This window comes from Anolis sagrei, chromosome Y (genome assembly GCF_037176765.1).
Source record: "Anolis sagrei isolate rAnoSag1 chromosome Y, rAnoSag1.mat, whole genome shotgun sequence".
Lineage (NCBI taxonomy): Eukaryota > Metazoa > Chordata > Lepidosauria > Squamata > Dactyloidae > Anolis > Anolis sagrei.
The window spans coordinates 45292804-45414699 of NC_090035.1; the positions used below are offsets into that span (position 1 = coordinate 45292804).

The window sequence follows — 121896 nt, forward strand, 5'->3', positions numbered from 1 at the left end:
AAATGTTTGGAGTCATCATGACCTTGCCAAAAGAGTGTTCTTGGCAACTATACATAAAGAACAACTGTTAATGATTGTACTGTGTAAATGTCAGGACATTTATAGGCATGTATAAACCAATGATTTTATGCTATAAATACTGAAGCAAATCTGACTTCCAGCTTGTGACAGATATTGTTTTCTGTGCACCCTATCGAGCTTGATAGTAAAAAGCCTGAAATCAACTGCTGTCTCCATCCTCTTGCTTCCTGATTGTGCTCTAAATGATCTCGGGTAACGTATATTCCGCAACATACCTATCCATCCATCTTACTTATATCTATCTATTTATCCATCCATCCATCTTACATCTATCCACCCATCTCACTTGTATCTATCTATCTTACATCTATCTATCTACTTATGTACCTACCCATCCATCCATCCATACCTCTTACTTATATGTATGTATTCATCCATCCATCCATCCTACCTCTATTTACCTACCTATCCATCCATTTTACTTATATCTATCCAGCCAGCCAGCCCTCTTACTTGTGTGCATGTATGTATCCATTCATCAATCCATCTATCCATCCATCTTACACCTTACTTGTATCAATCCATCTTACATCTATCTATCTATCATCTATCTATCTATCTATCTATCTACCTACTATCCATCCATCTTAATGACTATCTATCTATCTATGCATGCAGTCATGCCAGCGGTCACATGATCTTGGGGGTGTCTATGGAGAACACCAGCTCTTCAGCTTAGAAATGGAGATGAGCAATAGAGTCCCAGAGTCAGACAGGACTAGACTTAATGTCAAGGGGAAATCTTCACCTTTACTTTACACACACACACAAACACACACACACACACAAAATATTGTGTATATGTTATATAATTGTATGTGTGTGTGTATGTGTGGATAAAACAAAAAATTCCCATAGTCGTATTGAACCTGAAAGATAAAGAACAGGCAAAGAAAACCCATGAAACTGAGCTCTTAACAACACTGAACGAGTCCTTCACTTAATTATTGCAAAGGTCAGCAAGGAAAAAAATAAATAAAAGAGGCCAAAATCAACTTGTTAGTCTTTCAAATTCCATGGAATTAAAAACAGAGACGTGTATTATTCAAAGTCAATGGGTAAAAAAAACACCACTAAACCCATCCCAACAGATGGCCGTTGTCCAAAAAAGGAGGAGAAAGAGGGCCCATGGCACTTACAATAGGAAAATCTATTCTTTATTTATTATTAATCTATTACTTATATATTATTTATTATTAATTAATTTAATTATTTAATTATTTTATTTTAATTTCTATTCTATTAATTTATTTATGTATTTCTTATTTAACATTATTCTTATTTATATCTCTGTATATAATGTATATAATGTATTTTTAACCAAAATATATTTTATTGTTTAATATTAATTATTATTATTATTACTATTATTATTATTTATATCTCTATATAAAATATATTTTATAACCAAAAATATATTTATTATTTATTGAATATTATTATAATTTATCTCTCTATAAAATATATAATATATTATTTATATGCATTATTTTATATTATTATTATTATTATTATCTCTCTATATCATATGTTTCGTAACTAAACATATAATATTTAATGTGTTGTTGAAGGCTTTCCTGGCTGGAATCACTGGGTTGTTGTGTGTTTTCCGGGCTGTATGGCCATGTTCCAGAAGCATTCTCTCCTGATGTTTCACCTGCATCTATGGCAGGCATCCTCAAAGGTTGTGAGGTCTGTTGGAAACTAGGAAAATGGGATTTATATATCTGTGGAATGTCCAGGGTGAGAGAAAGAACTCTTGTCTGTTGGAGAATCTGTGAATCCCACCTCCTCCAAAGTGAACTGAATCACCTAAACTGGGCTTTACAGGCCCAATGGAGACTCCACCAGAGACATCAGAAGAGCTGCAAGGCCAATAACAAATAACAAGAGTCAAGATCCCCCCAGAGGAAAAGGGTCTTGCCATACATCAAGGGAACCACTGAACAGGGGACTTCCGGTTTGTGATTATGGCGGCAGGACACAAGTAAAGGAGGTTCCAGCATCTACCTGCAACATGGGTGAATCACCGGGTTGAGCCAAGCTCCCCTCCCTCTGTGGATCAATACAGAGGGGTACGCTTGTACCCAGCTGGTCACTGAAGCACCGCCACCGGGCAACCCCAGGCCTGGGGCGGCAAGGTGACTGTGGGGCGCGAGTGACCACACGCGAAGCGGGCCAATAGGCCTGCACTAACTGCTAACCACCACAAGAATTTTAAACAATAGAGCTGCAACCAAAGAACTCTGAGCAAAGGCTCAAAAAATTAACAATTTTATGCCCATCAACAAGAAAGGGGGAAGACTCGAAAAGAAAGAGAAAGATGAAGAAAACTAAAGCAGCACAAAAGCTGGGACATGTAATTGACTAGGACAGAAAAGCCGCAGAAGGGCAGCATTTTGAGCTCTAAGCTAAGCTAAGCTACAAACTCTAGACATCAAACAATGGCCTCCAAGCCTAAAGAAGAATAAACCTTTGAGAGGAAGGCAGGCTCAATAGCCAAAACCTAAACTAAATCCTGAACAAAAGATAAGAAAACACAAACTCACAAAACTGGAGCCTTAGTAGGCGAAGACTAGGCTTACCCTCGAGGAGATGGGGAGTCGAGAAGCCACTCCAGCTGGGAGCCTCCTCACGAGGAGAGCCGAGAGCTGAAGATGCCAGAGGAGGAGGAGGAGGAGCCAGAGAGGGTGTGAGCAACGGAGGCGAGAAAGAGGAGGTGCCAAGAGACACGTAAGACGCAGGACGAGGACAGCGCCACATGGCCACATGGCCAGGGAGATGCGGAAGTGGCATGACACGTCCGTGAAAAGTGTAAGGATGCCGCAAAGCAAATAAGACGGAACGACGTAAAAGACGCAAAGGACACAAAAGACGTAAAAAGGTTGCAAAAAAGATTATAAGGACAGAAAAATAAAACAACAAAGACGTAATAACAACGTAAAAAGAAGAGGAAGAGGAGGTCCCAGAATCCAGGATCGAGGCAACTATAACGCGACAAGGCGAGGACAAAGAAGAAGAAAAAGGATAAAGGACTGAACAAAACAGGAAAGGACTGGAGAGCAAAAGGAGAAGAATGAAGGTAAAGAAGGGGAAGCCCCAAGAGGGGAGGTGGATGTGGAGAAGATCAGAAAGGAAGGAGAAAAGCAGGACAGTAAGTGGGGAGAGCAATGACAAGAAAGGGCAAGAGAAAGAGATAGGAAAGTAAAGATCAGAGCCTAGAGTGGGGTAAGGGAAGAGGACAAAGAGGGATAGTATGGCTAAAAAGAAAGAAAACTGACTGAAAGAGCAGTGAGACGGCGGAAACATAGACGTAAGGGGGAAATTGGACCAGTGAAACATAAACAAAAATAAACAACCAAAGAAGAAATGATATAAAAAAATTAAAATAAGTATATAAAAATTATATATATATATATATATATATATATATATATATATATATATACCATATCAGAAGAAACAACGCGACAAATTGAAGACTTAAGAATAAGAGATAAGTACTAACTGTACTTAGGAGGACAAGACAACACGATAAACCTCCTGAGTCCAGCCAATCAAAGATAAAAAATCTAAACCCACCCAGGAAAATACAGAAACAAAACTATGTCGGCACCTAAAACAGGTGGAGAAGGAAATAAAAGACCTAAAGCACTGGGAAGAAAAGGATCAGGACAGGAGGAAAATATCATGAAAGACATATGGAAAGAATTACAGAAAATAACAGAAAAAATAACAGAAAATCAGGAAGCAAACCCAAAAGAATTAAAAATAATAACTGAAAGACAAATTAAACATCAAACACAATTAGACCTTATAAGGAAAGAACTTCCTTATAAGGAAAGAAGATATAGGCCAAATAAAAAAAAGATCTTACAGAAGCCTGTAGCGAGATAAAAATGGTAAAGACGGAGAATAAGGCACTAGCGAAGTCCCAGAAAAAAATACAGAACAATATAGAGGAACGACAGAATAAAAACGAGAGACTAGAGAAAGAAGGAAGCGGAACACCTCCTAAGACTAAGAAATCTACAAGAGGAAACACAAGAAAATCTGAGATCTAAAATAATCAATATCTTAGCAACATATCTAGGTAAACAAGAAGACATCATGGAAAAAGAAATCGATCAAACTTACCGAGTTCAAACAAGGTATGCCAAACAAAACAACTTAACCAAAGATGTTATAGTATGTTTCACACGGAAATGTACAAGAGATGAAATCCTTATCCAATCAAACAAAAATCCAATAATAAGAGATGGGAAAAAGATCATTGTCTTAAAAGAAATTCCCCAAGCAGTGCTAATACGGAGAAAGAAATACTTCTTCTTAACACAGGAACTAAAAAGAATTAAGGTCAGATTTAGATGGGAGAAAACAGAGGGGCTGATGATAACATACAATGAAAGAAAGCATTGGATTAAAAATGAAGAAAAAGCTAGAGAATTTTACAATATGTTAAAGAAAGAACAACCTAATGAAGGACAGGAAAAGCAACAAAGAATGGGCAGAATGAATAAAAGACCAAGACCACCATCTTCAAATGATGAGGAACATAAACTAGACCAGGCAACAGCGATACTGGAAGAGAAAGATGAAGGGGAGCTAGAGGAGGAGGAGACAGAGGAAATAAAAAACAATGATGATGAATGAACAAAAACTGAACATATATTCGTTGAATGTAAACGGTTTAAACTCCCCAAATAAAAGAAGGAGAATATTTCACCAAATAAATAAAGGCAATTTTCACATAGTAGCATTACAAGAGACTCATATTTTTCATAAACATGTTGCTCATCTGGTACAGAATAAATTGGGTAAAGAATACTACTCCTCATTTGAAAAAAAAAGAGGAGTAGTAATCTATGTTAAGAGGGAGATTTCTGTGGAACTGATCTTCAAAGATCAAGAGGGCAGGGTGGTAGCAGTGATGATTAACATGGAGAGTAAGAAAATGCTTATATGTAATATATACACCCCAAACGGGCCAAAAACAAAGTTCATAGAGTTTCTGAAAGAAAACACCCAGAAAATAGAATTTGATAACTTAATAATAATGGGAGATTATAACGGAATTCTAGACAAAAACTTAGACAAGTGTTCATCAAAAAAAACCAAACTAAACTAGATAAAGCCCTACTACTCAAAAAATTCTTAAACCTCAATTAGGAATTCGATCTCCAGGATGCATGGAGACATTGCCATACTGGAGAATGAGACTACACTTTCTTCTCACCACATCATAAGACATGGACAAGAATAGATATGATTTGGGTATCAAACTCAATAGCATCTAAGATTCAAAAAATTCAAATATTGGCCAGAGAATTATCAGACCACTGTCCGATAATAATGGAAATCTATAACAGGGTCGAGAACATAATATGGCGCCTTAACGAGAACTTATTAAAATCAGAAGAGGATATCTTAAAAAATAAAGAACTAATTAAGGACTTCTTTAACACAAACAATACAGAAGATCTCTCTCCCCCCCCCCCCCCCCAGATAGTCTGGGATACTTTAAAGGCAGTAATGAGAGGCAATTTGATCAAACAAAACACCATCAAGAACAAAAAAAGAAATAAAGAAGTGAAGGATATTGAGAAACAAATAGAGGAAAATGAACAAGCCTTAAAGAAGAACCCGGAGAAAGATTCAATAACTGAAAAATTGAATAGGTTGAAGAAGAGAAAATATCACCTAGATCTGGAAACACTAGCAAAACAATACAAATATGAAAAACAACAAGATTTCAAAAACGCAGGTAAGCCTGGCAAATGGCTAGCCAGGAAGGTAAGGAAAAAGAAACAATCAACATATATAAGAAAGATTAGGAAAGGTGAGAACTTATTAACTACAGATAAGAAAATCCAGGAAGAATTCCGCAACTTCTTCACAAGACTATACACGAAAGAAGAAATAAAGGAAGAGAAAATAACCCAATATCTAGCAAGCCTAAAACTGGAGAAAATAATGAAAGAACAAAGGGAAGGATTAAACAAAGAAATTACATCACAGGAAACAGAAGAAGCAATTAGAGATTTAGACCCTAGCAAAGTGCCTGGTCTGGATGGATACACCGCTCTATTTTTTTTCAAAACCATGAAGGAAGAAATAACACCATATCTGAAAAAAGTAATGAATTTGGTGCTACAAACCAGTACAATACCGGACTCCTGGAGCGGAAATAGTGCTAATAGGCAAAGAAAATGCGGATCCAGCGGAAACACAAAATTACAGACTGATCTCCCTCCTAAACTCCGATTATAAAATCTACGCCAACATTATGGTGAAGAGGCAAAAAACGCTACTAAAAGGATGGATTGGAGAGGAGCAAGCAGGCTTTTTGCCAAATAGAGGAGTGAAAAACAACATGAGAACTATCATTGACTCGATAGAATACTATGATATTAACATCCAAAAAGAAGTGGCATGGCTTTCTCTGGATGCAGAGAAAGCATTTGATAATCTCAGTTGGTTCTTTCTCAAACTGCTTCTGGAAGAAATTGATATAGGGTATTACTTTAAAAATGCAATCAATGCAATTTACACAGACCAATCAGCGAGAATTGTAATCAACAACCAAAGAACAGAAAAAAATATCAATTACAAAGGGCACACTAGACAGTGCTGCCCACTGTCCCCTTTATTATTTATCCTTGCCTTAGAAACATTACTGAAATCAATAAGGGAGGACAGAGAGGTTATGGGACTTAAAGTGGCCAAACAGAATGACAAAACAAAAGCTTTTGCCAACGACGTAATCTGTATAGTGGAAGATCCTATCAAGAAATGGTTAGAGAAAATGGTTAGAGAAAATGGTTAGAGAAGATAGAGAAATTTGGTGTGGTGGCAGGTTTCAAATTGAACAAAAATAAAACAGTGATCTTAACAAAAAAAACATGTCAAAATCAAAGCAAGAAGAACGAAATACTATGACAGGCTTTAAAATTTGTTCTAAAATTAAATACCTGGAAATTTGGCTAATGGCAAAAAATGCCCAACTATTTAAAAACAACTACGAGACAACATGGGCCAAGGTAAAAAAAAAGATCTGGCCAGATGGAGATTCCTAAACCTCTCTCTATCAGGGCGAATTGCATTAATAAAGATGAATGTCCTAACCAGACTCCTATATTTGTTTCAGAACATCCCAATCATAAGAAACAATAAAGTGTTCGACCAATGGAAAAGAGATATAGGGAAGTTTGTATGGAATGGAAAAAAGCAAGAATAAAACACAAAATCATGATAGATAAAAAGGAGAGAGGGGGATTTGGCCTACCTAACCTAAGAACATATTTCAAGGCTTGTGCACTGGACTGGATTAGGGAATGGGCGTTGCTCAGAAATGAAAAAACTCTAGAACTAGAGGGATTCAATATGAGAGTCGGTTGGCATGCGTACCTGTGGTACGGAAAGACAGGAGTAGAGAAGAGTTTTGGCAACCATTTCGTAAGGTCGGCGCTAATAAAGGTTGGAACAACTATAGAAGGTACTTCCACACCAGGACACCACTCTGGATATCGCCGACAGAGGCCAGCCAAATAAGGCTCCTCGGCTGGAAAAAGTGGCCTACATACAGGGACCTACTTAAGTATAACAGCAGAGATAACACCTGGCATCTGAAACCCCAAACAGAACTGGTAGAAAGTATAGGAAACATCACATGGCTACAATACCATCAGTTAAACGAAGCATTTAAACAAGATCAGAAGATAGGTTTTGAAGATAAAGACACAATTTGGGACAGAATATTGAAACTAGAAAAGAAAACTATAACAAAAATACACAACCAGTTGCTGGAATGGGAAATGGAGACAGGGGGGTGAAAGATTGTATGGCTATTTGGGCCAAAAATTTTGGTAGGGAAATAAGGATCCAGGAATGGCAAAACATCTGGAAAAAAATTAAAATATACTTACTCTACTTTGCTAAAAGAAAACTGGCTCAAGAGTTTCCACAGGTGGTACATGACACCGCAAAAATTGAGCTTAACGTACAAGGGATATAAAAAATACCTGCTGGAAGTGTAAGAACCAAGTAGGAAGCTACTTCCACTTGTGGTGGACATGCCCAGTGGCTATGAAATTTTGGAAAGAAATAAAGGAAGAATCCCAAAAAATCTTTAAAAAAGAAATCCCTTCCAAACCAGAGATCTTCTTACTAGGACTAACAGAAAGAGACTTGAAGTTAGAAAAGAATGAAGATATAATTTTCACCTACATAACGACTGCAGCAAGACTCACATTCGCTAAACGCTGGAAAGAAGAAGGGAAGCCCACAACCGAGCAATGGCTAGAGAAACTTAGAGACATCAAAGATATGGACAAACTGACGTTTTATTTGAAAAAAGGCTCAGGAAATCCACCATCTAAAACGAACTGGGAAGCGGTGGAAGATTATGAGGAAAAAAGAGAGGAAGAAAGAGCTGCTCCAAGACCGTAAGAGAATCAAAAGGAAAAAAAGGGATGAAAATAAAGGGTCAAAAAGAGTAGGACCCCCACCCTCAAGTAACGAGGGAATAAGGGGAAACTACAAGCAACAAACACTATAACTGATGGGACATAAAATGGAAGTCAACTTATTTTAACTTATGTGTAATATTTTGTCTTGTCTGTCTGATTGTTGGGTATGTACCTATGTGAAAATGTACGTTCATTTTAAAATTTGAAAATTCAATAAAGATTTATTTTTTAAAAAAGGGAACCACTGAACGCATAGAGAAGGTGATGAGGAAACACAACATACAAGCTATTTTTGTTGTTGTTCATTTGTTCAATCGCTTCTGACTCTTCTCAGCCAATAGGGAACGAGGAGGCGGGAAACAATGAGCCAGGAGAAAAAGATGAGTGGATTAAAATGACTTAATGTTTTGTCCAATTGCCAGGAATAACCCTGAGAGTCTTCAAGCTAGCCTGGTATTGTTTCATTCAGGTGAAATAAACATCTGTGGCTGGCGTGGATGCCAAGTCCCGGTAATCACCAGTTCTGGGTATGGGATCAATTGATGTTATCTGGTCTTTGGTTCCAGCTGAAGGTATGAAGAGTGAGGCAGTTGGGGACATCCAAATCTTCCCAAAGGCAGGATGTCCCCTTTGTGAAGAATGATTGAATCACCATGGGGCAATTCCTTTAGGTGGCCATGCTACGAAGCCTGAAGGTGTACCTATTGTATTGTCCATGCAAGAAGTTTCTGTTGAGTCCTTTCAGTTAGGGCAAAATCTACCTCAGGAAATGATATGCTGGGGTCACAAAGAGGTGGCATTTCATATTTTATACAGATACATACATGATGTTCATAAGTCATACATTCATAAAGAGGGAAAAGAATTCATAGCAATCCATCCCACCCACCAAACGTCAATTGAAAGTCAAGAAAAATCATAGCGGAAATTCATGAGGGTTGGGGAAAAAGTTTCCAAAAAGTTTTAAAAGTTCTTCAAAAATTGATCAAAGTCCAATAAAAGTAGGCAGAATCCATGAAGTCAAAAGGGGAAGGTTCTCAGAGTTCACTGAATTCCTATAGGAGTGATTGCAAGCAGTGGAGGTCAAGATCCATGTCTGGGAGTGGACAAAATTACAGATCCCATCTCGCCAAGGACCAGGATGGCCTTCTGTTCTCTGGGGGTCCCAAGGGGTGACCGCAGCAGGTTCCCCAGGTCAACACGCTTTTTGGCATTGATGAGATGGCGGTGGCAACGTCGTAGCAGTGGGGAACCTACTGGGCTCCATGTGGAGTTTTAGGGTACAAATAAGGTTATTCCTGGGGTGGAGGAGTTAATAGAGCGAAAGCAAGATAGCCATTAGTCTTGAAATTAGCCTAGGAGAAGAATAGCACCAATTTTGGAGTGATCTGTTGACCCGCAGATATGGGGATCTGATGGGTTTCAGTATCCACAGTTCAGAGGAATGCAGTTTCAGACTCCCTGGGACATGAGAATTGCATCCCGGGCAGGCCAGCAGCTGTCTCCAGCCCGGGAAAGAGAAAGTTCATGCAGAAAAGAGTTTGGAGGCAGTAAAGGACACAAAGTAGCACGATGGAGAGGAAAAATTACAATTGATTGATACTTTATTAGGGGATTTGTTACAATGTTAGGTTGAGGGGAAGAAAGCAAGGCAGAAAAAGAGTCTTTGGTTGAAGCTGCTGCTGTGACCTCATTCCCATTGGTGTTGGCCCAAACGGGCAACAGAGAACTGTGGAACTCCCTGCTGCATGTCAGATCAGTTTGAAGGCAGGGAGTTCTGGGTTGTTTCTTCTCAGAAGCAGGCAAAACGTCAGGAGAGAATGCTTCTGGAATATGGCCATGCAGCCTGGAAAACTTATAGCAACCCATATAGTATTTATTATTTAACATTTAATATATACCAGCTTGGGTACCTGGCAGTGCCTGCGTTGTTTGAGAAAGGCCTTGTTTGTTTTGGGGTGGAAAGTTGTATCATTTAGTACATTATTTATTAGGAAAAATCCAGTCTTTGATTTCACTTTTTATGAATGCTCCCATCAGAAAATACATAACGATGTGGGTGAACTACAATTCCCAGAATTGTGGGTCAATCCTCAACAGACACTGCCATTTACAGTTGCCCATGTTGGGTCTGTGTGCCAAGTTTGGTTTGGATTCGGTGCTCTCTGAATTCAGGTGACCTGCAACTCCCAGATTCCCAGGGCAATCGCTCCCAAACTCCGCTTGCATTCACAATTGGGCATTTTGGGTCTGTGTGCCATGTTTGGTCCAGAAAATCTCTCTGCGTCCGCATAACTGACCAATCTGGTCCAATTGCAAGGCCAGCAGTGGGCAGAGTCCCAAACGCCTGAAAGGCTTCTCCCTTTTTTATACATGAGCTATTATTATTATTATGGCCTTTAGATCCGGGCTGGGCATTCGCCTTTCTGCTGACACTTCCTGCGGCCTTCCTTTTGTGCCTTTCCTGCTTCGCTTTGCAGAAATGGCCTGTTTGCAGCTGACATGGCCTTCGCTTGCATTCCGCCCCTAATCCGCATTGAAATCAGCCAGTCACAGGATTTCCCATTGAAACAACACAAATCTCCCTATAAATGCCCGCTTTGGGGCTCTTTGCAAATCCAAGGCAACCCATATTCAGGCCAGATTCAGGTGCAGCTGGTAAGACCCATGACATGTTACATTCATTTAATTTGATTTAATTGGATTTTTAAATTATTTTATAAATTATATTATTTTAATATTTGATTATTTTATTTTATTACATTGTATTATTTCATTATATTTTAATATATTAATTTATTTTATTAGCATATTTTATTATTATCTTTGCAAATCCAGGACAACCCATAATAATAATCTGGACAGATTCAGGTGCAGCTGGTAAGCTGGTAACATATTATATTATATTATATTAATTTTATCTTTATTTTTCTATTATTTTATTAATGTTATTAAATTTATTTTATTAGTATATTTTTTGCTTTATTCAATTATATTATTTATTTATTTTGCAATAATCTTTATTGAAACTTTTCTTTGTGTTACAAAACATGCAAGAGTTTAGAAAGAAAATGTGAATGGGATAGGGGAGGGGAAAGGGAGGAGAAGGGTAGAGGAGAAGGATGGCTAGGCAGGGGGGAAAGAGAGGGGGAAAGAGAAGGTAAAAGAGAGGGAGAGGAGAAAGAAAGGAAAGAAAAGAAAGAAAGAGAAAAAAATAGTAATAATAAAATAAGAGTTGGAGACAGATGGTAAATGTCTCTCGTTGACTTCATATCTTCTGAGTGGATATTCCTTTTCCTTCTTCTATCCTTATTTTCTTTGTCATTCTCTCTTCTACTTATTCTTCTGTACTATTACTTATGTAGTCAGTATAGTTTATCACTTTTGTCCAATCAGTTTCTTCTATCGGGGTTCCTTTACTTTTGGTAATCAAATATGTTAGTCTGTCCATATTTTTGATGTCCAATACCTTCTCAATCCAATCCTTTATTTCAGGGATTTCTTCTTTCTTCCATAGTTTCGCGTAGCACATTCTTGCCGCCGTATTCATTAAGAAGAGAAGTTTGTCTATGTTTCTTTCAATTTTTGTATCAAGTATTCCTAGCAGGAATATTTCTGGTTTAAATTGTAATTTCACATTTAGAATTTCCTGTATTGTCTTATAGATTTTTCTCCAGTATGTTCTTGCTTTTGGACACGACCACCACATGTGGAAATAAGTGCCATCCATCCTCCCACACTTCCAACATTTAGCATTTACGTTTTTGTACGACTTGTTTAATTTTTGAGGGGTCATATACCATCTATGTGCCACCTTTAACCAATTTTCTTTTAAATCTATTGCATAGGTATATCTGATCTTTATTCTCCAAATCTTTTCCCAATCTTCTTTCTTAATTACTTTGCCCAAGTTTTCGTTCCATCTTTTCATATATATTTTTCTCTCCATCCTTTTCTGAGTTCCATTCTAATAATTTCCTATATAACTTTGTTGTTATCTTTCTGTTAGTTTTTAATATCTTATCCCAGAAGGTATCTTGTTCTTGAAACCCTTGTCTCTTATCCTTCTTATAATACTCCATTATTTGTCTATATTGAAACCATGATATGTTTTTATTTATCGAATTCATTTCTTGTTGTGTCTTCATTACTATCTCACCTTCTTCCTTTTTTAATAATTCTTTATATCTCGGCCAATTATTCCATCCCATTTCTCTTCTTTGAGTGGCTTCTAGAGGGGAGAGCCATAATGGGGTTTTTTCACAGATTTTTGATTTATATTTCTGCCAAATTTTTATGATTGCAGATCTAATAAAATGGTTCCCGAATTTTTTTTCTTTCTTGGGGTCTCCATACCATAGGTAGTGGTGCCAGCCTGTTCTTAATTCAATTCCTTCTAGAGTGAGCAATTTTTCCTTCTTCAATTCCACCCAATCCTTTACCCACATCAATGCGCTAGCTTCGAAGTATGACCTTAAATCCGGAACTGCAAAACCACCCCTCTTTGTATCCTCAATCATGTTTTTAAAGTTAATTCTCGCTTTTTTACCTTGCCAGATAAATTTCATTATTTCCTTGTTCCATTCTTTTAATAGGTTTTGGTTCCTGATTATTGGAAGATTTTGAAAGAGAAAAATAATTTTAGGCAATATTTTCATTTTAATACTGGAGATTCTCCCTAATAGGGACAAGTACAGATTTTTCCAACTTTCCATTTCTTTTTTTCATTTTTTTCCACCCTTCTATATAATTGTTCTGTAGTAGCTGTAGGTTCTTGGCCGTCAATATTATCCCTAAGTATTTCAGCTTGGTTACAATCTGAATATTCCAATTCTTTTCTAATTTCTCCTTTTCTTTTTGAGTAATATTCTTCGTTAAAGCTTTTGTTTTATCCAGATTTAATTTGAAGCCTGCCACCTCCCCAAATTCATTTATTGTTCATATCCATTTTCCCAGATTTTTCTCAGGTTCTTCTATTACACAAATAATATCATCGGCATACGCCCTAAGTTTAAAATCCCGACCCTGAATTCTTGCACCCTCCAATTCTTTATCTTCTCTAATTTTATCTAATAGGACCTCTAAAGTCAAGATGAATATCAAGGGGGATAGGGGACATCCTTGTCTCGTCCCTTTCTCTATTTCAATTTTCTCCGTTTCTAGTCCATTAATCCATATTTTGGCCTCTTGTTTCTCATATATTGCCTTTATCATATTTTGAAAATGATGTCCGATGTCCATCTCTTGCATGAGTGCCTTAAAGAAATCCCAATTTACCTTCTCAAAGGCCTTCTCCGCATCAAGGGCTAGTAGCATTACTTTTCTTTGGCTATTAATATCATAGTATTCGATCAGATCCAATATTGTTCTAACACTTTCTTTCTGTTGTCTGTTTGGTAAAAAGCCGGATTGTTCTTCTTTAATTCTTTTTGTCAGTAGTTTTTTTAATCTCTCCGCAATTATGAAGCTAAATATTTTGTAGTCCAGATTTAGTAGCGATATAGGCCTATAATTTTTCACTCTTTCAGGGTCGGAATTTTCTTTGTGAAGCACAGATATGTTTGCTTGCCTCCATGACATCGGAATAGTTTTAGTTTCTCTAATTGTGTTCATAATTTTTTTCAAGTAGGGTATTAATTCTTCTTGGAAAGTTTTATAGTAAATAGCCGAAAAGCCGTCTGGGCCCGGGGCTTTATCCGTCTTCAGGTTTTTTATTGCTTCTTTTATTTCCGAGTCGGTGAACTCCTTATTTAAGTCTTCCCTTTCTTCATCTGATATTCTTCCTATTTTTCTTTCTCCTAAATATTTTGAGATCTTTTCTTTATCTATCTCGTCTTTTTTATATAATCTTTTGTAGTATTCCATAAATTGCCTTCTTATTTCCTCTTCTTGTGTATATGTTTTATCGTCTTCTTTCAATTTTGTCACGAATGTTGCTTCTCTTTTCCCTCTTAGTTTCTTTGCTAGCCACTTCCCTGGCTTATTTGCGTTCATAAAGTGGTTTTGTTTCAAGTATTTTAGTTCTTTTGCTCTCTCTTCTAATTCTAAATGCTCTCTTTGTTTAGGTAGTATTTTTAGTTTCTCCACCCTATTACCATTCCGGGGGTTTTTCTTTAGATTTTCCTCCTCCTGTTTGATTTCTTTCATGATTGCTTCCCATTCTTGCCTTATCATTTTGTTATTTCTTGCTTTTTGTTGAATAAAATTGCCCCGCATTACAGCTTTGCTGGCTTCCCAGATCGTATACAGATGTATATCTTCCTTCTCATTTATTTCAAAAAAATCTTTTAATTTTTTTCTATTATTTTCTATGTCGTTTTCTTTTTTCAATAAATTTTCGTCTAATCTCCATTTTCTTGTTGTTTTGGATATTTGCAATTTCATTACTAATGGACAATGGTCCGACTCTATCCTCGGTAATATGTTTATTTCTTTAACATTCATCGTTAGAGAATTTGTTATCCACATCATGTCTATTCTAGACCAACTTCTATAACGATCTGAGTAGAAAGTGTAATCTATTTCCTTCTCATGTTTATATCTCCAAATATCTTGCAATCTGTACTCACTTTTCCAATTTAGAATTGATTTTGGTAAGTTTCCACTAATCGCAGTTCTTTTTCCCTTCTGTCTTATGTTTCTACTTCTATCTAATTTATTGTCTATTACTCCATTAAAGTCCCCTAATATTAAGAGTTGATCAAATACTTGGGAGTCTATTTGTTTTTTTAGCTTTTCTGAAAATATTGTTTTAGAATCATTTGGGGCATAAATATTGCATATCAACATTTTTTTTTCTTGAATTGTGATAATGACCTCTAGAAATCTTCCCTCATCATCCTTAAATGCTAAAGTTGCCAGGATATTTGTGTCTACATACATTGCCACCCCTCTTTTCTTTTTGCTTGCTGAGGCGTAAAATACTCTTCCCAATTTTTTATGATCAAGGTGTGCTACATGTTTGTGTGTTATATGAGTTTCTTGTAGGGCAATAACATGATACTTTTGTTTTTTTAATCTGTTGAAAATTTTATTTCTTTTATTCAGTGGATTAATTCAATTATATTATTGACGTTTTATTATATATTATGATTACCTTTGCAAATATATTATCAAACAATAATCAGGATAGGTTCGGGTGCAGCTGGTAAGACTGGTGGCATGTTATATCATATTTTCTATTATTTTATTTTATTATTTTATTAATTTATATTTTATTTTACTAGTATATTATTATATTATATTACTTTTTATATTTTATAATTATCTTTGCAAATGTATTATCAACCAATAATCAGGCCAGGTTCAGGTGCAGCTGATAAGAGCAATATTATATAATATTAATATTATTATTAGTTTATTATTGAGACTTTTTGTTCATTCTACTTTTGCAAATATTAGTATATTATTTTTCTTATTATTTTATTATATTATTTAGACTTTTCATTCATCTTTTGCATATATATGTGTGTGTGTGTATTATTTAGACTGACATTTGCACTTTTAACCTATTATTTTTATTATATTATTTTTATTATATCTTATTTTAATATATTATTTTTATTTATTTTATATCATATATTAATATTATTTATTATTATTATTATTATTATTATTTTGTTCTGTTTGCAAAAGAGTACCCCCCCCCCCAAGTTCCTTAATTCTGAGGAATATTTCTTTTTTGTTTTTGTTTACAGAATTTATATTCTGCCATTTTCACCTCGAAGGGGACTCAGCCCTGATCACAGAACATACATATAAGACAAACATTCAATGTCCATTATACACTGACAAGGCAGACAATAGATAGAAGTATATATAGGCTTTTCCCATCTTTCGCATCTTGGAGGCTGTGCTTGGTTCTGGCCACCAGGGGGTGATGTTGCTCCACTTTCTTTGCCAAAGAGCTTTTACATAAACTTCCTCCTTGATCGAATCACTGACATTTTTCTGGCATTTCCTTCCTTAAATACTTCCCCGCTTAAGCAGTACCTATTTATCTACTCACATTTGCTTTTCAACTGCTAGGTAGGCAGAAGCTGGGCTAAATGCCAGGAGCTCACCCCAACCTGGGCTCTGAACTTTTGATTGGCAAGACTTATTGCAACTGGTGGTTAACCTGCTGTGCTAATGTTGTAGTTCAGCCCATGATTGTGGCTGATGCCAATGTTAATGTGGACATGGATCACATGGATGAGTCCACATGAGGTTTTAAGTCCTGAAAATTATCGGTCTGTGTCTCCAGCAGTTAGTGATGGTGACATTACAAAGAGTTTCCAAGGTGGTGCAGAGGAACTGGTTTCTAGGGGAAGGAGTTCAGAGACTGAAATTTCAGGTGCAAATAAGAATTAGTTGGAAGATAATGAACTGGTTAATAGGAGATTTAGTTTTCGTAAACTTCAGGCTGCTCAGTTAACCTGCTGTGCTAAAGCCCAACCTTAATATATTCATAAAATATATATTGCTATTTTTATTTTATTTTAAAACTAGCCCAGTCTGGTGATCTGGAAAATAAAGTAATTAGAAAGTGTTAGTTTCTAATATATGTAATGTCTTTATGCTTGTGGGTAAACAATATTTCTTGCTGTTTCTTTGTCAGTGTTGATATCGAGATTGTCTGGTTTGTCTACTCTGGAACAAGCAACATAGAATTGTCCTTCTGTAGGGGTACCTTTCAAATATATGATACTATATATGTGTGTGTGTGAATCATATTTATCTATCTATATCTATGGCAGGTTGGCTCTTTATCGGGAGGGCTTTGATTACGTTTTCTTGCCCTGGTGAAGGGAGTGGGACTGGATGGCCTTAAGTATTTTCTGATGGTTATGGGGGCTCAGTGTCAGACGTCTGCCCCAATTCTGTCGTTGGTGAGGTTCAGAACACTCTTTGATTCTAGGTGAACTATAAATCCCAGTAACTACAACTCCCAAAAGTCAATGCCCATTTCCCCCAAACTCCATCTGTGTTCATATTTAGGCATATGGAATATTTGTGCCAAGTTTGGTCCAGATTCATCATTGTTTGAGTCGACAGTGCTCTCTGGATGTAGGTGAACTACAACTCCCAAACTCAAGGTCAATGCTCACCAAACCCTTCTTGTGCTTTCTGTTGGTCATGGGAGTCCTGCTATGCCACATTTGGTTCAATTCCTTTATTGGTGGAGTTCAGAATGCATAGGTTAACAATAAATCCCAGCAACTACAACTCCCAGATGACAAAATCAATTTATTTTGAGTGATGCTCACTCCTTGGGTTAGTAGGTGTCTTGTGGCCAAATTTGGTGTCAATTCATCCAGTGGCTTTTGAATTCTGTTAATCCCACAAATGAACATTACATTTTTATTTATATAGATATTATTTATTTAATTATTTTATCTATTTTATAGCATAGTAAAGGTAAAGGTTTCCCCTGACATTGAGTCTAGTCACGTCCAACTCTGGGGTGGTGGTGCTCATCTATATTTTTAAGCCAAAGAGCCGGCATTGTCCGTAGACACCTCCAAAGTCATGTGGCCACTGCCATGACTGCATGGAGCACTGTTATCTTCCCGCCAGAGGGGTACCTATTGATCTACTCACATTTGCATGTTTTCAAATGGCTAGGTTGGCAAAAGTTGGGGCTAACTTTTGGAGCTCATCCGTTCCTCAGATTCGAACTGCCGACCTTTTGGTCAGCAAGTTCAGCAGCTCACTGGCTGTGCCACCAGGGGCCCCGTTCCATAACTCTATCATCTATCTATCTATCTATCTATCTATCTATCTATTGATCTATCTATCTATTGATCTATCTAACCATGTATGTAATGGGACCTGAAGGTATGCTTCTCTTAGGTCTATCACTACTCAATTAATCAATCAATCAATCTCTCCATCTCTCCATCTATCTATCCATCTATTGGGACTTGAAGATAGGCCTCTCTTAGATCCATCTTAGATCCACTCTATCTATCTATCTATCTATCTATCTATCTATCTATCTATTCATCTCTCCATTTATTCACTTCCTTAATTCCGAGGAATATCATATATTCATATATTGTTTTATTATATATATATATATATATATATATATATATATATATATATATAATGTATGTATAATTTTATTCATCAATAGCATATCATGTTAATTTTAATAATTTAATTTAAATATATTTAACTAATTTTATTATTTACTATTATTTTATTATTATTTTATATTCTATTTTGCAATGACCCCTTTTATTTGCGAAATTTGCCTTTGCAAAAGAGAATCCTCTTTTTGCAAATATTACATAGTTGTTTTTGTTGTTATATTAGTTTGAACCTCCATTCATTCTGTTTGCAAGAGAACTCCCTGCATATTATTATTATTATTATTATTAAGACCCTCCATTCTACTTTGCAATGGTTCTTGTTACTTGCAAAATCTGTATTTGCAACCATTCCAAATGCAAATTTTGCAAATAAAGTCTTTTGAAGTCTTTTCTTTTTGCAATTGATTATAGATAGATAGATAGATAGATAGATAGATAGATAGGCTGGGCGGTTTCATTCGTTAATTTCGTAATTCGTTATTAATTCGTATTTAAATTAGCTTACGATCCGATATTGAGCCATGCAGGAATAGTGTGAGGAGTAAATTAGATTCGAAACAATTTTTTCAATTTATTTCGTTATTGTTTCGTTATTATTTCGAAATTATTTCATAATTTTTTCGTAATTATTTAGTTATTATTTTCGCATGTCTGGTGCAAGTTTTATAGTTGTTTGTTTTATCACACCAACAGTCAACAACAGAGGGAGAGGGAAGCTTCAGAAGTTCCCCCTGTCCCATTTGGAGGTTTTTTTTTAGCATATTGCCCCATCGCGTCCGCCATTAACAAATCGATTCGAAATTAACGAAATTTCGTAAATAATGAAATTTTGAAATTTCAAAATTTCAGAAGTATTTAGAATTTGGAAACGCTAGCGCCCCCTGGAAACGAATCGAGTTTAGAAACAAATTTTTCCGTGGTTACCCAGCCCTATACATTACAACTTTTCAGAATAAAAAGGCATTTTTTGCAATGCAATATTTTATATTAATACTATTGCAAAATCTAGGTTGCAAATAAGGCTTTTTGCAAACATTATTAGTATTGTTATTATGTTCATATTCTGAACAACTACATTTGTAAAATTGAACCCTCCTTTTACAGGCAAATATAACAATATAATAATAAGCATTGCAATGGCAGACATAATAAAGTTTTTGCAATGCAAGATTATATTATTTATATTATTTGCAAATGCTTATTTATATTTATATTATTTGCAAACTTTATCAAGATTTTTTGGCAATTAATGTGAGTTTAACTCTTTCTCTTAAAGGGCCAGTCCTCCTATTTCACCATGGCTTCGGATCACCAAGCGGCGAAACAAGGCAGCAAGGTCAGACCTGAATTTGACCCAGTGCAAATGATATAATATAATAATAAAATAATACAATAATACAATATAGTATAATATAGTAACAATATCTATTATTGTATTGTCGAAGGCTTTCATGGCCGCAATCACTGGGTTGTTGTAGGTTTTTTTTTCGGGCTATATAGCCATGGTCTAGAGGCATTTTCTCCTAATGTTTCGCTTGTACCTATAGCAAGCATCCTCAGAGGTAGTGAGGTCTGAGGTCTGTTGGAACTAGGAAAAAGTGTTTATATAGTATATTATTATTATTATTATTATTATTATTATTATTACTATTATTAAATTCAGGCTCCATGGAAAACAATAGTATTATGCATTATTATATATTATATAACATTTTAATTCATATTCTTATTTATATTATATTATTTTTGCATTTATTATTATTAGTATATATATTACATTTATTATAATTATGTTATATATTATATTACTATGATTATATTATTTAGCATGTATTATTATATTTCTTGCTACAATTATTATTATTATTTCATTCAGGAAGGGTGTGGCTTCTTGGAAAATAATATTTTATAATTATAACAAATAAATAATTATACTAATAATGTAACAAAATATTTTTATAAAATAATATAACAAGTATATTATAATTAATATAATAATATGACATATTATTATATTATACTATTATTAATATAAGAATAATAATACAACATAATATTAATATTATTTTATAACACAACATAATAATATAATAATATATAGAATCATAGAATCAAAGAGTTGGAAGAGACCTCATGGGCCATCCAGTCCAACCCCCTGCCAAGAAGCAGGAATATTGCATTCAAATCACCCCTGACAGATGGCCATCCAGCCTCTGTTTAAAAGCTTCCAAAGAAGGAGCCTCCACCACACTCCGGGGCAGAGAGTTCCACTGCTGAACGGCTCTCACAGTCAGGAAGTTCTTTCTCATGTTCAGATGGAATCTCCTCTCTTGTAGTTTGAAGCCATTGTTCCACGTCCTAGTCTCCAGGGAAACAGAAAACAAGCTTGCTCTCTCATCCCTGTGGCTTCCTCTCACATATTTATACATTACATTTATACATCATATTCCCTCTTAGCCTTCTCTTCTTCAGGCTAAACATGCCCAGCTCCTTAAGCTGCTCCTCATAGGGCTTGTTCTCCAGACCTTTTATAATTTTAGTTGCTCTCTTCTGGACACATTCCAGCTTGTCAATATCTCTCTTGAATTGTGGTGCCCAGAATTGGAAACAATATTCCAGGTGTGGTCTAACCAAAGCGGAATAGAGGGGTAGCATTACTTCCCTAGATCTAGACATATTATATTGCTCCTATTGATGCAGGCCAAAATCCCATTGGCTTTTTTTGCCGCCACATCACATTGTTGGCTCATGTTTAACTTGTTGTCCATGAGAACTCCAAGATCTTTTTCACACGTATATAATATTATGTTATTATTTATTATTATAATTCATTATAATATCTAATATAATATAATATATATTATTTTATATATTCTTTTATTATACTATATTATATTAATTCTTTTATATAGTATATTATAATATATTATCATTCTATTCTAGTCTATTATATTATTATTATATCTGATTATGGATTCTCTTGTGTGCAGATCATGGTCTTTGAGCAGGAGAATTTCCAGGGCCGCTGCCATGAGCTGAATGCAGCTTGCCCCAACCTCAAGGAGGCTGGTCTTGACAAAGTTGGATCCATCCTGGTCTATTCTGGGCCGTATGTTCATTCATCCCATTCATTAATTCCATTTGTCAGCTCTCAATTTTTAGTCTGAACTGCAACCCAATGTTATTTGTGTTTGCTATTCCCAGGTGGGTGGGCTACGAGCAGCCGAATTGCAAAGGAGAGCAGTTTGTATTTGAGAAGGGAGAGTACCCACGGTGGGACTCCTGGACCAACAGCCGCCGCTCAGACTCTGTCTGGGCATTGAGGCCCATCAAAGTGGTATGAACGATATTATTATTACTATTATTAGTAGTAGTAGTAGTAGTAGTAGTAGTAAACATAGATGATCTAAGCTTGCATAGAAGAAGATGCTCATGTATGTGGATGACGTCATAATACACATTATTATTATTGTAATTGTTATTATACATTATTGTATTATTATATTATATATTATGATTATTATGTATACAATTTTATTATGATTTATTTCATTATTATATTGTATTATATTGTATGAAATATTATATTTTATTATTATTTTATATTGTAATAATTTTATATTATTCTTTATTATACCACATATTCTATTTTTCTATATTTTTATAATATTATAATAATATATAATTATAATACATTACATTGCAATATATTAATATATCATTATATTATATTATTATAATATTACTATTATAATATTAGAATAGTTTACATTACATTATCACAGAATCAGAATCATAGAATCATAGAGTTGGAAGGATACTCATGGGCCATCCAATCCAACCCCATTCTGCCAAGAAGCAGGAAAATTGCATTCAAAGCATCTCAGACAGATGAGCATCCAACCTCTGTTTAAAAGCCTCCAAAGAAGTCGCAGTGGTCTCAGGAAGTGAGTGAAGGTACTGTAAGTCTCATAATCTATGGTCCATAATCTCCAAACTGCACCAGGATACAGAGTGTGTCATAGGGGTCCCTGTGTGCCAAATTTGGTCTTCATCGGTAATTGGATGAGGGTCGCAGTGGTCTCAGGAAGTGAGTAAAGGTACTGCAAATCCTATTGTCTGTGGGCTGTTGTTCCACAAATCACACCAGGATGTAGAGTAGTTCATGGGTAGTCTGTATGCCAATTTTGGTCTTGATCCATCACTGGTGTGGGTCACAGTGGCCTCAGGAAGTGAGTAAAGGTCCCAACATCCATGGTCCTCCATCCTGCTAACTGCACCAGGATGTAAAGTGGGTCATGGGGACTCTGAGTGACAAGTTTGATCCTGGTCTGTTATTCAGAGGTGTGTTGGAGCTGTATTGGATGAAGATACTGCACATTCAATAATCCATGGTTGGTCCCCCCACCAAATGGCACCAGGACATTAAGTTGCCCACATTGGGTCTGTGTGGCAAGTTTAGTCCAGATTCGTCATTCATGGGGGTTGCAGTGATCTCTGAAAGTGAGTGAAGGTACTGAAAATTCCATCATCTGTGGCCGAAACACACCTTGATGTAAAGTGGGTCATGGGGGTTCTGTGTACCAAGTTTGATTCATTGAGGGGCATTTCAATAGTCTGTGAGAGCTAAAGCATTTGAAAGTACGGCACATCCCATTATCAGTTATCCCTCCTCTCCAAACTACACAAGGGGGTTATGTGAGCCAAGTTTGGTTGAGGTCCGTCACCTGTGCAGGTCGTAGTGACCTGTGGAAGTGAGAGCCAGTCAGAAAGCTGCCACATACACCTCTTGCCACACACATACATACATAGATTGGCTTTTATTATATACTAGCTTGGGGACCCGGCATTGACCGGGTTATTTGAGAAAGGAATATTGCATTAAGTTTGGCCTTTATCAGTTATTTATATGGCTGGCAGTGCTATCAGGAAGTTAGTGAAGGTACTGTGAGTCCCATCATCTGTGGCCCATCCTCCTCCAAACTGCACCAGGAATTAGAGTGGCTCATGGGGGCTCTGTGTGCCAAATTTGGTCTTGATCAGTCATTGGATGAGGGTCACTGAGGTCTCAGGAAGTGAGTAAAGGTACTGTAAGTCCCATCATCCATTGTCCGTCCTCGTCTAAACAGGACTGAGATGTAGGGTGGCTCATGGGGTGTCTGTGTGTCAAGTTTTGTCTTGATCGGTTCTCAGATGAGGGTTGCACCAGTCCTGGGAAGTGAGTGGAGGTACTGGAAGTACCATCATCCATTGCCCATCCTCCAAACAGCACCAGGATGTTGAGTGGCTCATGGGGTCTCTGTGTGCCAACTTTGGTCTTGATCGGTCATTAGATGAGGGTTGCAGCAGTCTTGGGAAGTGTGTGGAGGTACTTCAAGTCCCATCATCCATGGTCCATCCTCCTTCAAACTGCAGTAGGATGTAGAGTGGGTCATGGGGGCTCTGTATGCCAAGTGTGGTCTTTATTGGTGATTGGATGAATGTTGCTTTGATGTCAGGAAGTGAATTAAAGTACTGCTCCAAGTGCAGCAGGATGTAGAGTGGGTCATGGGGACTTTGTTTGCCAAGTGTCGTCTTTATCGGTCATTGTATAAGGGTCGCAGTGGTTTCAGTAAGTGAGTGAAGTTACTTCAAGTCCCATCATCCATGGTCCATCCTCCTCTAAACTGCACCAGGTTGTAGAGTGAGTCATGGGGGGTCTGTGTGCCAAGTTTGGTCTTGATCAGTCATTGGATGAGGTTCACAGCAGTCTCAGGAAGTGAGTAAAGTTACTTTGAATGCCCTTATCCATGGTCCATCTGCCTCAAATCTGCACCAGGATGTAAAGAGTGTCATGGGGGCTCTATGTGGCAAGGTTGGTCTTGTTCAGTCATTGTTGAGGGTTGTAGTGGACTCGGAAAGGGAGTGGAGGTACTTTAAGTCCTATCATCCACGGTTTACCCTCCTCCAAACTGCAGTAGGATGCAGAGTATGTCATAGGGGCCCTGTGTGCCAAGTTTCATCTTTATCTGTCTTCGTTGGGGGCCACAGTGGTCCGTGGAACCGAAAAGTTTGAAAGTACTACAAATCCCATAATGCATGGTCCAGCAGTCTCAGAATGGGAGTGATGGTACTGCAAGTCCCATCATCCATGGTTCATCCTCCTCCAAACTGCAGTAGGATGTAGAGTGGATCATGGGTGCTCTGTGTTCCAAGTTTGGTCTGTATTGGTAATTTTCTGACACAGCCCCTGGCCTTTTCATTTCCTCTCTTTGTCATCTCGGAATCTTGGAATTGAGGCTGGCCAATCAGAGACCATATGCAAATTTCCTTCTCTCATGTCCCCATGTCCTGTTGTAGGTGGTCAATCAGAGACCATATGCAAATAGCACCACAGTGGCAGCTAATCAGAAAGCTAGTACATACACCGCCACACATCTGTCTGCCGCATACAAACTTTGACTTTTATTATATACTAGCTTGGGGACCCGGCGCTGCCCGGGTTATTTGAGAAAGGAATTGTGTATCAAGGTTGGTCGTTATCAGTTATGTATATGGCTCGCAGTGGTCTCAGGAAGTTAGTGAATGTACTGCGAGTCCCATCATCTGTTGTTCATCCTCCTCCAAATTGCACCAGAATGGAGAGTGCATCTTGGAGGCTCTGTGCCAAGATTTGTTCTTGATTGATCATTGGATGAGGGTCACAGTGGTGTCAGAAAGTGAATTTAGGTACTCCAAGTCCCATCATCCATAGTCTTTTCTCCCCCAAACCTCACCAGAATGTTGAGTTGGCCAAGAGGGCTCTCTGCACCAAGTTTGGTCTTTCTTGGTATTTGAATAAGTGTGGCTGTGGTTTCAGGAAGTGAGTGAAGGTACTGGAAGTTCCATCATCCATCGTCCATCCTCCTCCAAATAGCATTGGGATGTAGAGTGGGTAATGGGGGCTCTGTGTGCCAAGTTTGGTCTTGATCAGTCATTGGTGAGGGTCTCAGTGGTCTCAGTGATGCAAGTCCCATCATCCATCTCCAAATTCTTCCAATCTGCACTAGGATGTAGAGTGGGTCATACGGGCTCTCTATGTGAATTGTGGTCCTGATCCATCACTGTTGGCAGTTGTAATGGTCTCGGGAAGGGAGTGCATGTATTGCAAATCCCATCGTCCATGTTGCATCCTCCTCCAAACAGCAGCAGGATATTAAGTGCGTCATGGAGACTCAGTGTGCCAAGTTTGGTCTTTATTGGTAATTGGATGAGAGTTGCAGTGGTCCCAGGAAATGAGCAAAGGTACTGCAAGTCCCATAATCCATGGTGCATCCCCAGCCAAACTACACCAGGGCATAAAGTGGGTCATGAGAGGTCTATGTGCCAAGTTTATTATTTATTTATTTATTTATTTATTTATTTGCTTCATTTCTATACCGCATTTTTCAGCCTGATAAGGCGACTCAATGCAGTTTACACAATGAAAATTATCACAATAACATCTGTACTATCACAACAATATCCTAAACAATTAAAACACATTATGTACAACAACAAAATCAAACAATCATTAACAATTCATAACGCCTCAATATGAAATCAGATCCGTTCTCGTAATCCTTGTGCCATTCCTGAGATCAAATTTTACCATCCTCCTATATTCAGTTGCACTGATTAGCCAAACGCTTGTTCATAGAGCCAGGTCTTAACCTTCTTCCGAAACGCCAGCAGTGAAGGGGCCTGTCTGATGTCTACAGGTAGGGCATTCCATAGCCGAGGGGCCACCACCGAGAAGGCCCTGTCTCTCGTCCCCGCCAACCGCGCCTGTGACGCAGGCGGCACCGAGAGCAGGGCCTCCCCGGACGATCTTAATGTCCTAGTCGGTTCATAGGTGGAGATGCGTTCGGAGAGGTAAGTAGGGCCAGAACCGTTTAGGGCTTTATAGGCTAACGCCAGCACCTTGGATTGTGCCCGGTAGCAAATTGGCAGCCAGTGGAGCTGGCTCAACAGAGGAGTGGTATGCTCCCTGAGTGCCGCTCCCATTAGCAACCTGGCTGCCGAATGCTGGACCATCTGAAGCTTCCAGGAAGTCTTCAAGGGCAACCCCACGTAGAGCGCGTTGCAGTAATCTATGCGGGATGTAATCAGAGCGTGGACTACCGTGGCCAAGTCAGACTTCCCAAGGTACGGGTCTAGATCAGTCATTGGATGGAGGTCAAAGCGGTCTCAGAAAGTGAGTGATGGTACTGCAAGTCCCATCATCCACGGTCCATCCTCCTCCAAACTGCAATAGGATGTAGGTTGGGACTTGTGGGCTCTGTGTGCCACATTTGGTCTGTATTGGTAATTTTCTGACAGCCCCTGGCCTTTTCCTTTCCTCTCTTTGTCACCTTGGAATCTTGGAATTGAGGCTGGCCAAACAGAAACCATATGCAAATAGCACCACAGTGGCTGCCAACCAGAAAGCTCCTGTTGATGCCTGCCAATCAGAAACCATAATCAAATCTCCTTCTCTCATGTCCTCGCTTCTTTAAATGACCCTCTTTACAACCAGGGACTCCGGTTGAGGCTAGCCAATCAGAAACCATATGCAAATTTCCTTTCCTCTCTCAGCCAGTTGAGAACATTGGAATTTTCAGGCTGTACAATCAGAGACCATATGCAAATAGCACCACAGTGGCAGCCAATCAGAAAGCTGCCACAACCTCTTCTGCCCTACGTCCTCCCTTTGTCCTACGTCACATACAAACGTTGACTTTTATTATATACTAGCTTAGGGACCCAGCGCTGCCTGGCTTATTAGAGAAAATGGGTAATGGTGGTTCTGTATGCCAAGTTTGGTCTTTATTGGTCATTGGATAACAGCTGCATTGTTTTCACTAAGTGAGTGAAGGTACTGCAAGTCCCATCATCCATGATCCACCATCCTCCAAACTGAAACAGGATGTAGATAGGAACATGAGGGCTCTGTGTGCCATGTTTGGTCTTGATCAGTCATTGGTTCAGGGTCGTAGTCATTTCAGTAAGTGAGTAAAGCTACTGCAAGTCCTATCAATCATGGTCAACCCTCATCCAAAACTGCAGCAGTATGTAGAGTAGGTCATGGGGGCTCTGTGTGCCAAGTTTGGTCTTGATTGGTCATTACTGCAAGTCCCATCATCAATCTCCAAATTTTTCCAAACAACACCAGGACTTAAAGTGGGTCATGAGAGGTTTATGTGCCAAGCTTGGTCTTGATCAGTCATTGGATGAGGTTTGCAGAGGTCTCAAAATGTAAGTACTGGAAGTCTCATCATTCATGGTCAACCCTCCTCCAAAACTGCATCAGGATGTAGAGTGGGTCATGGGGGAATCTGTGTGTCAAGTTTGATCTTGATTGGTCATTAGATGAGGGTTGCATCAGTCTTGGGGAGGGGAGGTACTTGAAATCCCATGATCCATGGTCTGTCCTCCTCAAAAGTGCACCAGGATGTAGAGTGGATCATGGGGGCTCTGTGTGCCAATTTGGTCTTGATTGGTCACTAGATGAGGGTCGCAGTGGTTTCAGTAAGTGAGTATAGATACTGCAAGTCCCATTATCCATGGTATATCCCCCTTAGCACTGCATCAGGATGTAAAGTGGGCCATGAGTACTCTGTGTGCCAAGTTTAGGCCCGGTGTGTGATTTGTAGGGGCTACAATGTTCTGTGGGAAATGAATCTGGTGAAGGTACTGCAAATCTCATCATTAGTGGCCCATCCTGCCCTGAACTGCACCAGGTTTTAAAGTGGGCAATTGGGCCTCTGTGTGCCAAGTTTGGTACTGATCCGTCATTGGTGTAGGCCACAGTGCTCTAAGGTAGTGAGTTCATCCATGCTCCATCCTCGCTCAAACTGCACTAGGATGTTGAGTGGGTCTTGCGGGGGGGGGGGGGGGGGGCGTATGCCAGGTTTGGTCTTGTTCTGTCATTGTTGGTGGCCACAAGGTGTCTTGGACTTCAACCATTTCTGACAGCTTCAGGCCCCTTTCCTATTCCCTCTGCTGCCTCGGAATGTTCAGGCCAGCCAATCAGAGACCATATGCAAATAGCACCACAGTGGCAGCCAATCAGAAATCTGGCAAATATCTGGTCGCACCGCCACACTTCCGGTGCATACAAACTTTGACTTTGACTGTTCTCCCGCAAACATCACCAGAAAGTTAGGTTGGCCATGGGGGCTCTGTGTGCCAAGTTTGGTCTTCATCAGTCATTGGATGAGGGTTGCAGTGGTTTCACTAAGTGAGTGAAGGTACTGCAAGTCCCATTGTCCATGGTGCATCGTCCCCCAAACTGCAGCAGGATGTAGAGTACATCATGGAGACTCGGTGTACCAAATTTGGTGTTTTATGGTAATTGGATGGTGGTTGCAGTGGTCTCAGGAATTGAGCGAAGGTACTACAAGTCCCATAATCCATGGTCAATCCACAGCCAAACCACACCAGAGCGTATGAGAGGTATTTTATTTATTTGTCGTGTCAGAACAACCAGTCTAACAGAACAAAGCAAACAAACAGAACAAAGCAAACAAACAGAAAAATACACAACTTGTGAGTTTGGTAGCTGGTTAAATGTCCTTTGACCAGTATCTGGCCACTTGGAGTGCTTCCGGTGTTGCTGCAAGAAGGTCCTCCCTTGTGCATGTGGCAGGGCTCAGGGTGCATTGCAGCAGGTGGTCAGTGGTTTGTTCTTCTCCACACTCGCATGTCGAGGATTCTACTTTGTAGCCCCATTTTTGAAGGTTGGCTCTGCATCTCGTGGTGCCAAAGCGCAGTCTGTTCAATGCGAGTATGAGAGTATGAGAGGTCATCCACAGCCAAACTAGACCAGAGCGTACCAGAGGGTCATGAGAGGTCTATGTGCCAAGTTTAGTGTTGTTCAGTCATTATTGAGGGTTCCAGCAGTCTCGGAAAGCGAGTAGAGGTACTTCAAGTCCCATCATCCATGGTCTGCCCTACTCCAAACCGCAGTAGGATGTAGAGTGTGTCATGGGGGCTCTGTGTGCCATGTTTGGTCTTTATTGATGTTTGTTGGGGGCCACACTGATGTGTGGAACCAAACTATTTGAAAGTACTACAAATTCCATAATTCGTTGCCCACCCCCCCCCCCCAATCCTCACCAGTAAAAGGGGATATGGGGGTTATGTGTGCCAAGTTTGGTGCAGGTGCGTCAACCGTGTTGGTCACAGTGGCCTGTGAAAGTGGCAGCCAAACTTGGCACACATGTTTTGATGTTTTACCATCCTTGTGCGAGGCTTCTCTCATATCCCCGCTTCTTTCATTAGCCCTCTTCACCACCACAAGGGTCCTGTTGGGGCTGGCTAATCAGAGACCATATGCAAATTTCCTTTCCCCTCTCAGCCACTTGAGGATGTTGGAGTTTTCAGGCTGGCCAGTCAGAGACCATATGCAAATAGCACCACAGTGGCAGCCAATCAGAAAGTTGCCACAAACCCCTCTGCCCTACGTCCTCCTTCCTCTGTCTGTCCGCCGCATACAAACTTTGACTTTTATTATATACTAGCTTGGGGACCCTGCACTACCCGGGTTAATTGAGAAAGGAATTGTGTCTCAAGGTTGGCCTTTATCAGTTATTTATATGGCTCGCAGTGGTCTCAGGAAGTTAGTGAAGGTACTGCGAGTCCCATCATCTGTCGTCCATCCTCCTCCGAAATGCACCAGGATGGAGTGTGGGTCATGGGGCTCTGTCTGCCAAGTGTGGTCTTGATCGGTCATTAGATGAGGTTTGCAGCAGCCTTGGGAAGTGAGTGGAGGTACTTGAAGTCCCATCATCCATGGTCTGTTCCTCCCCAAACCTCACCAATATATTGAGTTGGACATGGGGGCTTTCTGTGCAAAGTTTAGTATTTATTGGTATATGGATGAATGTTGCTGTGGTTTCAGGAAGTGAGTGTAGAGACTGCAAGTCCCATCATCCATTGTCTGTCCTCCTCCAAACAGCACTGGGATGTAGGGTGGGCCATGGGGCTCAGTGTGCCAATTTTGGTCTTGATCGGTCTTTAGATGAGGGTTGCAGCAGTCTTGGGAAGGTAGTGGAGGTACTTGAAGTCCCATCATCTATGGTCTGTCCTCCTCAAAAGTACAGCAGAATGTAGAGTGGGTCATGGGGACTCTGTGTGCCAAGTTAGGTCTTGATCAGTCATTGGCGAGGGTCTCAGTGGTCTCAGGAAGTGAGTGGAGTGACTGCAAGTCCCATCATCCATTGTCAAATTCTTCCAAACCGCACCAGGATGTAGAGTGGGTCATGCGGGCTCTCTGTGTAAATTGTGGTCCTGAGCTATCATTGTTGGCAGTTGTAATGGTCTTAGGAAGGGAGTGCAGGTATTGCAAGTTCCATCATCCATGATGCATCCTCCTCCAAACTGCACCATGATGTAGAGTGCATCATGGAGACTCAGTGTGCAAGTCCCATCATCCATAGTTCATCCTCCTCCAAACTGCAGTAGGATGTAGAGTGGATCATGGGGGCTCTGTGTGCCAAGTTTGGTCTGTATTGGTAATTTTCTGACGGAGCCCCTGGTCTTTTCCTTTCCTGTCATTGTCATCTCGGAATCTGGGAATTGAGGCTGGCCAATCAGAGACCATATGCAAATTTCCTTCTCTCATGTCCTGTTTCTGATGTGAACCCTTTTCTCCACCAGGGGCTCCTGTTGTAGCTAGCCAATCAGAGACCATATGCAAATAGCACCACAGCTGCAGCAAATCAGAAAGCTGGCACATAATTTCCACCACACGTCCGCCACATACAAACTTTGACTTTTATTATATGTATATATAGATTGATATAGATATAGATAGATATAAATATATACAGATATAGATATAGAATAGATATAGATATTGATATTGATATAAATATAGATAAGTATGTATACACATGTATACACATACATACATATGTATAATATATAATACATAATATTATTATCATATATAGTATATTATTATATTGCATTTATTATATCAATTTAATAATCTGATTCAATAGGACAGCCAGGATCATAAGATTGTGCTGTACGAAAACCCCAGCTTCACCGGGAAGAAGATTGAGATCATTGATGACGATGTGCCCAGCTTCCACGCCCATGGTTACCAGGAGAAGGTCTCCTCTGTGCGCGTGCAGAGCGGAACGTGAGTCTACACCTATATATATATAAATGCTCTGTGCATAATGAGTACCTTAAAAACAAAAAAACTAGGGGTAAATTACCCCTAGTTTTGGCAACAAAACTTCTCACAATTCAAGGAGTGACCATCACTGAAAAAACCCCCACAAAATACCTTTAAATTAAAAAAGTAAGAAGACAACACACCTCCCCTCGTGCTGAGGACACAGCCCCTGACTAACACTAAGGCAAGGGATCAAAGGGCAGATGCTGAGGAGAAGGAGGAGGGGGAGAGGGAGGAGGGGGGGAGGAAAAAAGAGGGAGGCGGGCAACACTCTGTGCACACACTCTAACTGTCTCCCACACACACACTCCCACAGCACAAGGGAAGGAGAAAGGTGCCATGATGGGGGTAATAGGGACACACAAAATTGAAAGGAGGCCCAAAGACCATCCAGCCCAACCTTATTTGGCAGTAAAGGAAGACACAATTAAAGCCCTCACAACAGATGGCCAACCAGTTGGAAGGGAGCCCTAAAGGCCATCTGGTCCAATCCCCTCCTTCCCTCCCTTCTTCCTCCCTTCCCTCCCTCCCTTTCCTTCCTTCCTTTTTCTCCTCCCCTCACCAGCTTCATCCTCCTTTATAAAATCTACAGTGTAGACGCACCCAAAGTCATCCCTTTCATATTGCCATGTAAAATTAAGATTATCTACTTAGGACCGGATTATATGGTAGTATAGACACATGCATGCATGCACGGACACGCGCACACACACACATATGGATGGATGTTAGATCACTGGTTGGTGATATATATATATACATACATACAATACTTTATATATTACTATTATATATATTGCAATATAATACATATGTATTATATATATTATTGTTATATATACTACTATATAATATAATGTTGCTACTATATATTACTATATTAAATAAACTCATAGAATTGAGTTGGAAGGGACTCTACCATGGTATTGAGGGAGAACAGAAAAGAAGGAAGGAGAGAAGAAAGGAAGGAGGGAAAAAGGGAAGGAATGAAGGAAGGAAAGGGGGAATGAAGGAAAGAGAGAAGAAGGGAGGGAAAGAAGGAAGGAGGGAAGGAAAGGGGGAAGGAAGGAGAGAAGGAAGGGAAAAAAGAGGTACCAAAGGAAGGAAAGAGAGAAGGAAAGATGAAACCAAAGAGCAAAAGGAATGAAAGAAAGAGGTAGAGAAGGAAGAAAGGAGAGAAAGAGGAAGGGGAAGAAAAAGGGGAGAAGGAATAGGTAGGTACCTCTCTTTCATAATAGTCCAGATATCTACCTCTACTTTGAAAATTCTTACTATAGGCCACAGCAACACATGGCAGGGCACAGCTAGTCCATAATAATAATAATGATAATTGAAGTCATTATCCTGGTCTTCCGCTTCTGCCTCTCTACCTCTAGCAGAGGTATGTGTTGCAGCTGGGTGGGCTACCAGTGCATGAGCTACAAATAATGATTTTATTATTATTATTATACACATAATAACAACAGTAACAATAATAATTAAAATAATTATAAAATAATAATAATAATAATAATAATTATTATTATTATTATTATTATGACGATATTTTTTGAGTTGTATTGCAGTTGAGTGGGCTACCAGTATCTGGGCTACCCCGGTTGCCAGGGCCTGTTTGAGAAGGGCAACTAGCCATCTCTCTCTATAGATAATAATATAATAATAATAATAATAATAATAATTGTTGCACCTCAGCAGGAGTTCACCTTGCTCACAGCATTCACCAAAAAACCAAAATGTGATAATAAACAGCTTATTGATAAAAAAAATACATATAAAAAGGGCCAAAGGCACCTTAAGCAAATGAAAGGGTAAAAATCCAAGATTTAATGAAGGAAGCAAGTCCCAAAGGAAATAGATAAATCCAGAAAACAATGGTTAAAACAAGAACATGAACCCAGGAAAAAAGGAGCAAAACATGAGCATAATCCAAAGGTAAATCCATAAAACAAGGAGCCAAAGTTGACCATGAATTTTGGGTCTTCAACTATGACATGAGAGAGGAGTTCCACATTCCAGTAGCTTGATCTAAAATCCTAACAGTCACTAATTAAAGGACTAAAAAACATGAATGCATTCCTTTGAGAGCCTGATTTTCCACAGCAAGTAGAAAGAGGAGGAGGAGAATTTCCATTGGGAATCATTATCCTGGTCTTGTGCTTCTACCTCTGTACATCTAGGGAATTATGTTTCCTAATTAAAACAACAATAACAACAATAATAGTAATGAAAATAAATAAAAATAATAATCATATAATATAAATATCTATATCTATATCTATAACAAAAGTCAAAGTTTGTATGTGACGTAGGGTGGAGGAGTTTGTGGCAGCTTTCTGATTGGCTGCCACTGTGGTGCTATTTGCATATGATCTCTGATTGGCCAGCTTCAGCAGGAGCCCCTGGTGGTGAAGAGGGTTAATGAGAAAAGCAGGGACATGAGAAAAGGAAATTTGCATATGGTTTCTGATTGGCCAGCCTCAACAGCAGCTCCTGGTGGCGAAGAGGGTTAATGAGTGAAGCGGGGACATGAGAGAAGCCTCCCACAAGGATGGTAAAACAACAAAACATCCTGGCATCCCCTGGGCAAAGCCCTTAGAGACAGCCAATTCTCTCACACCAGAAACAACTCACAGTTTCTCAAGTTGCTCCTAACACGACAAAAAAACATGCTAACGTTCTCAAATGGATAAGAAGAGAAAGGAAAGGGCCTCAGGGATTTGCAGTACCTTCACTCACTCAACATTCTACCTGAGTTTGGAGGAGGATGGACCGCAGATGATGGGACTCACAGTATCTTCACTAACTTCCTGAGACCACTGCAAGCCATCTAAATAACTTATAAAGACCAACGTAGATACACAATTCCTTTCTCAAATAACCCAGGTAGCGCCTGGTCCCCAAGCTAGTCTATATCTATATCTATATCTATATCTATATCTATATCTATATCTATATCTATATCTATATCTATATCTATATCTTTATCTATATCTATCTATATCTATATCTATATCTATATCTATATCTATATCTATATAATAAAAGTCAAAATTTGTATGCGGAGGACAAAAGTGTGGCGGTGTGGCGGTGTATGTGCCAGCATTTTGATTGGCCAGCCTGAAAGTTCCAACATTCTGATTGGCTGCCGCTGTGGTGCTATTTGCATATGGTTTCTAATTGGCCAGCTTCAAGAGGAGCCCCTGGTGGAGAAAAGAGTTCATGACAGAAACGGGGACATGAGAAGGAAATTTGCATATGGTCTCTGATTGGCCAGCCTCAATTCCAAGATTCCGAGATGACAAAGAGAGGAAAGGAAAAGGCTATGGGCTGAGTCAGAAAATTACCAAAACAGACCACACTTGGCACATAGAGCCTGCAAGACCGACTCAACATCCTACTGCAACCATGGATGATGGAACTTGTAGTACCATCACTCACATTCTGAGACCACTGTTAACCTCATCCAATGACTGATCAGGACCAAACTTGGCACATAGACCTCTCAAGACCCACCTTATGTCCTGGTGTGGTTTGGCCGGGGATGGACCATGGATTATGGGACTTGCAGTACCTTTGCTCAATTCCTGAGACCACTGCAACCCTCATCCAATTACAGATAAAGACCAAACTTGGCACACTGAGTCTCCATGATGCACTCTACATCCTGGTGCAGTTTGGAGCAGGATGCACCATGGACGATAGGACTTGCAATACCTGCACTCCCTTCCTAAGACCATTACAACTGCCAACAATGGTGGATCAGGACCACAATTTACACAGAGAGTCCGCATGACCCACTCTACATCCTGGTGCGGTTTGGAAGAATTTGTCAATGGATGATGGGACTTGCAGTAACCTCACTCACTTTCTGAGACCACTGAAACCCTCTCCAATGACTAATCAAGACCAAACTTGGCACACAGAGCCCCAATGACCCACTCTACACCCTGATGCAGTTTGGAGGACAGACCATGGATGATGGGACTTCAAGTACTTCAACTCCCTTCCCAAGATTGCTGCAACCCTCATCTAATGACCGATCAAGACCAAACTTGGCACACACAGCCCCCATGACCCACCTAACATCCCGCTGCTGTTTGAAACATGGAAGATGGATGATGGGACTTGCAGTACGTTCACTCACTTCCTGAAACCACAGCCACACTTATTCAAATACCAAGAAAGACCAAACTTGGCGCAGAGAGCCCTCTTGGCCAACTCAACATTCTCCCCCAACAACATTGGAGGAGAAAAGACTATGGATGATGGGACTTGGAGTACCTAAATTCATTTTCTGACACCACTGTGCCCCTCATCCAATGATCGATCAAGAACAAATCTTGGCACAGAGCCTCCAAGATGCACTCTCCATTCTGGTTCAATTTGGAGGAGGATGAACAACAGATGATGGGACTCGCAGTACATTCACTAACTTCCTGAGACAACTGCGAATCATATAAATAACTGATAAAGACCAACCTTGATACACAATTCCTTTCTAAATTAACCTGGGCAGCGCTGGGTCCCCAAGCTAGTATATAATAAAAAAGCGTGTTTGTATGTGGCGGATGGAAGTCCGGTGGACGTAGGGCGGTGTATGTGCCAGCTTTCTGATTGGCTGCCACTGTGGTACTATTTACATATGGTCTATGATTGGCCAGACTGAAAGTTCCAAGATTCTGAAGTGACAAGAAAGGAGAGAAAAAGGCCTTAGGCTGTGTCAGAAAATTACCAATACAGACCAAAATTGGCACACAGAGCCCCCATGAGCCACTCTACATCCTACTGCAAATTGGAGGAGGATGGACCATGGATGATGGGACTAGCAGTACCATTACTCACTTTCTGAGATTACTGTGAACCTCATCCAATGACTGATCCATATCAAACTTGGCACACAAAGCCCGCAAGACCCACTCTATATCCTGATGCTGTTTGGAGGATGGCTCATGGATGATGGGACTTGCAGTATCTTCACTCACTTCCTGAGACCACAGCAACATTCATCCAATTACCAATAAAGACCAAACTTGGCACACAGAGCTCCCAAGGCCCACTCTACATCCTATTGCAGTTTGGAGGAGGATGGACCATGGATGATGGGACTTGCAGTACCATCACTCACTTTCTGAGACTGCTGTGAACCTCATCCAATGACTGATCAAGACTAAACTTGGCACATAGACCTCTCATGACCCACTTTATGTCCTGGTGTGGTTTGGCCAGGGATGGACCATGGATTATGGGACTTGCTGTACCTTTGCTCAATTCCTGAGATCACTGCAACCCTCATCCAATTACCGAAAAAGACCAAACTTGGCACACTGAGTCTCCATGATGCACTCTACATCCTGGTGCAGTTTGGAGGAGGATGCACCATGGACAATGGGACTTGCAATTCCTGCACTCCCTTCCTAAGACCAACACAACTGCCAACAATGATGGATCAGGACTACAATTCACACTGAGAGCCCGCATAACCCACTCTACATCCTGGTGCAGTTTCCAGCAGTATGGACCATGGATGATGGGACCTGAAGTACCTCCACTCACTTCCCAAGGCTGTTCAACCCTCATCTAATGACAGATCAAGACCAAAGTTGGCACGCAGAGCCCCCATGACCTACTCTACATCCCTGTTCTGTTTGGAGGATGGATGATGGATGATGGGACTTCAAGGACCTCCACTCACTTCCCAAGACTGCTGCAACCCTCATCTAATAACCAATAAAGACCAAACTTGACACACAGAGACCCCATTAGCCACTCTACATCCCGGTGCAGTTCAGAGGAGGATGGACAATGGATGATGGGACTTGCAGTTCCTTCACTTCCTGAAACCACAACGATACACATCCAAATACCAATAAAGACTAAACTGGGCACAGAGAGCCCCCATGGCCAATTCAACATTCTGGTGAGGTTTGGAGGAGGATGGACCACAGATGATGGGACTCGCTGTACCTTCACTAACTTCCTGAGACCACTGCAAGCCATATAAATAACCAATAAAGGCCAACCTTGAAACACAATTCCCTTCTCAAATAACCCGGGCAGCACCGCGTCTCCAAGCTAGAAATAATATAAAGAATATAAGCGTTTATATATATGTGTTTGTGTGTGTGTATGTGTGTGTGTGTGTGTATCTCCTTTCCTTGCAAAATCCCCATTGGGTTGGGAGTCATTATCCCTGTCTTGTGCTCCTACCTCTCTACCCTAGCGGGTGGTGTTTCCTAAAGGATTATAATGTAATAAAAATACAATAATAAATATAATATAATGTAATATAAATATAATAATAATGATGGTGAAAATAATACCATCATATGATGATGATGATGATGTAATAAAAATATAAAAATAATAGGAGTTCCCAAATGGGAGTCATCCCGGACTTGTGCTTCTGCCTCTCTACCTCTAGTGGATGGTGCTTCCTAATGTAATAATAATAATAATAATAATAATAATAATAATAATAAATTTGTTGTTCATTCATTCAGTCATCTCCGACTCTTCGTGACCTCATGGACCAGCCCACCCCAGAGCTCCCTCTCAGCCGTTACCACCCCCAGCTCCCTCAAGGTCAGTCCGGTCACTTCAAGGATGCCATCCATCCATCTTGCCCTTGGTCGGCCCCTCTTCCTTTTGCCTTCCACTTTCCCCAGCATAATTGTCTTCTCTAGGCTTTCCTGTCTCCTCATGATGTGGCCAAAGTACTTAAACTTTGTCTCTAGTATCTTTCCCTCCAGTGAGCAGTCGGGCTTTATTTCCTGGAGGATGGACTGGTTGGATCTTCTCGCAGTCCAAGGCACTCTCAGAACTTTCCTCCAACACAACAGCTCAAAAGCATCGATCTTCCTTTGCTCAGCCTTCCCTAAGGTCCAGCTCTCACATCCGTAGGTGACTACAGGGAATACCATGGCTTTGACTAGGCGGATCTTTGTTGCCAGTCTGATGTCTCTACTTTTTACTATTTTATCAAGATTGGACATTGCTCTCCTCCCAAGAAGTAAGCGTCTTCTGATTTCCTGGCTACAGTCTGCATCTGCAGTAATCTTTGCACCTAGAAATACAAAGTCTGTCACGGCCTCCACGGTTTCTCCCTCTATTTTCCAGTTGTCAATTATTCTTGTTGCCATAATCTTGGTTTTTTTGGCGTTTAGCTGCAACCCGGCTTTTGTGCTTTCTTCTTTCGCCTTGATTAGAAGGCTCCTCAGCTCCTCCTCGCTTTCGGCCATCAGAGTGGTGTCATCTGCATATCTGAGGTTGTTAATGTTTCTTCCAGCAATTTTCACCCCAGCTTTGCATTCATCCAGCCCCGCACATCGCATGATGTGTTCTGCATACAAGTTAAAAAGGTTGGGCGAGAGGATGCAGCCTTGCCGTATGCCTTTCCCAATCTTGAACCAGTCTGTTGTTCCGTGGTCAGTTCTGACTGTTGCTACTTGGTCCTTGTACAGATTCCTCAGGAGAGAGACAAGGTGGCTTGGTATGCCCATCCCACCAAGAACTTGCCACAATTTATTATGATCCACACAGTCAAAGGCTTTAGAATAGTCAATGAAGCAGAAGTAGATGTTTTTCTGAAACTCCCTGCCTTTCTCCATTATCCAGTGGATATTGGCAATCTGGTCTCTGGTTCCTCTGCCTTTTCTAAACCCAGCTTGAACTTCTGGCAACTCTCGCTCCATGTATTGCTGGAGTCTTCCTTGCAGAATCTTGAGCATTACCTTACTGGCATGAGAAATAAAGGGCCACTGTACGGAAGTTGGAGCAGTCTTTCGCATTTCCCTTTTTTGGTATGGGGATATAAGTTGATTTTTTCCAGTCTGATATAATATACTAATATAAATAATAAAATAATAATATATAAATAATATAATAATAAAGAAATAATAATGAATAAATAATATTCCGGACTTGTGCTTCTGCCTGGACTGGTGCTTCCTAATGTATTACAATAATGTAATGTAATGTAATAATAATAATAAATATAATATACTAATAATAATAATAACAATAATAATAATATATACATAATACATATATAATGAAATAATAATGAATAAATAATATAAATTATAATAAACAGGAAAGCTTAGAGAAGACAATTATGCTGGGGAAAGTAGAAGAAAAAAGGAAGAGGGGCCGACCAAGGGCAAGATGGATGGATGGCATCCTTGAAGTGACTGGCTTGACTCTGAAGGAGCTGGGGAGGTGACAGCTGACAGGGAGCTCTGGCGTGGACTGGTCCATGAGGTCACAAAGAGTCGGAAATGACTGACTGAATGAACAACAACAAGAATATAATAATGATGATGAAATAATAATTAACTTTAATAATAATAATGTGTTGCAGCTGGGTGGGCCACCAGTACCAGGCTACACATAATAATAATAATAATAATAATAATAATAATAATAATAGAATAGAATATCATAAGGCAATACTTCATTACCCTTGGTCTTGAGCTTGTACCTCTCTACCTCTAGCATGTGGTGTTTCCTAATTCATCTTTGCATTGGCTTTCCTCTGCAGCTGGGTGGGCTACCAGTATCCTGGTTACCGAGGGTACCAATACCTGTTTGAGAAGGGCGACTACAAGGACGCAGCCGACTTTGGGGCGCAACAGCCACAAGTCCAGTCTGTGCGCCGCATCCGTGACATGCAGTGGCACCAGCGTGGCACCTTCCACCCCGCATCCTAAATGGACCACCACAGGAACAGGAACAACAGCAATACCATCAACAACGACCACACTATAGTATTATTATTATATTATTATTTAAAATAATGATAATATTATATAACTCTCTGAAAGCGCTGCCCCCTTTGAGCTGCTACTACTTACTACAAAGAAAGGAAGGAAGGAAAAAAGAAGAAAAGTGGAAAATAAATAATAATAAATAATAATAAAAGAAAATAATAAACAGCTTCACTCTTTGTTGCTTTATTCATTTATTTGCGGGGATGGACATATACAGTAGTTGGATTGAATATGGAATATAATTTAATATTTTATATTAAGATTTTATACTAATAATATTATATATTTTATTAATGTAATATAATATTAATATAATATCTATATTATAGTATATTATAGTAACATGATATAATATTTCATATAATAATATATAATATATTTAATATAATATTTTTATTAATATAAATATGTCATATTGCTATTTAATAATAATATAATATAACATAAATATATTATATAGTATTAGTATAATATGGTATAATAATATGTGTAATATTAACATTTTCATATACTATATTTTACATCAATTATATTAATGTAATGTAGTATTAATAGAATATATTGATATTTTATAATAATATACATTTATATTGATATTTAATATAATAGAATTATAGAATAATAGAGCTGGAAGAGACCTCGTGGGCCATCCAGTCCAACCCCCTGCCAAGAAGCAGAAAAATCGCATTGAAAGCACCCCTGACAGATGAGCATCCACCCTGTTTAAAAGCCTCCAAAGAGGAGACTTTTAAACAAGCTTGCTCCCTCCTCCCTATGACTAACAAAATTAAAAAGTAAAAATTATAACAAAATAATAGAATAACAAAAGTAAAAAATACAATAGAAAATAAATAATAATAAAATGACTCCCAGATTCCGAGGGCAATCACCCCCCAAACTCTGCTTGGATTCACAGTTGGGCATGTTGTGTCTGTGTGCCAAGTTTGGTCCAGATCTGTCATTGGTGGAGTTCAGAGTGCTCTGAGCACAGGGTGAACTACAACCCCCATATGGGTAGGTCAGTCCGCCCACAAACACCTCTAGTATGTTTTGTTGGTCACCAGGGTTCTGGATTCGAAGTGTGGTCCAGATTCATCATTGATGGGGTTCAGAGTGCTCTGGATGCAGGGTGAATTATAACTCCCATGTGGTTGGGTCAGTTCCTCAAACCTTCCAGTATGTTTTCTTTGTCATGGGGTTTTTGTGAACCAAGTTTGGTCTAGGCTCGTCATTTGTGGGGGTCACAGTGGTCTGTGGAAGTGGGTGAAGGTACTGCAAATCTCATCATTTGTGGTCCATCCTCCTCCAATCCACATCAAGACGTAAAATGGGTCATGGGGGTATGTGTGGCAAGTTTGGTCTAGGCTAATCATTTGGGGGGGGGGGGTGTCGCAGTGCTCTCAAGAAGTGACATCCATGGCAAGTGTGGACGAGATCCATCTTTGGTTGGGTTCACAGTGCTTTCTGGATGTTGATCAACTGCAACTCCTATAAATCAAGGTCAGTTTCCCCCAAGGCTCTTGTGCCGTTACTGATCAATTCCTGTTTGCTGTGTGCCATAGAAAAGGAAAGGAAAGGGTTAAGGGAAAGACAGTGGGTGGGGTCATGCAAATTCCACACCCATAGAACCCTGGGATGTCCATTCTGGAGGAAAAACAGAACATCTAGGATGAAATGGTCCCTGAATGAAATCATTTCTTGGGTGGGGGGCAGGATGGTATTTGGGGAAGACATTGGCAGGGGTTGGGAGACATGTTCATGATGTCCTTGGAGGGAGGGATTTTGGTGGCTCCTCGGCACTGTGGTTTAAAGCTGCTTGTGGTGGAGGGAGGCTGTCTCTAACTGTAAGCGGATAAATTTTTTTTTTCATTTTTATTATGTGTACTAGCTTTGGGACCCAGCAGTGCCAGGGTTATTTATTTATTTGTTTATTTATTTATTTATTTATTTGCAGTATTTCCACCCTTATCACCCCGCAGGGGACTCAGGGTGGATTACAATGTACATATGCATGGCAAACATTCAATGCCATAGACACACAACATATATAGACAAACAGTCAGAGGCTATTTAACATTCCAACTTTTTCTGCCACCAGGGGAGCTGTCACTTCACTGTCCATCTGCAACACCGATGAAGTACTTCCTCATTCCCCACATACTTGCTGGAGATTTTTATGGTCTTGTAAATTAGTTAAGTTAGCCTCCCCACATAAGTGATACCTAAATTTCCTACTTGACAGATGCAACTGTCTTTCGGGCTGCAAAGGTCAACAACAAGCTACACAAATTGGTCGGAAGCTCACTCTGACCCAGGCTGGCTTTGAACTCATGACCTTTTGGTCAGTAGTAATCTTTATGCAGCTGACTCCCAGCTGGCTGCGCCACAGTCTTGGGAAGATGGTTATTAGAAAGAGGCACTGTTTGTTTTTAGGTGTTAGATCATATCAGTTTACTTATTTAGATATGCAGATGATACCACTTTGATGCCCCTCCCTCATCAATCGGGAGGGGTGAAGAGCAGGAGCCAGCCGATCGAGGCTCCTTCCTTCGGCCCTTTCGCCATACTGGGAAAGGGCCGTGTGAGCGAGCGCCAGGCCGCGCCATTCTGCCCCTCCCTCATCAATCGGGAGGGGTGAAGAGGCTCCTTCCCCCGGCCCTTTCGCCGTACCGGGAAAGGGCCGTGTGAGCGAGCGCCAGGCTGCGCCATTCTGCCCCTCCCCCACCAATCGGGAGGGGTGAAGAGCAGGAGCCAGCAGAACGAGAGGGCTGAGAGAGAGCGCCAGGTCACCTTTTGCCGCAGCGACAACGGAGGAGTTGGAGTGTTGACGTCATTGCCATCGACGTAGCTGTGATCCTCGCCATCTGACTCTTTTTATTTTTGTTTTTATTTTATTTTTCTTTCTATTTTCCTACTTTCTCTTTTTTGGCTAGTTTTATTTAGTGATTAGCTGTATGTTATATATTGTATGTGTGCTGCTGACTGTATTAGGAGGGACGAAGATTAAATAGGATTATATAGACAGGAATTGGTACCTGAGGATTGTGATAGCATGAAAGGGATCTGATTGAAGTGGCCCAGGAGAGCACTGAGATTATCTGTGGTAAGCTAGTGGAGACATAGGAAGCGTGAATGGTAGTTGGATTTATATGTTTGTAGAAACTCTGAGAGTGAGTATGAACTGGTGAGAGAATGTGGTGTGTTAGTGGAACGATTGATTGTGACGGATGTTAGTTGTGTAAGGGAGTTGGTAAGAGCGGATGGTTTTAGTGGTTGAGTGGTTTTAACATAGACATAGGAATGGCTGAAGCAGAATCCCATGTGCAGGATGCCCTTTTGCACTTTTATGATCTCCTGAAGGAATCTTTTAATCATCTGCTGCTTCAACTTAAGATTCTAAATGGGAAAATGGACGATCTTTCCAGAGGCCTTGCCTCTTTACCAGGAACTTTAGTGCAATCCGATCCTCCAAGGACAGATAATCCTCTGTGTGCGGATCTGGTCAAGGATTTGGGCCTTACTGGGGAGAACGGCACCTTGGACTCTGGAGTGGAAGGAGGAATGGATGCTGAGTTGACTGAGGGTGGGGGAGGGTGGGTGGGTAGTCATAGGAATGAGAATACCAAGGAGTGGCAGCAGCCTTTGATGGGCTCTCTGAGGACAACCAACAAGGTAACACCAAATCATATGGTTCAGCCAACCGCAGCTGGTACTCAAGACCAACATCTTCCAACAGACAATTTTGCGGTGGACATTGCGGACCTGATGATAAACAGAGGCAGATGGACTTCTAGGAGAGCAGTTTGTGTTTCACTAGCCCAAATTCTAGGAAAGAGACCATGGGAAATAAGATTGGAGGCCATTACATGGCTGTGGAGGGACTACCAATCACCTGACCGTTCCTCGCGTCTTCTAATCACACCAGAAGACAACCGGTGGCTTGGCGAGTTAATGGAAAGGCAACCTTGTCTAAAGAAGTGGGGCATCACCATCAGAAGGGTAGTTGTAGACCCCCTCATTCGCCCCCTTCTTGACAGTGGGGTGACCTCTCGCCCTGTTCCATCAAGCCCCCGCAAGAACTCCATAGATACTTCCCTGGTTAGGGCTCCCCCTCCTGGACTGTACCAATTTGAGACTCCATCGGCCCCTGTTGCCCCTTCAAAACTCGAGACCCCATCTACCTCAGCTGTTTTTGCACAATCAGCCACTCTCTCTCGCCCAAGGACACTCCCCCTATTCAGTCCACTTAGCTCAGTTACTGACTCTCCATCCACTCCATCATCGGAAGCATCCCTATCTAACATCCAAGGGAGATTATATTCCAGCATTTCCCCTTCCGAGAGCTGACTAGCCACAGGTTCTAACCAGGTGGGAGGGGGGAGGGCTGAGGAGGCGGGTTCCATCCAAGTCGTGTGGGGGAGGAGACTTGTGGGTTACCATCATCCCAGGGAGAAGCGCAACAGAGTTCTTGCAACCCTGAAGAAGGTAGGAGGTGGTAGGCGCCATGGCAGTCCCCTCGGTCTGAAGGTCCTGCTGATCAATGCCAGATCCGTTAATGGTAAGACCTCTGCCATTCAGGATTTGATCTTGGATGAGAGAGCGGATCTGGCATGCATCACGGAAACCTGGCTGGATGAGCTGGGGGGAGTAAATCTCAGACAAGGGGGGCGGGGAGGAGGGGTCGCAGTGATCTTTCGGCAATCCATCGCCGTGGCCAGATGCGCTGTACCGCAAGCACCTGGGTTTGAATGCGTCCACCTCAGGGTGGGGAACCGTGACAGTGTGGGGCTTCTGCTGGTGTACCGTCCACCCCGCGACCCAGTAGTTTCCCTGTCTGAGCTAGCGGAGGTAGTCTCGAATTCGGCCCTGATCTCCCAGCACTTGGTGGTGTTGGGAGATTTTAACATTCATGCTGAGACCTCCTTGTCTGGCGCAGCTCAGGACTTTATGGCCGCCATGACGACCATGGGGCTGTCACAAATTATATCAGGACCCACCCATCAGGCTGGACACACTCTTGACCTAGTCTTTGTAGCGGACAGTGTAATGATCAGAGTGGAAGAACAAAACATCCTTCCAGTGTCATGGTCTGATCATTATCTGGTCAGCTTCAAGCTTGCTGCGACCCCCAACCTTCGCAGGGGTGGAGGACAAATTAAGATGGTCCGCCCCAGGAGACTGATGGATCCGGATGGATTCCTGAGGAATCTTGGGGTTCTTCCTGCCATGGAACCTGGCGATCCTGTCGACGCCCTGGTCGACCTTTACAACAGGGAGATGTCCAGGGCAATAGACACGATCGCTCCCGAACGCCCCGTCTCATTGCGTCATGATAGGCTGTCCCCTTGGTTTACCGAGGAGTTGGCTGTGATGAAGCATACGAGAAGGGGGCTAGAGCGCAAGTGGAGGAAATCTCGGGACGCATCTGATCAAGCACGGGCTAAGGCCTCTCTTAAGGCATATTCCGTGGCTATTCAGGCGGCCAGGAAATCTTTCACGACCGCCCGGATAGCGTCTGCAGCAAATAGGTCATCAGAGCTGTTTCGGGTTGTCGGGGAGCTCCTTCACCCACCTGTGGTGGAGGGGACCCCTGACGACCCAACAGCTCGGTGTTGTGATTTCGCACACCACTTTGCAGGCAAGGTTGCCCAGATACGTCTTGAGCTCGACTCCAATCTTATTGTAGCGCCAAGAGAGGTGACCGAGGCATCTGCTTGTCCAATTTTGTGGGATTCTTTTCAGCTTGTTCTTCCTGAGACTGTGGAGGAGGTTCTTGGGGCTGTGAGGGCGACCACTTCGGCTCTTGACCCTTGCCCATCCTGGCTTATCAAATCTGCCAAGGAGGGGTTGGTTGATTGGTTTGTGTTGATCATTAACGCTTCGTTGGAGCAAGGGATTTTTCCATCTAGTTTGAAACAGGCTGTGGTTCGTCCACTCCTAAAGAAGTCATCCCTTGACTCTACGGTGCTGAACAACTACAGATCGATTTCCAACCTCCCTTTTTTGGGTAAGGTGCTGGAGCGGGTGGTTGCCCTCCAGCTCCAGAGCTTCCTGGATGACATCAATTACCTGGATCAGGCACAGTCTGGTTTCAGGCCTGGTCATGGCACCGAGACAGCCTTGGTTGCCTTGGTGGATGACCTCCGTAGAGGACTAGACCGGGGGAGTGTAACCCTGCTGGTCCTCTTGGACATCTCAGCGGCTTTCGATACCATCGATCATGGTATCCTTCTGGGTCGGCTATCTGGGATGGGCCTTGGGGGCACGGTTCTGTCGTGGCTCCGGTCCTTCCTGGAGGGATGTACCCAGATGGTGAAGCTGGGTGATGCCTGCTCGGGCCCCTGGCCTTTGACCTGTGGGGTCCCGCAAGGCTCCATTCTATCTCCCATGCTTTTTAACATCTACATGAAACCGCTGGGAGAGGTCATCCGGAGTTTTGGAGTTGGGTGCCATCTCTACGCAGATGACACACAACTCTACTACTCATTTCCACCTAATTCCAAGGAGGCCTCTCGGGTGCTGGACGAGTGCCTGGCCGCTGTGTCTATCTGGATGAGGACGAACAAGCTGAAGATCAATCCCGACAAGACAGAGGTCCTCCTGGTTGATCGCAAACCAGACTGGGGTATAGGGTGGCAACCTGTGTTGGACGGGGTTACACTCCCCCTGAAGCCACAGGTCCACAGCTTGGGAGTCCTTCTGGATTCATCGCTCACGCTTGAGGCTCAGGCGTCGGAGGTGTCCGGGGGGGCTTTTGCACAACTGAGACTTGTGCGCCAGCTGCGCCCGTACCTCGCGAAGGCTGACCTGGCCGGGGTGGTCCATGCCTTAGTCACCTCTAGACTGGACTACTGCAATGCGCTCTACGTAGGGCTGCCCTTAAAAACGGCTCGGAAATTTCAACTGGTCCAGCGGGCAGCAGCCAGGATGCTAACGGGGGCCCCCTACAGAGAGAGGTCAACCCCCCTGCTTAGGGAGCTCCACTGGCTGCCATTTATCTTCCGAGCCCAATTTAAGGTGCAGGTGCTTACCTACAAAGCCCTGAACGGTTTGGGACCATCCTACCTACGAGACCGCATCACAGTCTACGAACCCACATGCTCGCTCCGGTCATCAGGAGAGGCCCTGCTTGTGATCCCACCCGCCTCACAGGCGCGTTTGGTGGGGACGCGGGACAGGGCCTTCTCTGTGGTGGCCCCCCACCTCTGGAATGCCCTCCCGAAAGATCTCAGACAGGCCCCCACCCTGGCGGTCTTTAGAACAAACCTGAAAACCTGGCTATTCCAACGTGCCTTCTCAGATTAGGAATCCCCACTACCAAAGCCCAGAAGCACTTTAGTAGAGCCAAGATCACTCTCAACGCACACCGCACTTATATCTTAATCTTATATCCCTCTGACACTTTTTCAGCACTTTTAACCCTGTACCCCACCCCAGCCGGCTCAGTCTTTTAAATAACGTCCTGTCGTATTGTTTTTGCCTTTGTTTTCTGCTTTAACTGTTTTATTTTGCTATGTATTGTATTGTTGTATTGTGTTGTGCTGGGCTTCGGCCTGTTGTAAGCCGCATCGAATCCCTTGGGAGATGCTAGCGGGGTACAAATAAAGTTTAATAATAATAATAAAATAAATAATGGCCAAAAGCAAGGAGGAGCTGAGGAGCCTTCTCACCAAAGTGAAAGAAGAAAGTGCAAAAGCTGGGTTGAAGCTAAACATCCATAAAACCAGGGTGATGGCCACCAGACTGATTGATAACTTGCAAATAGAGGGAGAAAATGTGGAGGTAGCGACAGGGTTTGTATTTCTAGGAAAGATGGCAATGCACTAACTGCTCCTGATATAAGCTTCGGGATATGCTCCTGGAAATAGACGCTTTTCCTCAAACCCCCCAGGATTTATAACCCAAAATGACAGCAAAGGGTAAGAAAAGATCCTGGACCAGCCCCAGCAATGGAACAGGGTCTCATAAATATTATATTAGTTATATTAATAAATATAAATAATATAAATAATAAATAATAAATTACCTGTCTGAACGCATCTCCACTATGAACCATTGCAGAGATTAAGATCCTCTGGGGAGGCCCTGCTTTCCATCCCGCCATTGTCACAGGCGCGATTGGTGGGGATGAGAGACAGGGCCTTCTCGGTGATTGCTCCCCAGCTATGGAACTCCCTTCCTGGTGAGATCAGGTTGGCCCACTCCCTCCTGTTCTTTAGAGGGATAGTAAAAACTTGGCTGTGGGACCAAGTTTGGGGACAGGGCAATAAAATGGCAATAGGAAAGATGACCAGGCCAATTAGATTTGATGTGGATGACTAGGACAATTTTAAATGGTGTATTTTAATATTTTGATAAATATTTTTTAATGTTTATGTATGGGTATGTGAATTTGTGTCCTGGCATTGAATTTTTGCAGTGTATATGCTGTGCTCCGCCCTGAGTCCCCTTCGGGGTGAGAAGGACAGAATATTAATGTTATAAATAAATAAATAAATAAATAAATAACCAAAGGCACAGAAACAGGTGAGAATGGATGCTTACCTTCCAAACTCCTCAGATATAGCAGCAATAACAACAGGAACTGTGAGTAATGGAGCGGCGATAACACCTTCAATAAACTCACTTAATGTGTGTTCCCCCCTCTCTGATTGGGAATCAAGCCCAGGACAAATGCCAGAGGGTAATTGAGATAATGGTTGTTTGAGCTCCCCGGGGTGCATCCCCTCCCTAGACCATGATATGCAGAAATATCAGGAGATCTGTTTGCTGTCAATGATGCTGATTTTGAACAGTCTGGGTCAAATTTCACACCAAATCCAAAGGCTAATTGACTTGCATCCCCCACAGTGTTTTCAGGGAGTTAAGTCTGCAGAGATGCCCAGGCGCTCACATGCGGATGCTCCTCCAACCACAGCAGGTATAAATCACAGTCAGGAACAACAGCTGAAACCAACGCATGTCTCACTCTACAAAAAACCCAGATAGTGGGTTTTAACCCAACCTCTGAGTTACCCTTCTGTGGCAGTGTCTATCTATCCATTGCAAACTTCAAGACTAGACCACTGGCCCCCTTGACCTCCTCCCCTCTTGCGGGTAACTTAAGTCTCCTATTAGTCTGAGCCAGAGTCTACCATTCCATATCTCACTTCAAAGGCTAGACTACCAGTCACCAGTTGCCCTCTTGGCCCTGGCCTCCCTAGCATGCTTATTTATCTTTCCCATTTTGATATTGGGGCACCCTCACAAACCACAAACACAGTGTACACTAATTTCTTCCCCCAAACACAGTTACAAGAAGTACTTGCTCTGTGCAGTTTTGCTTCCTCTGACCGGTCGGCAGACTCCTTCCAGGTGTACCTTCTATTGACAGTCCAATGCGGGACAGAACCCTAAGGTGCCGTGAGCCGAGCCGCCAGTCTTTCGGTGGGGCCCCTCTTAATGCACCATAGCTCCCCCCCCACACACTCTGGATCCGTGCTGTGTGGCTGGATTTCCAAAAATCTCTCTGCGGATTCCTCAGGATGACTGCTTCCCGGATCCTGGACCAGCCGCCAGGAAATGTAAGGGATCACGGGTTTAGGGTCCCTTTTTGAAGAAATCCACAGAGTCCAATAGGTTCATGTAAGACACCGTTTATTCAAGCTGATCAGCATGAGGCGAACAGACAGCACTTCTCTAAGTGCTTTCACAGACTTCTGTGCCCTCCTCGGCTTTTTGCAAACTTTTATATAACCTCAGGTAAACAAGAATATTTTTGTCATGGAAAGTACTTTGACCTTTACTCTTCCTGTCCCATCAACCTCTTGATGGAAAGTACCTCCTTGCTCCTGCAGACTTTGCGCTTAACCACAACCCAACTTCCTATGTAAGCTTGAACTTTGTGTGACCTCTACATGTCACTTCTTGTTTTTAAAACATTTTATTCCATGTTGCTCTTTTTCCACAGAGAAAGGGTGCATTTCTCCTTTGCTGCTAATTTTATTCAAAGCCCCATGCTTAGCTATTGCTAATTTCACTCATAGACCCTTTCATTTGGACTCTCCTCAACCGGCAATAGAGGAGATAATAATAATAATAATAATAATAATAATAATAATAATAATAATAACAACAATGCAAAAGGCCACCTTACTTGGATCTTTGCACACCATTCAAAAATACATCACACAGTCCTAGATGCTTGGGAAGTGTTTGACTTGTGATTTTTTTATATGAAATCTAGCATATAGATCTCGTTTGCTGTGACATACTTTTGTGCTTTTGTGTCAGAATAATAATAATAATAATAGTAATAATCTTTATTTATACCCTGCCACCATCTCCCCAAAGGGCTTACATGAGGCCAAGCCCAGCGATACATTACAGCAAAATAAAATATAAACAACAAAAATAACATCACAATAAAATAAAGAAGCCAATCATGTAAAATAAACAGTGCAAAATAACATAATGGAATATCAAACACAGTGAGTGGGACAAATGCACAAAATAAAATGATAAAACTCTGGATGAGATAGCAATGTTTTTTGGTATTGTCAGGAGTGACTTGAGAAACTGCAAGTCGCTTCTGGTGTGAGAGAATTGGCCATCTGCAAGGACGTTGCCCAGGAGATGCCCGGATGATATGATGTTTTTATCTTTTTTATTATTTTATTTTTATATACTTTTTCGACACAAAAATAATACCATTACATACGATATTGTTAGAAATTCAGTTGCTAAATTACATTATGAATACTTATCACATATCGCATATTGTTTTCCTAATGCTCTTATCTGTCTCCCCTTCACCTTACCCTTGTGTCTGACAGTTTTACACCCCTCACCCCCCCCCCCCCCAGGGAACAGTATTTACCTTATTTCAGATCTTAATTTAATTGAACAATTGTAAAAAGAGAATGGTTTAGCACATTATATCTTTCTTTTCCTTCCACTTTTTTCGATCAGTCTTTCCCATTTCTGCACCCAAGTCTTCTTAAATCAGCATTTTGTGTATTTGCTTCTTTTTCATGGATATAATCCTGAAGCATATATTTTGCTAAATACTCATACCATTTTTTAACCTCCCATTTTCTATAATCTTTCCACCTCAACTCCACAGTTGCTTGGGCAGCTAATATCATATATTTTATAATTTCCTCCCAGACTTTGATATTATCTTTTTTGTCAAATTTCTGTGTAAAAAAAAAAACTATTTTATTCAAAGCCAGTTTATATCCTATTATTTCTTCCATTTCGTTCATTACCCTGTTATAGAACTCTTCTACACCATGGCGTCATCTGCAAATAAATTTATTTTCATTACTTCTGACCCGATTTTTATGCCTCCAATTTTAACGTTGTTGCTAATTAGATTCGCCAAAGGTTCTATTGCCAGCGCAAATAGTATGGGAGAGGGCATCCTTGATTTGTTCCGCTATTGATCTTAATAATTCTTGTTTTAGTTCCATGAATCAATATTTGTGTTTGATTATCTTTGTAAAGTTCCTTAATTATTTCACAAAATGGTCTCCCCAAGTTAAAGTCTTCAAAAACTTTGTGCAAATGTTGATGGTTGACCATCTTCGAGGAGAAGATGGGGCAATGCTGACAGGCGATAGGGAAAAGGCAGAACTACTTAATGCCTTCTTTGCCTCGGTCTTCTCACAAAAAGAGAGTCTTCAACCTCAGCAAGATGGAGTGGATGAGGGATTGGAGGACATCCAACCCCAAATTGGGAAAGAAGTCATCCAGGAATACCTGGCTGCTCTTAATGAGTTCAAGTCCCCAGGGCCAGATCAACTACACCCCAGAGTATTGAAGGAACTAGCGGAAGTCATTTCGGAACCATTGGCAACCATCTTTGAGAGTTCTTGGAGAACGGGAGAAGTTCCAGCAGATTGGAGGAGGGCCAGTGTGGTCCCAATCTTCAAGAAGGGAAAAAAGGATGACCCAAACAACTACCGTCCGGTCAGCCTCACGTCGATACCGGGCAAGATTATGGAAAAGATTGTTAAGGAAGCGGTCTGCAAACACTTAGAAACAAATGCAGTCATCGCTAATAGTCAACATGGATTTATCAAAAACAAGTCATGCCAGACTAATCTGATCTCTTTCTTCGATAGAGCTACAAGCTGGGTAGATGCGGGGAATGCCGTGGATGTAGCGTACTGGATTTCAGTAAGGCCTTCGACAAGGTCCCCCATGACCTTCTGGCAAGGAAACTAGTCCAATGTGGGCTAGGCAAAACTATGGTGAGGTGGATCTGTAATTGGTTAAGTGGACGATCACAGAGAGTGCTCACTAATGCTTCCTCTTCATCTTGGAAAGAAGTGACAAGTGGAGTGCCACAGGGTTCCGTCCTGGGCCCGGTCCTGTTCAACATCTTTATTAATGACTTAGATGAAGGGCTAGAAGGCATGATCATCAAGTTTGCAGACGACACCAAATTGGGAGGGATAGCCAATAGTCCAGAGGACAGGAGCAGAATTCAAAACGATCTTGACAGATTAGAGAGATGGGCCAAAACTAACAAAATGAAGTTCAACAGTGACAAATGCAAGAAACTCCACTTTGGCAGAAAAAATGAAATGCAAAGATACAGAATGGGTGACGCCTGGCTTGAGAGCAGTACATGTGAAAAAGATCTTGGAGTCCTCATGGACAACAAGTTAAACATGAGCCAACAATGTGATGTGGCGGCAAAAAAAGCCAATGGGATTTTGGCCTGCATCAATAGGAGCATAGTGTCTATCTAAGGAAGTCATGCTACCCCTCTATTCTGCTTTGGTTAGACCACATCTGGAATATTGTGTCCAATTCTGGGCACCACAATTCAAGAGAGATATTGACAAACTGGAATGTGTCCAGAGGAGGGCGACTAAAATGATCAAGGGTCTGGAGAACAAGCCCTATGAGGAGCGGCTTAGGGAACTGGGCATGTTTAGCCTGAAGAAGAGAAGGCTGAGAGGAGATATGATAGCCATGTATAAATATGTGAGAGGAAGCCACAGGGAGGAGGGAGCAAGCTTGTTTTCTGATTCCTTGGAGACTAGGACGCGGAACAATGGCTTCAAACTACAAGAGAGGAGATTACATCTGAACATTAGGAAGAACTTCCTGACTGTGAGAGCCGTTCAGCAGTGGAACTCTCTGCCCCGGAGTGTGGTGGAGGCTCCTTCTTTGGAAGCTTTTAAGCAGAGGCTGGATGGCCATCTGTCAGGGGTGATTTGAATGCAATATTCCTGCTTCTTGGCAGGGATTTGGACTGGATGGCCCATGAGGTCTCTTCCAACTCTTTGATTCTATGATTCTATATCGGATGCTTTATACACGTCCAATTTTAGTAACAAAAGTTTCTCTTTTTCCCTAGTAGCTTGATTAATTATATTAAGGATATTTATTATAGGATCAACTAATCTTCTATTTTTGATAAAACCATATTGGTCTTCCCCTATTAAATTTGGAATTATATCTGCCAACCTATTTGCAAGAAGTTTTGTAAAAATTTTATAATCTACATTACACAAAGTAATTGATCTATATGAGTTTGGGTTGGCTTCATCTTTGCTAGGTTTTAAGATTGTAATTATTTCAGATTTCTTCTATGTTTCAGGGATGATTTTATTTTTTAATATCTCATTGAATAAAATTTCTAATTGAGGGGTGATTACTAAATTAAACATTTTATAGAAATTAAATGTAAAGCCATCAGGTCCAGGAGAGGAGTTTGATTTAAGATTGTTAATAACCTCTTCAATTTCCTTACTGGTGATAGGTCTATTCAGTTTTGATTGTGACTGGAGATCTAATTTTCTCGTGATAATTTCCTCAGCTTTCCCAATTTCTTTATCCGAATATAAATTTTCATAATAACTAGCCATTATTTCTCTCAAGTCCTCCTCTTTGGTTTTCGTTTGCATCTTTTTAATTTTAATATCTTATTCCTTCCTTTCCTTGATTTAAGGTAGCTAGCTAATCTCCTAGTATTATTTATGGAGTTAACTTGAAAATCATTTTTTACAAACAAATATTTTTTGTTAATTCAATTTTCTCTAACTCTTCTATTATCTTCCTATTCTCTTTCCATCTTCCTTTATTTTGATTTGTTGGGGTTTTTTTGAAAATTTTGAAATAGTTTATCCCCTTCCTGTTTTACCTCCTCTTTTCTTCGTTTTAATTTTTTTAATACCTATTTCCATTGTAATACATTTCCCTCTAATAATGACTTTAAAGGCATCCCAAATTATATTTTCCTTTAAATCCGGGGATCTATTAATTTTAAAGAACTGCTTGGTTTCCTCTTTAGATGTTACTAATGGATTAAATCTCCATCTATACTCCTTTCTCCTACTTATGCTACCCACTCTAAGAAATAGAGGGGCATGGTCTCCTGGCCACCTATTTCCAACTGATGTCTCCACAATGGGTAAAACATTATTATTGCCAATAAGAAAATAATCTAGAGTGGAAAATGAATTATGCCTAGCAGAATAGTATGTGGGGGTGTCGACTCTTTGTCCAGGTCTTTCATTAACTTCACGAAGATTCCATTTTTAAGGGTTAATTTTTCTTTCTCCCCCAATCTTCCCAGTCTTCTTATTGTTCCTATCCTTATAGAGATCTAAATTCAGATCTCCACCTATAATTATATCTCCCTATGCCTCTCGTTCTATTTTTTAAAGATTTTATTAATAAATCTTTTTTGCCCCTATTGGGCCCATAGACATTAATAATAGAAACTTTGCAATCATTTAATTTTCTACATACCATTATGAACCTCCCCTTCTCATCTGTAATAATTTTCTCTGTTACAAAAGCAAGATCATTTTTTATTATAATGGCAACTCCCAGAGAGTTACTTGTGCCCTTGGATTCATATTGAGCATCCCAATTAGCTAAATTTAACAATTTTGATCTCCCTACATGATGAGTCTCCTGTAGACACACTATCGTTACCTGATTTTCTGTTAATAATTTATGTAGTCTGCCTTTTTAAAATTCCGATTTAAGACCATTAATGTTGACGGTCATCAAATGAATATAATCTAATTGAGCCATTACATTTAATTAATTCACTTTGTAAATCTTTGTGCTTTCCATTCCCCTTATATCATATTTTTGTACCACTGTTCCCTCACATCCCCAACCTTCCTTCCTTCCCATCCCTTCCCCCCTTCTCCGTCAGGATTTCGATTCCTCCCTGCTACCCAAGGGAGGAATGGCAAAGAAAAGGTTTTTTCTTGCCATTTCCAGATGGCTTATCAGGGCCGGAATCAACTTAGCCCTTCCTCCCCACTTTCTTCTGTAGAACAACATTATCTTAAACTCAAGGGCACTGTCTTCGCAGTAATAACCCCCCCCCCCCCCCCGTCTCTAAGACTTTCCCTTTCTCTTTCTCCTGGCTTAGAGAGAGGGATAAGATTAACCATGTCTAACAAATAATCAATAGCTAATATTCCTAATACAATGTAACCCATCTTAATACCTTAAATTATAACAGGAGGTTTGGGAAGTAGGATAATAGAAATAATAGCAAAGACAAAAATGCTGTAAAAATTAACCCAACTACCCCCCAACAATAGTAAAGCCTTGAAATTAATTGGTCACATTAGTCCCATTAATCACATCTTTAAGTTTTAAACATCCATTATTGTTGAGCATAGCTCGTTTGGCCCTTTAATCTTAAAGATAAATTAAGACAAGTTGGCAGTGCTCCTAGTTCCAATGTGTTGTGTATTGTCTTTCTTCCCAGTTTTTTTTGTCCATTGGCTGTTCTCCTCCTCTTCCATTTTCCATTTTCCTCCTGATCCGTGTCCTTCAAATTATCTCATCCATCTTCTGGACCTCTGCCAAATGTTTTTTCACCACCGCTGTCTTGATAGAGATCCAGCTGTTTAAGGAGTTCAGTATCCTCTGCCAAGGATTTAATTCTGTAGTTTTTCCCATCTTTGCTAAATAGAATTAAGGCAGGATAAATTCACTTGAGTTGAATTCCAGCTTTGTTGAGGCTTCTAGTAATCGTTCTTAGTGTCTCGCGATCCCTCCTCATTTCTTTTGCCAAGTCTGGAAGAATAAATATTTTGCATTCTTTATACACCATGTTCCAGGTGGACCTTAGCTTTTTGAAAATCTCAACCTTTAATTTCTCTCTGCCAAAAGCAACAATGACTGCACAAGGAGATGCAGTACGATGATTCGTAAAAGAGGGAACTCTATGGACCCGCTTGATATCTTTTCCTGTAATGCTTATGCCATAATTAGAGCACAGTTCTATCACAAATTGGCATAAATCCTTGATCTGCTCTGGCACTCCCATGAAGAGGATATTTCTCCTCCGAAGGCAGTTCTGAGAATCAACTAATTCAGCTTGCAAAGTCAATGTCTCTTTTTCTAATTGCTCAATCCTTGCTTCATTACTGTCAGCATGTTTTTTAATGTCTGAGATGGTTGCTTTAATCTCGACAAATTCTGACGCTAAGCTTTTGATCAAAGAGTTCATTTCACTCATAAGTGACATAAGGTAATCCAATTTATCAACAGTTGTCATTACCTTACACTGGATGTCAGGATTTCATTGGGCATCAGGAGTAGAAGTAGAAGTAGTTTGCTCCATAATGCTTGATTAATGGAGGCTTCGGTCCTTGATCTCAGGAACAGGGAGTCAGAAATGGTCGGCTGATTTATGCTTATCTCGCTCCAAGTGCAGGGTAGATATTTTTTCAATCTCCTGCACTGAGCTTTTTTGAAAGTAGACAGCCGACTCTTAATTAAATTTCTGGGATAAATAGCTATTTTAGCGGAGAAGAAGAGCTGAGTCTAACCCCATTGGCTTCCCATGCTCCTCCCCTGAATTTGATGTTTTTATCATCTTTTGGGAGGCTTCTCTCATGTCACCGCATGAGGAGCTGGAGTTGATAGAGGGAGCTCATCCGCCTCTCCCCAGATTCAAACCTGTAACCTGTTGGTCTTCAGTCCTGCTGGCACAGGGGTTTAACCCACTGCACCACCGGGGGCTCCAAGATACCAATGAAAAAGGTATATTTGGAACAGTGGAGTTAGACTTCAATAAGGTGGGGGGAAGTGCAATATGAGGAAAACAGTGTGGCTGAAACAACAGGAATTGAATCTATTGTCACTCTCCAAAGGCACATTGGAAAAGCCAAATTTTTAGATCTTGCTTAAATGCTGCTAGGGTGGGAGCTTGCCTAATCTCACCAGGTAGCGAGTTCCATAGATATAATGCTTGAAATTCAAAAGTTATCAGAGAAACAAGATAATTTACAAAAGGAATTACAATCTATGTCAGCAAAGCATGACTTACAGCAAAAATCCATACAAGACATAATGAAGGAGATGAAGAAAAATTAAAAGAGGAAGTGAGTAAAGTACTGACTGATATTAATGAATTAAAATCTGATAAGAAACTGGAGCATGCACAAACAAAAATTAAGAAAAAGGTAGAAAGCATGCACAATAAGAATGCTAGACTGGAAAAAATCTCAAGAGAAACTGGAACAGAGTGAACTGGAATACCAGTTGAGATTTAGAAACACCCAGAAGGAACCAATGAAGACATTCAAAAGAGTGTTATCCAATTAATATCAAAAATCCTCCAGTGTACAGAGCAAGAGGCATGAGCAGAAGTAGATTGGGTTTATCGAGTCCAAATGAACTAAGCGAAAAAGAACAAAGACGCTAGAGATACTATAGTACATTTCATGAAGAAAAGAGTTCAAGGTGAAATCCTGAAGAAAAGCAGTACCAGACCAACATACTATAAAGACTCTAAAATAGTAATTCTCAAGGAATTTCCACCTTTGACTCTGAATCAATGTAGAAAATACTTCTTGACTGATGAACCAAAAAAAATCCCATATTGGATTCAAAAGGGAGAAATGTGAAAATATAATGGTAACGTATAAAGATGAAAAGTTCTGACTTACCATAGAAGAAAAAACAAAAAAAACATTAAAATTGCAGAAGAATTTAGAATTAAAACACCCCTCACAATCTCCAACAAAAGAAAGACAAAAAGAAAGAGGTTTCACTTTCCTGAAGAACAAGGAGCAGTGACAGACCCATCACACGAGGATGAGAATATGGATGATGATACAGACAAATCTGATGAAGAAGAAAATATAAATGATGGATAATCCAACACCAAAAAAAAATGTTATTCAAATAACATGAACGGTTTAAATTATCCCAATAAAAGAAAAAGGACATTTAACCAAATTAGGAAAGGAAACTACAACATAATAGCACTCTAGGAGACCCACATAGCTCAGAAACACACAAATTACTTGATCCAAGACAAATTAGATAAAAAATATTTTTCATTGGATGAAGGTAAAAGAGGGGTAGTACTTTATGTAGATAAAAGATACCATCAGAGTTACAATTCAAAGAGCATGAAGGCAGGATGGTAGCTGTAATGATGACAATTGAACTTCAGAAGATCTTACTCTGCAACATATTTGCACCAAATGGACCAAAACCTAAATTTGTCAAGGTCTTAAGGGGAAATGTTGCCCAAGCAGAATTTGATCATATAATTATTTTAGAGACTTTAATGGGGTTACGGATAAACATTGTGATAAGACCTAATTAGAAAGACAAGGTAAAAAAGAAGAAATAAACTCCCTCCCAAGGAACTTTCATTTAAAGAGCAATTTGATATGCAAGATACATGGCAGGAGCACAATTCTGAACAAAAACACATTTTGTTCCAACAGACATCAAAGTTGGTCTAGGATTGACATGATTTGGACACAGAAACAATAACTACAAAGGTTAATAAGATTAAAATTTTACCCAGAGAAATATCAAATCAATCCCCGATAGAGATGACAATTAATAAAAAAAGGAACATGGAAATGGTTGTTAAATGGTAATTTGATAAAATCAGAAGATAAAAACAGGATTAAATATACAAGAATATTTCAGCCTAAATGATAAAGCTGAGACTAAACCACAAATAATTTGGGATGCATACAAGTCAGTATTGAGAGGCCATTTTATCCAATTAAATGCTGCCAAAAAAAGAGAGAAAAATTAAAAAAATCAATAATATCAAGTAGGAAATGAACTCAGAGTTAAAAAGAAACCCAATGAATATCAAAATAAAAAGAAATCTGGATCTTCTAAAGAAACAGAAGCAAAACCTCGAACTTGACCAAATGGCCAAACAATTAAAATTTGTAAAACAAGACTACTTTGAAAATGTCAATAAACCAGGCAAATGACTTTATAGGAAGATTAGGAAGAAAAAGCAGGATCAACAAATTTCTAAAATAACTGATGGAAAAAATACTTACAACTGATGAGGAAATATTAAAAGAATTCCATAACTTCAACAATACAAAAAGGACAACATAAGTATGGGAGATATAGTGGAGTACTTGAGTAAACGAAGAGTCCACAAAATTTTGGAAGACCAGAGAGCAAAGTTAAATAAAGAAATTACAGATGAAGAAATTTAAAAAGCAATAAAGAATCTTGAGAGTAACAAAGCACCAGGACCAGATGGTTTTATAGAAGCCAGCTTCTATAAAACAGTTCAGGAAGAAATATTACAATTCCTTAGGAAAATAATGAATCAGGCTTTAAACGATAAAGAAATCCCAGAAACATGGGAAAAAGCAGAAATTGTAATGAAGGAAGGCACAGATCCAGAAGATGTATAAAACTACTGCCCGATATAACTATTAAATACGGATTACAAGATTTTTACAAATATCCTTGCCAATAGATTTAAAATATTTTTAAGTGATTGGAAAGGGGAAGAGCATATGGATTTCTTACCAAGTAGGAATATAAAAGAAAATGTAAGACTCATTTTGGACATGACTGAATATTATGAAACCAACCACCAAATAGTCAGCCTGTTGTCATTAGACACCCAAAAGGCCTTTGATAATTTAAACTGGGATTTTGTTTTTACTTTTGTTTTAATTTTATTATTATTTTATAATACATAGAAACCATCTTTGAAAATAACATTCAAAATACCAGTATTTTCCCCAATCCCGCCACCACCACAACCCCCCCCCCCCCCCCCCCCCACTCTCGGGAACAAATAAATACTTTAGCTGTGTTTATTACAACTGTTCAATCATGAGAATAGTTTTATTCAACACCGTATATTTATCTGCCCCTTTATTCTATATATGAGACCCTTCCATTTTGCTTTCCATGTCCTTTTGCTTTGACCTGTCATATAGTAACTTTTCCTTTCGCTAATAAAATCTTGAAGAAGGTAATCTGCTAAATATTTATACCAGGTTTTTGTATCCTATTTCTTGTGGTTTTTCCAGCCCAGGACCACTGAGGCTTTAATTGCCTCTATCCTATGTTTTATTATTTCCTCACTTTCCTTATATTCCCCTTTACTTTCAAATTTCTGAGTGAGAAATTGGGCCTTATTCCATTCTATCTTGATCTCTAATAGCTCCTCCATTTCCTTCCTGATTATTTTTTGGAACTTTTGGATTTTTTTACATTCCCACCACATGTGGGCATATGTTCCTATTTTACCACAGTTGTGCCAACATAATTTTGGGCACGTTTTTGTGATATGCGCCAGTTGCACAGGAGTTCTGTACCATTTTGTCACTATTTTCCGTTGCATTTCTTTAATCTTTAGATGTTTTATTTTATTGATTGAATTCATCCAATTGTCTATTTCTCTCTCACTGCAACTTAATTCCTCCTTCCAGACTTCTTTTAGGGTAGATTTTGTGTTGTATTGTATTTCTGTGATTGTGTTATATATAAATCCCATGATTCCTTTCTCCCCCTCTACTTTCCATTTTATTATTTTGTCGAGATTTGTTTCTGAGGTTTCCTTAGTCTTCAATTCTGTTAGCTTTTTAGACAGCCCTCCCCATTGCAACCAATTTCCAAGCCCGCATTGATCTTTTATTTCCTTCCATTGAATTACAGTCCCGTCTGGTTTTAGTAAGTCCTCAGTCTTTGTTATTCCATTCTGTTCCAGTTTCTTTAGCATATTGCGATATAGCTAGGGTTTTCTGTTGTCTAAGGAACCTATTGGGAACTTGTCTATTTTATTTATTGGGAGTTTATTTTGCCATTTTCCCCAACATGTCATTGTTAATAACAAGGGGCCCCCATTTTTGATATCAGAAACTAGATATCAAAAATGGAAGAATTTCGACAACTAGCGGGATTTAAAACCAACAAAAGGAAAACAATGATTCTAACAAAAAAAATATCCAAAAGAATCAAGAAGACCTAGAAAAAAATTTCTGGATTAAAGACATCAACGAAAATTAAGATTTCTAGCCATTATTTATTTATTTATTATTCGAACTTATATGCCACCACTCCCCTGGGGCTCGGAGCGGCTTACAAGAACAGGCTAAAATCGAACACAATTTAAAAACAATTTAAAATAAATTTAAAACAGCAATATCAGAGATCATAGAATCATAGAATCATAGAATCATAGAGTTGGAAGAGACCTCATGGGCCATCCAGTCCAACCCCCTGCCAAGAAGCAGGAATATTGCATTCAAATCACCCCTGACAAATGGCCATCCAGCCTCTGCTTAAAAGCTTCCAAAGAAGGAGCCTCCACCACACTCCGGGGCAGAGAGTTCCACTGCTGAACGGCTCTCACAGTGAGGAAGTTCTTCCTAATGTTCAGATGGAATCTCCTCTCTTGTAGTTTGAAGCCATTGTTCCGCGTCCTAGTCTCCAAGGAAGCAGAAAACAAGCTTGCTCCCTCCTCCCTGTGGCTTCCTCTCACATATTTATACATGGCTATCATATCTCCTCTCAGCCTTCTCTTCTTCAGGCTAAACATGCCCAGTTCCCTAAGCCGCTCCTCATAGGGCTTGTTCTCCAGACCCTTGATCATTTTAGTCGCCCTCCTCTGGACACTTTCCAGCTTGTCAACATCTCTCTTGAATTGTGGTGCCCAGAATTGGACACAATATTCCAGATGTGGTCTAACCAAAGCAGAATAGAGGGGCAGCATTACTTCCTTAGATCTAGACACTATGCTTCTATTGATGCAGGCCAAAATCCCATTGGCTTTTTTTGCCGCCACATCACATTGTTGGCTCATGTTTAACTTGTTGTCCACGAGGACTCCAAGATCTTTTTCACACGTACTGATCTCGAGCCAGGCGTCCCCCATTCTGTATCTTTGCATTTCATTTTTTCTGCCAAAGTGGAGTATCTTGCATTTGTCACTGTTGAACTTCATTTTGTTAGTTTTGGCCCATCTCTCTAATCTGTCAAGATCGTTTTGAATTCTGCTCCTGTCCTCTGGACTATTGGCTATCCCTCCCAATTTGGTGTCGTCTGCAAACTTGATGATCATGCCTTCTAGCCCTTCATCTAAGTCATTAATAAAGATGTTGAACAGGACCGGGCCCAGGACGGAGCCCTGCGGCACTCCGCTCGTCACTTCTTTCCAAGATGAAGAGGAAGCATTAGTGAGCACTCTCTGTGTTCGTCCACTTAACCAATTACAGATCCACCTCACCGTAGTTTTGCCTAGCCCACATTGGACTAGTTTCCTTGCCAGAAGGTCATGGGGGACCTTGTCGAAGGCCTTACTGAAATCCAGGTACGCTACATCCACGGCATTCCCCGCATCTACCCAGCTTGTAGCTCTATCGAAGAAAGAGATCAGATTAGTCTGGCATGACTTGTTTTTGATAAATCCATGTTGACTATTAGCGATGACTGCATTTGTTTCTAAGTGTTTGCAGACCGCTTCCTTAACAATCTTTTCCAGAATCTTGCCCGGTATCGACGTGAGGCTGACCGGACGGTAGTTGTTTGGGTCGTCCTTTTTTCCCTTCTTGAAGATTGGGACCACATTGGCCCTCCTCCAATCTGCTGGAACTTCTCCCGTTCTCCAAGAACTCTCAAAGATGGTTGCCAATGGTTCCGAAATGACTTCCGCTAGTTCCTTCAATACTCTGGGGTGTAGTTGATCTGGCCCTGGGGACTTGAACTCATTAAGAGCGGCCAGGTATTCCTGGACGACTTCTTTCCCAATTTGGGGTTGGATGTCCTCCAATCCCTCATCCACTCCATCTTGCTGAGGTTGAAGACTCTCTTTTTGTGAGAAGACCGAGGCAAAGAAGGCATTAAGTAGTTCTGCCTTTTCCCTATCCCCTGTCAGCATTGCCCCATCTTCTCCTCGAAGAGGTCCTATCGCCTCCTTGTTTTTCCTTTTTCTACTGACATAAGAATTGAAGCCCTTTTTATTGTTTTTAATGTCCCTGGCAAGTCTGAGCTCGTTTTTTGCTTTAGCCTTGCGGACCTTTTCCCTACAGGTGTTGGCTATTTGTTTGAATTCTTCTTTGGTGATTTCTCCCTTTTTCCACTTCTTGTGCATGTCTCTTTTGTGTCTCAGCACAGTTAGAAGTTCTTTGGACATCCATTCTGGCTTCTTTGCACTTGTCCTATTTTTTCTCTTTGTTGGCACGGTTTGCAATTGCGCCTTGAGTATTTCACTCTTGAGAAATTCCCATCCATCCGTAGCTCCCTTGTCTTTTAGTATCTGTGTCCACGGAATGCTGCTCAGCGTTTCCTTCATTTTTTGGAAATCAGCTCTCCTAAAGTCCAAAATGCGGGTTTGACTTGTCTTAGTTTCGGCCTTCCTTTGTACCTCAAATTGCAGGAGCACATGGTCACTTGCCCCTAAGGATCCTACCACTTCGACCGCATCGATCAGGTCCTCCGCATTTGTTAGGATGAGATCAAGAGTAGCCAATCCCCTTGTTGCCTCTTCTACCTTCTGGACCATGAAATTGTCTGCAAGGCAAGCGAGGAATTTGTTGGACCTTGTGCTCTTGGCCGAGTTTGTTTTCCAGCAAATATCGGGATAGTTGAAATCGCCCATGACTACTACATCTCTTTTCTGTGCCTGTTTGGTCAACTGTTGGCAGAAGACTTCATCACGATCTTCCTCCTGGCTTGGGGGTCTGTAGTAGACGCCTACAACGACATCTTTTTGAGTCCCAGTTCCCTTGATTCTTATCCAGATGATTTCAAGCTGGTTTCCCAGATTGCTGTCTTGAATTTCTTCTGCCGCATAAGAGTTTTTGACATATAAGGCTACTCCGCCTCCTCTCCCCTTTGTTCGGTTTCTGTGAAAGAGGTTATACCCCTCGATATCTACATTCCAGCGATAGGAGTCATCCCACCAGGTTTCAGTGATGGCTATGATATCATATTTGTGGTGTTGTGCTAGAAGTTGGAGTTCGTCTTGTTTATTTCCCATGCTCTGTGCATTAGTGTAAAGACATGTGAGCCCCTGGGATCTTCCCTTGAGCTGTTTAATTGGGATTATTGTGTTTTTGGTACGTGGTCCTTGTTGTGTTTGTGCAGCCCTCCGTTTAGCCTTCTGGCGATTCCCAGACATTATGGGTAAAGTAGTGTTCGCAAGGCTGTTGTCCCCCTCCCCCGGTGGACCTAGTTTAAAGTGCGTCTAATGAGGTTTGCGAGTCTGTGAGCAAAAAGGTGTTTTCCTACTTGTGTGAGATGCACCCCATCCCTTGCCAGTAGGCCATCCTCCTGGAATAGCAGGCCATGGTCGAGGAAGCCAAAGCGTTCCTCCTGACACCATTTTCTAAGCCAGTCATTGACCTGTACTATTTTTCTGGCTCTTGTGGGTCCGTGTCTTACAACAGGGAGGAGGGATGAAAAGACCACCTGTACATTACATTCTTTTAGCATTGCTCCTAGAGCTCGAAAATCATTTGTGATCTTTTGAAACGTATGCCTTGCAGTATCATTGGTTCCTACATGAATCAACATGAGGGGAGGACGGTGATAGGGCTTGAGGAGCCTGGTGAGCCTCTGAGTGATATGGTGTATTTTTGCCCCCGGTAGGCAGCATATTTCTCGAGCCATCCCATCTGGTCTGGAAATGACAGCTTCCGTTCCTCTAAGGAGGGAATCGCCTACTACCAAGACCTGTTTACTTTCAGGAATGACAGCGCCCCTTTTGTGCAATGTAGTGTGTAGGTCTCCAGAAAAGTGATCCTGTTGGTGTGAATTGTGTAGGTGAAAAGTGTTGTCCTCCTCCTCGACATCCCCGGTGCATTCGTCAAGGACAATCCATTGAGATTCGTCCGAGAGCCTATGGTTCTCCTGTATGTGTTCCTGTTGCTCCTGGTCTATGGTTGGGGATGGTACACCTGCAGGATTGTGCAAGTGTGAATGTTGTAAAGTGTTGTCCCAGTCAGGGCTGTCCCCCGCACACTGATCAAGGATGAGCCACTGATCAGTATCAAAGGCCCGTCGAAACAGATATGTCTTACATGCCCTGCGGAAAGCTGATAAGTCCCGAAAGGCACGGACTTCAGGTGGCAGAGTATTCCAGAGTGATGGTGCCACTTCTGTAAAGGCTCTGCGTCTGCTATATGGATAATGGCTAGAAATATTCATTTCCTAAAAAACAATTATTTGGAAAAATTGAAGGAAATAAAAAAGATACTAGAAGGATAGAAAAATCAAAACTTTCACTACTTGGTCATATAGCTGTTATTAAAATGAACTTGCTACCAAAAAAATTATATTTGTTCCAAAATTTACCTATTATTTGCAATACAAATAACTGGAACAAAGATATAATGAAATTTGTTTGGAAGGGCAAAAAAACTAGAATATACAATAATGATCTCATTAAAAAACAGATTCAGCTTGCCAGATCTCAAATCATACTTTGAAGCTTCCGCATTATCATGGGTCAAGGACTGGACAAATTTGCCAAAAATTAAAATTAAAATCATAACTTTGGCACCAACCGAGAATAAACTGTACTTTTGCAGATCTCAGGAACGCACTTTTGTATCTTTTCCTCAAACCTCTCTGGATGCAGATGAGCTACAACTCCTAAAATCAAGGTCAATTCCCCCAAAAACATTGAAGTATGTTTGGTTGGTCATGGGGCTTCTGTATGCCAAGTTTGGCCCTGGTGCATTGTTGGTGGAGGTCACTGATTCTCTGGATGAAGGTGACCTCCAGCTCCCAAAATCAAGGTCAACCCCCTCCCTAAAAACCCTTGCTATATGTTCAGTAGGTTATGGGGCTTCTCTGTACCAATTTTTGATCCCAGTTCATTGCCAGTGGGGCTTACTGTTTCTCTGGAAGAAGGTGAACTATAACTCCCATAAATCAAGGCCAATGCCCCCAAAACTGGAATCTGTGTGTCAAGTTTCATCCAGGTCCATCATTCATGAGGGTATCAGTGGTCTGTTGAAGTTGGAGCTGAATTGGGTAAAGGTACTGCAAATCCCATCACTCATGGTCCATCCTCCCTCAAACTGCACCAGAATGTAAAGTGGACCATAGAACATCTTTGTGTCAAATATAGTCCAGGTCCATCATTTGTGGGGGTTGCAGTGGTATGTGGGAGCCAAATCAGGTGAAGGTAGTGCAAATCCCATCATCCATGGTCCATACTCCCACAAATAATGTAAAGTGGGTCATAGAAAGGGTCTGTGTGCCAAGTTGGGTCCAGGTTGATCCGTCGAGGGGGTTGCAATGGGCACTGGAAGTGAGAGAAGGTATTACAAATCCCATCATCTGTGCACCACCCTCCCCCAAACTGCACCAGGATGTTAAGTGGATCAAGGGGGCAGGGTCTCTGTGTCAAGTTTGGTCCAGAGCCCTCATTTGTAGGGGTCACAGTGGTCTATGGTAGCCAAATTGGGTGAAGGTAGTGCAAATCCCATCATCCATGGGCCATTCTCCCCCAAACCACACCAGGATGTTAAGTGGGTCATTAGGATGGGGGTCTGTGTGCCAAGTTTAGTCCAGGTCCGTCCTTCGCAGGGATTGCAATGGTCTACGGAATGAGTGAAGGTATTGCAAATCCCATCATCTGTGGTCCATCCTCCTCCAAATCACACCAGTCATGGGAGTTGTATTCCAAGTTTGGTCCGTCCTTCAAGGAGGGGTGACAATGGTCTCTGGAAGTGAGTAAAGGTACAGCAAATCTTATCATCCGTGGTCCATCCTCCTCCAAACATCATCAGAATGTAAAATGGGTCACGGGGGCGCAGTGCTCTGTGGGATCCAAAATGTAAAATAATATATATAACATAAAAATAAGAAATATTGCTTATTATTGTAATAAATATAAATGAGGCAATTTAAAAGGGATGATAGGGTGTGTGTGTGTTTGTGTGTGTATACCAGCTGTTGCCTGCCATGCGTTGCTGTGGTCCACATGGGAGTTCTGTGTGGGAGGTTTGGCCCAATTCTATCGTTGGTGGGGTTCAAAATGCTCTGTGATTGTAGGTGAACTATAAATCCCAGCAACTACACCTCCCAAATGTCAAGATTCTATTTTCCCCAAACTCCACGAGTGTTCACATTTGGCATTTTGAGTATTCTTGTAGAGTTTGGTCCAGATCTATCACTCCACAGTGATCTTTGGATGTAGGTGAACTACAATTCCAAAACCAAAGGACACTGCCCACCAAACCCTTACAGTATTTTCTGTTGGTCATGGGAGAACTGTGTGCCAAGTCTTATGTCAGTAGAAAAAGGAAAAACAAGGAGGCGATAGGACCTCTTCGAGGAGAAGATGGGGCAATGCTGACAGGGGATAGGGAAAAGGCAGAACTACTTAATGCCTTCTTTGCCTCGGTCTTCTCACAAAAAGAGAGTCTTCAACCTCAGCAAGATGGAGTGGATGAGGGATTGGAGGACATCCAACCCCAAATTGAGAAAGAAGTCGTCCAGGAATACCTGGCCGCTCTTAATGAGTTCAAGTCCCCAGGGCCAGATCAACTACACCCCAGAGTATTGAAGGAACTAGCGGAAGTCATTTCGGAACCATTGGCAACCATCTTTGAGAGTTCTTGGAGAACGGGAGAAGTTCCAGAAGATTGGAGGAGGGCCAATGTGGTCCCAATCTTCAAGAAGGGAAAAAAGGATGACCCAAACAACTACCGTCCGGTCAGCCTCACGTCGATACCAGGCAAGATTCTGGAAAAGATTGTTAAGGAAGCGGTCTGCAAACACTTAGAAACAAATGCAGTCATCGCTAATAGTCAACATGGATTTATCAAAAACAAGTCATGCCAGACTAATCTGATCTCTTTCTTCGATAGAGCTACAAGCTGGGTAGATGCGGGGAATGCCGTGGATGTAGCGTACCTGGATTTCAGTAAGGCCTTCGACAAGGTCCCCCATGACCTTCTGGCAAGGAAACTAGTCCAATGTGGGCTAGGCAAAACTACGGTGAGGTGGATCTGTAATTGGTTAAGTGGACGAACACAGAGAGTGCTCACTAATGCTTCCTCTTCATCTTGGAAAGAAGTGACAAGTGGAGTGACGCAGGGTTCCGTCCTGGGCCCGGTCCTGTTCAACATCTTTATTAATGACTTAGATGAAGGGCTAGAAGGCATGATCATCAAGTTTGCAGACGACACCAAATTGGGAGGGATAGCCAATAGTCCAGAGGACAGGAGCAGAATTCAAAATGATCTTGACAGATTAGAGAGATGGGCCAAAACTAACAAAATGAAGTTCAACAGTGACAAATGCAAGAAACTCCACTTTGGCAGAAAAAATGAAATGCAAAGATACAGAATGGGGGACGCCTGGCTCAAGAGCAGTACGTGTGAAAAAGATCTTGGAGTCCTGGTGGACAACAAGTTAAACATGAGCCAACAATGTGATGTGGCGACAAAAAAAGCCAATGGGATTTTGGCCTGCATCAATAGGAGCATAGTGTCTAGATCTAAGGAAGTCATGCTACCCCTCTATTCTGCTTTGGTTAGACCACATCTGGAATATTGTGTCCAATTCTGGGCACCACAATTCAAGAGAGATATTGACAAGCTGGAATGTGTCCAGAGGAGGGCGACTAAAATGATCAAGGGTCTGGAGAACAAGCCCTATGAGGAGCGGCTTAGGGAACTGGGCATGTTTAGCCTGAATGCGCGAACATTGGAAGACTGAAAGTGAAGTCTACTTTGCTTTGTGTTGCCTAAAATTACTATTGCCTGCTGTACGCCGGAACACTGGAACATTGAAAATCATGTCTAATTCGCTTTGTGTTGCCTAAAATAACTATTGCCTGCTGAATGCGGGAACATTGGAACATTGAAAATCAAGTCTACTTTGCTTTGTGTTGCCTAAAATAACTATTGCCTGCTGTATGCGGGAACATTGCCCCACTGTTTCCTTCCCTTTCTGAAAATCAATTCTTCTTTTCTTTGTGTTGCCTAACATTACTTTTGCCTGCTGAATGCGGGAACATTGGAACATTGAAAATCAAGTCTACTTTGGTTTGTGTTGCCTTTCTTTGTGTTGCCTAAAATAAATATTGCCTGCTGAATGCGGGAACACTGGAACATTGAAAATCAAGTCTACTTTGCTTTGTATTGCCTTAGCTTTGTGTTGCCTAAAATAACTATTGCCTGCTGAATGCGGGAACATTGGAACATTGAAAATCAAGTCTACTTTGCTTTGTGTTTCCTTTGCTTTGTGTTGCCTAAAATAACTATTGCCTGCTGAATGTGGGAACACTGGAACATTGAAAATCAAGTCTACTTTGCATTGTGTTGCCTAAAATAACTATTGCCTGCTGAATGCGGGAACATTGGGACATTGAAAATCAAGACTACTTTGATTTGTGTTGCCTAAAATAACTATTGCCTGCTGAATCCGGGAGCATTGGAACATTGAAAATCAAGTCTACTTTGCTTTGTGTTGCCTAAAATAACTATTGCCTGCTGAATGAGGGAACATTGGAACATTGAAAGTCAAGTTTACTTTGCTTTGTGTTGCCTTAGCTTTGTGTTGCCAAAAATAACTATTGCCTGCAGAATGCGAGAAAACTGGAACATTAAAAATCAAGTCTACTTTGCTTTGTGTTGCCTAAAATAACTATAGCCTGCTGAATGCGGGAACATTGGAACATTGAAAATCAAGTCTACTTCGCTTTGTGTTGCCTAAAATTACTATTGCCTGCTGAATGCGGGAACATTGGAACATTGAAAATCAAGTCTACTTCACTTTGTGTTACCTAAAATAACTATTGCCTGTTGTATGCGCGAACATTGCCTCACTGTTTTCCTGCCCTTTCTGAAAATCAATCTACTTTGCTTTGTGTTGCCTCAAATTACTATTGCCTGCTGAATGCGGGAACATTGGAACATAGAAAATCAAGTCTACTTCACTTTGTGTTGCCTAAAATAACTATTGCCTGATGTATGCGGAAACACTGCCTCACTGTTTTCCTGCCCTTTCTGAAAATCAAGTTTTCTTTTCTTTGTGTTCCCTAAAATTACTATTCCCTGCTGAATGCAGGAACATTGGAACATTGAAAATCAAGTCTACTTTGCTTTGTGTTGCCTAAAAATAATATTGCCTGCTGATGCGGGAACATTGGAACATTGAAAATCAATTCTACTTTGCTTTGTGTTGCCTAAAATTACTATTGCCTGCTGAATGCAGGAACATTGGAACATTGAAAATCAAGTCTACTTTGCTTTGTGTTGCCTAAAAATAATATTGCCTGCTGATGCGGGAACATTGGAACATTGAAAATGAAGTCTACTTTGCTCTGTGTTGCCTAAAATTACTATTGCCTCCTGAATGCGGGAACATTGGAACATTGAAAATCAAGTCTACTTCGCTTTGTGTTGCCTAAAATTACTATTGCCTGCTGAATGCGGGAACATTGGAACATTGAAAATCAAGTCTACTTTGCTTTGTGTTGCCTTTGCTTTGTGTTGCCTAAAATAACTATTGCCTGCTGAATGCGGGAACACTGGAACATTGAAAATCAAGTCTACTTCGCTTTGTGTTGCCTAAAATTACTATTGCCTGCTGAATGCGGGAACATTGGAACATTGAAAATCAAGTCTACTTTGCTTTGTGTTGCCTTTACTTTATGTTGCCTAAAATAACTATTGCCTGCTGAATGCGGGAACACTGAACGTTGTAAATCAAGTCTACTTCCCTTTGTGTTGCCTGAAAATACTATTGCTTGCTGAATGCGGGAACATTGGAACATTGAAAATCAAGTCTACTTTGCTTTGTGTTGCCTTTGCTTTGTGTTGCCTAAAATAACTATTGCCTGCTGAATGCGGGAACGCTGGAACATTCAAAATCAAGTCTACTTTGCTTTGTGTTGCCTAAAATAACTATTGCCTGCTGAATGCGGGAACATCGGAACATTGAAAATCAAGACTACTTTGCTTTGTGTTGCCTAAAATAACTATTGCCTGCTGAATGCGGGAACATTGGAACATTGAAAATCATGTCTACTTCGCTTTGTGTTGCCTAAAATTACTATTGCCTGCTGTACGCCGGAACATAGGAACATTGAAAATCACGTCTAATTCGCTTTGTGTTGCCTAAAATAACTATTGCCTGCTGAATGTGGGAACATTGGAACATTGAAAGTCAAGTCTACTTTGCTTTGTGTTGCCTTAGCTTTGTGTTGCCAAAAATAACTATTGCCTGCAGAATGCGGGAAAACTGGAACATTAAAAATCAAGTCTACTTTGCTTTGTGTTGCCTAAAATTACTATTGCCTGCTGAATGCGGGAACATTGGAACATTGAAAATCAAGTCTACTTTGCTTTGTGTTGCCTAAAATTACTATTGCCTGCTGAATGCAGGAACATTGGAACATTGAAAATCAAGTCTTCTTCACTTTGTGTTGTCTAAAATAACTATTGCCTGTTGTATGCGAGAACATTGCCTCACTGTTTTCCTGCCCTTTCTGAAAATCAAGTCTGCTTGGCTTTGTGTTGCCTAAAATTACTACTGCCTGCTGAATGCGGGAACATTGGAACATTGAAAATCAAGTCTACTTCACTTTGTGTTGCCTAAAATAACTATTGTTTTCTGTATGCGGGAAAACTGCCTCACTGTTTTCCTGCCCTTTCTGAATTAAAGTCTTCTTTTCTTTGTGTTGCCTAAAATTACTATTTCCTGCTGAATGCGGGAACCTTGGAACAATGAAAATCAAGTCTACTTTGCTTTGTGTTGCCTAAAATTACCATTGCCTGCTGAATGCGGGAACATTGGAACATTGAAAATCAAGTCTACTTCGCTTTGTGTTGCCTAAAATTACTATTGCCTGCTGAATGCGGGAACATTGGAACATTGAAAATCAAGTCTAATTTGCTTTGTGTTGCCTAAAATAACTATTGCCTGCTGAATGCGGGAACATCGGAACATTGAAAATTAAGAGTACTTTGTTTTGTGTTGCCTAAAATAACTATTGCCTGCTGAATGCGGGAACATTGGAACATTGAAAATCAAGTCTACTTCGCTTTGTGTTGCCTAAAATAACTATTGCCTGCTGAATGCGGGAACATTGGAACATTGAAAATCAAGTCTACTTTGCTTTGTGTTGCCTTTGCTTTGTGTTGCCTAAAATAACTATTGCCTGCTGAATGCGGGAACACTGGAACATTGAAAATCAAGTCTACTTCGCTTTGTGTTGCCTAAAATTACTATTGCCTGCTGAATGCGGGAACATTGGAACATTGAAAATGAAGTCTACTTTGCTTTGTGTTGCCTAAAATTACTATTGCCTGCTGAATGCGGGAACATTAGAACATTGAAAATGAAGTCTACTTCGCTTTGTGTTGCCTAAAATAACTATTGCCTGCTGAATGCGGGAACACTGGAACATTGAAAATCAAGTCTTCTTTTCTTTCTGTTCCCTCAAATAACTATTGCCTGCTGAATGCGGGAACATTGGAACATTGAAAATCAAGTCTTCTTTTCTTTGTGTTGCCTAAAATTACTATTGCCTGCTGAATGCAGGAACATTGATACATTGAAAATCAAGTCTACTTTGCTTTGTGTTGCCTTTGATTTGTGTTGCCTAAAATAACTATTGCCTGCTGAATGCGGAAACACTGGAACATTGAAAATCAAGTCTACTTTGCATTGTGTTGCCTAAAATAACTATTGCCTGCTGAAAGCGGGAACATTGGAACATTGAAAATCAAGACTACCTTGATTTGTGTTGCCTAAAATTACTATTGCCTGCTGAATGCGGGAACATTTGAACATTGAAAATCAAGTCTACTTCGCTTTGTGTTGCCTCAAATTACAATTGCCTGCTGAATGCAGGAACATTGGAAAATTGAAAATCAAGTCTACTTTGCTTTGTGTTGCCTAAAATTACTATTGCCTGCTGAATGCGGGAACATTGGAACATTGAAAATCAAGTCTACTTTGCTTTGTGTTGCCTAAAATTACTATTGCCTGCTGAATGCGGGAACATTGGAACATTGAAAATCAAGTCTTCTTCACTTTGTGTTGCCTAAAATAACTATTGCCTGTTGTATGCGAGAACATTGCCTCACTGTTTTCCTGCCCTTTCTGAAAATCAAGTCTGCTTGGCTTTGTGTTGCCTAAAAGTACTACTGCCTGCTGAATGCGGGAACATTGGAACATTGAAAATCAAGTCTACTTCACTTTGTGTTGCCTAAAATAACTATTGTTTTCTGTATGCGGGAAAACTGCCTCACTGTTTTCCTGCCCTTTCTGAATTAAAGTCTTCCTTTCTTTGTGTTGCCTAAAATTACTATTGCCTGCTGAATGCGGGAACCTTGGAACAATGAAAATCAAGTCTACTTTGCTTTGTGTTGCCTAAAATTACCATTGCCTGCTGAATGCGCGAACATTGGAAGACTGAAAGTGAAGTCTACTTTGCTTTGTGTTGCCTAAAATTACTATTGCCTGCTGTACGCCGGAACACTGGAACATTGAAAATCATGTCTAATTCGCTTTGTGTTGCCTAAAATAACTATTGCCTGCTGTATGCGGGAACATTGCCCCACTGTTTCCTTCCCTTTCTGAAAATCAATTCTTCTTTTCTTTGTGTTGCCTAACATTACTTTTGCCTGCTGAATGCGGGAACATTGGAACATTGAAAATCAAGTCTACTTTGCTTTGTGTTGCCTTTCTTTGTGTTGCCTAAAATAAATATTGCCTGCTGAATGCGGGAACATTGGAACATTGAAAATCAAGTCTACTTTGCTTTGTGTTTCCTTTGCTTTGTGTTGCCTAAAATAACTATTGCCTGCTGAATGCGGGAACACTGGAACATTGAAAATCAAGTCTACTTTGCTTTGTGTTGCCTAAAATAACTATTGCCTGCTGAATGCGGGAACATTGGGACATTGAAAATCAAGACTACTTTGATTTGTGTTGCCTAAAATAACTATTGCCTGCTGAATCCGGGAGCATTGGAACATTGAAAATCAAGTCTACTTTGCTGTGTGTTGCCTAAAATTACTATTGCCTGCTGTACGCCGGAACATTGGAGCATTGAAAATCAAGTCTAATTCGCTTTGTGTTGCCTAAAATAACTATTGCCTGCTGAATGTGGGAACATTGGAACATTGAAAGTCAAGTCTACTTTGCTTTGTGTTGCCTTAGCTTTGTGTTGCCAAAAATAACTATTGCCTGCAGAATGCGAGAAAACTGGAACATTAAAAATCAAGTCTACTTTGCTTTGTGTTGCCTAAAATAACTATAGCCTGCTGAATGCGGGAACATTGGAACATTGAAAATCAAGTCTACTTCGCTTTGTGTTGCCTAAAATTACTATTGCCTGCTGAATGCGGGAACATTGGAACATTGAAAATCAAGTCTACTTCACTTTGTGTTACCTAAAATAACTATTGCCTGTTGTATGCGCGAACATTGCCTCACTGTTTTCCTGCCCTTTCTGAAAATCAATCTACTTTGCTTTGTGTTGCCTCAAATTACTATTGCCTGCTGAATGCGGGAACATTGGAACATAGAAAATCAAGTCTACTTCACTTTGTGTTGCCTAAAATAACTATTGCCTGATGTATGCGGAAACACTGCCTCACTGTTTTCCTGCCCTTTCTGAAAATCAAGTTTTCTTTTCTTTGTGTTCCCTAAAATTACTATTCCCTGCTGAATGCAGGAACATTGGAACATTGAAAATCAAGTCTACTTTGCTTTGTGTTGCCTAAAAATAATATTGCCTGCTGATGCGGGAACATTGGAACATTGAAAATGAAGTCTACTTTGCTCTGTGTTGCCTAAAATTACTATTGCCTGCTGAATGCGGGAACATTGGAACATTGAAAATCAAGTCTACTTCGCTTTGTGTTGCCTAAAATTACTATTGCCTGCTGAATGCAGGAACATTGGAACATTGAAAATCAAGTCTACTTTGCTTTGTGTTGCCTTTGCTTTGTGTTGCCTAAAATAACTATTGCCCGCTGAATGCGGGAACACTGGAACATTGAAAATCAAGTCTACTTCGCTTTGTGTTGCCTAAAATTACTATTGCCTGCTGAATGCGGGAACATTGGAACATTGAAAATCAAGTCTACTTTGCTTTGTGTTGCCTTTACTTTATGTTGCCTAAAATAACTATTGCCTGCTGAATGCGGGAACACTGAACGTTGTAAATCAAGTCTACTTCGCTTTGTGTTGCCTAAAATTACTATTGCCTGCTGAATGCGGGAACATTGGAACATTGAAAATCAAGTCTACTTTGCTTTGTGTTGCCTTTACTTTATGTTGCCTAAAATAACTATTGCCTGCTGAATGCGGGAACACTGAACGTTGTAAATCAAGTCTACTTCCCTTTGTGTTGCCTGAAAATACTATTGCTTGCTGAATGCGGGAACACTGGAACATTGAAAATCAAGTCTACTTTGCTTTGTGTTTCCTTTGCTTTGTGTTGCCTAAAATAACTATTGCCTGCTGAATGCGGGAACACTGGAACATTGAAAATCAAGTCTACTTTGCTTTGTGTTGCCTAAAATAACTATTGCCTGCTGAATGCGGGAACATTGGGACATTGAAAATCAAGACTACTTTGATTTGTGTTGCCTAAAATAACTATTGCCTGCTGAATCCGGGAGCATTGGAACATTGAAAATCAAGTCTACTTTGCTGTGTGTTGCCTAAAATTACTATTGCCTGCTGTACGCCGGAACATTGGAGCATTGAAAATCAAGTCTAATTCGCTTTGTGTTGCCTAAAATAACTATTGCCTGCTGAATGTGGGAACATTGGAACATTGAAAGTCAAGTCTACTTTGCTTTGTGTTGCCTTAGCTTTGTGTTGCCAAAAATAACTATTGCCTGCAGAATGCGAGAAAACTGGAACATTAAAAATCAAGTCTACTTTGCTTTGTGTTGCCTAAAATAACTATAGCCTGCTGAATGCGGGAACATTGGAACATTGAAAATCAAGTCTACTTCGCTTTGTGTTGCCTAAAATTACTATTGCCTGCTGAATGCGGGAACATTGGAACATTGAAAATCAAGTCTACTTCACTTTGTGTTACCTAAAATAACTATTGCCTGTTGTATGCGCGAACATTGCCTCACTGTTTTCCTGCCCTTTCTGAAAATCAATCTACTTTGCTTTGTGTTGCCTCAAATTACTATTGCCTGCTGAATGCGGGAACATTGGAACATAGAAAATCAAGTCTACTTCACTTTGTGTTGCCTAAAATAACTATTGCCTGATGTATGCGGAAACACTGCCTCACTGTTTTCCTGCCCTTTCTGAAAATCAAGTTTTCTTTTCTTTGTGTTCCCTAAAATTACTATTCCCTGCTGAATGCAGGAACATTGGAACATTGAAAATCAAGTCTACTTTGCTTTGTGTTGCCTAAAAATAATATTGCCTGCTGATGCGGGAACATTGGAACATTGAAAATGAAGTCTACTTTGCTCTGTGTTGCCTAAAATTACTATTGCCTGCTGAATGCGGGAACATTGGAACATTGAAAATCAAGTCTACTTCGCTTTGTGTTGCCTAAAATTACTATTGCCTGCTGAATGCAGGAACATTGGAACATTGAAAATCAAGTCTACTTTGCTTTGTGTTGCCTTTGCTTTGTGTTGCCTAAAATAACTATTGCCCGCTGAATGCGGGAACACTGGAACATTGAAAATCAAGTCTACTTCGCTTTGTGTTGCCTAAAATTACTATTGCCTGCTGAATGCGGGAACATTGGAACATTGAAAATCAAGTCTACTTTGCTTTGTGTTGCCTTTACTTTATGTTGCCTAAAATAACTATTGCCTGCTGAATGCGGGAACACTGAACGTTGTAAATCAAGTCTACTTCCCTTTGTGTTGCCTGAAAATACTATTGCTTGCTGAATGCGGGAACACTGGAACATTGAAAATCAATTCTACTTTGCTTTCTCTTGCCTAAAATAACTATTGACTGCTGAATGCGGGAACATTGGAAAATGGAAAATCAAGACTACTTTGCTTTGTATTGCCTAAAATAACTATTGCCTGCTGAATGTGGAAACATTGGAACATTGAAAATCTAGCCTACTTCGCTTTGTGTTGCCTAAAATAACTATTGCCTGCTGAAAGCGGGAACATTGGAACATTGAAAATCAACTCTACTTTGCTTTGTGTTGCCTAAAATTACTATTGCCTGCTGAATGCGGGAACATCGGAACATTGAAAATCAAGACTACTTTGCTTTGTGTTGCCTAAAATAACTATTGCCTGCTGAATGCGGGAACATTGGAACATTGAAAATCATGTCTACTTCGCTTTGTGTTGCCTAAAATTACTATTGCCTGCTGTACGCCGGAACATTGGAACATTGAAAATCAAGTCTAATTCGCTTTGTGTTGCCTAAAATAACTATTGCCTGCTGAATGTGGGAACATTGGAACATTGAAAGTCAAGTCTACTTTGCTTTGTGTTGCCTTAGCTTTGTGTTGCCAAAAATAACTATTGCCTGCAGAATGCGGGAAAACTGGAACATAAAAAATGAAGTCTACTTTGCTTTGTGTTGCCTAAAATTACTATTGCCTGCTGAATGCGGGAACATTGGAACATTGAAAATCAAGTCTTCTTCACTTTGTGTTGCCTAAAATAACTATTGCCTGTTGTATGCGAGAACATTGCCTCATTGTTTTCCTGCCCTTTCTGAAAATCAAGTCTGCTTGGCTTTGTGTTGCCTAAAATTACTACTGCCTGCTGAATGCGGGAACATTGGAACATTGAAAATCAAGTCTACTTCACTTTGTGTTGCCTAAAATAACTATTGTTTTCTGTATGCGGGAAAACTGCCTCACTGTTTTCCTGCCCTTTCTGAAAATCAAGTCTGCTTGGCTTTGTGTTGCCTAAAAGTACTACTGCCTGCTGAATGCGGGAACATTGGAACATTGAAAATCAAGTCTACTTCACTTTGTGTTGCCTAAAATAACTATTGTTTTCTGTATGCGGGAAAACTGCCTCACTGTTTTCCTGCCCTTTCTGAATTAAAGTCTTCCTTTCTTTGTGTTGCCTAAAATTACTATTGCCTGCTGAATGCGGGAACCTTGGAACAATGAAAATCAAGTCTACTTTGCTTTGTGTTGCCTAAAATTACCATTGCCTGCTGAATGCGCGAACATTGGAAGACTGAAAGTGAAGTCTACTTTGCTTTGTGTTGCCTAAAATTACTATTGCCTGCTGTACGCCGGAACACTGGAACATTGAAAATCATGTCTAATTCGCTTTGTGTTGCCTAAAATAACTATTGCCTGCTGTATGCGGGAACATTGCCCCACTGTTTCCTTCCCTTTCTGAAAATCAATTCTTCTTTTCTTTGTGTTGCCTAACATTACTTTTGCCTGCTGAATGCGGGAACATTGGAACATTGAAAATCAAGTCTACTTTGCTTTGTGTTGCCTTTCTTTGTGTTGCCTAAAATAAATATTGCCTGCTGAATGCGGGAACATTGGAACATTGAAAATCAAGTCTACTTTGCTTTGTGTTTCCTTTGCTTTGTGTTGCCTAAAATAACTATTGCCTGCTGAATGCGGGAACACTGGAACATTGAAAATCAAGTCTACTTTGCTTTGTGTTGCCTAAAATAACTATTGCCTGCTGAATGCGGGAACATTGGGACATTGAAAATCAAGACTACTTTGATTTGTGTTGCCTAAAATAACTATTGCCTGCTGAATCCGGGAGCATTGGAACATTGAAAATCAAGTCTACTTTGCTGTGTGTTGCCTAAAATTACTATTGCCTGCTGTACGCCGGAACATTGGAGCATTGAAAATCAAGTCTAATTCGCTTTGTGTTGCCTAAAATAACTATTGCCTGCTGAATGTGGGAACATTGGAACATTGAAAGTCAAGTCTACTTTGCTTTGTGTTGCCTTAGCTTTGTGTTGCCAAAAATAACTATTGCCTGCAGAATGCGAGAAAACTGGAACATTAAAAATCAAGTCTACTTTGCTTTGTGTTGCCTAAAATAACTATAGCCTGCTGAATGCGGGAACATTGGAACATTGAAAATCAAGTCTACTTCGCTTTGTGTTGCCTAAAATTACTATTGCCTGCTGAATGCGGGAACATTGGAACATTGAAAATCAAGTCTACTTCACTTTGTGTTACCTAAAATAACTATTGCCTGTTGTATGCGCGAACATTGCCTCACTGTTTTCCTGCCCTTTCTGAAAATCAATCTACTTTGCTTTGTGTTGCCTCAAATTACTATTGCCTGCTGAATGCGGGAACATTGGAACATAGAAAATCAAGTCTACTTCACTTTGTGTTGCCTAAAATAACTATTGCCTGATGTATGCGGAAACACTGCCTCACTGTTTTCCTGCCCTTTCTGAAAATCAAGTTTTCTTTTCTTTGTGTTCCCTAAAATTACTATTCCCTGCTGAATGCAGGAACATTGGAACATTGAAAATCAAGTCTACTTTGCTTTGTGTTGCCTAAAAATAATATTGCCTGCTGATGCGGGAACATTGGAACATTGAAAATGAAGTCTACTTTGCTCTGTGTTGCCTTTGCTTTGTGTTGCCTAAAATAACTATTGCCTGCTGAATGCGGGAACACTGGAACATTGAAAATCAAGTCTAATTCGCTTTGTGTTGCCTAAAATAACTATTGCCTGCTGAATGTGGGAACATTGGAACATTGAAAGTCAAGTCTACTTTGCTTTGTGTTGCCTTAGCTTTGTGTTGCCAAAAATAACTATTGCCTGCAGAATGCGGGAAAACTGGAACATAAAAAATGAAGTCTACTTTGCTTTGTGTTGCCTAAAATTACTATTGCCTGCTGAATGCGGGAACATTGGAACATTGAAAATCAAGTCTTCTTCACTTTGTGTTGCCTAAAATAACTATTGCCTGTTGTATGCGAGAACATTGCCTCATTGTTTTCCTGCCCTTTCTGAAAATCAAGTCTGCTTGGCTTTGTGTTGCCTAAAATTACTACTGCCTGCTGAATGCGGGAACATTGGAACATTGAAAATCAAGTCTACTTCACTTTGTGTTGCCTAAAATAACTATTGTTTTCTGTATGCGGGAAAACTGCCTCACTGTTTTCCTGCCCTTTCTGAAAATCAAGTCTGCTTGGCTTTGTGTTGCCTAAAAGTACTACTGCCTGCTGAATGCGGGAACATTGGAACATTGAAAATCAAGTCTACTTCACTTTGTGTTGCCTAAAATAACTATTGTTTTCTGTATGCGGGAAAACTGCCTCACTGTTTTCCTGCCCTTTCTGAATTAAAGTCTTCCTTTCTTTGTGTTGCCTAAAATTACTATTGCCTGCTGAATGCGGGAACCTTGGAACAATGAAAATCAAGTCTACTTTGCTTTGTGTTGCCTAAAATTACCATTGCCTGCTGAATGCGCGAACATTGGAAGACTGAAAGTGAAGTCTACTTTGCTTTGTGTTGCCTAAAATTACTATTGCCTGCTGTACGCCGGAACACTGGAACATTGAAAATCATGTCTAATTCGCTTTGTGTTGCCTAAAATAACTATTGCCTGCTGTATGCGGGAACATTGCCCCACTGTTTCCTTCCCTTTCTGAAAATCAATTCTTCTTTTCTTTGTGTTGCCTAACATTACTTTTGCCTGCTGAATGCGGGAACATTGGAACATTGAAAATCAAGTCTACTTTGCTTTGTGTTGCCTTTCTTTGTGTTGCCTAAAATAAATATTGCCTGCTGAATGCGGGAACATTGGAACATTGAAAATCAAGTCTACTTTGCTTTGTGTTTCCTTTGCTTTGTGTTGCCTAAAATAACTATTGCCTGCTGAATGCGGGAACACTGGAACATTGAAAATCAAGTCTACTTTGCTTTGTGTTGCCTAAAATAACTATTGCCTGCTGAATGCGGGAACATTGGGACATTGAAAATCAAGACTACTTTGATTTGTGTTGCCTAAAATAACTATTGCCTGCTGAATCCGGGAGCATTGGAACATTGAAAATCAAGTCTACTTTGCTGTGTGTTGCCTAAAATTACTATTGCCTGCTGTACGCCGGAACATTGGAGCATTGAAAATCAAGTCTAATTCGCTTTGTGTTGCCTAAAATAACTATTGCCTGCTGAATGTGGGAACATTGGAACATTGAAAGTCAAGTCTACTTTGCTTTGTGTTGCCTTAGCTTTGTGTTGCCAAAAATAACTATTGCCTGCAGAATGCGAGAAAACTGGAACATTAAAAATCAAGTCTACTTTGCTTTGTGTTGCCTAAAATAACTATAGCCTGCTGAATGCGGGAACATTGGAACATTGAAAATCAAGTCTACTTCGCTTTGTGTTGCCTAAAATTACTATTGCCTGCTGAATGCGGGAACATTGGAACATTGAAAATCAAGTCTACTTCACTTTGTGTTACCTAAAATAACTATTGCCTGTTGTATGCGCGAACATTGCCTCACTGTTTTCCTGCCCTTTCTGAAAATCAATCTACTTTGCTTTGTGTTGCCTCAAATTACTATTGCCTGCTGAATGCGGGAACATTGGAACATAGAAAATCAAGTCTACTTCACTTTGTGTTGCCTAAAATAACTATTGCCTGATGTATGCGGAAACACTGCCTCACTGTTTTCCTGCCCTTTCTGAAAATCAAGTTTTCTTTTCTTTGTGTTCCCTAAAATTACTATTCCCTGCTGAATGCAGGAACATTGGAACATTGAAAATCAAGTCTACTTTGCTTTGTGTTGCCTAAAAATAATATTGCCTGCTGATGCGGGAACATTGGAACATTGAAAATGAAGTCTACTTTGCTCTGTGTTGCCTTTGCTTTGTGTTGCCTAAAATAACTATTGCCTGCTGAATGCGGGAACACTGGAACATTGAAAATCAAGTCTACTTCGCTTTGTGTTGCCTAAAATTACTATTGCCTGCTGAATGCGGGAACATTGGAACATTGAAAATCAAGTCTACTTTGCTTTGTGTTGCCTTTACTTTATGTTGCCTAAAATAACTATTGCCTGCTGAATGCGGGAACACTGAACGTTGTAAATCAAGTCTACTTCCCTTTGTGTTGCCTGAAAATACTATTGCTTGCTGAATGCGGGAACACTGGAACATTGAAAATCAATTCTACTTTGCTTTCTCTTGCCTAAAATAACTATTGACTGCTGAATGCGGGAACATTGGAAAATGGAAAATCAAGACTACTTTGCTTTGTATTGCCTAAAATAACTATTGCCTGCTGAATGTGGAAACATTGGAACATTGAAAATCTAGCCTACTTCGCTTTGTGTTGCCTAAAATAACTATTGCCTGCTGAAAGCGGGAACATTGGAACATTGAAAATCAACTCTACTTTGCTTTGTGTTGCCTAAAATTACTATTGCCTGCTGAATGCGGGAACATCGGAACATTGAAAATCAAGACTACTTTGCTTTGTGTTGCCTAAAATAACTATTGCCTGCTGAATGCGGGAACATTGGAACATTGAAAATCATGTCTACTTCGCTTTGTGTTGCCTAAAATTACTATTGCCTGCTGTACGCCGGAACATTGGAACATTGAAAATCAAGTCTAATTCGCTTTGTGTTGCCTAAAATAACAATTGCCTGCTGAATGTGGGAACATTGGAACATTGAAAGTCAAGTCTACTTTGCTTTGTGTTGCCTTAGCTTTGTGTTGCCAAAAATAACTATTGCCTGCAGAATGCGGGAAAACTGGAACATAAAAAATGAAGTCTACTTTGCTTTGTGTTGCCTAAAATTACTATTGCCTGCTGAATGCGGGAACATTGGAACATTGAAAATCAAGTCTTCTTCACTTTGTGTTGCCTAAAATAACTATTGCCTGTTGTATGCGAGAACATTGCCTCACTGTTTTCCTGCCCTTTCTGAAAATCAAGTCTGCTTGGCTTTGTGTTGCCTAAAATTACTACTGCCTGCTGAATGCGGGAACATTGGAACATTGAAAATCAAGTCTACTTCACTTTGTGTTGCCTAAAATAACTATTGTTTTCTGTATGCGGGAAAACTGCCTCACTGTTTTCCTGCCCTTTCTGAATTAAAGTCTTCTTTTCTTTGTGTTGCCTAAAATTACTATTTCCTGCTGAATGCGGGAACCTTGGAACAATGAAAATCAAGTCTACTTTGCTTTGTGTTGCCTAAAATTACCATTGCCTACTGAATGCGGAAACATTGGAAGACTGAAAGTCAAGTCTACTTCGCTTTGTGTTGCCTAAAATTACTATTGCCTGCTGAATGCGGGAACCTTGGAACAATGAAAATCAAGTCTACTTTGCTTTGTGTTGCCTAAAATTACCATTGCCTGCTGAATGCGCGAACATTGGAAGACTGAAAGTGAAGTCTACTTCGCTTTGTGTAGCCTAAAATTACTATAGCCTGCTGAATGCGGGGACATTGGAACATTGAAAAACAAGTCTACTTTGCTTTGTGTTGCCTAAAATTACTATTGCCTGCTGTACGCCGGAACACTGGAACATTGAAAATCATGTCTAATTCGCTTTGTGTTGCCTAAAATAACTATTGCCTGCTGAATGCGGGAACATTGGAACATTGAAAATCAAGTCTACTTTGCTTTGTGTTGCCTAAAATAACTATTGCCTGCTGTATGCGGGAACATTGCCCCACTGTTTCCTTCCCTTTCTGAAAATCAAGTCTTCTTTTCTTTGTGTTGCCTAACATTACTTTTGCCTGCTGAATGCGGGAACATTGGAACATTGAAAATCAAGTCTACTTTGCTTTGTATTGCCTTTGCTTTGTGTTGCCTAAAATAACTATTGCCTGCTGAATGCGGGAACATTGGAACATTGAAAATCAAGTCTACTTTGCTTTGTATTGCCTTTGCTTTGTGTTGCCTAAAATAACTATTGCCTGCTGAATGCGGGAACATTGGAACATTGAAAATCAAGTCTACTTTGCTTTGTGTTTCCTTTGCTTTGTGTTGCCTAAAATAACTATTGTCTGCTGAATGCGGGAACACTGGAACATTGAAAATCAAGTCTACTTTGCATTGTGTTGCCTAAAATAACTATTGCCTGCTGAATGCGGGAACATTGGAACATTGAAAATCAAGACTACTTTGATTTGTTTTGCCTAAAATAACTATTGCCTGCTGAATCCGGGAACATTGGAACATTGAAAATCAAGTCTACTTTGCTTTGTGTTGCCTAAAATTACTATTGCCTGCTGTACGCCGGAACATTGGAGCATTGAAAATCAAGTCTAATTCGCTTTGTGTTGCCTAAAATAACTATTGCCTGCTGAATGTGGGAACATTGGAACATTGAAAGTCAAGTCTACTTTGCTTTGTGTTGCCTTAGCTTTGTGTTGCCAAAAATAACTATTGCCTGCAGAATGCGGGAAAACTGGAACATTAAAAATCAAGTCTACTTTGCTTTGTGTTGCCTAAAATAACTATAGCCTGCTGAATGCGGGAACATTGGAACATTGAAAATCAAGTCTACTTCGCTTTGTGTTGCCTAAAATTACTATTGCCTGCTGAATGCGGGAACATTGGAACATTGAAAATCAAGTCTACTTCACTTTGTGTTGCCTAAAATAACTATTGCCTGTTGTATGCGCGAACATTGCCTCACTGTTTTCCTGCCCTTTCTGAAAATCAATCTACTTTGCTTTGTGTTGCCTCAAATTACTATTGCCTGCTGAATGCGGGAACATTGGAACATAGAAAATCAAGTCTACTTCACTTTGTGTTGCCTAAAATAACTATTGCCTGATGTATGCGGAAACACTGCCTCACTGTTTTCCTGCCCTTTCTGAAAATCAAGTCTTCTTTTCTTTGTGTTCCCTAAAATTACTATTCCCTGCTGAATGCGAGAACATTGGAACATTGAAAATCTATTCTACTTTGCTTTGTGTTGCCTAAAATTACTATTGCCTGCTGAATGCAGGAACATTGGAACATTGAAAATCAAGTCTACTTTGCTTTGTGTTGCCTAAAAATAATATTGCCTGCTGATGCGGGAACATTGGAACATTGAAAATGAAGTCTACTTTGCTCTGTGTTGCCTAAAATTACTATTGCCTGCTGAATGCGGGAACATTGGAACATTGAAAATCAAGTCTACTTCGCTTTGTGTTGCCTAAAATTACTATTGCCTGCTGAATGCGGGAACATTGGAACATTGAAAATCAAGTCTACTTTGCTTTGTGTTGCCTAAAATAACTATTGCCTGCTGAATGCGGGAACATCGGAACATTGAAAATCAAGAGTACTTTGTTTTGTGTTGCCTAAAATAACTATTGCCTGCTGAATGCGGGAACATTGGAACATTGAAAATCAAGTCTACTTCGCTTTGTGTTGCCTAAAATTACTATTGCCTGCTGAATGCGGGAACATTGGAACATTGAAAATCAAGTCTACTTTGCTTTGTGTTGCCTTTGCTTTGTGTTGCCTAAAATAACTATTGCCTGCTGAATGCGGGAACATTGGAACATTGAAAATCAAGTCTACTTTGCTTTGTGTTGCCTTTACTTTATGTTGCCTAAAATAACTATTGCCTGCTGAATGCGGGAACACTGAACATTGAAAATCAAGTCTACTTCCCTTTGTGTTGCCTGAAAATACTATTGCCTGCTGAATGCGGGAACATTGGAACATTGAAAATCAAGTCTACTTTGCTTTGTGTTGCCTTTGCTTTGTGTTGCCTAAAATAACTATTGCCTGCTGAATGCGGGAACGCTGGAACATTGAAAATCAAGTCTACTTTGCTTTGTGTTGCCTAAAATAACTATTGCCTGCTGAATGCGGGAACATCGGAACATTGAAAATCAAGACTACTTTGCTTTGTGTTGCCTAAAATAACTATTACCTGCTGAATGCGTGAGCATTGGAACATTGAAAATGAAGTCGACTTGTCTTTGTGTTGCCTAAAATTTCCATTGCCTGCTGTATGCGGGAACATTGGAACATTGGAAATCAAGTCTACTTCGCTTTGTGTTGCCTAAAATTACTATTGCCTGCTGAATGCGGGAACATTGGAACATTGAAAATCAAGTCTACTTTGCTTTGTGTTCCCTAAAATTACTATTGCCTGCTATATGTGGGAACATTGGAACATTGATAATCAAGTCTACTTTGCTATGTGTTGCTTAAAATAACTATTGTCCACTGTATCCCGGAACATTGCCCAACTGTTTTCCTGCCCTTATTGAAAATCAGGTCTACTTCCCTTTGTGTTGCCAAAACATAACTATTGCCTGCTGTCTGCGGGAACATTGGGAAATTGAAAATCCAGTCTACTTCGCTTTGTGTTGTTTAAAATAACTATTGCCTGCTGTATGCGGGATCATTGCCCCACTGTTTTCCTGCCCTTTCTGAAAATCAAGTCTTCTTTGCTTTGTGTTGCCTAAAATAACTATTGCCTGCTGTATGCGGGAACATTGCCCCACTGTTTTCCTGCCCTTATTGAAAATCAAGTTTCTTTGCTTTGTGTTGCCAAAAAATAACTATTGCCTGCTGTATGCGGGAACATTGCTCCACTGTGGTCCTGTTACAACCATAGACTTTGGCCTCTGTGGCCCTTTGGGGACCAGTCCTTGCTGAAAATCATTTTTTCTTTGCATTGTGTTTCCTCAAGTTTCTTACACCAAGAAAAACCAATAAATGCTATGTTCTGCAAAGGGCAAGGTGGATCCTCTCACCTCTGCAGGAGTCTACCATATACCATGCACCTGTGGACAAGTCTACATAGGGCCCACCAAACGAAGTGCCGAAACACGAATCAAGTAACATGAAAGGCACTGCAGACTAATTGCAGCCTGTTGGGCATCGCCTCTGGAGTGCCCGGAAAAGAGGCACTCCTCTACTCCTGTGTGTACGCTTCCCCACAACTCCCTTTCATACACCCTTTCCCCAGTCGTTCCCTGCCGGTCCCTTTCCGTAGGGTGGAATGGGAAGGTTTCCGGTGGCCAGTCTTTTTGAAAATACAGTGCTCATTTCTGTTCGGTTAACACAAAGCAGTTTTCAACCAGTGTTTGTGTTGCGGGCTCTTTCACCAACAACACTCCTTTTCAATATACATTGCTGTTGCTCATTTCTGTTCGGTTAACTCAAAGTAGTTACAACCATTTTTTACAACCTCTGGGGTGCCCGGAAAAGAGGCACTCCTCTACTCCTGTATACGCTTCCCCCCCCCCCAACTCCCTTTCATACACCCTTTCCCCAGTCGTTCCCTGCCGGTCCCCTTTCAGCCTGTTGGGCATCGCCTCTGGAGTGCCCGGAAAAGAGGCACTCCTCTACTCCTGTGTACGCTTTCCCCCAACTCCCTTACCCATAAACTACTTACCTCATAAAAAAACCCACAAAAAAACCTAATGAAAAACCCATTAAAAATGAAGGGACTTGCTTGTATATTTTTATTTTAATATTTATTAGAGAACAGCTGCTATTATTTATTTAATTAATTAATTTAATTTACAAAAAAACACCAAAAAACCATTAAAAACAAGAAATAAATCCACAATAAAACAAAACAAAAGCAAAACAAAAAACCCACAAGAAAACCAGAAAAACAACCACAAAAAACCCACAAAAAACCCCAAAAATCCCACAAAAAACCACAAAAAAATCCACCAAAAAAAACCAAACAAAAAAACAATGAAAAACCCCATTAGAAATGAACTGACTTGCATGTATTTTTATCAGAGAACAGAGCTGCTACATTTTTTCTGTACTCTTTATTTTATTTTCTCCCCAGGAGAGAGTCAAGGCGGCTTGGTATGCCCATCCCACCCAGAACTTAATGAAATTTATGAACGTTCCTATGAAGTTTGATGGAGAGCCATTGACCCCACACATTATTTTGGAACATTGAAAATCAAGTCTACTTTGCTTTGTGTTGCCTAAAATTACTATTGTCTGCTGTATGCGGGAACATTGCCTTTGTGACTGCCTTTTTGGGTTCTTTTTCCCTTCAACAGGTGGCACTGATTGCTTTGGGCTGGGGACACGGAAAAGTCCCAGTCCCTGGCAGTGGCTGTTGCTTGCCCTCCTGAATCTTGGGAGGGCAAGCATTTAGTTGATTTTTATTTTTACAATTTATTTTATCGTTATATAATATTTTTATTTAATTTAAAAAAATTACCAATTTTTTTCTAAATTACCAAAAAAAATAAAAAAAAATACAAATAAATAGTTACTGTACTTTAGTAGTGTAGTGTTGCTGATCCTTTGTTTTGGTTGCCAAGGGGATTTATCCCTGGCAATCAGTGCTTTTTGGAAACTACTTTTGTAATACAGTGCTCATTTTGTGCTGTGCTGCAGTGTATCATTTTGTAATACAGTGCCCCATTCTTTTCCTGCCCTTATTGAAAATCAAGTTTACTTTCTTTGTGTTGCCTAAAATTACTATTGCCTGCTGTATGTGGGAACATTGCCCCACTGTTTTCCAGCCCTTATTGAAAATCAAGTTGGGAAAATCAATGTGGGAACATTGAAAATCAAGTTTACTTTGCTTTGTGTTGCCACACAGTGATGTTATCAGAAGTTTCCTTTGTCTTTGGATGACATTTTCTATGCATAGCTGGCGCCTGGTTTCTTCCTCTTCTCTTTGACATCCAAAACAGTGTTGGTTTTCTCCTCCGATCGAATGCTGCAGCATACCTAGAGCATGGCCACTGTATTCTTGGCTTCAATCTCCCTGTGCCCCTGTTTTTTTCCTTTTTCTTTTTTTTCCTACCGGTTGTCATGTGTGCATTTACCTTTCACTGCATCTCTGTCGTCCCCCTCCATCGAGGGCGGGAATTCTTTCTTGAAGCCCAGCTTGACTTCCCCTTTCTTGCACCAAGAGCGGGCATTCTTTCTCAAAGCCCAGCTTGACTTCCCCTTTCCTCTTGCTGTGGCCAAAGTACTCCTGTACGCTTCCCCCCAACTCCCTTTCATACATTCCCCAGTCATTCCCCAGTCATTCCCGGCCGGTCCCCTTTCAGCCTGTTGGGCATCGCCTCTGGAGTGCCCGGAAAAGAGGCACTCCTCTACTCCAGTGTACACTTCCCCCCAACTCCCTTTCATACACCCTTTGCCCAGTCGTTCCCTGCCGGTCCCCTTTCAGCCTGTTGGGCATCGCCTCTGGAGTGCCCGGAAAAGAGGCACTCCTCTATTCCAGTGTACGCTTCCCCCCAACTCCCTTTCATACACCCTTTCCCCAGTCGTTCCCTGACCGTCCCCTTTCAGCCTGTTGGGCATCGCCTCTGAGGTGCCCAGAAAAGAGGCACTCCTCTACTCCTGTGTACGCTTCCCCCCTCCCTTTCATACACCCTTTCCCCAGTCGTTACCGGCCGCCCCTTATGCCTGATTTGTTCCCTGTATCTTTGGGGAGAGCCAGAAGTTCCCCTTTCAGCCTGTCGGGCAACTTCTCTGAGGTGCCTGTGAGAGTTGGCGTATTATTCTGTAGTGCTGGGCAGTTTTGTTCGTGAATTTTGTATTTCGTTATACCCACCCAGAAATACCTTCAAAGCAACTTACATAAACTACCTCATAAAAAAAACTTACGAAAAACCCATTAAAAATGAAGGGACTTGCATGTATATTTCTATTTTAATATTTATTAGAGAACAGCTGCTATTATTTATTTATTTAATTAATTTACAAAAAAACAAAAGAAAAACAAAAAACTCACCAAAAAACAGCTGCTATAATTTATTTATTTATTTAATTTGCAAAAAAAGAAAAACACAAAAACTCACCAAAAAACACAAAAAACAAGAAATAAATCCACAAAAAACCGAAAAAAACCCAAAAAACCCCACAAAACACCCACCAAAAAACCACCAAAAAATCCCACAAACCCCCCCCCCCCAAAACCCACAAAAAACCCACAAAAAAGCAAACAAAAATAATGAAAACCCATTAGAAATGAAGGAATTTGCATGTATTATTTATCAGAGAACAGAGCTGCTACATTATTTCTGTACTCTTTATTTTATTTTCTCCCCAGGAGAGAGTCAAAGCAGCTTGGTATGCCCATCCCACCCAGAACTTAATGAAATTTATGAACGTTCCCATGAAGTTTGATGGAGAGCCATTGACCCCACACATTATTTATCATGCCAGCTTTACATCCCCATCCCTGACCTTTACTGTTATTTTTTTCCGTCCCGGGCACACTTTCCTCTTTGCCTCCTTTGTATGCGCATTCACACGGTAGGCAGGCAGGCAGACACTGCAGTCCAGGGGGGAACCATGATGAATGCCCCCCCCCCCAGGGAGGGCTCACAGGCAGTCTCACTGAAGCGTGACTGATATGCTGTAAAAGATGACTGCAGAGAGACACTACCGGGGGGGGGGGGTCAATGACCCCCCCTGGGAGGACTTGGTTAAGGCTGGGAAGGGTATTATTGGCCTTTGACTCCTTAACTTGCAGTAATGCTAGAGAAATTATAAATAATAATATACACTTGCCAGATAATTTTGGAATAATTTAATAACTTCATAGTTCTTTTTTTCAGTGCAACTTTTGATAATTTGGGCTTTCCTAACAGGGGAGCCATCATTCCCCTGGAGGCCCCTCCTGTTGCCATTTGTGCATTGAGCTTTCACAGCATCTCTGCTGTCCCCCTCTAACGAGGGTGGGCATTGTCTGTCAAAGCCAAGCTTGACTTCCCCTGGCCTCATGATGTGGCCAAAGTACTACGGCCTGCTTCCATCACAGCCCCTTCCCGCACCCTTGCCTTGATCTTTCCCGCTGCCCTTGCGGTTCTCATGTATGCCCGATGGCCCCCCCGGAGGACTTGGAGAATGCCGGGAAAGGTATTGAAATCCTTGTAACCTGTATGCTTGGGTAGAGTTGAAAATTCAGTTTTCAGCCTTGCGTGCTACGCCTCTGGGGTGCCTGGAAGAGAGGGCGCCTGTGTAGGGCATTCATAACAAGGGAGCCATCTTTCCCTGCCGCCCCTGCAGTTGTCATGTGTGCATTTAGCTTTCACAGCATCTCTGCCATCCCTCTCGCTCGCTCAAATGCAAGCTTGACTTCGCCATGGCCTCCTGTTGTGGCCAAAGTCTATGTGCTCCTGAGTGGCATCGAAGGATGACATCTGCAATGAGACGTCTTCTACAGAGGTATAAATTGTCTGGTTTGAACTGTTTTCTTGGCTGCTGTGTGTAGGCCAGTACTTCATCCCGGACTATCCTCAGGAAGAACCACAACGCTCTGCTCTATGCGTGCAACTGCTATGGTGTGCCCATCCCTCCCAGAATTAACCGCAATAAAGGAACGTACTCCTGCAGTTTGACGGAGTGCCTTTGACCCCTCCCTTCTTTTCTCATGCCAGCTGTAAGTCCCCATCCCTGACCTATACGGTCACTCTCTTTTTTTTCACGTCCTGGACAAAAATTCCTCTTTACCTCCTTTGTCTCCGGGCAACTACTGCTTGATTACTGGGTGAGTCTGGATCGGTAGGATCTATCGGCGGAGAATGTACCATCACGTTTCTCGAATGAATCTGTGAGGATAAGAGTCGTAAGACCCTCGGTGAAGAAACTCATCCCCTGAATGTAGAGTGGGTTATGTTGGCTCTGTGTGCCAAGTTCGATTTGCTCTGCCATTGCTGAGGGTGACAGTGATCTCATCAAGTGTATGAAGGTATGGCAGGTCCCCTCATCCATGGCGATTCCTCCTTCATCCCACCACAGGATGTCGAGTCAATCATGGGGGCTCTGTGTGCTCTGTGTAGTATAGATCTGACATTGGATGAGGGTTTCAGTGGTCTCAGAAAATTTAGAAAGTAAATATAAGAAAAAAATAAACAAAAAGTAACAAAAATTGCACTTTGAAACAAACTATGAAGATATTAAATTATGGCCAAATTATCTGGCAAATTATCTGGCAATTATATTTCAAAAAGGGCTGGACCAAAATGGGCCACAGAGGCCCCAGACAGTCACTGGTTGTAAGTAACTACTTTTGAGTTAACAGAAAAGCAAAGAACACTAGATTTCCAAAATACTCTTATTGCCAGGGAGAAATCCCCTTGGCACCAAAAAAGAGGAACAGCATCCGCCATCTTTGAAATGACTTCCGCCAGTTTCGGAAAAAAAAGAAAAGAAATTATTTCGTTATAATGAATTAAAAGTAATTTATAATTATTTATAAATATTAAAAATAAAAACAATAATAATAAAAGATCAATTTAACCCAATGCTTACCCTCCCAAAAAAAAAAAGCTGGCACAAGCCGCAGCCACAGCCAGGGACTGGGAGGCAGACAGCTACAAGCTCCCTGTCCCCAGCCCCATGCACACCAAAGCCAGACTCCCCACCACTTGCGCAAGAAAAAGCCCTCCGTCCACCCTCACTTCCCCAGCTACAATGCTGCCACGCGGAGCGCGCAGCCGCTTTTAAAGGGCAATGGCTGCCCTTACTAACCCCTGATTGGCTCCCAGCGATCCCAGCATCCTACCATCTGTAACGTCACTTCCGAAACTGGCGGAAGTCATTTCAAAGATAGCGGATGCTGCTTTGAAATTTAAGAAACACTTCCTGGTTAAAAGAAAAATCAAAATCAATTCTTTATCAAAAAAAATAACAAAAAAATAACGAAATACAATATTAACGAACGAAACCGCCCAGCCCTAGTAAACTTCCCTTAAGCCATTGTCTGTCCTCCCCCAAATCTTGCAAGAAAATAAACCGGGTCATTGGGGTTATGTGTGTCAACTTGGCCTTAAGTCTTCAACTGGGGGTCGCAGCAGTCTTGGTTAATGATTGGAGGTACTTAAAGTCATTATCCATGGTCCGTCCGCCTCCAACAGCAGCAGAAAGTACATTAGGCCATGGGGGTATTCATACCCTGACCTTCTGTGCAGCCAGAGATTCTCTGGGGTGTCCGCTTCACTACTGTGTATTGCCGCAGTACTGCATGGTGCAGTACTGCGTGCATGCTGCATGGAACCCTTCCAACATAGCATTGGTTGACAAAGAGAAGAGGAAGAAACCAGGCACCATTGATGCAGAGGAGCAGGCATGGTAGTGGCCAGAAAGGAAATTGGCCTTTACAGAGCAGGCAAAAAGGCAGCCAATCCCGGGGGGGGGGGGCAGGGTCAAGCCCCCCCCCCCCCGGAAGTCTTACAGTCTGTCTCACTGGGGGACGGCTGATATGCAGTGAAAGATAACTGCACAGCATGACACTCCCGGGGGGGCACTGTCCAATGCCCCCCTGGGAGGGCATGGAGAAGGCTGGGAAGGGTATTGGCCTTCACCCAGCAATCAGGCAGCAGGCAGCCAATCCCGGGGGGGGGGGGGCAGGCCGGGAAAGGGTTTTGGCCTTCTCACAGCAGGCAAAAAGGCAGCCAATCCTGGGGGGCTGTCAATCCCGGGGTCAAGCCCCCCCCCCCCGGAAGTCTTACAGTCTGTCTCACTGGGGGACGGCTGATATGCTGTGAAAGATAACTGCACAGCATGACACTCCCGGGGGGGCACTGTCCAATGCCCCCCCCCCGGGAGGGCATGGAGAAGGCCAGGATAGGGTTTTGGCCTTCTCACAGCAGGCAAAAAGGCAGCCAATCCTGGGGGGAGCAGGGTCAAGCCCCCCCCCCCCCCGGGAAGTCTTACAGTCTGTCTCACTGGGGGACAGCTGATATGCCGTGAAAGATAACGGCACAGCATGACACTCCCGGGGGGGCACTGTCCCCCCCGGGGGGGGCATGGAGAAGGCTGGGAAGGGTATTGGCCTTCACCCAGCAATCAAGCAGCCATCAATGTGTTATTTCCTTCACTGATGGCGGCTTCATTCCAGATCTCACCCTTGTAACTTGCACGCCCCAAGCATCGATGGTTTTCTGCATGGGGCCTGTTGGTGAGGTTGGAGTGCTCTGTGTACTGCTGCATGTGCTGGCGACTTCAACTGTGTCCAACTTTACATTTGGGTGGTGTCTCTTCATGTGCATCCTTAGCCCTGGGAGGCACTCCAGGGTCTGCCTGTCACGCAGCAGTTTTGTGGACTTAGAGCTTTGGTGGAAGAAGCCCGCGATTCTGCGGCAGTAGTCAATGAGTTGAGTGACGGTGGTGGCGCTGTTCTCATCGGGGCCCCTTGAAGCCATCTTTTACACAGTTGTACAGCAAATGCGCCATGCATGTTACGTTTGAGAAGCCGGCATTTTCGACCGCCCGGATCATGTTCCTTCCTGTGTCTGTGACCATGAAACCTAGTTACCACCGGAATGAGTATGCCGCATCCAGTCTCTCATCATCACTCGCAAGTACTCAGAAATGGTGTCGGCCCTGTGATCCGTATCGATCACCTCCAGTGACAGGAGTGCCCAACGATGACCCGAATCGAGGCAACCCTCTGTCTCCCACCAGTGAGCGGTCAGGGACAGATAGGAATGCCCTCCTCCCGTGCTCGTCCAAATGTCTGATGTGAAATGTACATGGACGGGTTGTGATTTGTTCAACAGGGTTCTGAGACGTTGCTTGCATCCTTCGAACAAAGCTGGAATGACTGTTTGAGAGAAAGTTTTGCGATTCGGGATATTGTATTGTACCATGGTGCCAGGAGGTGAACTGAACAAATCCTGGCACCATTTTTGTTACTTTTTGTTACTTTTTCTTTATTTATTTCTTATATTTACTTTCTAAGTTTTTATAAATAACTTTATTTTTATATATTATTAATAATTTATAATTTATATATTATTTTTAAATATTATTATTATTTTATTTATTTATATATAATATATAATATAATAATTATTTATATTATTTATTTCATTTATATATAATAAATATATATTATTATATTTATTCTTATTCTTATTATATTATTATTATTTATTTCATTTATATTATTAAATAAATATATAATATATTATATAATATAAATAAATAATATATTATATTTTATTACAAACTTCAGTAATTTAATTTTAATTTCTTAACTTACTACTTGTTTGGCTCAGTTTTGGCTACTTTATTTTATTACTTTTTTATTTAATATCTTATTCTATTTGATTATTTTATTTGATTTATTTTATGAAATAATTTTGTTTGTAGTGCATTGTGCAATTGCGTCCGCCATTTTAACGAATCGATTTGTTATCATTTTAATAACGAATCGATTCGTATTTAATAACAAAGTTTCGGAAGTCTTTTTGCGCATGCGCAAAAGGAGGCCGCCATTTTTATGAATTGATTCGTTATTATTTTAACGAATCGACCCCGCTTTAATAATGAAGTTTCGGAAGTGGTTTGCGCATGCGCAAAGGGGGCCGCCATTTTAACAAATCAATTCGTTAATAATAACGAAATTTCGTAAATACCGAACTTTTTTTAAGGAAAATTTCGGAATTCCGAACTTTTTTTAAGGAAAAAACGCAAAAAACCCCTAAAAACGAATCGAGTTTAGAAACAAATTTTTCCGTGGTTGGACAGCCCTAATCATCCAAAGTCCATCCCCTTTCAAACTGCAGCAGAATGTAGAGTGGATCATGGGGGCTCTGTGTGCCAAGTGTGGTCTTTTTTATATATATAATTTTTTTATTGATTTTCACCAAAGTTTACAATAAAACATTCATTCATAAAAGAAGAAATAAAAGAAAAAAAGAAAAAAAATAGTTCCACCATCACCACAAAAAACTCCTCGACAACCTAGTACAACAAAACAAAATCAAACCACAACCAACACCCTAGTGTGACTTCCCTTCTTCTTACTTTCCTCTGTTCGTCTTCTATCTTCCCTTTTCCTCTTTCCCTTTTCTTCCAATTATGTTTACTTATATATTAGGAAGGGGACTATATATATTACTTCACACTCTCTTATTTGATTTAGTTTACCCAATCTTTCCTTTCAATATATTCTTGCAAAAGTTTCCAATCTGTTGAATTTATACCTCGTCCATTGTTTTGCCATAACCAATATGTTAATTCATCCATATCTTTAATATCAGTAATTTTTTTAATCCAATCCATTTTTTGAGGAATTTTGTCCTGTTTCCACAGTTTAGCTAAAACCATTCTTGCAGCTGTGGCGAAAAAGGTGAACAATTTCTCCTTATTTTTATCCTTAAATATATCAGAGTCAAACATGCCCAGCAGATACATTTCTGGCACTAGTGGGAACTCCATTTCTAATATTTTTTTGCATTCTATATGTATCATTCTCCAGTACTTATTTATTTTTTCGCACGACCACCAAAGATGGTAGAATGTACCCTCTTGGCTCTTACACTTCCAACATTTATTATCAACCTGTTTGTACATAATACTTAATTTTGGGGTGTCATATACCACCTATGTAGCATTTTTAGCTAATTTTCTTGCATGTCAGATGCGTAAGTGTATTTCAGTCTCTTTGTCCATATTTCTTCCCATTCTTTAAGTTGAATTGTTCTCCCAATATTTTTGGCCCATCGAATCATTGAATCTTTTATGAATTCCCTTTCTGTTGCCCACTCTAATAATTTGCTATAAATTTTTGTAATTATCTTTTTCCCCCCACTTTGTATTTTATCCCAAAAGTCTACTTTATCTCCAAATCCTTTTTTATTATCCTGGTTATATACATCCTTCACTTGCCTATACTGAAACCATGATGCATTTTTAAATTGTCCCATAATTTCTTCCTGTGATTTCAGTTCGTAAGTATTCCCTTTTTTATATAACAGATCCTTGTACGTCGGCCAGTGTGTCCAACCCAAAAGTCTTCTTTGGTTTGCCTCTAAGGGCGAAATCCATTGAGGGGTTTTCCCAAATAGATAGTTTTTATATTGTTCCCAGACTTTTATCAACGATGATCTAATGAAAGGATTTCCGGACTTCTTTTCCTTTTGCGTCCCTTCATACCACATGTATGAATTATTTCATTATTATTTATTTCATCTACTTATACCCCGCCCTTCTCACCCCAGTGGGGACTCAGGGCGGCTTACAGGAAAGGCACAATTAGATGCCCAAAACACACAACAAACAATACAAAATATAACAATTCAACAATTAAAATAAAACATCAATACCTAATAAAATCATAAAAACTATCTCATGTCAGAGTCCATATATCAGAGTCCATATATCCATTCCATTCCATTGTCCTTGTCTATCGACAGGTCCTTTAGTTAGTTGTCAGCATGGCCAAAAGCTTGGTCCCACATCCAGGTCTTTAGTTTTTTCCTAAACGCTAGAAGGGAAGTCGTCGATCTGATCTCCCCGGGGAGTGAGTTCCACAGGTGAGGGGCCACCACTGAGAAGGCCCTGCTCCTCGTCCCCGCCAGCCTCACTTGTGCCACTGGTGGGGTCGAGAGCAGGGCCTCCCCAGAAGATCTTAAACTTCAAGGTGGGATGTAGAGGGAGATCCGTTCGGACAAATACACTGGGCCGGAACCGTATAGGGTTTTGTAGGTTAAAACCAGCACTTTGAATTGTGCTCGGAATTGGATCGGCAGCCAGTGGAGCTGACGCAACAGGGGGGTGGTGTGCTCCCTGTACGCCGCTCCGGTGAGCAATCTGGCTGCTTCTCGCTGGACTAGTTGAAGTTTCCGAGCAGTCTTCAAAGGCAAGCCCACGTAGAGTGCATTGCAGTAATCCAACCGGGATGTGACAAGAGCGTGGACCACCGTGGCCAGATCCGACTTCCCAAGGTACGGGCGCAGCTGGCGCACAAGTTTTAATTGTGCGAAAACTCTCCCGGCCACCGCTGAGACCTGGGGTTCCAGGCTCAGCGATGAGTCCAGGATCACTCCCAAGCTGCCATCCTTTCCTTAGATCAAAACCCTCTAATGTCTGGGGGTAACCCCAAGAGAAGAGATAGAAGTGTACTCGAGATTTAAAGAGAGTGATCAAGCAGAAAGATCTAACCCAAATCATTGGGCCCGCCCAAATCTAATAAATCATAAAATATAGAGGAAAAAGTGGGAAAGCCTGTCTATCACCACCACAGTTGGGTAGAGCAAATACGAGCGCTCCCTCCCTCCAGAGGGGACAGCAAAACCGAAGGGGACAGGGCGGCAGCGGGCGCTTCGGAGGAGGCGCCGGCTGCAATCCAGGAACCCAAGGTACAGCGGGCTGTGGTAGGTAGCAAAACGGTAAAGGGGCGAAGCCCATAGAAGAAATAAAGAGGCAAAAAGAAAGGAAAGGAAAGAGCAACAGTTATAGAAGAACAAAAAGAAACAAAAAGCTCTCATTGGGGATAGAAGAGAGCGCTTGACAATGAAGCGCGGCAAACAATAGACAAAGCGGAGAAACTCTTAAAACCCCCCTTAAAAGGCCAAAATCTCAAAAGGACAAAAGGTGGAGGAACGAAGTACGAGGAACTGACCTTGAAAAAGCCTACCATTCTCCAGTCCAAGAGAGAACCAGGCGGAGACGACCTTGGAGCAGCGTAGAAGATAAGGAAAGCGTGGGAGGAGTGAGAGGGGAAAAGACGGAAGCAGGCGAGGATGCGGCCAGTGCAAATATTGCGAGAAGGAAAAAAAGCCCCGAGAGTAGGTAGCAGAGGAGGAAGAAGGAAGAAGAAGTGAAAACATCTCGCGAGAGAGGCACACGGAGAAGAGGAAGGGCCAAAAAAGGGTGGACGGACTGACAGAAAAAGGATGAACGACGAGAAGGCACAAGAAAGAAGATAAGAAAGCAAGGTGAGACTATAATATTTCAATTACAAGGTAAACTACAAAAGGATAAGTTTCTGCAAAACACGTGACCCTGGGAAAACATAACGCCTAAGAGCAATAGCAATAGCACGAAAGAGGAGGGGACAACCTTATGGTAAGGAGTGCAACCTAGAGGTATAAAAGGCACTCCTAAGTAAAGGACAAGGCCAGGAAGAATAAAATCATCAGTGCATGCTAGAAAACTTAAGAAAAAAATAACTGATAAGATGCAAAATACAAAAACGAAATCAACCCCACAAATAACACAAGCAACCAAATCACAACAAAAAAAGGACTCAATAACAGAAGAGAAGGTACTCCAAAGCATATTAGAAGAGATTAAAAAAATATCATCGAAACAAGACGCGCAACATAAAGAATTACAAAATGAAATAAAGAAATTAAAAACAGATTTAAAAGAAGACATGAATAAAATTCAAGAAGACGTAGAAAAGATAAAAAAGGAGAATCAAACAATAATAAAAGTGCAAAATAAAACAGAGTCCAGAGTTATAACACTAGAAAATCTGAACCAAAAGCTTCAGCAACAAATGGAGCTAGCGGAAAATAGAGAACTGGAGTACCAGTTAAGATTGAGAAACCTTCAGGAGTCCAAAGATGAAAATATAAAACAACTAACAATTGAATTATTTACAGAATTACTAGATGTAAGTGGGGAAATAGTAGGGCAAGATCTGGATAGAGTGTACAGAGTGCCATCAGAATTCGCAAAGAAGAATAAAACCCCAAAAGATGTCGTGATAAGCTTTTGCAGAAAAAGCACACATGATGAAATATTGAAAGAAAATGCGAAAAAACCAATTTATTACAAGGACCAAAGAGTAATTATAATGAAAAAAGTCACCAAGCAGACATTGGCAAGACGCAGAAAATATACCTTCCTAACTGAAGAACTGAAAAAACGGAAAATAAAATTCAGATGGGAGAAATTAGAAGGAATAACAGTCACTATGAACAAAAACAGATATTGGATAAATTCAGAAGAAAAAGCGAAAGCATTCTATACAACCCACATAAAGACAAAGAAAAAGGAAACACCAAAACAGCACCAGGAAAACAGGAAAGAAAAACAAGAAAAAACACAGAAAAGAAACCCAGATGAAACTAATTTAACAGAAGAAGAAGAGAGGGAATATAATGATGATAACAGCACAAAGACAGAAATGAGAGAGAGAGACCAAAAAAGACTACGAGAGTTCTCACCTGAGAACTATCAACTCCTGATGCCACAAGACATAGTACAGTGGGAGATGCAAGAAAATATAAATGAATAGAGACATAAAGGTATATTCAAATAACATCAATGGAATAAACTCCCCAAGCAAGAGGAGACGTCTATTCAACTATTTGAAACAAAGGAATTATGACATAACTGCGTTGCAAGAAACGCATATAAAAAATAAGCATGTGAAACATCTGGAAAATGAAAAATTGGGAAACTACTTCTACGCATCTGCAGACAAGAAAAAGAAAGGAGTGGTACTCTATATTAAGCCTTGGCTGAGACCTACACAAAGTTTTGAAGATGAAGAGGGGAGATATATTGGGGTAATAATTGAAATAAAGAACCAAAAGATTTTAATTTGCAATATTTATTGTCCCAATGGTCCGAAGCTAAATTTCATGAAAGAACTAAAGAAACAAATAGACAATCAAAAATTTGATGACCTTTTACTAATGGGGGACTTCAATGGGATAATAGACCCCAAATTAGATAAATCACCTAAAGACAAGAATGAACCGCCAAACAAGAATAAATACAAATCCAGCCTGTTACCAAAAAAATTTGTATCACAATTAGAAAAATTTAATTTAAGAGATACTTGGCGGCACCATAAAGGAAATCTAAGAGACTATACCTTCTATTCAGGGAGGCATAAGTCATGGTCTAGAGTAGACATGGTCTGGGCCACAAAGTCAATACTACTAAGAATATGTAAAATAAAAATCATAAATAGGATATTCTCAGACCATTGCGCTACGGAACTAATAATAAAAGAAAGCAAGTTTAGATATAGATGGTGCCTAAAAGATAACCTGTTAAGAACCAGATATTGAAAAAAATAGAAAATTATTGCAAGAATACCTAGACCTTAACAAAGGAGAAGAAACATCAAAAGAGACCCAGTGGGACGCCATGAAGGCAGTGATGAGGGGCTATTTTATACAACAGGAGGCCATTAAGAGAAAAAATAAGGAGAGGGAAACAAAACAAATAATAGAAGCACTAGAGGAAGAGGAAAAATTATTAAAAAGAAACCCAAAAGACAGGACAGGCGAAAAGCGGATAAAAACCTTGAAAAAACAATTAGAGTTGCTGCAGACGGAGGAAATCGAAAAACAGCTGAAATACGCAAAAGCAAGTTTCTTTCAAAACGCCAACAAAGCTGGAAAATGTCTTGCAAACAAGTTAAAGAAAAAAAACAAAGACAGATCATCTCTAAAATTAGAGTAGGGGAGAAAATATATACAGAAGGGAATAGTATCATAAGACAATTTGCCAAGTTCTACAATGACTTATACCAAAAGACAGAGGTATCGGAAGAACAAATTTTTAAGTATCTAGGCAATCTAAAATTAGCAAAACTCACAGAAGAACAAAGAGCATTATTAAATAACGCAGTAACAATGTCAGAAATAGACACAGCAATCTCTAAACTGAAAAAGAACAAGGCCCCTGCACCAGATGGGTCCACTGCAATCTTCTATAAAACCTTTAAGAGTGAAGTAAGGCCATTACTACATAAAGTCATAAATAATATATTAGAGTATAAAACATTTCCAAAGTCATGGCAAAAAGCAAACATAACACTTATACAAAAGGAAGGCACGGACCCAGAAGAAATAAAAAATTACCGGCCGATCTCGTTATTAAATAACGATTACAAAATATTTTCAATGATAATGGCGGAAAGATTGAAAAACTTTCTGAAGGACTGGGCAGCAGTGGAACAAGCAGGTTTCCTGCCACAAAGGCAAATTAAAGATAATACGAGAATTTTGATAAACACCATAGAATATTACGAAAAACATAATGAAAAACAGGTAGCTTTACTCTTCATTGATGCAGAAAAAGCCTTTGATAAGGTCAATTGGAAATATCTCAAATTATTATTACAAGAAATAGATATAGGCTATAAATTTAAGAATGCGGTAGATGCAATATACAACACGCAAAATGCAAAATTATTAATTAACGGTCAAGAGACAAACGCCCAAATAAACATAACGCAAGGGACAAAGCAGGGCTGCCCACTATCGCCACTCCTTTTCATCCTAGTGATAGACACACTAATTAGAGACATAAATAAGGACCAGAATCTAAAAGGAATGCAGGTAATAAAACAACATTATAAAATAAGAGCATACGCAGACGATGTGGTATGCATAGTCGAGGATCCCATAAACAATATTAATAATTGGTTACAAAAAATAGAAAATTAGGGAAAACTGGCAGGTTTTAAGCTAAATAAGCAAAAAACTAAATTGTTAGTAAAAAATATAGACAAGAAATCCAAAGAAACACTCCAAGAAATCTCTGGGATAAAAATTGAAAATAAAATCAAATATTTAGGAATCCATATATCAAAAAGCAATATTAATCTAATAAAACATAACTATATCCCATTATGGAAAAAAATACAGTCTGACTTAGATAAGTGGAAATACCAAAATTTCTCCCTTTTAGGAAGAATCGCCATAATAAAAATGTCAATACTACCTCGTCTATTATTCCTCTTTCAAACACTTCCAATATTAAGAAACGATCACCTGTTTAAAAAATAGAACAGGGAAATATCAACATTCATATGGAAAAACAAAAAACCAAGAATTAGCTTCAAAGTCCTAACGGACGAAAGAAAAAGAGGAGGTTTAGGGCTCCCTAACCTAAAATTATACTATGAGGCCTGTAACCTCGTAGCAATTAAAGAGTGGGCAACACTGAAAAATGATAACCTCTTAACTTTAGAGGGACATGACCTAAGGACGGGATGGCACGGTTATCTTTGGTATAACAAAAGAAAAATAGAAAAAAGCTGCCCCGGTTGAGAAAGTGGGTAATGGCGGTTCTGTATGCCAAGTTTTGTCTTTATTGGTCATTGGATAACGGCTGCATTGTTTTCAGGAAGTGAGTGAAGGTACTTGAAGTCCCATCATCCATGGTCCACCCTCCTCCAAACAGCAGCAAGATATAGAGTGAGCCATGGGGACTCTGTGTGCCAAATTTAGTCTTTATCAGTCAGTAAGTGAGTGAAGGTACTGCAAGTCCCATCATCCAAAGTCCATCCTCCTTCAAACTGCAGCAGGATGTAGAGTAGGTCATTGGAGCTCCATATGCCAAGTTTAGGCTTGATTAGTCATTGGCGAGCTGGCCAATCAGAGACCATATGCAAATAGCACCACAGCGGCAGCCAATCAGAAAGCTGCCACATACACTTCTGCCCTCCACACTTCCTCTGTCCGTCGCATACAAACACTCTCTTTTATTATATACTAGCTTGGGGACCCGGCGCTGCCTGGGTTATTAGAGAAAGTGGGTAATGGCGGTTCTGTATGCCAGATTTGGTCTTTATTGGTCATTGGATAACGGCTGCATTGTTTTCAGGAAGTGAGTGAAGGAACTTGAAGTCCCATCATCCATGGTCCACCCTCCACCAAACAGCAGCAGAATATAGAGTGGGTCATGGGGGCTCTGTGTGCCAAATTTGGTCTTTATCAGTCATTGGATGAGGGTCGCAGTGGTTTCAGTAAGTGAGTGAAGGTACTTCTAGTCCCATCATCCATCGCCAAATTTTTCCAAACGACACCAGAACATAAAGTGGGTCATGAGAGGTCTATGTGCCAAGTTTGGTCTTGATCAGTCATTGGATGAGGTTCGCAGAGGTCTCAGAATGTGAGTGAAGGTACTGAAAGTCTCATCATCCATGGTCAACCCTCCTCCAAAACCGCAGCAATATGTAGAGTAGGTCATGGGGGCTCTGTGTGCCAAGTTTGGTCTTGATTGGTCATTAGATGAGGGTTGCAGCAGTTTTGGGGAGTGGAGGTACTTGAAGTCCCATCATCCATGGTCTGTTCTTCTCGAAAGTGCACCAGGATGTAGAGTTGGTTATGGGGGCTTTGTGTGCCAATTTGGCCTTGATTGGTCATTGGATGAGGATCGCAGTGGTTTCAGTAAGTGAGTAAAGATACTGCAAATCCCATCATCCATGGTCCATTCCCCTTAGAACTGCATCAGGATGTAGAGTGGGCCATGAGTACTCTCTGTGCCAAGTTTGGGCCTGGTCTGTGATTTGTAGGGGCTACAAAGTTCTGAGAGTGCCTTGGACTGCGAGAAGATCCAACCAGTCCATCCTCCAGGAAATAAAGCCCGACTGCTCACTGGAGGGAAAGATACTAGAGACAAAGTTGAAGTACTTTGGCCACATCATGAGGAGACAGGAAAGCCTAGAGAAGACAATTATGCTGGGGAAAGTGGAAGGCAAAAGGAAGAGGGGCCGACCAAGGGCAAGATGGATGGAAGACATCCTTGATGTGACTGGACTGAGGGAGCTGGGGGTGGTGACGGCTGACAGGGAGCTCTGGCGTGGGATGGTCCACGAAGTCACGAAGAGTCAGAGACGACTGAACGAATGAACAACAACAACACAATGATATGTGGGAAGTAAATCGGGTGAAGGTACTGCAAATCCCATCATTAGTGGCCCATCCTGCCCTGAACTGCACTGGAAGTCCCATCATCCATCGTCCATCCTTCTCCAAACAGCATCGGGACGTAGAGTTGCTCATGGGGGCTCTGTGTGCCAAGTTTGGTCTTGATTGGTCATTAGATGAGGGTTGCAGCAGTCTTGGGAAGTGAGTGGAGGTACTTGAAATCCCATCATCCATAGTCTGTTTTCCCCCAAACCTCACCAGAATGTTGGCCATGGGGGCTCTGTGTGCCAAGTTTGGTCTTCATCAGTCATTGGATGAGGGTCTCAGTGGTTTCACTAATTGAATGAAGGTACTGCAAGTCCCATCGTCCATGGTGCATCACCCTCCAAACTGCACCAGGATGTAGAGTGCATCATGGAGACCCAGTGTGCCAATTTTGGTCCTTATCGGAAATTGGATGATGGTTGCAGTGGTCTCAGGAATTGAGCGAAGGTACTGCAAGTCCCATAATCCATGCTCGATCCACAGTCAAACCACACCAGGGCGTAAAGTGGGTCATGAGAGGTCTATGTGCCAAGTTTGGTGTTGTTCAGTCATTGTTGACGGTCGCAGCAGTGTCGGAAAGCGAGTAGAGGTACTTCAAGTCCCATTATCCATGGTATGCCCTACTCCAAACCGCAGTAGGATGTAGAGTGGGTCATGGGGGCTCTGCATGCCAAGTTTGGTTTTGATCAGGCATAAGATGAGGGTTGCAGCAGTCTTGGGAAGGGAGTGGAGGTACTTGAAGTCCTATCATCCATGGTCTGTCCTCCTCGAAAGTGAACCAGGATGTAGAGTGGGTCTTCGGCTTAGAAATAGAGATGAGCACCACACCCCAGAGTCAGACATGATTGGACTTAATGTCAGGGCACTACCTTTACCTTTACCTTAAGGTGATGGGTAAATTACAACTCACAGTATGTCAGGTCAGCCCCCTGACCAGCACTGCTGGTCCTCCTCCAAACCGCACCAGGATGTAGAGTGCATCATGGAGACTCAGTGTGCCAAGTTTGGTCTTTATCGGTAATTGGTTGAGGGTTGCAGTGGTCTCAAGAATTGAGCAAAGGTACTGCAAGTCCCATAATCCATTGTCCATTCCCGGCCAAACCACGCCAGGACATAGAGTGGGTCATGAGAGGTCTATGTGCCAAGTTTGGTCCTGATCAATCATTGGATGAGGTTAACAGCGGTCTCAGAATGTGAGTGATGGTACTGCAAGTCCCATCATCCATGGTTCATCCTCCTCCAAACTGCAGTAGGATGTCGAGTGAGTCATGGGGGCTCATGTGTGCCAAGTCTGGTCTGTATTGGTAATTGTCTGACTCAGCCCCTGGCCTTTTCCTTTCCTCTCTTTGTCATTTCCGAATCTTGGAAGTGAGACTGGCCAATCAGAGACCATATGCAAATTTCCTTCTCACGTCCCCGTTTCTGCCATGAACTCTTTTCTCCACCAGGGGCTCCTATTGAAGCTGGCCAATCAGAGACCATATGCAAATAGCACCACGGCGGCAGCCAAACAGAACGCTGACACATACTCCACCCGTCGCACCGCCACACTTTTGTCCTCCGCATACAAACTTTGACTTTTATTATATGTATAGATAGATATAGATATAGAAGATATAGATATAGATATAGATAGATAGATATAGATAGATATATAGATATAGATAGATTATGTATTTTATTATTATTATTACTATCATTTCCGTTTTCAAAGTAATAATAATTATATTATTACTATTATATTATCCTACTTATTATCCTCCTCTATGGCTGTAGGCCTTTCCTGATGCGAGCGCGGAGCGGCCTAGGCTGCGGGCGGAAGGAGCGGGCCTGCCTTCCCGTGGAGGAGGGGGGAGGAGGAAGAGGCGGAAGAAGGAAGCAAGGAGGGCGGAGAAGTGGCCTCCCGAAGAGCCGGGGTCTTTCCCCGTCGAGAGCCTACTCCAGCCCGGCTGCTGCTGCTTTTCCCTCGCCACCAGGTGAGACGCAGCCTAGTCGTTTTACCTCAAACCTGGCTTCCCTCATGGCGTGCGCTTCTGAGGAGAACTTCTGAGAATGCGGCCTACTTCGGCAAGACACAGGGAGAGAATTAAACGCGCATGCGCCAGCTTCGCCCCACCCTCTAGCTTTGGCCTACTCTGCCAGGACAGCAAAAGAAAGATTAGAAATACGCATGCGCAGACTTTGCCACGCTCTCCAGCTGGAGCACGGGGCGAAGTCTGCGCATGCGTGAGGCCAAGCGGAGAGGAGAGGCCTAATTTGACGGAAATGTGGAAGGATCATTATTATTTTTATTAGTTTGCATTTGAAAAAGTCATTTTTTATATTACCAAACGCACAAGGTGATGGGTGGAAGCCCCCGGTGGCGCAGTGGGTTAAAGCACTGAGCTGCTGAGCTTGTTGATCGAAAGGTCGCAGGTTCGATTCCGGGGAGCGGCATGAGCTTCCGCTGTCAGCCCTAGCTTCTGCCAACCTAGCAGTTCGAAAACATGCAAATGTGAGTAGATCAATAGGTAATGGTGCTCCATGCAGTCATGCCAGCCACATGACCTTGGCTGGCTCTTCGGCTTAGAAATGGAGATGAGCACCACACCCCAGAGTCAGATATGATTGGACTTAATGTCAGTGCACTACCTTTACCTTTACCTTAAGGTGATGGGTAAATTACAACTCACAGTATGTCAGGTCAGCCCCCTGACCAGCACTGCTGGTCACAGCTGACCTCCAGTTAGAGTGCTCAAGAACCAGGTGTCCCAATTCTCGGAGTCTATGCCACAGTTTTCAGGATTAGTTTTAAGCCCATCTTTAAATCTCTTTTTCTGCCCACCAACATTTCGTTTCCCGTTCTTGAGTTCAGAGCAGAGTAACTGCTTTGGGAAATGGTGATTGGGCATTCGGACAACGTGGCCAGTTCAGCGTTGTAGGAGCATCGCTTCAATGCTGGTGGTCTTTGCTTCTTCCAGCATGCTGGCATTTGTCATCTGTCTTCCTAAGAGATTTGCTGACTTTTTCAGAGGCAGCGCTGATGGAATCGTTCCAGGAGTTGCAAATGACGTCTATAGACAGTCCATGTTTCGCAGGCGTATAACAGGGTTGGGAGGACAATGGCTTTATAAACAAGTATCTTGGTCTCCCTAAGGACGTCCTGGTCCTCAAGCACTCTCTGCTTCATTTGGAAAAATGCTGCACTTGCAGAGCTCAGGCGGTGTATTTCAGTATCAATGTTGATTTTTGTGGAGAGGTAGAAATGGCTAACATTTTCTAATGTTACACCATTAAACTATATCTCTGGCATTGCTTATACTTGAGTATATGCGATACTTGGTTTTAAAGGGGTTTTGATACTATTTTAACTTTTTAAAGCATTAAAGATTCACGTTCTTCACTCAAGAAGAAGTGGGATATTTTAACAGATTCTGGACACTGTACTAAAGAATGAGGATAGTGTCATCTGGATATATTCAATAAATGGAGAAGCAGGTACATAAGAGCAAGGGGCTTCACTGTATTACACTATGTAATAAAATTTGGAAAATGTTCTGTTCCTGGTTTGAAAGTGTTAATTCCTGTTTAATTGTGCGATACTTACTTTGAAAGTAGTTGTTATATTCCAGAAACTTATATATGCACCTTAATAAACTTTTTTCTATATTTTTTGTATTTTATTGTTTGTTTATTGATGTTGTGTTTATTGATGTTTTGTTTGATGTACTTTGGGCTTGGCCTCATGTAAGCTGCACCGAGTCCCTTGGGGACATGGTAGCAGGGTACAAATAAAGTTTATTATTATATTGTTATTATTTTTATCATAGAACCAATTAAAAATGACATTTATAACCAGGAACAAAAAACATGTTACATAGTGTTGTTGTTACGTAAATTTATACTCCACTTTTTCTCTCCACAAGGACATCAAAGTTGTTGTACCCCCTCACCTGGGCTTCATTGTGAATCTCTGAGCTGGAATTGTTTAACAAAATTGTGAATGGCTCAAATGTCAGCATAAGGCAACGTTTAGGATGTGTTGGTTCTCAAACTGTTGTTTCCTTGCTCTTGAGGTGTGTCTGTGTTGTTGCCCTTCCTCTAGGCATTGGCTGGCGACCAGGGGCCGAGACAAGATGGTCAAGGTCTGGGACATGAACACCAACCGGGCCAAAGTGATCTACTGCGTGCAGACAATCGCTTCTGTGGCAAGGGTCAAGTGGCGGCCGGAATGCAAGCACCACATTGCCACCTGCTCTATGATGGTGGACCACAACATCTATGTGTGGGATGTTCGCCGCCCATTCATTCCTTCAGCCATGTTCGAAGAGCACAAAGACATGACCACAGGGATTGTGTGGCGGCACCTCCACGATCCATATTTCCTCCTCTCTTGTTCCAAGGATAGTACTCTTTACCAGCACATCTTCAAAGATGCTAGCCAGCCGATTAACCGGGCAAACCCTGAAGGGCTTTGCTGTAGCCTCTTTGGGGACTTGACTTTTGCGGCTAAAGAGAGTCTAATCTCCTTGGATTCTAATCGCAAACCTTACATCGGCGACCAGCGGCACCTTATTTTCTTCAGGTGCAAGTTAGACCCCACGTAGCAGTTTGAATTTATCTCCTCATCCAGCGCTTTGAGTGTCTTTGAGGTGGAAACAGAGTGCGATGTTGGGAGCATGGATTGGTTTGTGCGGACTGCCAAGCAATATGTGTTGACAGGGAGACCTCTAGCAGAGCTGTGTGACCATAATGCTAAAGTGGCCAAGGAGCTCAAATGCAATCAGGTATGTATGGGCCCCATCTGTTTGGCTGCATGTTGTAAAGCAATATACCATTGCACTGCATAAAATTGCGAAGAGCAAGGTGGAGTGTATGGGCTGCTTATCCAATTCACACTGGAGGAGTATCACCATTAGTTGGAGTTGTGTGTTGCTGTATTTGATTCTGAACCTGGTTATGTTCCATAGCTGCTCCAATCCAAAGTGACTGAAATAATTCTTGCTGAAATGGAATGCTTGGGTTGGGGCCAGGTCCATAGTCTAAGTTAGACCCTGAAAGAGAAGGTGTAATTTTGTTTAGCAGATAAGAGTTAGGGCTGCTTAGTCTATAATTGTCGTGCTGCTTCTCATTTGTAGATATTTGATGCTTCTGTTGGCCTGAAAAAGCCCTTGGGATGAAGGCCCCTTCTACACAGCCATATAAAATCCAGATTATCTGCTTTGAACTGGATTATATGGCAGTGCAACTCATATAATCCAGTTCAAAGCAGATAATGCGGTTTTCCAGCTTTGATAATCCGGAGGTGTCTATGGATAACACCGGCTCTTTGGCTTAGAAATTGAGATGAGCACCATCCCCCAGAGTCGGACACGACTAGACTTAATGTCAAGGGGAAACCTTTACCTTTTTTATTAGATTTGATGGCACATGAGACTGGAGTCCATACAGGTAGTTCCCAACCTTGTAACCTTGGATGGGGCTCAGAGTTTTGTATTGGATGACTGCAGAGTTGTATCCTAATTCCTAATTGTGGGAGTTGGAAGTCCAAAACACCTGAAGGGAGGGCCAAAGTTGGCTCATGCCTGGTCTAGCCCATCTCTGCTGTTTCATAGATAGTTTAATGTTGGCTGCTAACCCATGAGTTTTCACCTTGAGTTGTATGTGCCTCTCGTCTTTTTACTTTGCTATAAACATAGCTACTGGATCTTTACTCTTTCTGTTTTCTCTTCCTTTGCCAGGTGGCTCAGACATGGACAATGCTCCGAGTTATTTACTCCAGCCCTAGTGCGGTGTCTACCACAAACTTAAACCACAGCATAGGAAAGAGTAGCTCCAATCTCCCACTCATGAATAGGTAAAGAGAGGGGACACAAAGAAGAGTTCTTCATTTTTGAATGTGACATGGTTGTGAGGTGTGAAATGCAATTGATATCAGCCCTCCCTAAGCTGTTGTCCAGAAGTGCAGGCTGATCATTATGATGGGAATTGTGGCCAAACCCATCATAGAATCTTAGATTTAGAAGAGACCTCATGGGCCATCCAATCCACCCCCATTCTACCAAGAAGCAGGAAAATCGCATTCAAAATACCCCTGACAGATGGCCATCCAACCTCTGTTGAAAAGCCTCCAACACGCTCTGGAACAGAGAGTTCCACTGCTGAACAGCTGTCATAGTCAGGAAGTTCTTCCTAATGTTCAGGTGGAATCTCCTTTCCTGTAGTTTGAAGCCATTGTTCAGTGTCCTAGTCGTCAGGACAGCAGAAAACAAGCCTGTTACTATCCTTCTTTTGATGCTTGTAGGCAACAATTAATGACTCGGCACTGCACTTTCATCCCATGCCCTTGTTCCTCAGCTACAATTTGCACTATCCCATTCCCTTGTCTAGTTTATAGTTTGGCCATGTCTTACTGCAGTTGTCATTGTATGTTACTGAGTGTTGTTCTGTGTTTTAAATTATTGTTTTTATGTGCTATTGGTTTTACTTGTACCGAGTGTTTATTTAATGCATTGTTTTTAGGCATCTTGTGTCATATGTAAGCCACCCCAAGTCCCTTTGGGGAGATAGAGGCAGGGTTTAAAAAAGTTATTATTATAAATGGTTTTATTAGCAGTGGGGAAAACTGAATTTATGTTTTCTTGGTGATCCAAAGTTGTAAGAAGTAGATATATGGCTGAGAGAAGAGAGAGGAAACTGGGAACAAAGACAGGTGCGCCTGACTTCACCAGAGAGTTAACACAGATTTTTGTCGTCTTCCAGCTTTAACCTGAAAGATATTTCCTCTGGAATAGGCAGCGAGTCAAGGCTGGAATGGAGCAAGGGAGAGGGACGTCCTGAAAATATCCTCATGGATTCTTCCTCTACTTTGATCAATAATGATGGTAAGGATAGGGACGGAGAAGGAGCACATAACTATACCTGGAATCCTGCAGGTGCAGATGACACTTATATCAAGCCTGGATGTTTCTCACCAATTCAGAAGGATTCTGTCACATTTCTATTTCTGTTTCCTTTCTATTTTTCATCTACAGAATGAAGAAACTGAAGGGAGCGACGTCCCTGCAGATTATCTTCTTGGGGATGTGGAAGGAGATGAAGACGATCTGTACCTGTTGGACTATGAGAATCCCCACAGTATGTGTCTTACTGAGAGACCACCTTCCTTCCCATTATTTACTGGGTGGGTTTTGTCAGGCCTTTCCATTTGATCTTATGGATCCGTGTGCTTTTGTAGCTGAGGAGCAAGAGTACATCCTTCCCCAGGAGGCCTTCCCTTTGCGCCATGAGATTGTGGACAACCCTTCTATGCTAGATCACCTGCAGGACATAGCAGACTCCCCCCATGTCAGCGGCAATGAGGCTGAGACAGTGTCCCTGACGCCCGTGGAGTCGGTCTCCCTCATTTCCATCTCTCACTCCCTGTATGAGAACCGCCTGCCAGCCAACTTCTTCAGCCCTGTTGTGTGCAACATGTTGCTCTTCTATGCCGAATAGGGAGATGTGCAGATGGCAGTGTCTGTGTTTATTGTGCTGGGGGACCGCATCTGGAAGGAGATCGACGACCAGGTACAGGTACGTCTGTCTGCTGTGGCTCAGCAGGGACAGCTCTCAACACACACATCCTGTGGGGATCAGCTATTACTGTATTGACTCAAATCTAATGCTCACCTTTTTGGGCTAAATGACCTCTCCAAACTTAGTTTTGTGTCATACAAGAACCTTAGTGCTGAGCCAAAGCCAAAGGGGAAGCTTCTTCAAGAGCTGCACTTGGAGCTCCTTATTTAATGGCCACAGCGCAATGCTGTGCAATCATGGGATTTGTAGTTCAGTGAGGTATCTGCATTCTTCGACAGAGAAGGTTCAAGGCCTTGTCACACTTGTCAAACCCATGATTCCATAGTATTGAACCAAAATAGTTAAAGTGTGTTCATTCTACAGCATAGATTTTCCTTGCTTTGGTTTTTAAAGAAAAGCTGGAATTGTTAAAGAGAGATTGAGAGCAATCTCTGGGACCTGTTGTGCAACTGTGTGCATGTCTCAAACCCGAACAGGAACATTGGTACACTTCCTACATCGATCTGCTGCAACGCTTCCAGCTGTGGAACATCTCCAACGAAGTCATCAAGCTGAGCACCTGCAGAGCCATCAACTGCCTCAACCAGGCCTCCACCACCCTGCATATCAACTGCAGCAATTGCAAGAGGCCCATGAGCAACAAGGGATGGATTTGTGACAGGTGAGGTCAATGTGAAGAGATGTATTAGTTTATGTCGCACTGCGGAATCATAAATATGTGAACTTATCTGCTCTGAGGCAGTCAGCTGGTGTTTCTACTATTCTAGTCATGGCCACATGTTGAAGCATGGTGCTCTGTTATATATCTCTAGTCCTTTTTACTTCCCTATTATAGACTAGAGATCGAGGAGATTAAAATACCATAGTTTAATACTTTTGGAATAATGGTATTCATAATCTTTTTTAAAAGAAAAAATGATGTCATTCCCTTTTGTGAAATGCGAATCTCCATGAACATCTGGAGACCACCTTTTGAAAACCACTAGTCAAGGAAAGTCAGCCCTTTGAAAAAAGTGATGTTCACAAGCATTTGTATAATTGCACACAGGTAACTCTGCTGTTAAACTGATAAACCATGTCTTTGAACTGGCAGGGACAAAGCATGCCAGGGACAAAGCATGTACACACACACACACACACACACACTTTGGTAGCAGAGTTTTGAAATGTTTCTTTGAAGTTGAAATTGCAGTTGCTCAAAACATAGACTCTCCCTAGAACCCTCTTAGTTTAAAATACACACCCAGAAACCAAAAACAATGTTTTCTTTAAAAAGTACCATATCTTCTTTACTCATAAACATCTTGTATTAATTCAGCATACAGGCACATTTATAGTTAGGATGTAGTTTCTCTGTGTTGAGAACACAGGGCATCATTCTTAATCAATAGTCTATAGTCCAAAGTTTTTAAGTATACATCTTATGAAAGTCCAAAGTGTATAACTGTACTTTTCAAAGCAAACATATAGGAAACCTTTCCTGCATAAGTCCAAAAGACATCTGCTTCTATTAAAATCCAAAAGCATATTGATAACAAAATGGAGTCTTGAGTCTGAATGTGCTCAGTACAATCACATATCCGTAGCCCACCCACACCAAAGAGGTCAGTCAAACTGGAGAATCAATATATACATACAATACAGGTTAGCAAATATATACATTAACAAACAAATAATGAAGGCTTGGAAGGTTGCTATTTTCAACAAATACTAAGGGGTGGTTACAATCAAGAGAAGATATGCATCCAGAAAAGTGCCACGTTTGACTGTCTCTGGATCATGGGTTTTATAGTCTCAGTTGCTGTAAACAAGCCAAGAAATCAAAACTTTATTTTCCCTCATCTGTAATGTTCCCTCTCAGAGTCTTGCAGTTTCAGCAGCTCTGTGTCTTTTCTTGTTCTACAAACAATGATTGTGTTCTCTCATTTGTTTCTAAACATTTTTTTTCGTGTCCTCTGTGAAATGCGCACATGTGGGTTTCCTGGTGCGCCTGCGCAGAAATTCGGACATTCTAGAGTTAAAACATGATTTTTTTGCCCCGAAGAAGCCCTGCCCATCCCCTCCCGTGATAATATAAGCCCGGAGGCGTGGTTTCACCTTTAGTTCCTTTTCCGCGTGACAGCAGCAACTTCGGATATTTTCTCCTCTATTGACTTTGATATATTTCTTGGGCCTGACTACAACGACTCTCTCCTGCCCCAACCTTGGACCGTTTTGACCACTCTCAGGCTAGATGTTTTTATTTTTCTAAAATTGCTCGGCTTGTGGGACAACCCTCCCCGACACCGATAGGCACTCCAAATGCCTACTATTCTTGGGCGAGTCCCATAGCCCCCAAACTTGCCAAATTTGCAAGAGTTTTACAACTAGAGCAGAGAGGCTCACCTTAAAACCCTTCTCTACTAGAGGGCTCTGGCCCCAGAAGCTGCCTCCCCAGCCTGCCACATGGCGGAGCCGCGGCAGTCTTCCCCCGATAAAAAAAGAACGCAGCCTCCCTCTCCACGTGCTGGAGATAGGCGCTATTCCCCTGTGCTGCCCGCTCCCTCCACTGTCTTTGGAAAAAATCCAAGGCTTCAAAGCCTACAAAAAATAAAGAAAAAAATCCAAAACAAAAAAAGGGATGCCAACTCACTGCCACAAAGGCCTTGAGCCCTTCCCGCCTGGATCTGATGCATCAGTCTCAACCCCCCCACCACCCCCCACAAGAACAGGAACCCTTACCATCGTTCCTCCAACTAGAAGATCCGTCCCAACTCCCCCCCCCCCCTTGAGTTCCTCGCAACTAACCTCCAAGACCATCCCATCCCGGATCCGGAGATTTCTCCTCCTCCACTTCCTCTCTCCCAAACCTCTCCCCTGCCCAACTTAAACAACCCCACTCCCCCAGTACCGGCAGTAGCTACTCCTCAAGATCTCCCTCTGCATAGGGAACGATCCCTGCGGTACCGCCGCTCCACCTCCATGGAGCGCTCCCAGAGTCCCTCTCCTCCTCCCTCCAAGCACGTGCGCGCACGCTCGCCTCATCATCCCCTCCCATACCCATATCAGGAGTATCCCTATCATCTTTACCTCCCACCTCCACCCTTCCCAGTCTATCCTTTTTATTACCCTCCCCCAGACCACTATAGGGATCAGGGTTTCCCTGACCCCCCCCCCCATAGGCATCACTACCCCCAACCCTCTCGTGTACCACCCTCAGCCACTATATCTCGCCCTCCTCCTGAAACACAACAGCCAAAGGAAAATCTTCCTTTGGAAGATCCCCTTCCCCCCAGGCTGACGCTGAGACCATTGACCTGGAGTCTCAAGATGATACTCCAACTATCTCTGAACCACAAACAGAAAATGACTCCTCTCCGCCACAATTGGAGGATTTAAAAAAAAATTCTGCTTTATTAATTAGATTATCCAGGGCTCTTAACCTTTCTATCCCTGAACCATCCGATACGGTTCAGGACCGATGTTTCTCCACCTCAGAGCAACAAGCACCTGTGTCGACGGCTCTACCTACTTTACCCTATCTCATTAAAATATTAAAAACAACTGGAGTTGTGCCAGCCTTGGTGCCAGCCACTCCAAAGAGGGCAGAAAATCTCTATCACATTTACCTCATTTCAGCCTAATGGCTGGCCAAGATGCCTAAGGCAAATTCTGTAGTGACAGACTCCCAACCAAAATGTGTACAAGCAAACCAATCTTCCCCTTCTGACAAAGAAGGTAGAAAACTTGACTCTATGGCCAAAAATATTTACTCCTCAGCATGCCTGTTTGCACGCATGGCTCACTATGGGGTGTACATGAACGTATACCAAACCTTTCTCTGGAACAAACTGACTCCATACCTGGAGCTCCTTCCCCCAACAGATCAACCTTTAGCCAAAGCCTTCCAACAGGAAGCACTCCTTCTAGCTAAACTCCAGAAAGACCTTTTAAAGCACACTGCTGATTCATCAGGCAAACTAATCGGTGGGTCAGTTGCCCTGCATCGCCACGCCTCGCTTCATGCTGCTATCCTTTCTCCCTCAGTTCGTACCCTCATTGAAAACCTTCCAATGGATGAGGCAGGCTTCTTCAATCCTGAAACAGACTCTCAGCTAAAACACTTCCATGAGATGAAACAGACCAATAGTCATACCCTTCTCAACAATGACAGCTCTTACTATCAGCGCCCCCAGTTCTACCATAGACCTTACTACTCTTCCTTCTACAGAGGGAGACAACGCCCATATGCATCTGCCCTGCCAGCCAGAAGACCTCCTCTTTCTTCCAGGGGTCAGGACCGTGGTACCAGGCCTGCCATTAACAACAAACAATGCTTTTAGCACACCCCCCCACCTCGATCCTGCTCCCCCCCAACTAACACCCCTTCCCCTGCTTTTTATTTAGATAGGATTCATCCCTACCTCTCCGCATGGCAATCTATAACCTCTGATTCAAGGGTGCTTGATATCATAGACAGAGGCTATGCCATAGAATTCCACTCATACCCCCCACTGGGCAAAATCCTCCTTACCTAACCCTCACCTGTGATTTGGGAAGAAATAGACTCCCTCCTACAAAAGGGAGCCATTTCCCCAACTCCTCCCCACGAATCCCCTTCCTGCTTCCCCCCTCCCCCGTTACATTCTAATAGACAAACGTGGTCAAAAGGTCAAAAGGTCAACACCTTTATCACACCCTGCAAATTCCGAATAGTCACTCTACCCACTATACTCCCCTTCATCCCTGAAGGGGCGTGACTAGCCACTATAGACCTCCAGGACGCGTACTTCCATATTTCAATTCGGCCTCACCACCGCAAGCTTCTAAGCTTTGCGATAGATGAAAAATCTATTTGTTCAATGTCCTCCCCTTCTGACTGTCTACCTCCCCCAGAGTGTTTACAAAATGCATGTCTGTATTAGCAGCACACCTCCGTCAACAAGAACAAGGCATTACGGTTTTTCCATACCTTGATGACTGGTTGCTATGTTCGAAATCCCGTTTCAAACTATCTGCTGATGTCCATTACACTTTATGTCTCCCACAGGACCTGGGACTGATTGTAAACCACAAAAAGTCTCAACTGATCCCGGCTCAACGAATCTAGTTCATAGGCGCAGTCCTGGACTCTTCACTTCAAAAGGCCTTCCTTCCAGAGGACCGTCTGGCCAACCTACAACATAACTCCTCCATCCAAGCCCGCAAATGTGTGTCCACTTGGACATTCCAATCTATCCTTGGCCACATGTCATCTACCACATGTCACCCCTTTGCACGCTTGCACCTAAGGCCTCTTCAAAATTGGTTTCTCCATGTGTTTCGCCCACACCGAGACTCCCAAAACATCACCCTCTATCCCCCGCAATTAATCCTTGACTCCCTCTCATGGTGGACAAAGGAATACAATGTCAACTTGGGAATGCCCTTTGCTCCACGTGCACCGACGATGTCCCTCACGACAGATGCCTCCACCTCCAGGTGGGGAACTCACTTCAAACACTTTCAAATCAGCGCCCAGTGGTCCGCAGACGAACGCCAACAACACATCAATGCACTTGAGCTCATGTCAGTGGAGAAAGCCCTCTGGGCTTTCAGCCAAATTGTGTCCAACCACACAATTCAGATAGTGACGAACAACACTACCGTCAAATATTACATCAACAAACAGGGCGGAACGGACTCTCAAACTATACTCACCATCTCTTCCCGCATTTGGGATGGTGTATCCAGAGGAAAATATTCCTCACAGCAATCCACTTACCAGGCCAAGACAACACACTGGCCGATTCACTGAGCAGGTCCTCCAGAAACAATCACAAATTGCACCTCCATCCCTCCAAATTCAAACTCCTCACTAACCTGTGGGGCAAACCATGAATAGACCTCTTTGCGTCACCAACAACCACTCACTGCCCACTCTTCTGCACGAAGCTCCACCCTCACAAATCCCCAGGTTGTCTCGGAGACGCCTTCCTCTTCCGATGAACCTCTTCTCTACCTCTTCCCTCTCCTTCCCCTCCTATCCTCAGTTATAGCCAAAATAATCTCAGACAACTCAAACTGCATCCTAATCGCTCCCTGGTGGCCCCGCCAACCATGATTTGCACCACTTCTCCAAATGTGCCAGAACCAGTTCCTCTGCCTCAGGCCATCCCCGGACCATCTCACGATAGAGAACGGTCTTATACAGCACCCAGATCTTCACTCCCTCCACCTAATCATGTGGAGGATCAAACCACAATAACCCCCTCCAACGAAGTTTCCTGCATAATCCTAGCGGCTCAGAAACCTTCCACAAAAAAGATCTATGTATACAAATGGTCTCTCTTTAAATCCTTTACTGAAGCCTCAGGCAGAGACCCATCCCCGGCCTTTATTCCCCTAATACTAGATTTTCTATCTCACCTGGCTACCAAAAGATTCTCACTCTCATCAATCAAGTGTTATGTAGCTGCCCTCTCTTCCTTTAGAAGGAAGATGGACTTGCCGTCCCTTTTTTAGGATAACCTAATTCAATTGTTTCTCAAAGGCTACAAAAACCTCTACCCTCCAATCTCTCCACCATCATTCCCATGGAGCTTAGAACTGGTTTTATCCCAGCTATCGAAACCCCCCTTTGAGCCTATGGCTTCTAGCCATATCTCGCACCTCTCCTGGAAAACAGCCTTTCTAGTACCAATCACCTCTGCAAGGAGAGCCGGTGAGCTTTGTGCTCTCCGGGCTGACCCCCCTTATTTTCGCTTCCATGATGACAAGGTGGTCCTCCGCACCAATGTCACATTCCTCCCTAAGGTAGTGTCTTATTTTCATACGTCCCAGGACATCTCACTGCCTTCCTTCTTCCCTAATCAGTCATCCCCTCTGGAGGTTGCACTCTACTCCTTAGATGTAAAAAGGGTGCTCTCCTTCTATATACATAGAACCGCTCCATATAGAAAATCTCCAAGACTTTTCCTTAAATATAGAGTGGACGCTCTAGGCCAACCGCTGTCATCACAGACAATCTCCTCCTGGATAATATCCACAATTAGACTGGCCTACTAACTAGCAGGAAAGGAACCTCCAGCTCATGTTACAGCCCACTCCACCGGGTCGGTCTCCACCTCACAAGCCTTCCTGAGGGGAGTCCCCCTGGATCAAATCTGCAAGGCGGCAACGTGGTCCACACCATCAACATTCACCTCCCACTACAAACTTGACCTGGTGGCAAAGAAGGACGCAGCCTTCGGCAGAGCAGTACTTTCCTCCTGTGTAGCATGACCTACCTCCAGGTCAGTAGCTTGCTATTCTCCCACATGTGCGCATTTCACAGAGGACACGAAAAAGAATTATAGGTTGCTTACCTGTAACCGTATTTCTTTGAGTGTCCATCTGTGAAATTCGCACAAACCCGCCCGTCCTCCCTGCTATGTCATGCCTTTTTCCTTGACTGCTGTCTGGCACTGAGGAACTAAAGGTGAAACCACGCCTCTGGGCTTATATTATCATGGGAGGGGATGGGCAGGGCTTCTTTGTGGCAAAAAACCATGTTTTAATTCTAGAATGTCCGAATTTCTGTGCAGCCACACCAGGAAACCCACATGTGCGAATTTCACAGATGGACACTCAAAGAAATACAGTTACAGTTAATTCCTTGTGTTCCCAAATGATTTATTGTTTCCCCCTGTCATCTCTTTGGGTCAGCTCATCTCTCCAGACCTCTCGCATGGGCAGACTTCGGCCCTTCCTCCAGGTGTTTTGGACTTCAACTTCCACAATTCCTAACAGTGTTCCAGCTGTTAGGAATTGTAGGAGTTGAAGTCCAAAACACCTGGAGGAAAGGCTGAAGTTTGGCCATGCCTGAGTAAACTTGGATCTTCTTTCTCACCTAAGTGACTCTTTGGGCTCTTCAGAGCTGCCTTCAGCAGGCAAGACAGCCTTTCCTGTTTTCTCCCTGGTTGACTGTCTTTTCTGGTCATCTCCCGCAGGTGCCAGCAATGTGCCATCATTTGCGCTGTGTGCCACCACATGGTGAAAGGCTTGTCTGTGTGGTGCCAGGGCTGCAGCCACGAGGGCCACCTGCAGCACATCATGAAATGGCTGGAGACCAGCTCCCCCTGTCCAGCAGGGTGCGGACACCTTTGCGAATACACCTGAAGTACCTGGCGGCACATGCAGCCTGCTGTGAAGCAAAAGAGAACTGAAAACCTGTATTTGTGGAAGCATTCGAATTCACTGTTTTTGGTGTGCTAGATAGTGGCACATGAGAGATTATTGGTTCAGATGCTAAGAAGAGAAAGATGCTTGCATTAATACTTCCTGAAGGATAGCAAATCTCTGATTCTCCGGTGATTCTTTTGCAAAATTTCACCTGCTCACTTTCTTCTATTTATTTATTTATTTACTGCTGTGTAAACAGTTTTTTTTGTTACCACATTTCTACATAAGCCGGCATCTTAGTAAGACAAGGTAGCACCCAGGGAGCTTTCACCCATTTTTTATACTGAATTAAAAGAACAGAATAAACTTTACTGCTTGATATTTCGTATGGAGTTCCAAAACTCTTTAATATAGGTGTTCCTGGATTCTAAGTAGTGAACTGTGCAGCTGCATTTGCATTCTTTCTAAAAGAAAAAGACATGCACTTGTGTTTGGCAATGTAATTCTGAGCAGAATCATAATTTCCAGTTCATGGATGCAGAACAAAAATATTGATAAGTGAGGAAAGATTTTTTTCTTTAATGACTTTGTACTCAGTAAGAGATTGATATAATAAACACATTGCAAGAGATCCTAAAGACAATCAAAAAGATCCTCTGCAGATTGAGAAGAAAACAATTATACAGCAATATCCTATTACTAGTCCTTTCAAATATATCCCATCATATTCAATGGAATTTACTCCCAGGTAAGTGTACATAGTATTTTAGTCTTAGTAATAAGTCAAGCTGTAGTTAAAGAGCGCAGTTAGCAATTCTTTTGGTTTACTAATATCAGACAATTATATGCTTAGCCTTTTTCTTTTAATTGTAACAGGGAAGTTGAAAGAATCTGCCCATCTTCAGACTAATACAGTTTTCAGCTAGCCAACATAGGCATCACCTTGTGGGATTCTGTTCTTGTTTCTCCTGTTCTTGTTTCTCTGAATAAGATGGAAACACATCCCCTTAATGGGTTGCTGTGAGTTTTTCAGTCTGTATGGCCATGTTCAAGAAGCATTCGCTCCTGATTTTTCACCCACATATATGGCAGGCATCCTCAGAAGTTGTGAGGT

At 41.3% G+C, this 121896-nt stretch overlaps 1 protein-coding gene and 1 pseudogene across 1 annotated transcript; both read left to right on the forward strand.

Moving 5' to 3' along the window:
* Positions 1-11099: 11099 nt before the first annotated feature.
* LOC137095389 (beta-crystallin B2) lies at positions 11100-40546 on the forward strand. Its single transcript, XM_067462001.1, has 6 exons — positions 11100-11207; positions 19905-19964; positions 21619-21737; positions 21833-21965; positions 31615-31757; positions 40336-40546. The coding sequence occupies exons 2-6, from the start codon at positions 19926-19928 to the stop codon at positions 40502-40504; spliced, it is 603 nt and encodes a 200-aa protein (XP_067318102.1). The 5' UTR covers positions 11100-11207; positions 19905-19925; the 3' UTR covers positions 40505-40546.
* Positions 40547-45520: 4974 nt separating this feature from the next.
* On the forward strand, positions 45521-120779 carry LOC137095613 (GATOR2 complex protein WDR24-like; annotated as a pseudogene).
* The last annotated feature ends 1117 nt before the right edge of the window (positions 120780-121896 follow it).

What these genes read in the sequence shown, in the direction of transcription:
- LOC137095389 (XM_067462001.1), top strand. Translation starts at nt 19,926, where the DNA reads ATGGCTTCGGATCACCAAGCGGCGAAACAAGGCAGCAAG. An exon ending in CGGCGAAACAAGGCAGCAAG is followed by an intron (nt 19,965 to 21,618) that starts GTCAGACCTGAA and finishes TCTTGTGTGCAG; the next exon opens with ATCATGGTCTTTGAGCAGGA. An exon ending in ATCCTGGTCTATTCTGGGCC is followed by an intron (nt 21,738 to 21,832) that starts GTATGTTCATTC and finishes TGCTATTCCCAG; the next exon opens with GTGGGTGGGCTACGAGCAGC.